The sequence below is a fragment of the Mesoplodon bidens genome (genome assembly GCF_964165515.1).
Source record: "Mesoplodon bidens genome assembly, chromosome: X".
NCBI classification, from domain to species: Eukaryota; Metazoa; Chordata; class Mammalia; order Artiodactyla; family Ziphiidae; genus Mesoplodon; species Mesoplodon bidens.
Window position 1 is genome coordinate 28,624,892 of NC_138163.1, and position 141,217 is coordinate 28,766,108.

Consider the following 141,217-nt stretch of genomic DNA (forward strand, 5'->3'; position numbering starts at 1 on the left):
CAGCATCCAATCCAGAGCAAAGCCCGGCTTCCTTAAACCCTCCCCCAAATCACCCAGCCTGGCCTGAATCCTATAATAAGTCCTTCCCAGCACCCTCTTCCTGAGACACCCCATGGTTACCCAGGGCATGCATCTTCCCTTGCTGCAGTGAGAAATCAACTCAACTTGTTCGACTACAAGAGTGCCCTGGTGGTCTTTGGCTGGTGGGCATTGAAAATTTGGAGACAAAGAGCCAAAATACCTTCGGGAGGCCCACCTGTGAGTTTTGCCTAGTCTCGTACCTTCTTGAAGACCTTATCTGGTCCCAGTGGAGCCTCCAAGGTCTGTGTCTCAGTTGGAGAAGACCAGGAGTCGCATCTGGTGCCTGGACAGAGGTGTCTGGCTTCCCAAGCAGTTTCCCGCCTGTGCTCTCTTGGCATTTGCAGCTCAACACGGAGATGCTTCTGGAGGAACACCCAACATGGGTGTTGAATTTATGAATACATACATACGTTCGTAAATGGATTTATTGGTCAGCTAGCAAACATGCTGCGTAACTTGCTGCATGCCGTGGGCCAATAGGCCCCAGAGATAAGAAGATGAGTAACATACAGTCCCTGCCCTCAATGGCTTTAGAACCTAGTGGCGGACACAGACGGGTAAACAGGAACCATCAGTGCAACAGAAGTGCTGGGAGTGTGATGTGTGAGTTCACATCAGAACTCCGTCACTCCTCAGATGGCTTTACTGTTCCGCTTCCATCTAGTCCAGGCTTTTCTTCCACTGACCAAATCGTGTTTCTTCCTCCATTCTCTGCTTGTAACTTCTCTCATCTCTAGGAGCAGAACATGAATATGTTTTCTTAAATAAATATGTATAATATCCTGAATACAGAGGATGGAGCTGCCAGCCTCCTTGCCCTAGGAGATCACCCCTCTTCCTCTTCACTTTCCCTCACCCCTTCCTTTTCCCTCCTTCCTCGCCCACTTGTTTTCCTTCTCCCTGTGTTTCTTCTTCAGGTTCCAGTAAGCGCTCCCTGCCCGTGTTTCTTCCTCCCGAAGCTGGGGAGCACAGCGGAAGGAGCGCACTTTGGGATTTGCGTCTCAGCTTTGCCACTCACTCCTGGATGACCTAGAGCCGCTAATTTCCTAGGTCTCGGCAGCCTCATCTGTAAAATGAAGAGAACAGACTAGATCATCCCTCCACCCTCAGCTCTAACATCCTGTGTATGGAAAAGTCTCTCAGGTGCTTGCCCAGGACTTTCTTCATCTCTCCATGGACTCAGTTGCCTTTCATCTCTAAGTCTATAACAGATGCTAAAGGGGCCCAAAGCCTTTGGCAAATGTCTCCCCACATTGCCTCTGCTGTCCCTTTGGCTCAACAGATTTTTTGTTTATTTGTTTGTTTTAGTTTGAGGCTTATGATTCTTCTTTGACTCAGCAAGTAACATTTAGCCCGAGGCCCCTAGAAATCGCTCCTTGCCAGATTTGCTCTCCATGGAGAGTTTGGCAGCCTTAAAACTACGCTCCATGAAAGCCCAGAATTTCCCCAGGAAGGCTTTATGGTGAGACAATGCTCAGCCATGATCCTAGCACATATATTCCTATACAACCATTCAGTGGTTCCCAGTCCCCAACAAACACACCCTGCAGAGCTGGCCGGTGAACAGCCACCTTAACCCAGGCAGCTTTCAACCTGACACTGAGATAATCAGCTCAGAAAACCCCCCTCATACCACATAAGCCCCAAGTCCTGAGACTAGCTTGTACATCCCCTTTGCTCTTAAGTCCATGGCCATTTCCACGTTGGCCATGGTCCTGGCAGAGCCCTGCCCTGAAGTGCAGAGCCAAGTGAGCCAGGAAGCTGGCAAGCTTCACCACCCGATTCTTACCATAGAGACAAAAGGAAACTGCATACAGGGAAAGAAAGAAAATCCAGCACTGTGATTTGCTAGGTGGAAAAGGATGCTTAAGGATCTCTGTCCATCCAGAGGGAAAGGGGAGCTTTAGGTGTTTCAGAGCAGGCCTGCAGAGCCCCGCCAGCGTTAAGCCTTCCTTGGCCCAGGCCTGAGGTCCTCGGCCACCTTTATTGAGACTAATATCCCAAGCAGCCTGAGTGAGATTCTGGTCTCCCACTACAGTCAGAGTCCTCAAACTAGTGGCACAGTGCGGGGGGCAGAGACTGGTGGTGAAAACAGGGAATCCTTAGCCTCAAAGTCACCCCCACCTCAACCTGGCCTGGGCCAATACCGAGTTCTAGGAGAAAGGCCACATCGACCTCTCAGGCAATTGATCAGCTTGACTTAATGCAGGGGGTAGAGGGCAGCTCAAAGCTCAGAGCACTCCGCCTTTGTCCCCTTGGTGGCGCCAGCCCTTGTGCTGGCCTGTTCACTAGAACAGGAGGTTCCAAAGAGACCTCAGCTTCCAAGTGAACTCCCCAGCCAGTCTTGAAGCAGCGAGGCTCACTGCGTGAGATGGATAATTGCAAAAGGGTACCTTGATGGGAGTTTTGCCTGAAGTTGCAAACGTACACTGCCTCCGGGGCACCACCTGTTGTTCCCCAGAACAGAGCGGTGTGGAGGGGCGGAGACCGAGCTTGGTGGTCTCCAAGTGGACTCCCGCCCTCCCGCCGCTCCTCTCCCAGCTGCCCCACCGAGTCCTTCTCCGGGAGTCCGGACCCGCCCCTTCTCGCCCGATGGGGAGCGAGGAAGGGGGGTGGGCAGGAAAGAAGGGATTGAGGGGAAGTTTCAAGGGGTGTGCCGGGGAGGGGGTAGGATTCTCATGAGTCAGCGGATCGGGCTCAGTGTGACTTCACTGCTTCCCGAGAAGAGGCGCCCGGGGCAAGAGGCCGCTCGGAGTGCAGCCGCTGGAGTGGAAGGTCGGAGCGCTGGGCGGGGCTACGGGACGGGGTTCGGGGCTGGCCAGGTCGCTCGGGGCCGGGGCGGTGCGAGGAGGCCGCTGGCGAGCGGGGACCGCTCGGGGCAGCGGCGCCGACCTCTCCCCCTCTCCTCCTCCGCCGCAGCCAGTTCCCGCCTCGGCCCGAGACGTGGCGCGCTTTCCGCCTGTAGGTGGCGCTGCTGAGGCGCCGTGAGCGCACTGCTGGGGGTCTGTGTGGGGAGCTCTGCCCCCGCGGGGAATCCCGGGGGTGCAGGGTGGGCGGCCCATGCAAAGAGATGGCGAGGGGAAGGCGCAAGGGGCCGCCACAACCCCCACTGTCCTTCGGGCCCAGCGCTCCCACCCGAGTGGCGGCAGAGTTCGGAGACCCGACCTGCTACGCTAGCGTCCAGGCGTGGGGCCGCCTGGTGCGCGCTTCCTCAGGGTCCCTCGGGGCACCTACCGGGTCCCGCAGAGCTCGGGGAAGCTCGCCTCCAACTAAGGGATCGCGGTTTAGGGGCAGCGTTTCCTCTCCGGGGATGGCGCTCTTGACCCGCGGGCAGTAGAATGGAAACTTTGAATCGCTTCTCCAGCGTTAGGGGTGGGTTTCACTGAGCAGCCACTCTCCAGCCTGGCTCCCTTGAGACCAAGGATGCATCTCTTGCAAAGGGACAGGCTGTGGCCGGCGTTGGGATGCAGTCTGGGACCAGGGCTCGTGCTAGATGAGGGGTAGGGGCTCAACTTTGGGCTAGATGTAGGGCGATGGTTACGGATTCCATGCTTGTCAACCCTGTCTTCAGCAACTACGTAAAAAAAGAAAAAAGCGAAGAGGCCCATCTGGGGCTCAAACTTGCAACCTTGGCCTCGGTTGATAGAGCTTTGTGCCCTACCTCCGTGCAGGCCCTGAACTCTAGTAGTCATGATGCAGCTGACCTTCCCATGTTGGTTCATGGTTATGTGGTGGCTGGTTAGTTAACATATTGAGAGTATCAGGGCACAAAAATAACCTGTGGCCAGACACCTTTAAGCTGAAAGAAAAAAGTTGTTGGGGGCTCCAGCCTCACCCTTTCCAGAAGCTCCAGTGGCTGGCTCTTTCCATGATACAACTTTACATATAAATATATGGATAGAGTGTGTCTCCCTTATCGGTGCCAAGATATAAAAGCTATGCCCTGTGCTAGGATTCTGGGTGCCTCTTCTCCTCCGTCAATCAGTCCAGCTCCTCTGCTTTCAGGATGTCCAAAGCCATCTGAGAAAGTTATCTAAGGATTTTCCATAAAGGAGAGGAAAGGGGGGAAAAAACCCAAAGGATCCTAAACGTTCCCAGGTTTCACTGTGTGCCAGGAGAAATACCGTCTGTCTCCCGCCCAGACCTCAGAGCCTGGGCCTCCTTCCTACAGGGCGGTGCCCAGCTATTCCTGGAAACACCCTCCTTTCTACCAACCCCTTCCCCAAAGTGTCTCCTCCCAGAGCACGACCTAGGAAAAGGATCGTATTGTCAAAGTTTGATGTCCCCCGTCCCCTCTTTCTGTCCCCAACCTGACCTGCCGCAGTCCTCAGCCTGCCCCCTCCCTTGATGCCCACATGCTGGCTTCTCCTCCCGGAGCAGGGCCTGAGCTGTGGCCTCTCCCTCCAGCCTGGCCCTGCGCCCCACTAGGTGACTGGGAGAGGATCTGATATACTAATTTGTGTTAATGTGCTAATGGGCACTAATGGGGTCACGTGCTAACCACGGCCTCACTGCCTCAACCCCAAGTCGAGGTTGCAGGCTGACTAATCTCCACAGGCGGCTGGGGGGGGGGCGGGGAGTGGGAGGAACCCAAGCCTCGGGACAATCCCAGGGTGCTGGTGCCTTCAAGCGGCTGCCTCGGTTTCAGTTTCATCCTTGGCTGACACTTTCCTCTGACGAGTGGAATTGCTTTGGTTTTCCTCCAACCCCTCTCCCCTCCGCGGCTGCCCCCCCCCTTTAGACTGCTAGCTTCCCTCAGCCAGCCCTTCACTTGGTGAGGGGAGAGATGGGAAGATAATTTGGCAGCGATGAGGAAAAAATGTACACGTAGACACCCTCAGACGCACAGGCTCACATACCACACTGCCTTGCAGACACACATGCACACGCCCTCCACAAACACACACGCATGCACGAGGGGACTTGACACTCACATTCAAGAGTTGAGCCCGTGTGTGTGTGTGTGTGTGTGTGTGTGTGTGTGTGTGTGTGCGCGCACACACACACACACACACACTGGCCACGGTTACGCCCTCGCTCACATCTGAGGGACACACACGGAGTCACACATAGGCAGGCTAGGCCCTCCAGAGACCCATCCCACACACAGACCCACACACACACTCACACACTGTCACACACACACCAGCAGCGGCAGCCCAGTTGGATGGCTTCCTCAAAAGAGGGCTGGAAAGTTTGTTTGCTGCCAGCGAAGGGGCCTAGACATTCCGTGAAATGACTCATACTGCACCTTTATAGACATTAAATGTTGTATTTTTCTGGATTCAACAACAACAACAACAACAACAACCACCACCTTTGCCCCTCCCCATCATGGGGGCACGGTAGGGGAAGTGAGGCGTGCCCGCACGCCTCTCGGGCCTCTGTCTAGCGCCTGCCTCAGGCTTGTCCTCGCCTCCCTGTGGGATGGGGCAATCCTGAAAGGGCAGAGTCCTTTACCTCCTGGTACAAAGCTCAGCCTGGAACCGCCCCTTGGCAGGATGTGAAGTGGGTGAAGTCGGGAGCCAAGTCCCCCTCATGGCCCCTCCCCATTATCCCACCACATCCCCAGTCCCAAAGACCTGCAGTCAGGCCCAGTGCCCCCACTTGGTGTTCCAGAATGAGCCCTTCGTCTTTTCTCCATCCATTCAAGCGCCCCTCCCCAGCTCTCCTGGGTTTGTCCTTACTGCCCTCTCCCGCACAACTCCAGGAGGCGCCATTCGCCGTATAGAACACGAGCACCCCATACAACGTGACTGGAGCCCCTTCCTCTCTCCTGAGCCTCTTCTCCATCTGAGGAGGTACCGCCCAGCTCAGTGGCTACTTGGGTCCCTGTCCCCCAGCACACTCAAGCGCCAGGGAGATCACTTGCTGCTGTCCTCCGGCAGGGCCTCCATGTGCTGGCATCCCTCTGCACCCCCATCTCGAGCCCTGCCCCCTAGCAGCAGCTCCTTGGGCCAAGGCCTCCCTAGGTCCACTCGTGTTTCCTGCAGCCTTGAGGGGAGGCACCTCTGGAGTGTCATTTGGAATCCCTGCAGGGCTGAGGGGCACAGCGAGGCTGCCCACCGCACCAGATGGGTGCTGGGCTAGCAGATGTCGGGGGTTGAGGAGTTAACTCTAGTTCCACTGGACAGTGGCCCAAAAACTCTGGATGCTCTATTGCCTCTGATAGGTGCCCCGGAGCGGGCGCCTGCTCTCGGCTCTTCTCCAAGGGACTTTTCCAGGCTGAGCCTAGGCCCCAAGATCGGGGCTAGGGACCAGTGGGATTAGAGACTCCAGAGGGCTTGCCCTCATTTACTGAACTCTGCCTGAGCCAATTCTTCCTTATTTTTTGCAAATGAACCACAGGATTGGGTCCCTCCCCCTACACCCACCCTCCAAATCTCCCGCCAACCCAGAGGCACTGGATCTGTTTCCCAAATACAGTATTAGGCCCGCTCCCCTGGCAGTGCGTGCAGTGTGGACAGCGCCTCCCTGCAGCCACTGAGCCCAGGGTGGACACGCAGGGCACTCACTCAGGGCCCGTGGCACCTTCTATATCTGGCTGGCATCTCCCTCCAGGCAGGCCCCTGAGCTGCTGTCTGGCCCCTCCAAAAAGTGAAACCCAGCGCTCCTCTGAAATTTTGTAGGGGCTCTGAGGATGCCAGGTCCTGTCCCAGTAAAGGCCTGGAGGAGAAATGTAAAGCTCTTCATTTGAATGAGAGCAGGGGTGGGTGAGGGGTGGGGACCAAGCGGCTTTCCAAGAGCCCCAGCCAAGAAAGGTGGCTGGCCAGATGAAAGTCATAACCTGGGAAGTTTCTCCCAACTACATTCTACCACCAGCATGCCTGTGCTTTGGCCTGGGCACCCCACCTCCGTCACCCCCCAGTATGTGCCAGACAGTAGATCAGCTCGTCTCCCGGGAAGGAGCACTCTGGTATAACCTATCCCAAGGAATCCTTCTATCTTGCAGCTACTCAACAATCTTTTCAGAACAAAAACTCCTTATGATGCCCAGCCATAGCCTGGGACTTAGAGATTTCCGTTCGTCATTTGCATCTATCTAGGGCCTCGTCATGTCAACCCAATAGAGGCAAATCTGGAGTTATGAACATATCAACAGAGGAATGATTGCGGGCTGTAGAGAAAGGATTAGAGGGGACATCTCAGCTTTACAGGTGGGAGGATTCCTTTTAAACCATAACTTCTCTCCTGACTTTTGAATATGCTTCTCATTCTGAAAGTCTGATTGACAGGCGACCTTTCTAGCATGTGTCTGTGGTGGAAAGTAAGGGCCATGGCCACAGAGGCTGTGGCACTGTGGTATTTTGTTCTGGCCACAGGTTTGAATAGAATTTGTTGAGGCTAAGGGGTTAAGGGAGGCAGGAAGCAACCAGCCACCTTGTTTCCAGAGAACCTGGGGTGATTTGCAGGGGAACATTGGCTAGCAGGCACTGCTGAAAAGAGGGGACAAAGAGGGGCTGAGAAAGTGGCCAAGGTGGAAAGGCAAGTTGAGTGCAGAAGCGGGGAGGTGGCCCTACACAGGCTCTGGGCAGCCAGGAAGCCCCTCCTCTTCCAGGAGGACCCCAGTTCTGAGGCCTGAGAGGACAGAGTTGGGGTTGGAGAGTTGCGGGGGGGAATAGGGCTGGAAGGAGAGAGGCTGAGAGCTGGATGGCGCAGCCTGGGCATTCACGGGCAACTCGAGAAGGGGAATTCCTGCCAAGTCAGGGAATGAGCCATTGGCAGAGACAACATGCCTGTCGTCAGGAGTGGTGATCTCAGCCGGCTGGCCCCACCTGGCTGGGGCTCACCCAACGGGTAAGTGGAAGAGCGGGGAGCCAGGTGGGGAAGGGCTGGGCAGCAGCAAGGTCATCGGAAAGGGCAGGCCGGCTGACCTGGAGCCGTGGAGTCAGGGAGGTCATTCAGGTGGCCTATGGCTCCCTAAGGCGAGGGCAACACCAGGTTTTCATCGAGGGGGTGGGGTTTGCTTTGGCTGCAACTCCCAGATCATGGGGCTGCGGTTAGTTCCGAGTGGCTGCGGAAGGTGGGAACTTATGGGATTCCCACAAGCCATGGGCTCCAGGTCACTGGCAGGCATCAGGGCCTGTCACGGTAAGCTGGTGGGCCCAGTGCTGTCCTCTCTCCCTGCCCGTCCCAAGAGGAAGGCCTCTCCTCTGGCACTTCCATGCCTTGAGGCTTCAACCTTGGTTTAAACCACAGACATTCATAGGAGGCATCCACCATTCGTCCTCAGCAGCTCCCGGCCCTGGCAGACTTTCTCCTGATAGCTGGGTTGAGGAAAAACGAGATGAGACAGAGATGGTGCTGAAGGCAGCTAACATTTATTGAGGGCTTACTAAGCACCAGGCACTGCCACAGACACAGGCTATCTCATTCAAGCCTTGCCACCGCCTTGGGAGGTAGATTCTTATTATCCTCAATTTAAAAATAAGGATAGTGAGGCTCCCAGAGTTTAAGTGACTTGCCCAAAGACACACAGCCGCTAAATGGTGCAGCTGGAATAGGAACCCAGGTCTGTCTGATGTTATAGACCACTGAACTCTCAGCAAAATGGGAAAGTGTGTGTGTGTGTGTGTGTGTGTGTGTGAAGGTCAAGTAAGGGGGGCTTAGGGATGACTGGAACCTACCACAATTTTGAGAGGGGAGCCTCCCTGGCAAGAGAACAACAGAAAATTGTTGTCTCCTGATCCAGAATCCCCTGGGGAAAGTGTGCCCATTTACAAGAGAAGAAAACTGGAAATTTGCTCTCGGCACTTATTTCAGGGACTTAACTTTAGGTGGCCAAGAGGTCTCAAGGTGCACCCGTGCCCCAGTCCAGCCCCTAGGTCTTCCCCCGGAAACCTGTAATCTGAAGCTACCTTCACCACCATCATCCAACCACCACTCCTGCTCCCCAGTCCTGTGCCAGGGACTCTCCTTTCCCAAGGCTGGTGAAGCAGACAGATGCTGGTGGCTGAGCAGGTCCCTGGACCTCAGGCCCTTGGTTCACCCCCACCCCGCAGAGAGCCCTCCTCCCATGGGGCCCTTTCCGCTTTGCTGCTTTCTGCCCGGGAGGTAGATGCCGGGCTGAGGCCTGGCTGGGCCCCTCCTCCAGACCATACAGAGCCATAAGAAGTGAGAATTCCCAGCGAACTCCCTCCTAGAACTTCCTAGCTGTGGGACGGAGGAGGGTGCGGGCTGGTATGGATGCTGGGGCAGGTCAGAGTAGAGGGTAAGGGGGAGGCAGAATGGGAGACTGGGGTTCAAGTAGATGCCTCAAGCACAGCAGCCTGCCTCTGGACAGAAAGGGGCATGAGCTTTTTCCCAGCACCCCAACTCTGGCTACCTTTGCACCTGCTGCACCAGCCCCTCTCCCCCTAATCCTTCCCCGGATTCATATCCTCCTGGCCTCCCCCTACCCGGAGCCCTAAGCTCGACTTCCCTAAGAAATCCCCAAAACTCTCCAGCCGCGCCAAGTGCACGAGCATTTGGCCAGGAATTCCGCGGCATCTGGCATATCGTTCCCGAATTGTATCCTCTGGGCATCTCCTGGCCTCACCCACCCGCTCGGCCCGCCCTCACGCCAGGTCCTCCACACAGCAGGCGCTCAGTAATAATCTGGAGCGCAGGGCTGGGGCCAAAGGCGTCAAGCGAGTGGAGCGCGCAGGCCAAGGGGGCCGGACATAGCCATCCAGAGTCCCCCGGGAATGGAGCGGCTTTCTCTACGAGGCATTGTGTAGGGGCTTCCCGGCCGGAGCTGCGGGCCCCGGAACGCGCCAGGTGGGGGGTGGGGCGCTGGGAGCGCGAAGTGGGCTCCGCGGGAGTCCTGCTCTTGCGGCTCCACGGGGGCGAGCGAGCCGGGAGGGGAAGGAGAGGCCGCGCGGGCCCCTGGCACGGCTCCCCCTGCCGTGCTGGCGACCGCGGCGGGCCGGGGGTGGAGGGGCGCTGTTTCCACCAAGACGCCTCGTCCCTCCCTCGCGCCCTCCCCCACCCCGCCCGCCCGTGGTCCCTCCCGTCGGTCCCTCCCTCCGGCTCTTCCCTCCCTCCCGCCCTGCCTCCTTCGCGCCCGCCCCAGCCGCCGCCTGCGGGGACGTGTGTGTCTCTAGTGCAATTTCCCCTTTCGCTCGGTTGTCTGAGTGCAGGTCTCCGCTGGCTCGCGCCCCCTCCCCGGCCGCCCCCGCCGCCCCCTCCCTCGGCCTGACCCTCCCCGGCGTCCACCCGGCTCCCCCCGCACTCCACCCAACCCCCCGGAGTCGTTTTATCAGGGGCGCCGCCGTCTCACCTGGTATTTGCATCTCGCCCTCCAACTTGCCATTGGCGGCGCGACGTGTGGGAGAGCCCTGCGCCTCGCCCGCCCGGACCAGCCTGCCCCGGCGCCGAGGTGAGTCACGGGCGCGGGGCCGCGGGGGCAGGCGGGCAGGGAGGAGAGGAGAGAGGGAGGGAGGGAGGGAGGGAGGGGGACGGTGGCCCCGGCGGGCGCGGGGACCGACCGGGCGCCGCGCTCAACTTCCACTTCTCCTTTCGCCGGCGCCGAGGTATCGGCGCCACTCGCCCGGCCCGGCTTCCGAGGGGAGAAAGCGGGCTGGCCGGGCTGGGGACCCGCGTCTTGGCCCTCAGAGCGGGGAGGGGACCGCGGCGATCGACCCTGGCCCCGCTACCGAGCCCCTTCGGCGGCAGGTACGTCGATGGCGCCGGTTTTCTGAGCCTTCGGGGACCTCGGAAAGTTTGCCTGAGGGCGGGATAGGGGACGCCTGGGCCCCGGAGCGTAGGGGCTTGGGGCCCAGGGAAGGGTGGGAGAGCGGCGGCGTGTTGAGTCCCGCCCTTGCCTCGCCCCACCGCGTGTGCGTTGTGGAACCCGGACTACGGATCCTGGGTTAGAAGCTGAGTCGATTTCCCGAGTCGAGGTGGGGGCCGGTTTGCCCTCTCCCCAGGCAGCCCGGGGTCCGTGACTGGGCCTATCGTGACAGCCCGCCCCAAAAGCTCGGTGCCCGAGGGCAGGAGGTTGGGCCTCACTGGCGGGGCTGCTAGATTGATCTGGCGGCCTCTAGGGCTTCTGGGACCAGGCGCCTTAGGGTAACACACACTCACACACACACTCTCTTTCTCTCCCTCTCCACACACACACACACACACACACACGCACACGCGCGCACACACACACACACCTATGAACCTATGACTTGGATAATTGGGTCGCCAAAATAGAGACCTCTCTCGTCAGGGGCCGGAGTTTCCGTGTGAGCCGGCCGCCAGCCTTCCCGCTCCCGCGTTCCCGCTCTCCCGGGCTCTCCCGCCTCTCTGTTCCCTCCTCTGCTGCCGGCACGGGGACTCAGCAGCCGCGCAGCGCGGGGTCCCCTGCCGACAGCGCCTGGCTTTTGGAGACTGCTGTGGCGGCGGCTTTACGGATTCCCGGTCCCTCCGTCGCACCCGAAGTCTGCCGCCCTTCCCTCACTACACGGCCTTCCTGACCAGAGTCACCTCCTGACCCCATTGGCTCCGCGCCTCGGCCAGGTTCTCCCCGGCTGCCCACCCCCCACACGCCAGCCATGGGATTTGATGGCCATTTGATTCCTGCCCCTCATCCTTCTGCCCGAGATAGAGGCCTGTCTGGTCCTGCAGCTTCTTCTGGTTAATGTTTGGCGGTTCATTGTGGCTAATCATTTTAATTAGCTCTTAAAGTGGGGAGGATCAGTTAACCTTGAACTTCTCGATTTTGGCCTGGTGGGGCCTCATATGGGAGGAGTGCTGGGGAGGTAGGAGCGGAAGTGAGGTCACCACCCCAGGGCCAGAGCCACCACTGCTTGGCCCCAACAGCTGGTGGGCACACCCATCAGGGACTCACCCACTGCGAGCTGACCCCTGGCCTGAGTGCCAGGTTGGAGGGGGGAGGTGAAGGGATCAGATCTAACTCTCTCCTCTGGGGAGACAGGACACTTTGGCACTGAAAATGCTCAGGGTCACGTTTGCACGGCAAGAATGCAGATTCCTCCTCCCGCAGTTAGTTATGTAGGGTTTTACCGGTTATAAGGCACTTTCTCAACCATTAATTCAGTAGACCCACAGCAGTAACAGATAACGGGGAGCTATCTTGAGTTAAGTGGAGGAATTAACTATCCTGGAGGACTTCCTATCCTGGCCAGTGTGGGGAAGAGGCTGCCTTGCAAGTGGTTGTCTCTGGGTTCAAAGCCTGGGAGGTGTGAGTTGCAGGGGTGGGGGTCGTTGAGCAGGCTCCACGTTGCCACCCTCACCCAGCCTCTAGCTGTGAGCCGAAGGAGTGGCTTGTTTGCAACTATGTCTGGCATTCCTCCCACTGCTGCACTGTTTGCTCGGTGGTTGCTCAGGAACTGGCGCCCACCCCTGGACAAGCTGGAGGCCTGAAAGCAGCCCTCCCCCTGCCTTGAGCTAAGTGGTGGGACAGCAGCTTCTGTCTCCTCTGTCCTATATGGGAATCTAAAAACGAGGGTGCTGTGGTCTGTCATTCAGGGGCCTGATTAATAGGATGTCCAAAATATCCCTAGCCTGCAAAATTCAGGGCCTCCCTGAGAGGCCCAGCCAGACGCAGGCCGAGGGGGTTGCTTTCCCAGGGAAAGCCCTGCACTGAAGTTTGGCCTTGGTCCTTGCGAGCCTCACCCCTCACCCCTCAACTTTTTCATTTTCCCTCCCATCCCTAGAGCCAGACTGTCTGGGTCTCTATCCCAGCTCTGTTATTTACTAACTGTGTGATCCCAGTCAACTGTGTGCCTCAGTTTCCTCATTTGTCAAATCAGACCTACCTCATACAGTTTTGCCAAGGATGAAATATATCAATGCACATAAGCTGCTTATTAGAACAGTGCCCGGCACATGGTAAGCGCAAGCGAGCCTTATGGTATTGTCTTACACGGTGCCTAAAACTCAGATTCAACTCAGCGAACATTTGCTGAGAACCAGTCCCAGTACTAGGCATCAGCGAAGGGGCAGTGAGGGAAATACAGAGGTGAAGAAGACACCGCCTGTCTTCCGGGACTGTGTGTACCTTCTGGCATGGGCCAGAGTCAAGGTAGGGAATGTGGGAGGGGGCCAGAGAGGGTGGCTAGGTCATCTATATAAATAACCAAAATTTGAAGCCGGACTCGAATCCCAAATTCAAAGCCAGTGTGGGGAGCCAGGTACCTCAGACTTGGAGGCTTCTTGTCTGGGGACACTGGCTGGGCTCTGGTCAGGACGCCACCCCTGGACAGAGGCCTGCAGTGGGATTTGGGTGAATGAGAGGGAGGGGGAGACCCAATTCCTGTGTGGGCTGCAGGTGGCAAGCATTCAGTGGTGTGACTTGTTGGTTTGCAGGACAGGATGGCGTTACTTAGGGCGACCCCCAGACGCCCCTCTAGCCCCTCTGCCTGCAGTGCCCCCAGCACTTCCCGGAGGTCCCCCACCAAGCTGGGAAGGGCCTTGGGCAGCCTTCCCCCCTCAGGCTTGGGCCTGACCCCAACGCAGGCTTGGTTCTCTCTCCAGGATTTCTAAGCTGCAAAGAGGTTTCTGGCTTCACTGCCAATTTATTCCCTTTGTGGTTCTCAGACTGAAAACTAGTTCTGCAGGGGAGAGAGGAAACTCATCGGAGGTACCCAGAATCCCATGGGCGCTTTCCTAGGGGTCAGGGGCTTTTCTCATCAACACCAACCTGCCTGCAAATCTCTGGCCGCTGAGTCTTGCGTGGCCTGTAATAGCGCCGCACCGCTAATGCCCTATAGCTCAGACCCCAGCGCTGGTTGCCAAGGAACTGCTGGTCGGGGTGCTTATGACGGTTCTGACCTCATAGGGGCCGCTGAGTTTCAATTCAGCGGATATTTATTAACACCTACTGTGTGCCCAACCTGTGCTAGGTGCTGTAGGGGAGATAGGCAAAGGGGGCGGGGTGGGAGAGATGAGTAAGACACTGAGACAAGCAGAGGCGAGGACAAGCAGCCAGGCCAGTGGCTGGTCAGGTGCTAATTGTGCTCCTTGGAGCAGGGGCCAGAGGCGCCGGGGCTCTGAGGTCAGCAGCAGTTGGAGGAGGGGGGAGGCTTTGTGAGGGCCTCGGCTCTGAGCTAGACCTTGAAGGGGGCAGGGTGGCGCGGGGGGAGATTGGGCTAGGCAGAACAGGGAGAGCGGACGCCTTTCTCTCTCTTCCCTGGCCACAGGCTGACCTTCAAAGCCTCAATAATTGTTTGGCGAATGCATGTCACATAAAAGACCAGGTCAGCCAGTGTGGGTGGCCCGGTGCAAACCCCCGTCTCCATCCCGGGAGATGCAAAGTGGATGGCCCAGGTGGGGAGCCCAGCGCCCCCAGGACGGATTGATAAGACACAAAGGTTGGCCAGGCTTTCCCGTCCCACAAGCTGAGGGGATTTCATATTGATCTTCCGCCTCCCCCGTCCCTCCACTGCCCATGCAGAGGCCCTGGAGGGGAGAGGGGAAAAAGAGAGGCAGAGGGCACCAAAGGGACAGGAAAACTGCCCCGCCACAGATGTTCACTGCAGGCATGGGCTGGTTGAGTCCCATCTTTCCCCAGGGTCCTGGGATTGCTCTGGAAGCCCAGAGGTTCCGGTAGAGGATAGAGATTTTCATTTTCTCAGCCATCCGAGAACTAAAATGTCCCACATGTTTCTGTCCAGACCCCCTGGGGAAGGGCGAGGACTAGACATGTATTTGTTCTGGGACTTCTGCATCTCCCATGCCTGGATGTGGAGGGGGACTTGGTCCTTGTTGGATTTAATTGGATAAAAACACCTGGTCACACACATACCGCCCCCGCCATGCATCAGTTTTCCTCTCTCACTGCCCTCTTGCCCTGCACCCTCCCCAGCACATTGCAAAACCACAGAGACACACCAGAGTGCCCTGACTTCTTGGCCTGGGAAATTGTGTCCTAACGTGAGTTACTTGGCAAAGAGACCCCACCCAGCCTTCTCCCAGGGTGATGAGGAGGGTCAGGCAGAGCAGGGAGGGGTGTTTCATGCAGGAGGATCTGCGAGGGAAAGTGCCAGAACATTTCTCAGCCAGACCAACAAGAAGCAAGAGATTAACCAGCTTGCCCAGATTGAGGAAACTTTGCCCTAGGTTCCCATCTTCTCGAGGGACCATTTTCTTGTCCCAGTGCTGGTACTTCCCACTTCTCACTCCACCTGCCCTTCTCGAAGCTCCCTTCCTCTTCCAGTCTAGCCCCAGTATTCTTCTCTCGGAGACCAGTATTATCCGGAGGAGGAAGAGCACAGGCTCTCTGCGTTCATGTCCCAGACCTATCACTTACTGGCTGTGTGACTATGGACTAGTCACATAACCACTCTGAGTCTCAGAACCCACTTCCCAGGGTTGGAGTGAGGATTAAATGAGATAATGCCTGTAAAGCACTCAGCATGGTGCCTGGCACATGGTAACCACCCAGTAAGTGTTAGCTGCTATTATTCTGTGGCCCTTACTATTATTGTTGTTGTTGTTCTTATCATTTCCTCCTCCCACACCCTTGACTTTTCCAGGCTCCAGGGATCAACTGCTTCTCTGGCAGTGCTGGCAGGGCACGCAATGCCCATTCATAAAACCAACAGGGAGATTTTCCACACCTTTCTGCTAACTGTTTGTAAACTCTGCTGTCACACAGGATAAGGAAGGGATGTGGAAGAAGATTGTGTGTGTGTGTGTGTGTGTGTGTGTGTGTGTTAAAATCTTTCTGAGTGGCAGGCAGTGCTGTAGTGAAGAGTAAAAATCAAGTCTTTACCATTTTTATTAACATTGCCATCTTTATCTCTTCACCACTTCATCTCAAGTTTCATTCTCTGTAGGAATACGAGTGAGTTAGTTCCTTTGAGAGAAGGCCTCATGTTCCATCCCTGGCAAGTATTTAGCAATCATCAGTTTGTTGTTATTACCCTACTGAGGGTAGAATTCTGGGAGCCGACAGGCCAACCAGTGCTCACTTTCTGCCTCCTTTCACTCATGCCCAGAGGCCTTGGGTTGGGGCTGGGACACTGCCTTTGCCCAGAAGAGTTCCTGGGGGGCTGGGGGCCACTCCCATTCCAAAGGCCTCCCAGAAAGTAACTTGGAGGTTCCATCTGCAAGCAAGTGGATTTTGTTTGCTTGAGAAGCCTGCGACCACCCACAAGGGCAGGAGGCCCTGGACCACACTTGGACCACCCCTGAGCCACTTCACTCAGTCCCTTGGTCCCCACCGGTAGGCCTTGGCAGATGGGATGGGATGGGGGATGGGAGAGTGGGCAATTAGTCTTAACCTCCCCAAATTCCTGATGACCTGATAACAAGGAGGTACTTAAGACATAGATTTAGGAGATAATCTGTCTTTTTCCCATAATGCCCCCAGAGGATAAGAGAGGCTAGTTCAGCTCTGCTGATTCTGTGAGAATCCATGCACAGAAAACACCTGTCTCATTACGTGACCACTTTCTTGGCGCCACCCTGATCCTAAAAAAAAAAAAAACCACAGCAGGCCCAGGCCCCTGCTCTGAAGAATCTAAACCCAATTCTGGAGCTCTAGTAATACACATGCACTTAGCCTCACAGAGGGGGGGAGCTGAAGTGTCAGCCAGCCTGTGGCACTTGAGGTTTGTACATTAGTTGATGGTGGGTTCGAGGAGAGCTTACCTAGAGGAAGATCATTCTTCTCCCTCCTTAACTTAATTGGGGAAGGTCTCCTAGAAGTGAGAGGGCAGATGGCCTTTCAAAAGAGGAAAGAGAGCGCATTGGCTGTGCTCTAGGGGCCTTCCAGGCTCGGTGGGACGATAACATCGGCAGGAGCAGGAGCAAAAGATAAAACAACAAAACACTTTCGAATCAGCACACTCAGTAAGTTCCAGGGTTCAAAATTTGTCTCCAGTGTTCATTTTTTTTAATTGAAATGTACAAATCTTCATTGACTTATGATGAGGTTACATACTGATAAACCTATCGGAAGTTGAAACTATCTTAAGCTGAAAATATGTCAGTTACACCTAACCTACTGAGCACCGTAGCTTAGCCTAGCCTACCTTAAACATGCTCAGAGGGCTTCCCTGCTGGCGCAGTGGTTGAGAGTCCACCTGCCGATGCAGGGGACATGGGTTCGTGCCCCGGTCCGGGAAGATCCCACATGCCGTGGAGCGGCTGGGCCCGTGAGCCATGGCCGCTGAGCCTGCGCGTCCGGAGCCTGTGCTCCGCAATGGGAGAGGCCACAACAGTGAGAGGCCCGCGTACCACAAAAAAACCAAAAAACAACAACAAAAAAAAACATGCTCAGAACAGTTACATTAGCATACATTTGGGCAAAATCATCTAACGCAAAGCCTATTTTATGATGAAGTGTTGAATATCTCATGTAATTTATTGAATAATGTACTGAAAGTGAAAAACAGAATGGTTGTCTGCATACAGAATGGTTGTAAGTCTATCAGTTGTTTACCCTCGTGAATGCGTGGCTGACTGGGCGATGTGGTGGCTGCCATTGCCCAGCATCACATATCACTAGCCCGGGAAAAGATCAAAGTTCAAAATTTGAAGTACAGTTTCAACTGAATGTGTATCGTCTTCACACCGTCGTAAAGTTGAAAAATCATAAGTTGAACCATCATTAAGTTGGGGACCGTCTGTTTTTGACATATAACATTGTGTAAAGTTAAGGTGTACACCATGGTAATTTGATATGTTTATATATTGTAATGTGGTTGCCATTGACTGAACGTGAATTGAACATCTTTTCATGTACTTATTTGTCACCAATATATCTACTTTGGTGAGGTGTCTGTTCAAATCTTTGGCCCATTTTTAAATTGACTTGTTTGTTTTCTTGTAGTTGAGTTTTGAGAATTCTTTATATATTCTAGATATAAGACCTTTATCAGATACATGCTTTGCAAAGATTTTGTCTGAGTATGTGCCTTGTCTTTTCATTCTCTTCATAGTGTCTTTCTTTTTTGGGGGGGGTGTTAAATTTTTTATTGAAGACACAAATAGCCATATAAAATCCTTGCCATTTAGTGATTAGAATGAGCTAGAAGAATTTTTTTAGGTTATTGTTTTATTAATGTAGACATTCCTTCAGAGTCATAGTGTCATTTTTTTTAGAATATTACTACTACATTTATTTGTTTGTTTGTTTGTTTATTTTTGACTGCATTGGGTGTTCGTTGCTGTGGGCTTTCTCTAGTTGCAATGAGCAGGGGCTACTCTCCGTTGCGGTGCGCGGGCTTCTCATTGTGGTAGCTTCTCCTGTTGCGGAGCACGGGCTCTAGGTGCACAGGCTTCAGTAGTTGTGGCACGTGGGCTCAGTAGCTGTGGCACGTGAACTCTAGAGCACAGACTCAGTAGTTGTGGCGCACGGGCTTAGTTGCTCCGCGGCATGTGGGATCTTCCCAGACCAGGGTTCAAACCCGTGTCCCCTGCATTGGCAGGTGGATTCTTAACCACTGCGCCACCAGGGCAGTCCCATAGTGTCTTTTGAAGAGCAGAAGTTTTCAATTTCGTTGAAGTCTAACCAATCAGTTTTTACTTTTATGGATCATGCTTTTGGTGTTGTATCTTAGAATTCTTCACCTAGCCTCAGGTCACAGATATTTTGTCTTATGGTTTCTTTTAGAAGTTTTGAAGTTTTAGGTTTTACATTTTGGTCTTCGATCAATTTCGAGTTAATTTTTCTCTATGCTGAGTGGTACAAATCCAAGTCCATTTTTTTCTTTTCACATGTGGATATCCAGTTATTCCAGCACCACTTGTTGAAAAAGTTATTGTTAGTCTGTTACAGTTGTCCTTATATATAGGTTTATTTCTGGACTCCATATTCTGTTCTGTTGACTGATCTATTTGTTTATCTTTATGCTAATGCCAATTGTTTTGATTACTGTAGCTTTATAATCATTCTTAAAATCAGGTAGTATTAGCCCTCCAACTTTGCTCTTTATCAAAGTTGTTCTTGCCTATTTTAAGTTGTTTGCAATTCCATGTAAATTTTAGAATCAGATTGTCAGTATCATTTTTTAATTGACATATAGTTGATTTACAATATCATATAAGTTTCAGGTGTACAACACAGTGATTCACAATTTTTAAAGGTTATACTCTATTTAGAGTTATTATAAAATGTTGGCTATATTCCCTGTGTTTTACAATATATCCTTATGGCTTATTTATAATATCATCTTTTTTTAATACCTGCATTTATTCTATTTACATTAACTGTTATAGCAGATATGTTTGGCTGTGCTTTTGTGATCTTATTTTATAATCATGGATGACCCTAATGTTACTGTCATTTTAGAAGATGCTTAATCTCTTCATTGATATTCTTTTTTTTTTAATTTTTTTTTTTATTTTTGGCTGTGTGCGGTCTTCATCGCTGCACACGGGCTTTCTCTAGTTGCGGCGAGAGGGGGCTACTTTTCTTTGCAGTATGCAGGCTTATCATTGCAGTGGCTTCTCTTGTTGTGGAGCACAGGCTCTAGGCGCGCGGGCTCAGTAGTTGTGGTGCATGAGCTCTAGAGCACAGGCTCAGTAGTTGTGGCCCATGGGCTTAGTTGCTCCGCGGCATGTGGGATCTTTCCGGACCAAGGGTTGAACGCCTGTTCCCTGCATTGGCAGACAGATTCTTAACCACTGTGGCACCAGGGAAGTCCGCTATTCTTTTTTTTTCAACTCATTCTTTTAAAAAAATATTTATTTATTTATTTTTGGCCGTGTCGGGTCTTAGTTGCAGCATGCGGGATCTTCCTTGTGGCATGCTGGCTTCTCTGTAGCTGTGGCTCACGGGCTCCAGAGCACGTGGGCTCCATAGTTTGTGGCACGCCAGATCTCTAGTTGAGGCACGCGGGCTCAGTAGTTTCGGCATGTGGGCTTAGTTGCCCCGCGACATGTGGGATTAGTTCCCCGACCAGGAATCAAATCCCCTGCATTGGAAGGCGGATTCTTAACCACTGGACCACCAGGGGAGTCCCTCATTGATATTCTTCGGTAAAGAGTTTCTTAACTTTACTATGCATTTGCAAAATAGGACTATTTATTATTTGCCCTTCGTTTATAACTTTTTTTTTTTGGTACGTGGGCCTCTCACTGTTGTGGCCTCTCCCGTTGTGGAGCACAGGCTCCGGACGCGCAGGCTCAGCAGCCATGGCTCACGGGCCTAGCCGCTCCGCGGCATGTGGGATCTTCCCAGACCGGGGCACGAACCCGCGTCCCCCGCATCGGCAGGCGGACTCCCAACCACTGCGCCACCAGGGAAGTCCTATAACCTATTTTTGGTGCAGGGTTCCATGATTATCTGCTCCATACATCATTTTCTAGATGACAGTCATATCCCTTTTCAACCTTGTATATCTAGCCAACAAAAGACCTCTTTAAAAAAAAAATGTTATCCTCACACCGCATTCTCTTGAACCACTTTAGTTCTTAGAACTGATCCAGCATCATGAAGTCTTTCCCAAGGGTCCAGTGATCAGACCAGCACCCAGTATTCAACAGGTAGAAACACTGTGGTTTTGTACAAAGAGAAAATGCTTTGATGATGACCTGATTGATCATCAACCGCCTTCTTGATGCTGTTTGGAATAAATGACTCTAGCTGGTATGTGTTTCCCTTAGTAGAGGCCTGGAGCAAGAGGAGACGAGTAATGTTTGAGCCTGGAGACCTTTGCCCCCTAATTCTATCCCTATCCCCACCCCTAGACTGTAGCCCTCAGATCTATCAGGATTCGGGGTCTCTTTTCTAGAGATCTCACTTGGGCTGAGAATTTACACGGACTTAGTTCATGAATGCCCAGACCTGTGTTTGTTAGAGTCAGGAGCAGATTAAATAGACCTTGATCCCATGGATTTTACCACCTGGTGGGGAAATAAGACATACACATGAAATAAGGAGCAATTCAAGATTGCGTGGGATTAAGAGATCTTGTGGTCGAATTTAAGGGCTATGGGAGTTTAGAAGGGGGCTCCTCCATTGGTATGGACTCTCGTTATCAGGGCACAACCAGCTCCATGGATCTGGGGAACTTGGTTGGGACCTTGCTGGATGGGCACTATTTGATTAACCAAAACAGAGCAGCAAGGGCCTGGCAGGCCTGAGAAACTCCGTGAATGAGCCTGGAATGTTCCCTCAGGGGACCATGAGGAGACCACTGGGCTTGAAGCCCAGGCTTGAGTTGGGAAATCATGGGAAACAAGGCTGAGTAGGTAGGGTGGGGTCAGACTGTGAAAGACCTTTGGAAAGCAAGCAGATGAGTTTGGACTGTAAAGCTCTGCCGAGTACGGCTGGTGTGGCCACAGCCATAGATGTACATGTGTGCCCTGGAGTAGGGGCAGGCGCCAGCTCAGAGGCTAGGGGAGGAGCTAGGCAGAGGCAGGGCCATGACTGGAACTTACTCTTCCTCATGCCCGGTCAAGTGGGCTTTCTGCTGCACCAGGCCTGGCTAGCTTTTCAAAGACTTTCACATCCCCTCTGTACAGCTTCCCAACAGAGACCACAAGCATGGGGAGTAGATGGGAAGGCCAGCTCGCTCCAGGGCTAATGGTGTCAGCAAGAAACACTCCCTGGCTCACTGGCACCCCTATTAACCCCGGAGCCACTCCTTAGGTTAAAGCAGGGTAGCTCCGGATGGCCTTTTAAAATGAAAATGTGCTGAGGAGAGAGGTGACACATTAACCCAGTATCACCCATTAACACATTAACACTAAATGGTTTATGATTTTTCTGAGTGGTGGGAAGTTATTCCTGGGGAGGTGGGGTGGCCTGCGGAGCCCTGACTGCTACTAGGGTCAGTAAGCTTGTGAGAAGCTCTGAGTAGCATGAAATCTCTGGTGGAGGGGGGCGGGGGAAGCCCAGGGCTGTGAGAGCCATGTGACATGGCATGCCTGTGGTTACATAGCCCATTAATGGCAAAATTGCCTGAGCAGAGCTCTTCCAAACTTTCCCACCCAAGCGCCCCAAACTATTGAATTGTATCTTAGAGACCTAGAAAGACACAGCTGTATACAATTTCTTTGAAGTATGGCATTTTATCTGTAGTGTGAATGCCGCAGTCTACTGCCTGAGCATATTTTAATTGATTTCTCAGTGAACAAAATGGAAGCCCCTGGAAGATGAGCAGGTTTGGACTGTGGCTTTGATTCCTGCTCTGGGGATTGGTCAGCTTTAGCAAGCAAGCCCTGTCCCTGTGGGACCCACCTAGGAACAGGTCAGAACATGAACTTCCAAGGTTTTAGCCCAAAGTGCTGGAAGGGAAATCCATCACCTCCTGCATGTTTATTTGCCCACTGTCCCCATTCCTGTCCCCTTCCTTAGTTCAAACTCATTTGATGGAAAAATCTAAGCTGTTGTGCTCTGAGGGGAAGTCATTGGACTTGCTCAGTGGTTGGCTCTGGCCTCATCGTAGCCTTGGGGTGGGTGACCAGATCCCAAGGTGAGATGGAGACAGCGTGGGACCCAGGGAGCTCTGAGGTCTGGGCTCTGAAGGCTGTGCCCACGGATTCCCCAGCCTTCCCTCCACCACCACACTCAGTCTGCAGCCCCTCATTCCGCCCCACCTGTAGCGTGAAGTGTTTACAGTACTCTGCAGTTAAAAAAAAAAAACAACCAACTGTCTGTACACTCAGAGCCTTCCAGCCTACTGCTGTGCCCCCAGCCCCCCCGCTCACCTCTTGGTGGCCAAGAACAGAAGAGCCGTCGAGGCTCTCCAGGCCAAAGTTAGCCTCCTCAGCAGCCCGAGCGCCTCATTTCTGTCCCCAGAGCCTGCAGATAGAGACAGTGACAATTTAGAAAGAGGGCATACCCTACCCCAGCTTGTACAAGGTGGACGACGCGCTATGAATATTCAGCTCTCACTCCGGGCAGGCATCAAGCCCTCATCCACACCCCCTGCCTGCCCGGGGTGTAGGGGTGCCTGCCTGGAGTGACGAAACCACAGCAGGTAGGGCCCTGGGCAGGCTGGCTGTGCCGGGCGGGGCAGGGCAGCCGACTGGGTGAGGCCCAGATTCCCCAGGCTGATAAGGCAGCCTGTAAACACCCAGCAAGGGGAGGGGGCAGAGGGCAGGCAACCAGATGGCAGGAGAAGGGGGAAACCGGAGCCCAGGCCTAGCTGCAGGAAGTGGGGCTTGATGTGGAAACATCCTGTCCAGTGGGGACTAGACTGGTGGCCATCAGCAATCATTCCCTCCACTGCGGAGGCAAGCTCAGCACGCGGTGGGGCTGCCTAGGGGCCTGGCCAAGAACCTGGTTCCTGACATCTCCAAAGGACACGATCCATGGGTCTCTATTATGGGTTATTCTACCACCTAGCACTGCTGGTGGGCAGGGGCGGGGTGGGGAGCGAAATCAGGCCCAGCTAGCCCCCCCCCCCATAGAGAAACTCAGCAGTGGAGGCCTCTGAGAGCATCTGACTCTCACGGGAAAGTCCTGGTCGTCACTTTGCATGAGGAGCATCAGCTGGAACACCTAATCGTGTCCAGGCCCCCTGCAGCACTCCAAGAAGAGCCCCGCATCCGATGCCGGTCTCTTCCATCCTGCAGGGCTTTATAATGAGAACTGCAGATGGTCAGAGCTGGTGGAGCCTTTTGCAAAGATCACCAGACTCATCCACTTCACTTAACAGATGGGGCCGCTGGCTCTCAGAGATGGGCAGGGACTTGGCCACGCTCATGGAGACCTAAGTTGAAGCCCCAGCTCTAGAGCATTTTCTACTCCTACCCTGTTGCTCTAGATCCAGCTGCCAACCCTCATGCATAGGGCTGCCTTGCACACTCGCTGAACCTCAGCAGTTATGCTTGTTCAGGGTTATGGGGAGGCTGATGGGAGGGGCGAGCTTCAGAATCAGAAATCCAAAGACCTGGAGTCTGGCCTGAGCTGTTCTATCAACTTGCGTGTGGCCTTGAGTGAGCCCTCTCTGGGCCACTTTTTTTTTTTTTTAAATAACAGCTTTATTAGATATAATTATAATTCAATACCATACAATTCACCCAATTAAAGTATACAATTCAATGCTTTTTTTGTATACTCACAGAGTTGTATGTCCTTCACCACAACCCATTTTAGAATATTCTTATCGCCCCATAAAGAAACTCTATACCCATTAGCAGTCACTCCCCGTTTTCCCCCAACCTCCAAGCCTCAATTTTGAAGAGACACTTGCTATAGGAGTGTTTTGAGGGGAAAAAACCCCAGCAATGTTGTTTAGGCAGATGGGCTAACCCAGCTTACCGGGAACTTAGATACAAATAGACCCTACCACAGAGAAGAATGGGGTGGGCCCAGCGATAGGCCCCTGGCCACAGACCTGGCACCTCTGAGGTGTTCAGGGCTGACTTTCCATAAATATTTGAAAAAACATGTGAACCAACACCCTGAGATAAGAACCCAGACTTAAATTATGTGTAAGGCGAGAGCAAGTGTATATTTATGGGGCAGGGACCATGCCTAAGCCACTCCAGGTCTGGAGCCAGCAACACTCTGGAAACAGTAGTCTCCTGAGGTACAGGAATAGAGTCAGCCTCCTTCATCAACAGAGCCGGAAGCCTTGTACTCCACAATACCTTTCCTCCACAGCTGGCCACAGGGGCTCAACTCGTCACCATTTTGGTGCATCTTTGCCCAGAAAGTTAGGTTTCACCTATCAGATGGAGCTTTGAGGCGTCTGGGACACAGGCTGGGGAAGCTTTTGTTGAAGGACATCATAGGGGCTCCGAGCCTTCAACGTTGGGTGTTGTGAGCAAGCTCTGAGCTAGGAATCTGAGCAGATGGTCGCCAGCATGGAGCAGTGGGAAAAAGCACAGACTTTGAGGTCACACAGGCCTGGGTTTGAGTTCTGCCTCCATCCTTGACAGGCAGTGTGACCTTGGTCCTGTTACCTAATCTTTTCTAAGCCTCACTTCTCCTGTTTGTAAAATGGAACTATTAAAACAAGATTATTACCAAAGGAGATGTAACTGAAAACAAAGTTCAAAGAGCGTGCTAGTTGGAAATAAACCTGGGTTCAAACCCGGGCTCTGCCACTGACTAGCTACTTTGTTTGGGATGCTGTAAGAATGAAAGGAGATAACCCTACGGCAAGTGACTGGCATGACACCAGCCCCGCGGCTTGTACCCAATAAATGTAAATCCATGCCATCTTCCCTATGCTCCACCCTGTCACCCTGTAATTTTTACTGTTCGGTCCCCTTCCCCAGAAGCAGAGGGAACAGGCTGGCGTGATATCAGAGGACACAAAAGAAAATCGTGCCCACTTTAAATGAGTACCCACGCCACTCTGCCCCTCCTGCAACATGCCCACGGCTGAGGCCACAGTGGCTACACCCGCCATCCCGGGTCCAGCAGTAGCTCAGATCGGTGCCAACCCCGCAAGCGCTTGCCCTGAGCTGGCACCGGTCTCAAGTGCTTCCACCCACTCCGCCCAGTCAGGTGTGCTTTCCAAACACGTGCCACCAGCTTTGAGTTGGGCTTGTAACCAAACCCTGTCCCTGGGTTTGCACTGCAGATGGAGGGAGGGGCTGGCAGGAGCCCGGGTGCACATCCAGATGTTGTCTCTGAGGCTTCCTTGGCATCCTCCATACCAGCTGTGAAGCAGTATTTACTCCAACTTGCGGGGTGGAGCGGGCACGCCCCTCAGGGGCGATGGGGCTCTATCGCAGGGGCACTGGGTCTTTTTGGCTCTGGAGGCATGGAGGGAGAGGGGAGAGGGCGAAGCCGGACTGTTCTTTTGACAGGAGGCCTGGCTGGTCAGGGCTCTTGGCCAAAAGCACAAGAAGATGACCTCTCAGAGCCGGGAGAGGTATCAAGACCATCTTCCCATCCATTTTCGTTGGCCCATTCAGAGCCATCATTTCTAGGGGTCCCCTTACCTTAGCTTCGCTCACTGCTACCTGAACCTCATGGAACAATATTACGACAGGGGGCCGAGGTGGTTGTGTCTATCCACTATTAGGCCCCCATCCCAGGCACCAAGGCTTCTAGAACCATCATCATGTACTTCTAACCTGTCTTCAGGGGGACTGACAACTGGGCAGAGGTGCAGAGCCACAGGCTACTACTGCTCCTCTGACCCATTGCCTTGGGAAGGCCTGGCAGAGCTTCCGGTCACCTGACCGGATCCCTCACGGGCACACAGCCCCACTGCTAGGAGCCCCACCTTGCAAAGGCAACTGGGAGGTATTTACAAGTAGAAGTCACCACACCAAATCAGCAGCGGCTGTGGAACGTGATAGCTTCCTGTTCCATCACCCAGAAAATGCCACTACCCTTGACCCGCATGTAACAGAATACTTTGCTCTCCATTGTTGCCTCTGTCCATCGGCGCTAGGGACAAAATCATGCAAAGTTTTGACGTGCCATTGACTTCAGTGTCACCTGCTGCTCCGAATTAACCACCATGGTTGGCCTGGTTTCCCCAGGCTCTCTGGCTTCAACCCGCCTCTCCATCTGAAGCCACCCAGGGCTGGTCCTCAGCCCAGGCAGAACTGACCTCAGCATGTACAGCCCACTCTTCCACCCAGCGGGCTCACTGTGCTGTCCAAGGTGGTCGCTGGGTGAGGTGATGAGCTCACGAGTACTCATCTGCTAACAGGAGAGGGTTTGTGGAGGCAGCCCCATCTCCCTCCCAGGTCCCGGCTCCCCCAGCCCAAGCCGGCTGGCAGAGGAGCAGCTGGGGCGTCCCCTTGTGTAGACAGCTGTCTCCTCAGCCTTCCTGTGAGGGATCCTCCCCACTCACCCACAGGGCCCCTCCCCTCTCTGCACTCTCTGACCTGTGTGGGGCAGGGGCAGGGGCGGGGCTGGGAGGGCCCGCAGGCCCTGAAGGGGAAACTGCTGAAACCCCTGGGACAGGAAGTGGCAGAGAGGGGCTGTTTCCTCTGGCAGAGCAGGGGTGCGGGGAGGGCTGGCCCTATCTCCTGCTCCACTGCCTGTCTGCTGTGGGCCCTGGGAGGCCGAGGAGAGCCGAGAGCTCTTCTTTCCCTGCCTCCACCCCCACCCCCCCGCAAAATGGAGGCCCCTGGACCACCGGGCGAGGGGGGGCGGTGCTTCCTCAGAGGAGGCCGCATTCGTTTTGCCGGAAGAGGAGTTCGGAGAGAAGGGCAGACAGGTCAGCAGAAGGGAAGGGTCGGGCGGGGCAAGTGAGTATAAGTGAGGGGGCCCACGATGGTAGGGAAAGCCACAGCTGGGCAGGGGAACCTTCTGTAAGGTCTTGTTCTGAGAGAAAATGATCAGAATGGTGCCTGCTCAAAACTGTGTGAGTTGGAAATGCAGCAGATGGCTGAGTCTCTAAACTGTAGGGCTGGAAAAGGCCTGAGGCCATCCAGGCCAACCCCCCCATCGCTGTGCAGCTGAGGAAACTGAGGCCCACAAGGCAAAAGTGACTTGCTCAATCAAGGTCACACCATAGGCAGAGCCAGGGCCAGAACTTTCTGATGAAGATTAGCAGTTTGTACTTGATGTTCCATGCCTCCCTCCAGGCACCCGTGAGTCCTTGTGACATTCTTCTATGAAAGGAACTTGAATTTGTTCATTCTGAAGGGGAGTGAAGCCTTTGGTCCAGGAGTCAGCAAACTTTTCCTGCAAAGGACCACATAGTAAGTAGTTTAGCCTTTGCAGCCCATGTGAACTCTTGTCACAGCAACTCAACTTATGATGCAGAAGCACCACAGACAATACGTAAACGAATGCACGTAGCTGCATTCCAATAAAACTTTCTTTGTGGACACTGAAATTTGGACTTCGTATAATTCTCCTGTGGCAGGAAATATTGTTCTTCTTTTGATTTTTTTCCCCAATCCTTAAAAAATTACAAAAACCATCCTTAGCTCACTGGCCACACAAAAAGACGGTGGGCTGGATTTGGCACATGGGCCATAGTTTGCAGACCCCCTGCTTTAATGTAAGTCAAGCTAAGGTGTTAAGAAGAGTAGAGGGAGGAGGAGATATATCAGGTGAGGAGGAAGCAGGTAAAGCTTTGTACAGGAGGTGACATTTTTTTTTTCTTTTTTTTTTTGCTGTATGTGGGCCTCTCACTGTTGTGGCCTCTCCCGTTGCGGAGCGCAGGCTCCGGACACGCAGGCTCAGCGGCCATGGCTCACGGGCCCAGCCGCTCCACGGCATGTGGGATCTTCCCGGACCGGGGCACGAACCCGCACCCCCTGCGTCGGCAGGCGGACTCTCAACCACTACGCCACCAGGGAAGCCCCAGGAGGTGACATTTGCTTCAGATCTTGAACACCGTGTGGGAATTGGCGCCGCAGAAATTGGGGAAGGGCATATCAGGCCTAGGGGACAGTGGGAACAAAGACACGGAGGTGGGGAAGTCATTGCGAAAGTTAAATGTGTTCTGCACATGTGCGGCCTCATTGTTATTTGCCAGCCGTGGGTCTTTGGCTGCTGTCTGTTCTCACCAAAGGAAAGGGTTGGCTTTTTTGAGGATGCGGGAGACACAATGAGGAGGGGAGGAAGAAAGGTCACCTGGGAGTCACGGCAACTAGCTGTGTGACCTTGAGCAAGTCACTTCTCCTTCCTCGAGAACTCGGTGTCTGCAGCTGGATGACAGGAAGGATGGATGCCATGATCTTTCAGGTCCCTTTTAACTTTGACATCCTGAGACTGAGTCAAGGAGAGGCTTTCAGCCATGTGGGGGAGGGGGAGGGAGGAGCCCCCGCCAGCTCCCGGTGACATCGGGGCTGAAGGTGCCCTCCCTGTCTGCCCACCCCGGCCCGCCCGCCCGTAGGCTCTTTCCAGTTCGTCCTTTCTCGAGCCCGCCCCTCTGTGCAGGGGACGCTGGACTGCCCCTTGCTTTTCCTTGCCTGGAAAGTAGCCAGTAGGGGAAGGGGGTATTTGGAAGGGGCACCAAGGGCCAAGCAGGTCTCAAACCCCGCGCCGCCCCTCCCACCTGGGGGAGCCCCAGATCCCAGCAGGGAGCCTCTGCATTCGTTTCTAGGACACGTGCTGGCAGGGGCCTCGACAAAGAACACTGTCCCTTCAATAAAAGTTATCTGACTTAATATCCTTTTGGTGCCCAGCCACAGATTGCCCCAGCTTCTAAAAAACCCACTAATACATTTAATTAGTCTCTGGTCAGTGTGTCTGTCCCCAGCCCATCCCCCCCCCACCCCGTGGGAGCAGGCAGGCCTTACTGGGGGCAGGGGTGGGGGTGGAGTGTGTGCCATTCGAAGCATTTTCATTCAACACATGCAGCTTTCTGCTACAGTGTCCAGGATGCCAGCCTCGCCAGGCCAGGCCTGCTCCTCTGGCCACTGAAGGCCTGTCGAGGCCCCCCTTGCCAGGGTGTGCGTGTGCGTGTGCGTGTGCGTGTGCGTGTGTTTAGCAAAATGACTGTCTGGACCCCCTTTTTTCCACCCTTAATCCTGGATTTTTCAAGATAATCCCAACTTCAAAATGTCCAAACTGAGCTCATGTTCTTGCCATATTTCCTGCCCCAGTCACTGTCTTTTACAATTCTCACAGCAAGAACAGGCTGCAATCTTGGGATCTCTGCAATTACTGTATGGCCCTGTACTCTGTCATTTTATTCCTTCAGAGTGGCCCTGGGATTCACCTCCTTGGCTCCAGGTGCCCCACCTGGTCCCCTTCCATCTCCTCCACTCATGCACTCAGACCAAACTGATCTTCCTTGAGAACTGCTTGCTTTATGCCCCTCCCTTGCTCAAGAATCAACAGTAACTCCCAGTTGCTTTCCATATCAAGTTCAAATTCCACCACCTGGTGAATCGAGGCCTGTGCACTTACCCCCTGATTTCCCTGCCCCCCCAGCCAGTCCCACCTCCTCCCCATAGTCAAACTGGTTTCCGCTCTCTACCATGTTTGATAATTGTTGGTTATGTCCCCCCCTCAGCCTCCATTTCATCCCACCACTCCATTTCCCTTTCTTCCTGTCCATCTAGGTAAAGGTATCCTGAATGCTTAATGCATGACCTCAGCCAAAGAGACACGGATCTGACCAGGAAATCTAAAAACACACTTAGGGGGTAACAGAGAGCTCTCACCTACATTGACCTGCTGGCCTTCCACAACAATCCCGTGAGCTAGGGGGGATGGCCTCGTTTCCCAGAGGAAGAGGGTGACCTGCCTAAGCCCCAAGGCAAAGCTGGGTCCTCTCGCTGGGAAGCCCGTGCCCTTACAGTCTGCAGGGACTTCTGGGGTCTTCTAGGCTGTAGCTGGCCGCGCGCCCCACTGGGCTTCAGTAGCTGGCCTGGATTGGGCTTTGCCCGCTTTCCCGCAGCATGTTCTCCCCGTCACTGACTTGTTCCTCGCTTCCCAGGAGCGCTTGGTGCCCCTCTGCCTCCTCCCGGCCCCTGGAGCTCCGGAGATGAGGGTGCGGCGGCTGCAGGCACCTCCAGGGGGCGCTCTTTTGGCTTTCTCAGGCCAGGCTCCCGGGAGTCAGGACAGCTGGGGAAATAGGTTCCCTTTGTCATAGCCCTCCCTCCCCCCCCCCCCACCACTGGGGCTTCTGTAGTGCTCTTCTTGCCACATAACCACAGCCCAGAGGGCTGGGGCTGGGTGGAGGTGGTGAGGACAGGGCCCCCATCCCAGGAGAGGAGCCAGCCCCTTCCAAGCCGACAACTGGAAGCCTGCAGCCCACCCTGTCTATGTTCTAGGGCCACGGCGGGGGGGCATCCAGGAGCTTAATGGGGTCCCCAGCCCCCCTTGCTCTCTGGGAGGTCACCTGGAACTCATCATCTGAATGAGTGTGTTTTAATTTTCAAAGCACTTTCCCACCACTGTCTTCATTCACCCGAGACTCCATGGTGAGCAGCTGCTAGGCCTGGATTCCCCTCAGCCCTCACCCATCTTAAGGATGACAGAAACCACAGCCCAGAAAGATGGCTGACTTTTCCGGGGTCACACCTCTTGTTGGGTCTCCTGGAGAAAGAGGAGCAGACGTCTCTGTGCCTGCGACCTGCAGCCCTGACCCCTCCTCCAGTGCGCCAGCTACGGCGGGAAAGTAGGGCCAGGCCTGGAGCTGAGAAAGGGCAGGGGCAGTTGGAGAGGAGCTCTGGGCCTGCCTTACCATCAGAGCTGTGACAAACCGTACACGGGAATCAGGCAGTGACCGAGGGCCAAGGAAGGAAACTGGGTTTCTTGTAAATAAGCACAGAGAAACCCCAACCAACAGAGCTTGCAAAACCTTTCTTTTTTTCCCTCCCTCTTCCTGATTTCATCTCAAATGGAGGGAGTGGTAAGAAGGCAGGAATAGAGGAGAAGAAGCTGACAAAATAGCTGTGGCCAGGGCCCCTTTGCTGGGCATCTGTTCAAGGAGGGGGGTTTAGCTGGCTGCTTAGAGTCCAGCTCTAGTCGGACCAAGGTTGTGCAGGAGTCCCACACTTGGCTTACTTCTGCTACGTCCATGGCTGCAGACTGGACCCCCGAGTCTGGCCCTCTGCCTCTTAAATACACGCCACTGGTCATGTGGTGCAGTGTGCAAATGTGCTGCTTGATGACTATTAGTCGGAGGAGGGGCTGTTTTTAAGTAGAGGGTACAGCTGTTCCTGGGGTAGTTTCCATTTTGTTTGTGGTTGTGGGGGAGGGGTGTTGAGGGAGTGGGAAATGGCATGAAGGAAATTGTCACTTCCTTTCCAGAGAATTCCAGAAAGGTTTCAGGGAGGACGGGGTATTTCAGGAGTGAGAGCTGGCTGCGAGAGGGCGAGGAACTGGAGAACTCTGCTCTGTGGGCCCAGCTGACCATCTGGCCCCAATGTTTGCCGGCGTGTGTGAAAATGCCACGGGTGTTATTAGTGATTCTGTGAGAGCCATTGGCTCAGCTGAACGGGTGTAGATTTAAACTTGCTCCACGGAGACTGTGGACGTGGCTTTCACATAGGGGCTGTTTCCTGTAGGGGAGGCCCAGATGGGTGGGTGCTGGACACCGCTTGACATGTTCCAGTGACAGCCCCAGAAGGGGTCTGTATGTCTGAAGGGGGCCCAGCTGTGATGACGCAGGAACAGCCCAAACCACTTCTATTTTGCTATTTTGGTTTTGAAATGCAATCACAACCACAGAGAACCAGAGGTGTGCGTTTGCAGGCGGGGGGTGTGGGCGCCTTCGCTTTCTTGCTCCCTCATGTGGCGTGCGCGCACATGCGCGTGCACACGCACAGGCCGGGGCCATATGCTCTCACAAAGGCTTCGCTTTCAGCCCAAGTAGGACAGGCCCTGGGAGCCAGGGATACTGCAGTGGCCTCAAAGGGAGTGGAGCTCTTGCCACCCTGGGAGTGGACTTTGACTGGAGCCAGCTGTGAGCTTTGCAATGATGGGGCGGGGTGGGAGGAACTCAGCACCGGTTACCAAGGGTAACCAGGTGCCCGATTCCTTGAGCCAAGTGTCCTTGTGGACCTTCCTAGCCCCCCACTCACCCATGAGGCGGTGTCCAGGGCTCTAGGCCAGTGAGTGTGTGTCCCAGGGCGTCTGTAAGGACGCCAGGGAGGGGAGCCCCTGTGCGGGCCTCCCCGGCCTCCAGCAGGGCGGGCCTTCTTGTGCTGGTGGCTTCTTTGGTTTCAGGTTCCTGGGAGAGGGAGGTTATTTTGAGGGACTCGGGGGAGAGTGAGTGAACATGCAAATGAGCCTGTCCCCACCTCTCACTTTCAAATCCTCAAACATCTGAAGGAGGAAGGGTGAAACCTGGACTGGAAGGTTCCATGGGGGTGAGGGGAGACTTTTCTTAGCTCCCCACCCCCACCCCGCACACCTCTTCACCTTAACCTCAGGCTCAAGCTCGGGCAGAGCAAGAAACCAGGATCAGCCTTGGGTGCTGGATGCAGCCTCACAATAGTCACAATTCTGGGCCGTCAGGACCTGCACTAACCAAGTCCTGAATTTGGATATTTAGACACGCTGATACCTAAAGAAGGCAATTGGATTCGTCTCTATCCTGTATTTCAAACCTCTCCTTTTTGCCTTGATGGCCAAGGGTTCCATCCAATCCAGTGCGGAGCTGCCTTCCCTCGCCCACCACCCCCCTAGGAGAGCGGGCCTGGCGGGGGCTCACCCCAAGGACCCGTGGGCCACGTACACATTCTGCTACTGGCATTCTTCTCCTGGGAAGCAAGAGGACTTTGAGTTTTCCATGTGTGGGGCTGGGTGGCCGTGGCGGCCCTCTCGCCAGCAGAACCCTGGGCCCCGCCCCGGCCCACTTCACCACAGCCAGCTTCTGCCAGCCGGCATCAGCTTGGTGTGCAGCCAGTATTAGCTCGGGCTTGTCATTCTCACAAAGGCAGGCCTGGCGGAGGAGGAACCGACGACTGAGCTTGTGGCTGTGCTGGCCCAGACAGGACCAGAGCCCTTTGACACACAGAGGCTCTCACGCACATATACCCACACCCTGCACATATGTATATCTACAGTGTGTTTGCACACCCACAGCAAACCCCCTCCCGAGCTCCCCTCATTGTAAATTACAGTGCAGAAATACACAGATGTAACACATACACAGTGCACACGTTTCTCTCTCTCCAGTAAGCTAGAGCACATGACAGCCACCCCACACCCAGTGTACGCATGGGTATACTTACTGCCCAGAAAACACACCTCACTGGTACTAGCTGACCAGTACCATTCATTCATGTGTTCGTTCCACAAATATACGTTGAGCGCCTGCTACATGCCCAGCACCGTGCAAGGTGCTAAAGTTTCATCCATGCCCTCAGTGAAGCCATGTTCTAATGGGGGAGGTAAGGGAGGTGCACAGAACTGTGAAGAGAAGCCAAACTGATGAGCAAACCTGGAGGGAAAGGCCATGGCGGAATGACCTCGGAGGAGAGAGGGGCAGACACAGGAGTTTCATGTTTAGACAAAGTGGGATTAGGTGAAAGTGATCGCCTTTCATTTGATTAGTATGAGAATGCTTCCTGGGGGCAGACGGCCGGCCTGTGGGAGGGTGGGAGCTGCGGAATGCAGACCTTGGGGCACTTTGACTGGGGGAGACAGACCTTCCAAGCATAAATGGCCCTGGGAGGCTTCTCCAGGAGGCCACAGGCTCCCGGGTCACGTGCAGGTGGGGGGGGGGCGGGGTGGTGGTGGTGGAAAGCCGTGCTAGTGGGGCTCAGCCTCTCATTCACCCAAAGGGAAACTAAGACCTGCCACGCTGACTTGAGCGACTTCTCAAAGTTTTTGCTTGGGGGTGGGTGGAAAGGTGTGGGGGGGGGAGGGCGGAGCCAGCCCTGTGGGCTAACGGAAAGGAAGTGGGAGAGGCCTGGGTGTCTCCTGTGGGGGAGAGCGGTCATCAGGGAGGTCACCCGTGATCCCCCTCCCTTTCCTCCCCTTTGTCCCTCTCTGAAGTTCCTCCTTTCTTTACGGGCCAGGAGAAGGTTTTGCCATCCTGACACAGCTAAAGGAGTGTCGAGGAGCTGGGGGTCAAGTGTGTCTCTCCTCCTATGGTGCGTGGAGCCAGTTCTTCAGACGCTTATGGTTGAACCAGGCTGTTCGTAGACCTGCCACACCTACACACACGCGGGTACCACGCAGAGCAGAACCCTCGGGGTCAAAGCCGTGCTGTGCTACCTGAGTGTTCGGGCCGGAGATGCTGACCGCGGTGGAGGGAGGGGCGTGGGAGGGGAGCCAGGGCTCTGGGAGGCAGGCCTGGGTGCTGCGCAGACGACTCGAGAAGGGCAGGGAGCACAGGAAACAATCAGAGGCCCGGGTGCCACGTGAGCACCTGAGGCACAGACTGTGAGTGCCACAGAGGGCAGACGTGTGGACTGCAGCAGACAGATCTCCTAGAAGAGGGGGGCCCCGAGCTGGCCCTGGACGATGGGGAAGGTTCCCTGCGCCCTTCCCCCAGCTGTGGCTCTCCTCGCCGGTTCCCAGGGTGACGGTTCAGTCTTGAAACTGAAAGCAAAGCTAAACCAAGAGCACAAGCCACATATGGCACAGAGGCCATCGTCTCTGGTGGGCGGCGGCGGTGGCTGGGTGGTGACGAGAGCGCAGGACATGCAGCCCACCTGTCCCTCTGTCTCCAGGCTCTCTGGAGGCGTGGCTGAGTCTGAGAGTCCCATCCCGTCAAGCAGGGTCAGGCTGTCACTGGCCCTGACAACACAACCCCTACAGTGAGACATTACTTCCACTGTGGACTCTGCCCTTCAGAACTCAGTGGCCCCTACTCCCAAGGCAAACTGAGCCAGGCAGAGCCTAGAAGACCATCCTGTGCACCCAAATGTCCCCACCCCAAGTCTCGCACACAGATTCTTTCCCCAGCCAAGGGTACTGTAGGGATTCTACATGCTCCATCCATGAGGCCAGATGGCCTGCCCCTGGCTTCCCCTGTGGCCGCACCCTGGGGATTAATCTTCAGAGTGGAGACAGCCGAAATTCCCGCTATGTCTCACCTTCTCCAGAGGGCGTGGGAAAGGAGGGAGGCCAGCTCAGGTGCAGATGCTGGTGACCCAGACTGGCATCGAGGCTCAGTCTCTTCCCTCTCAAGGAGACTCAATTAACTTTCTCTTCTTCCTTCTTTCCTTACCTGCCTCCTTTTCTTTTCCCTCCCCCTTCTGCTCCCACCGTCCTCCACTTTTGGCTATCCCTCTTCTGGCAGTCTGTCCTAGGAACAGAGCTCAAGGAAGGTGACTTACTCACTGCCCCCATCTCTCCCTTCTCTGTAGGTCGCTCCTGCATTTGGCCCAGCCCAGCATGCAGCCTTGAACCTGGCTTAGGCCACCACCTACTCCAGCTCTCTACAACCCCTATTTTACCGTGGCTCGTGGTGTAGGCTCTAGGCTCCAAGGTACAGCATCTCTTCATTTAGGAAACCCCACGCCTCCAGAGGGCCCTGCGGATCCCGCAGTCGGCTCTCTGAGAAGACAGCATGGCTATTACTCTGCAGCCCAGTGACCTGATCTTTGAGTTTGCAAGCAACGGAATGGATGACATCCACCAGGTATGGCCCCAGAGAACAGAGCCTGGTCAGCCAGTGCAGACGATCAGATAGACACAGAGAGGCAGGCAGACAGCCAGGGAGCCGGCCGACCAGCCAGCTAGCCAGAAAGCAAATGTTGTTGTTGTTGTTGTTTTAATGTATATTTTATTTATTCATTTATGTATGTTTATTTTTGGCTGCATCGGGTCTTGGTTGTGGCGCACGGGATATTCTTTTGTTGTGGTGCGCGGGTTCTTCGTTGCAGCGCTTGGACTTCTCTCTCTAGATGAGGCATGCGGGCTCAGTAGTTGTGGCACGTGGTCTTAGTTGCCCCGCAGCATGTGGGATCTTAGTTCCCTGACCAGGGATCGAACCCGCATCCCCTGCATTGGAAGGCAGATTCTTTACAACTGGACCACCAGGGAAGTCCCAGTCAGCAAATATTGATCAAGCACCTACTAGGTTCAGGACATAGGGGCTGCTTGCCAGCCAGACTGTGCACCAACGAGTCCCATGCGGCCAGCCAGTAGTCATCAGGTGGTCATTTAGTGAGCTGGTTTTGCCCACGTGCAATTACAGGGCACATATACTTCCCAAGCCAGCCAAGCAGCTGCTAAGTACACTAGCTGAGCTGTCAGTCAGCAACAGGGGCTGAATGCACAAGTGTACACTGACCTCCGTGTGCATTTTTGGCCACTTTGCTTCACCTCCAGTGTCACAGTGAGAAAGGTGCTGGGACAACCACATAGCAGGACTGACAACTGCCAGCTGGCACCGCAGGGTACAGTCCAACCTCCGGCACCTTCAGACTCATGTCTCTAGCCCGGTGGATGAGCCCTTCCATAACCGTCTTTTCAGCCTCGATCTAAGGATTCAGGATAAACTGGAGATAGGTTCCTCTAGTGGGAGGAAATTGGAAAATAGGACAGAATTCTGGCACTCAGGCCCCCACTGCTCCATACCTTGCCTGGCACTAGGGTACTTATATGTACCCGTTGGATGGTGTCCTGGCACACTCATCCCTGCCCTCCAGTACCCTCCTTCCACACACTGGAGAAGAAGAGGCAGCCAGGTCTGGTAGAAGGAATGGAAGATTAGAAGTCCAAAGCCCTGGGTTCTGATCCCAGTGTGGCCACAGTGTCACCTGGGCAAGTCCTGTCCCCGACCCTATCTGGCTGCCATCTCCCCATCTTCACCAAGAGGCGGTCCAGCTGGATTATCTCCAAGGGCACCCCAGCCTAATTCTGATGCTGTCTATCCCAGATCCGTGTGAGGATGGGAAACTTTGTCCAATCTCTAGTGACCTACCAAAGGCTGCCCCCTAGTGGGCTTGGAGTACATGGTACTTTCTGTCCAGCTAGGTCTTAACCTAAAGTTGCTCAGTTTTATCCCGCATCTCTGGCGTGCCTAGCCTCCTGGACGAAGGGAAGAAAAATCTAACTTTACCTGGGTTCTCAACTCCGCTAGTCACTTTTTAACTTGTTTCCAGTCCACTCAGCAATTATTTCTGTTCTTCAGAAAGGCTGCTCTTCACCGAAGCCGTTCTTCCCTCCCGACCCCACGCCTGCCCCTCCGCCCTCAGCAGACAGCCTCTCCTCCAATTCACAGAGAAGCTCAAACCCGAGGACGCCCTCACTTTCCCTCCCTTCCCCCTCTTAGCAATAACATCACCTGTTCCTATTTCCTTTCCGCCGTCCTGGGTAACACCTACCCCAGTGCTTAATCTCTTCTCTCCTGCCGCCTTCAAGACCTCACACCACCCATCACCTCCTCTCTCCCTTGTACCTTTCAGACCTCCCACACCTTTCTCCTCAACCTAGAACATTTTCATGTCTCCCCAACTCTAAAAGAAACCCTTTCCTCCCTTCTGCCCGCCTCCTCCAACATACCACCTTCTTAGCTCTGTCCTTCTCCCCAGTGTAGCCTCCACCCTCTGGGTTTACTTTTTCACCTCCCTTCTCTCACTCTTTTTAGGAAACAATTTTTGTTGCAAAATATACTGTGAATACAAAAGAGGTAACGTATAATGGAAAAGAATCTGAAAAAGAACATATATGTGTGTGTGTGTATGTGTGTGTGTGTATGTATAACTGCATCACTTTGCTGTACACTTGAAACTAACACAACATTGTAAATTAACTATACTTCAATTTAAAAATGAATACAAAAGAGTGCATAAATTATATATATATATATATATATATATATATATATATTTAAAGAATAACTATAAAGTGAACACGCATTAACTCACCACCCAGGTTAAGAAATAAAACGTTACTAGTCTCCTAGAAGCCCCTGATGCCTAAAGCACCTAATGAGAACCTACTCTATGCCAGATCCTGTTCTAAGTGCTTTATCTACGTTGATCTGTTTAAAAAACCCTATGGGGTCAATAATATGATCTCCCCAGTTTCATAAAGGAGGAAACCGATGCACAGAAAGGTTAGGTAACTTGCCCAAGATCACACTGCTCGTAAATAGCAGAGTTTGGTTTCAAACCCAGGTAGTCTGGCTCTAGATCAGCACAGTCCAATAGAATTTTCTGAGATGCTAGAAATGCTCTAGATTTGCGCTGTCCAATGTGGGGCCATGTGGCTATGGAGCACTTGAACTATAGCTGGTGCAACTGAAGAACTGAAATTTTAATCTTGAAAAAATTTACACAGTCACCGGTGGCTAGTGGCTATCGTACTGGACCGGTAGCTCTAGACTCTGTGGCCTTAATCACTACGCCCACCTGCCTACCTCCCTCTGTCCGTCGTCTCTGAGATCTGTTGTAGTGTGTTTTGGGACCCCAGCACTCCCCTGAAACTGCTCTAGCCAGGTAACTGCCCAGCGGCCAAACCCAAAGCCAGTTTCATCGATTTTATTCTTCTGGATCCTTCAGGAACATTAGGCAGAACTGAGCATTCTCATTCTTTTTTTTTATGAAGAAAGAATTAACAGACTCATGAAAGAAAAATTGGAAAATACAGACAAGTAGAAAAGAAAAAAAATCACCCAAAATCCCACAACCAAAATATAATTATTATGAACATCCTGGTATATTTCCTTCTATTCATCATTTTTAAAAAACAGTTGTGATCGCACTCATTTTTAAAATTTAGCTTTGTTTGATTTTAGAACCACTATGTCCTCTGGGGGTCAAATTCTCATCCCAATAATTTTATCCAGTCCCAGCGATGAGCTCTTGGATATGTATTTTTGACTCCCTGAGGTATCTCCATTTTAAGTATCTCAGTGGTACCTCCAACTCACCATATTCAGACACTTTCTCCCTTATCTTTCTCCAAAACCCTGCTCCTCGTCCTTCTGGGTTCCCCCTTAACAAGAACAGTATCCCCATGCACCCACTGAATCAAGCTGGAAGTCAGAACCCTCTCCCCCATCCAGGCAGGGACGAGGCCCTTACCTTCCTACCTCTATAATGCCTCTGTTCTTCTGTCTTCATTCCTACTCTCATCACCACGGACTGAGCCCTAAGATGTTCACAGTCTGAGCCCCTAACCCTGGTACCCAACCCTGAGCGTAGGCTGAGTCCCTCGCCCTTGCCGTTGACGAATCCTTTCCCACTGGCTTCAGAATGAGCCTTATCCTTTTCATAGACTGAGCACTAACCCTGTTCACCGATGAACCCATAACTATGACCAGTTAGAACTGTCTGCCCTTGGTTGAGTGCAGCTGGTACAGAGCTAACCCATCTCTATTCATTAAGAGCCCATTCATGGGCTTCCCTGGTGGCACAGTGGTTGAGAGTCTGCCTGCCGATGCAGGGGACACAGGTTCGTGCCCCAGTCCGGGAAGATCCCACATGCACGCGGAGCAGCTGGGCCCATGAGCCATGGCCGCCGAGCCTGCGCGTCCGGAGCCTGTGCTCCACAACGGGAGAGGCCACAACAGTGAGAGGCCCGCATACCGCAAAAAAAAAAAAAAAAAAAAAAAAAAAAGAACCCACTCAAAGCATCACCTAGTGAGGTTGGACCCAGAGCAATGTCATGCCCTACAAAGGACAGCCCCTGAGGGATCCAAGAATTAGGAATTGCAAGAAAGGTCAGATTCTGGTACGGAGGGCTTCCTGGAAGAGGCGGGTGAGCCCTGAACCAGATCCCTCTCTTTTCCGTAGCTGGAAGACCCCTCAGTGTTCCCAGCTGTGATCGTGGAGCAGGTCCCCTACCCCGAATTACTGCATCTGTACTCAGGCCTGGAGCTGGACGACGTTCACAATGGCATCATAACAGACGGGACCTTGTGCATGACTCAGGATCAGATCCTGGAGGGTAGTTTTTTGCTGGCAGGTCTGTTTCCTTCCTGGGCAGAGAAGGTGTGGAGGAGAAAGGGGTTCTGTCTTCAGGGAACAGTAGTCCACAATGGCTTCTAGTGACCCCACACAGCCAAGGTCAAGGCCCCCAACAGTTGGAAATTAGATGGGGTGAGTCGGATAAGCAGGAGGTAGTACCACTTCAGAGAGCAGGAAACCACCTAAATGGATTCATGATCTCCTGAGATGGAGCGGGGCAGTGAGGGGAGACCAGCTGGGCTGGGTGTAGAGAAAGGTGGAGAATCAGGGTGGGAGGCGTGCTGGTCCCCTCCCGGCTGCCCCTGGGCTCCTTAGCTCCATTCTCTGAGCTGGCCCTGGTTGTAGCTGCATCCACTGCCCTATGCCCTGAGGGAACTTTTCTTCTCCCCCACATCATGGAACCCGGCACCAGATGACAATGAAGCAACCTCGCAAACCATGTCAACCACTGAAGTCTTGCTCAACGTCGAGTCTCCCAATGACATCCTGGATGAGAAGCAGATCTGTAAGTTTGAACCCTGGCGCCTTAAGTTGAAGCAACACAAAATTCCATTTAAAAATATCACATCCATGTATTAGATTCTCAGGGACATGTGTGCGCACCCACACCCACCCATATACACGTGCACGTGCTCTTTGGTTCTGACTGGAATGGGAAGGGCAGGATGGCACTGGAGACAAGCAAAGATGGCCAGGGTGACTGTCTGGGTTTTTTTTTTTTTTTTCCTAGTTTTTCAATTTTTGTAAAATACACATAACATAAAATGGACCACCTGAACCATTTTTCAGTGTGCAGGTCCGTGGCATTAAGTACATTTGTTCTGTTATGCAGCCACCACCGTCCTCTCCAGACCTCTTGCCATCTTGTAAAACTGAAAGTCTGTCCCCATGAAACACTAACTCCCCATTTCCCCTTCCCCTCAGCCCCTGGCCACCACCATTCTACTTTCTGTGTCAATGAATTCGACTCCTCTAGGGACCTCAGATAAGTAGAAGCTTACAGTACTTGTTTTGGAGGGACTGGCTTATTTCACTTACGTAACGTCCTCAAGGTCCGTCCATGTATAGCATGTGTCAGCATTTCCTTCCTTTTTAAGGCTGAATACTATTGGCCAGGGTAACTTCAGGCCCCTCTGCTGTCTTGCTGAGCTCCCAGGAAGACTGTGCAGGGTGTGGCCTCCTCATCCCTTCACTGTTCTGGGAGGTTGGCCCCTACCTCCTCCGATGGCCCCCGAGGCAGGCTTCTCCCTCAGCAACCCCCACGCATTTGCGGTGACTCCACAGGATTCCTGGCCCCAACTGCCCCTTCTCAAGGAGGTGCTGGGATACAGTGGGGGAAAGAAAGCCCTGAAGCTGCAAATTCTGAATCCTAGCATTCCTAATCCCGACTCTGTCACTAATATTCATTCAGGATTCAACAAATATTTTCTGAGTGCCTGCATGTACCAGGCATGTGTGACCAGCTTGCTGTGTGACCTTGGGCACATGCTCTGCCATCTCTGGGTCTCAGTTTCCTCACCAGAAAAGCAGAGGAATTGGGCTAAATGTCTAAGGCCCCTTCTGGTTGTGAAATGAGTAGATGACTAAATCAAGGTGGCCCTTTTCCTTGGGTGTCACCTGGAACTTCCCCACCACCAGCAGTGGGCTATAAACGTGGCCGCCGTGATTGGGGCCAGCTCGTGCCCACAGCTCTGCAGATGTTTCCTCTCCTAGTGTTGTGAGACACGGGAGGCATTTTCAGGTGTATCCTGTGTCTGGGGCCATGGGGAATGGCGCCTCGCCCCGCCCCGCCAGGAGCCCACTGTTCTCTTGAGCACTGGGAGACCATGCCCTGGGCCCCACCCACCTCAGGCCTTTCTTCTTGTAGTCAGCACCTCCGAAATGCTTCCAGACCCGGACCCTGCTCCAGCTGTCACTCTGCCCAGCTACCTGTTTCCTGTCTCTGAGCCCGACGCCCTGAACAGGGCTGGTGACCCTGGTGGCCAGGAGGAGCGCTGTCTGGAGGAGAAGGTCCCCAGAGAGGAAAGTGCCAAGAAGACTGGAAAATCGAAGAAGAGACGTAAGAGAGAGAAGGCGGGGGGGAGAGGGACAGTGTTCCTTCATGGGGGTGGGCAGTAGGAGGGGCTCAGGGAGACCATAAGTAGGGGTGAGTGTCGGGGTGAGGTTCACAGACACATTAAGAGAGCAGCTCTCCGGTGTGGCGGGATGGACAGAAAGTCCTCCCTTCTGGAAAGACGGGCCTCATCAGGTAGCCTGCCCAAAGCCTGACATTTCCCAGGCTACCCCCATCTGCCCAGCAGATATGTAAACTCTTAAAAACCCAATGATCCCCATGGGTTGAATCCTGTACTGAGTGTTCAGACACCAGGCTTGGCCCCCTGGCCAGTCCCTGGCCCTCCGGGGGCCTCTGCCTCAACCCGTGCTCTTATCTTCCCTCTCGGAGCTTACGGAGCCGAGACCATGTATGGGAGAGGACTTTGGGCTTTCCCAAGCCCCAGTGTTATTGATTTACTCAGGCGATGCCTGGTCGATACTGCCGTGTCCGTGCGGCAACCAAACCCTGGTGCCACACTTATCCGCACCACAGTCACGCCTTTAGGCTGCCTTTTTGTTTCAAAAATTAGGCGAGGCAGATTCTGATCTTCTAAAGGTGGCTCATCGGTAAGCACTCCGCCACCCCACACAGGAGCAGTGTCCTGCTCTACCTTTGGGGCCTGAAAATGAGGGCTGGCCATTGGGCAGGTGCGGGCACCTGAAGTCTGTGCCTGTGGAGAGTGACCCCGGGCCTCCCGACCTGCCTCTTCCTTGTCTGCCTCATCACCCTAACTTGGTGAGCGCTTGGGCCCTCCCTCTCGGGAGCTGCCCATCAGCGCTCACCCTGCTCCCACCATCACCCCACAGTCCGGAAGACCAAGGGCAACCGCAGTACCTCACCCGTCACTGACCCCAGCATCCCTATTCGGAGGAAATCCAAGGATGGCAAAGGTACGGTGGGGAGGCAGGTGAGGCGGGTAGGGAGCCGGGGGGCCTGGGCGCGCCCTCACCGCCTGCCACTCTGCAGGCAGCACCATCTACCTGTGGGAGTTCCTCCTCGCACTTCTGCAAGACCGGAACACCTGCCCCAAGTACATCAAGTGGACCCAGCGAGAGAAAGGCATCTTCAAGCTGGTAGATTCCAAAGCGGTGTCCAAGCTGTGGGGGAAGCAGAAGAACAAGCCTGACATGAACTACGAGACGATGGGACGGGCACTAAGGTAGGAGCCCCTGCCTTGAGGAGTCACCAAGCTCTTCCTTCTGTCCAAGGAGTCCCGTCGCTGAGGGGCCTCCAATTTTCCCTGAAAAGACTGGGCTCTGGGTGATGCGTAAGTGCCTCGCTCCTGTGGCCTGGGTCACCGGGACGCTCTTCCGAGGAGGGAATTCCTGTGACTCTCCCGTTTGCTTGCCCCCCAGCCCATTTCCCAGGTCCCGCCTGGGAGGGACAGTCCCCTTCCTCTTGCATTTCTGTCCTAGCCTTTTTTCTTTTTAGAGTAGAAAGAGAACTTTAGGGCCCCCCATCCCCAAGAAGGGCTTCCTTCATATTCTGCGAGCTAGGGGCCCAGGAAGATGGGCCTGACTTACCCACGGTCGGTCTCTCAGGTTGGGGGACTGCTGAACCCCCATCGTCCACCCCTCCCATCCTTCACTCACCCCCGTCCTCTGCTCCAAAGCAGGATGGGGTTCAGCATTTGAAATCCCTTCTTGTGGACCCTTTGAGTCATCAGGGGGGAGATCTCAGAAATTTCATAAAAGCCTTCCAAGTCCGAGAGTTGGTCCTACCCCTTCCCTTGCCCTTGGGCTCCCGTCTGGCTCCCCGACCAGCCTCCACCTCGTGCGCGCCCTGCCCGGGAGGGTGGTGTGTCCCTGGCTCACCCCCCACTTTCTGCCCCGTGTCCCACAGATATTACTACCAAAGAGGCATCCTTGCCAAAGTGGAAGGGCAGAGGCTGGTGTACCAGTTTAAGGAGATGCCCAAGGACCTGGTGGTGATTGAAGACGAGGATGAGACAAGTGAAGCCCCAGCCACATCCCCTCAGGCCTCCACTCCCTCCACCTCGTCCAGCGGCACCACCCGGCGAGCCAGCTCCAGGGTATCATCCAGAGCTGCCCCGCATGGCAAGGGCGCCACTTCCTGGGAAAAGCCAAAGGTTCAGCACGTTGGTCTACAGCCATCTGCGAGTCTGGAATCGGGACTGTCTCTAGATGAGGAGATCCCCACTACCTCCACGGTGCTTGTCTCTCCACCAGAGAGCCAGGCCAAACGCACCAAAGCTGTGAGGTAAGTGCACCCAGGTCGTTCCAAGTCTTCCCACAGTACCTCGTGATGGGGAGCGTTTTCAGCTTCTTGCAAAGCTCCGCTGTCTCTCGGGTCTCCTGGGACCCTTGTGGCATCCCTGGGAAGCCAGTAGGACACTTGTTGGTTAAAAGAGGAAAAGAGGCTTGCCTGAGGTCACACGCCAACGCAACGGCCAAGCCAGCTGTTGACCTGGGGTGCTTCTCTTGCCAGCTGGGGCTGTTTCTGTTACCCCAGAGTGCTCCCAAGCAGCCACCAGGAGCCTCCACTCCTGGGCCCATCCCCCCAAGCCTCCTCCACTCCAGAAAAGAGGCAGCAGGGAATGTTACCTCCTGCCTTCCTCAGGCCCTCCAAGCCCACCAGGAAAGCTCTTGCTACTTCTTGTCCACACTAAGGTGCCTCCCATTCTCCGTGAAAACTTTGGGCTTTGTCTGGCTTATATGTATACACCTGTCACTACGCTGGTGTGGGCCACAGGGATGCTCTTCTGAAGAGGGACGGCAGTAGAGTGGAGCGGTGACAGACACGAGCTCTGGAGTCAGAAAGCCTTGATGTGTCCCTGTTACTAGCTGTGTGGTCTAGGGCAAGTTACATAACCTCTCTGTTCCTGTTTCCTCACACAGTAAACTCAGATTGTTAATCTTATTCAACTCATGGGCTGATCGGAAGATTGAGTGAAATCCTGCATGCCAGCCAGTTAGAATGATCCCTGACCTTTACTAAGTGCTCAACAAACGGTAGCCAAAGTGACGACAAAGAAAACGCCTTCAGCTCCATTCCTCCTGTGCCCTCCTGAGCCTCCTACCTGAACCAAATCTGTTTTCTATTTCTCCTCAGTACTTCTTCAGTGCCCAGCAACATCCACCTAGGAGTGGCCCCTGTCGGGTCAGGCTCGGCCTTGACCCTGCAGACCATCCCGCTGACCACAGTGCTGACCAATGGGCCTCCTGCCAGTACTACTGCTTCAACCCAGCTCGTTCTCCAGAGTGTTCCGCCTGCTTCGACCTTCAAGGACACCTTCACCTTGCAGGCCTCCTTCCCCCTGAACACCAGTTTCCAAGAGAACCAGGTGGCAGCACCAGGGGCTCCGCTGATTCTCAGTAGCCTCCCCCAAATTCTGGCTGGGGGCAACTGTCCGACCAATCCAGCACCACCCTCGGTCACGGGGGCTGGCCCAGCAGGGCCCAGCTCTCAGCCCCCCGGGACTGTGATTGCGGCCTTCATCAGGACTTCCGGTGCCACAGCAGCCCCTGGGGTCAAGGAGGGGCCGCTGAGGCCCTCCTCCTATGTACAGGGCATGATGACCGGGGCCCCCATGGAGGGGCTGCTGGTTCCTGAAGAGACCCTGAGGGAGCTCCTGAGGGATCAGGCTCACCTTCAGCCACTTCCAACCCAGGTAGTTTCAAGGGGTTCCCACAATCCGAGCCTTCTGGGAAACCAGACTTTCTCTCCTCCCAGCCGCCCCACTGTTGGGCTGACCCCGGTGGCTGAACTTGAGCTCTCCTCGGGCTCAGGGTCCCTGTTTACGGCTGAGCCTAGTGTGACCACATCTGGGAGCCTGCTGACCAGATCCCCGACACCAGCCCCCTTCTCCCCATTCAACCCCACTTCCCTCATTAAGATGGAGCCCCATGACATATAAACGGAGGGCTTGGGGGGAAGTGTGACCCACCAGGCAAAGTTGAGAAGCATTTGTGTACGGACTTCCTCTAAGAGAGACTGACTGAAGTAGCACACCTGCCCTTATATTTCAGTGGGGTGTCAGTACACCACACCCCCGTGCGCCACCCCTGCCTGGCGTCACCATGGCCAAGACAGGCCCAGTCGGAGCATCCCTGGTGTCAGACCACAGCTTTCAAGAGCACTAGGGGATATGTTCTTGTCGGGGTTATAGGCTGACTTGGTGACGGAGGGCAGACCTCCTGAGACGTTTGTAGCCAGGGCTGGAGTAGGGGCTTCGTGAGAAGAGTCTTTTTGCCTGACTGTATTTCACCATCTTCTTCCCCTCCACAGAGTATTTACTACCCCGTATGTGAATATCTCTGTATGTATCTGTGTGTACTCGTGGGTCTGTATCTCCATTTCTTTGGTGAGGACGGGGGTGTAGCTGTGAGGTCTTCAAGGGTGTGTGTCTCTCTGTGGGTCAGCCACAGAGACGGGGAATTTTCTGTTTTAAGGGAAAGCCTTCTCCGGTTCCCTTTGTACAAACCAAGATTCGGTTGTTCTGAGCCTATGGGGTACAGGTTGGAGCCCCCAAATCCGAGAGATGTCACAGAGCTGGAGCAGGTCCAGGGGAGGAGACCTTCGATGGGCATGTACGTTGGGGAAGACGCTTTCTTCCTGGGCTCAGCCTCTTTGCCCACCAGTCATTAGCCAGCAGGCCGGAAACATCAGCTCCCCAGAGTGCTTCGCTGAAGCGCCCCTCCAGGGGCAGACCCAGCCACAACGTCCCCGGGTGGGGAGGGGGGCTAAATTAGCTGGATGTTTGTGCCAAGGGCTCGGGCTGTAATACCAGCCTTCACGGGCGCCCTGCCCTGCACCCCGAATCCTGGCTTCCCTCTTGATTAATTTTGCCCCTGCCGCTTCCCTGCTGGCAGGTGGGGCCGGGGACAGTCGGATAATCCAGTAGCGATGTGCTTTGGGCCCGCCTCCGTCCCCGCTCGTGCCTACTTGCTGCTCAGCCTACTTTCTACTCCCCTCACAGGTCGGTCCACCCAGCCACTCCCGCGACGGCTGCAGCAGACCACCTCCAGTGGGCCGCGGCCCCTGATCTCCAGCTTTCTCACCTCACCCTGATTCCTCCTCCACGAAGACGGGAGCCAGCAGCTGTGAGCTCCCTGTTCCTCCTGTCTCTCCACGTGCCTTCCTTCCATCTTTCCTCTTTCTGAGAGGGGGTCAGCCAATTTTCTCTTGAAGTCAACCCCTCGGCCTGGGGCCTCCATCCCGTCCCCTCTCTCTTCTGTGAATTTGCTTTTCTCCCTCCGCCAAGTTTCAGAGCCAGGCTAAGAGCTCTAATATGTCAGCCTTGGAAACAGTGATATTATCTGGTGAATTTGGTTAATGTGAATCAGTGCCTCAGGACCTTTGCTATGTCCCTGGCACAAAACCAGCCACGTGACCTAACTACCTCCCCTGGTTGCCCTTCTCTCTCCTTCTGCTCACTGCCAAGCCCATTTTCGTCCTCTTGTTCTCCCTCTTCTCCCCCCAGGAGGGAAGCATATATGGTTGTGCAGGTGTATTTCTCACACGTCTCCAGCGCTTGGCGTTAACGTGACTTTTTCTAATAAAATCAGTTTATTGTGACCATTTCCTGGTGGTGGAAAGTAAAGCATCTTGAAAAGGGTCACCTTTAAAAGTAATTTTGGCACAAAGGTGCCACATGGGTTAAGAGTGGCCCTGCCCCCCTCACCCCAACCCCATAGAACTCATCATACGAAGGTCTTCTTCACAGTTCTTGGCCCCTGTGAGCCCTCACGGCACATGACACTACTTCCCATCCCCTTCGGCACTAGCTGGGCTCATCCGAGTCCTCCGTCACCCTCTCTCTCTCTGCCCGTGCTGGCTCCACGTGTACCACTTTACATGTGGGTGCCCCCAAGGGCCTCATCCATCCTCCTGGCTCCAGGAGGGCTCTTTGGGTTGGGTCTGAAATCTAGAGCTCCAGCCCTCACTCTTCTCCTCAGCTTGTGGCTCACATTTCTAGCGGTCTGCTGGATAGTTCTACCTGGATGCCTGTCAGTCCCTCAGAGAGTGCCCCTCTATCAAAAATGGATTTTCGGGGCTTCCCTGGTGGCGCAGTGGTTGAGAGTCCGCCTGCCGATGCAGGGGACACGGGTTCGTGCCCCGGTCCGGGAAGATCCCACATGCCGCGGAGCGGCTGGGCCCGTGAGCCATGGCCGCTGAGCCTGCGCGTCCGGAGCCTGTGCTCCGCAACGGGAGAGGCCACAACAGTGAGAGGCCCGCGTACCGCAAGGAAAAAAAAAAAAAAAAAAAAGGAGTTTTGAAAGTCCTCCACACACACGAAACCTTTCGAAACAAAAAGGCCGTCATGACTTGCCTGTTTCTGTTAATGGTGCCACCATTTTCCTGACCTTCTAAGCTTGACATTTCAGAGCCAGCTGATGGCTGCGTTCACGTGACCCTGTCCCCTCCCCATTTCCTGAACTCCAGCGCAGTGCACCATTGTCTCTCAAATCTGGCCGTTCTTCCACATTCCCAGCCTAGCTCAAACTCACTCAGAGCTTAACCCCCTCCCCAGACACATTGGCAGCCCCCCAGGGTGATCCGACTCAGCCCCTCCAATCTGCCAAGGCACCACCTCTGTTCTTCCTCTGCCAGGATGCCTCCTGGTCGGGGTGACACTCAAAATACTTAACCTCCAATCTGTTCTGGGCAGCTGGGCATTAACCCTTCATTTTCTGAATCGTGAGGCAGTCCAGGGGTCCTGGAGGAGGTGTGGGGGAGCACTTGAGGGCTCAGGTCAGCCGTTCCAGAAGTATTTTGCGCTTAGCATCAGCTCTTTCTCCAGACAGGTTCCCAAGTCTTTGACCTTCTGGCAAAGCCCTTCACCATCAGGGCCTGACTTCCCCTGTCGGCTCAACATTGCTTCCCTGACCTGTGTACTGCTCCAGTCAAAGGGGTGGATTGGCTGGCCTTTGAATGTGCCTCTGTTGGAGTTTCCCAGCTCTTTGCTTTTGCTTTACTTGCTTCTGCTCAACCGGAATGGTCTTCCCACCCCGCTAGTACCAATTAAGTTGTATCCATCCTTCAAGTCTTGGTTCAGGGAAGCTGCCTCCCCAGACCAGCCTATCCTTAGTGAGTTCATTTAAACTTGTTGCACTTGCCACTCTTTTGGCAACTGACTGTGAGCAGCCTGTGACATCTCCCCTATAATCATCACAAACTGTTACTTACATCTGCAATGACCTGAACCTATTTAGTCTCCCCAGTTAGTGTGTTACCTTCTGAGGGGCAGGGGCCGTATCACCCAAAGAGCAGGGCACACTACGAAGCAACTAGTGAGCATCAGCAGACGGTTACTGATTGAGCTGGTGAGAGATGGGGGACCAAAGTTTGAGGTAGGTGACCTCCGACCTCCCCTCTGCACAGGCACTCACCCCAGGTGCTCCACTGCCCAGGGCCTGCCCTCCCTGGCTCAGTGCCCTCATGGTACCCCCACCCCACCCCCCAGCCTTAGCATGCAAGAGTTGTTACTACTTTGAACATCCCCTGCCCCTAAAGAAACTTCCCTGTCCAGTTTCTTTCCTACTCGAAGTGTTAAATTAGCTAATCTGATAAACTAACCTGTGCTGATATAGTTATGGGAGAGGGCTAGAGGAGAGCCTCAGGAGACAGGTTCATTTCAACCAGGGTCACGTGGCAACAACATCCCTGCCTTTGCAATGGTTTGAGTCAAGAGACTTGCTCCTCACCCCCAGCAGCTGATGCATTACTCCCTCCTCTGAGCTCCCACAGCACTTTGTATATACCTCTTATTGTAGCACTTAGCACATGGTAGCTCCTTAGCTATGTGTTTATGTATGTTTCCCCTCCGATAGACTGTGAGCTCCTCAAGGACAGGGACTGTGTGTTAGTCACTGATGTATCCCCGGCGCCTAGCACAGTGCCTGGCACACAGTAGGTGCTCAATAAATGTTTATTGAAAGAATGAATAAGTCCTGTTTCTAACCATGGGGATTTCAGCCCTATACTAAGGCAGGCAAGAGGGGCGAGAAAAGGACAACCCATACTTGGGGGCTACCACAGCTTTTTTCCCCTCATATAGCACTGCAGGCAGCTGCCTCCCTTGCCCACGTCTGCGGCCACCCCAGGACAGCGACAGCAGGGTCCACAAGGAGACCAAGGCTGCTTCCAGCAGTGCCTTGCTGCCACCAGGTGCCCCGTAGACTCTGAACTCCTGCCCTTTTCTGCTGCCCCCTTCCTGGGACAGACTCATCACTATTTCCTCATCCCTGGGTGGGACTGAGAGGTAGAAGTGTCAGGCCCTGTGGGAGAGGCGGAACAAGAAGTTATTCTCACGATCGCAGTCTCTCTGACCCCATCATGTATTTTTGAAGAGGCGGTTGCCTCCGGCTCCAAAGCCGCTGGATCCGAGGTGAGTGAGCTCATTCCCCTCTGGCCGCTCCCAGGCCTGGGAGGCCAAGGCGGTCGCAGCCTGTGAGAGCCTCGGCCTTCGCACGCTAGGCGTGCGGCCTGCGTCCAGCAGGTGGCGCTATGGAGCCGGCGCAGGCGGGCGGGTGACCCAGCGGAGCCCGCGAAGGGAGAGGCGGCCAGGGCGGGGCGTGCCGCTCTTGGCGGAGGCGGCCGCGGCCGGCATCTTCCTCTGCCTCAGTCCCGACCCTGCGCCCCAAACTGTCCCTGGGCGGCTCCGGCCCCCACCAAGGCCTTCCATCGTTCCGTAGCTTGGAACTTTCCCCCCGGCCCCCTCCCCGTCCCCCTCCCCGTCCCCCTCCCCTTCCCCTTTCCAGGGGGAATTCAGCGGTCGAATGAATGCCCTCTCCCCATTGGCTGGTCGCGCCCTGGCCCCGCCCCGTCGCCCCCCACCCCCAGCCTCCGGGACTAGCAGGTGAGCACGCGGCGGGCCTGGCCTCCTGCGCCGGCCGCCACTCTCGCACGGGCGGCGGGAGTGAGACCGGGCCACCGCCCCCAGCCGCGGGGCGCCCGGCCTGGCCACCTCCCCACCGCGGCCTGCCTTTAGCTACACTTGCACGCACCGCCGCTTTCAACCTTGAAATTGGAGAGTGATCGAGTCACCCGCGACAGCCGTCTGTGCGCGGAGGGCCCCGACCGCCCGCGGCGTGAGCCCGGGCTCCTGGGAGGCGTCCGAGTCCGTTTGCCCAACGCTGCAGCTTAGCAGCCCGCCTCGCCATGGAAAGCCGTGGTCTCGGGGAACACGTGGAGCCTGGCCCGCCCCGTTGCGGGGTCCAGAAGGCTCCAGCACTTGGCCCCTCCCCCTGGGAGCTAAGCAGGCCGCCCTTGGGGCGGACCTCATTCTCCGCAAACCACACACGCACTTGTCTTAGCAGGGACGGGACACAGTAAAGCACCCAACAAGCTTCCCCGTCATAGGGTAAAATATGGAAGGCGCAGGAGCTTACCGCCCAATTCCCCCCCAACCCAAATAGATTGCTGGTCGTTCTTTCTCGGAGTACGGAGACTTGAACTGGGCCTCCCTCTCAACCCTGCACCCCAAAAATGAACATTCTGGTAAGACCATCATTAACTGTAAGCTCGTGACCTCAGCATGTAGGAGGAACTAACTTCAGCTAAACAGCCATGTTTACTCAGTATGATTCTCTTCCGTCGGCAGTAAATTGAGCCCCATTTGGCAGATGGAGCAATGAAGGCTCGAAAGATTAGGTTCTCTCTCACCCGAAGTCAGCCTAGGTGGCTAAGTGGTGGGCTGGCTCTTTCCCCTAGGCCGCACTGAAAGGATTAGATCACTTAATAAGAGGCCATCGTCCTCACCCCAGTCCGGACCAGGGATGCAGATTTACCTCCTGCTTTACGGGATTCACAGTCGTACCTCCTGCTTTGATCTTCCCACTCTGGCAGAAGGGCAGTGAGAGGACTTCAGAAAAGGTGTTGGGAAGGGAACCCAAAAGCAAGAAAAGAAACTGCTGTTTGGTCCCGCTCTTAACTCATCCCCTTTCTCCAGAGAAATAAAGGGGTGCGCACACCCACACACCCCAGACGCCCATGGCTGTCCATGGGTCCCCAAAGGACCATCACCTATTCCTTTGGGGTCATTCGGACTTTGCCCACAGCATCTCCTTCCTGCCCTAAATAGAAATCCTTATAGCATCCCCACGACTCTCCCTTCATCCTTTCTTCTGAATCTCAAGGAATCACCTCTTCCCCTCCCTCTGCCTGTCCTACCTCCAGCACATTTTTACCAATGTATTAAAAGAAAAACAAAAAGATGTTGTGTCATACCTGGTTTAAAGAGTTCCCCTGGTTCCCCATCACCTCAGGCAAAAGTCAAAGCCATATACTCCGTGGCATGGCTGGCAGGGCTCCTACACCCTCCTCCCCAACCTGTACCTTCTAGCTCCGGTGACACTGAAGTGGGTTGTAGTTTCCTGCACATACTACCCTTCTTTGTCTCCAAGCCTGTGCTCAGATGTCTCCTTAGTTCAAAGATTCTTCCCTACCACCCCTAATTCCCATTTTCCTACTTGTCAACCAGGCATCATTTCTGAACAACCCTGTGCCCCTGCCCATCCCTCTGAGCTCCCATAGCATCCTTGGCCTAGCTGGATCCTTGCACTCGCCACATGGCCTCAGGTGTTGTTTGGGAACCCGAGGCCTCAGGATCAGAAAGTGGGTAAGTGAAGGCCAATGGGGAGGGCTACTGCTGCTCCTGCATCTGAGCAGCTCACAGATCACTCCTGGGGCTGGCTGGGCTCCCGTCGGCCAGACACACAGACCCCTGGCCTGTACGCCGATACGGCTCTCCAGAGACTGCAGCCACAGTGAGAGGTCCTAAGAACATAGCTTAAAAGGGCCTCATCCCAGGCCTGCAGGCATCCCGTTCCCCTCAAACAATAACGGGTTCGTTCTGGAGCCAGCAGTCAGAAGGAATCATAGCTTCTACCACTGGTTTTCAGAAGCAGGGAGAAAAGTTGTAAAAATCAGAATGGGCATCTTGCCTCCATAGTAGCGGGGTCTTAGGAAAACAGAACCACAGAAAGACTGCACTGGGTACGGGGGCAGGGGGCACACCGGCATGACAGAGGGCAGTGACAAGACCATGAAGTCAGCTGCTGACACCGGTGGCCCAGGGAAGGAAAGAGAGCTGGCAGGCAGGTGATTTGCTTGAGTTAAAGAGCAGCATCCGGGCTTCCCTGGTGGCGCAGTGGTTAAGGGTCCGCCTGCCGATGCAGGGGACACGGGTTCGTGACCCGGTCCGGGAAGATCCCACATGCCGCGGAGCGGCTGGGCCCGTGAGCCATGGCCGCTGAGCCTGCGCGTCCGGAGCCTGTGCTCCGCAACGGGAGAGGCCACAACAGTGAGAGGCCTGCAGAGCAGCATCCCTCACAGCCACCTAAAAGGGGGTCCCTCCCCCGGATCATGCTCCTCCTGTGCGGAATGAGGAATGCGTGCACATGCGCAGGGGGACCCCACCAACCCCCGCCGCCCCGTGCCAAACCAACGCAGGTGCTCAATTCTCCCCACTGGCCCACCCCCAGGATTTGCCCCTGCCTTTCCTTTCCTTTCCAGATCTTGCCCCAGTGACCCAGATGCTCACTGGCCACTCCACCTTGTCCTCATTTGCTGTGCCCATAAGGACCCAAAACTGCAAAGCAGGATCAGGGCTTTCCCCACTGACTTCATGGGGATGCCCACCTCCTGTAACCACGGAAGAGCCAATACGGGGAGGAGAGAAGACAGGAGACAGAAGCCCTGACACAGGTTTTTCAGTATGCAAGTGTTTTTGACTCCACAGCCAGTTGATTAAAATTAAACATAAAGGGCAGCCAGAATACACACCCAAATGCAAAAAGTAAAGGCAAACATAAAATAAACCACACAATACCATGAACCCCAACAGAACCAAAAAATTAAAACCCCCAAAAAACCCCCTCAATTTTATATATATATATATATATATATATATATACACATACATACATACATATATATATATATATATATATATATTTTTTTTTTTTTTAGAAAGGGAGAACAACTGTTCAAAACCAACTGGGCAGTATGGTGGGGGTGGGGAGCAGTCCTACAGAAGGGGGCCTAGAACTTCCCCCTGGGAACAAAGAACAAACACAATACAAAGAAAATAACCACCAATGCTCCTGCAAGGGTCAGGAGTCTCCAGAGAACAGATTGTCCCATCCTCAAACTGGCTTTTTTTTTTTGCCTTTTTTTTGTCCTTTTTTTTTTCCATTTTCTTCTTTTGTTGTTGTTGTTTTAGCACCTGTACAATAAAACTGTACCATCTCCAACCAGAGCTGGCCATAGGGAGGCCCTCCCACCTTTGGATGGCACATAACTCTCTACAAGGATTGTTCGGAAAAATAGCAATTGGTAGAAAAATAAGAACAAGAGTGGGAAAGACAACGCCACAGAGGGGGCTGGGACAGGGAAGCAGCCCAAGCCCCTCCCTCTCTCCCCACGAACAAACCCAGCGCTGGAAGGGAAGCCTGGTAGGGCTGCACACTCAGCCCCAGGTCCCCAGGCAGGAGTGGAGGCCGGCCGGAGACCAGTCTCCTGCCCTCAACCTAGGAACTAGCTGAGGCCTGGGTTCAACATCTGGCAGGCAATCCCAGAGCCCTCTGCAGATTCCAAAGGAGAACAGGGGTGGGGGGCAGAGGGAGAACGAGGGAGCAGAGAGAGAAGAGAGTGGAAAGGGGTGCTCTGAGTCAGGCAAGGGGGAGAGATGGGGACAAGGGTGGGGAGCCGAGAGGCTCAGTATCCAGGGAGGTCGGGGGCGCAGGGGGGAAAGCTGCAGGAACAAACCCATACTGTGCACTCTGAGGAGGGCAGCGAGGACAGCAAGGAGGGGGCTACCTTATCCTTCAGGCCCATCTCAACTCTCCTCCATAAGAGTAACTCATTAACCCCTTACTCCCATAATCCTCCCCTCCGCAGTAAACACTAATCTCGAGACAGCAGGGCTGCTGCAAAGGGCAGGAGGGTGAAACGGGGGGGGGGGGAAACTGGGGGAGGAGTGAGCACCAAAGACTCAGGATTCACCCCCCGCCCCCCAGACCTGGGCCAGCACCAGCCACCGTCATTAGTCACAGGCCATTGCCCCCCCCCCCACCTCTCCCCGCCCCTTCCCCAGTGGTGGAAAAAATCCTGGGAGTAACTTTTTCGGAGGGAGGGAACAGCTTCAGAGCTTAATCGAGAAAGACAAAGAAAGGAGGTGAAGAAAGTCCCTCAATACAACAAGTTGTCTCAAATCGTCACAGTGATACAGACTTATCAGAAACCAATGAAACAATACAAATTAAATACTAATAAAATAAATACTATGGAAGACAAAAGAACACAGGGGAACAGAGGGGGCGCTCAGAGATTTGGGCTTTTCTCATTTCTCCTCCGGACAGGCCGTGGCCACCCAGGGCCCAGGTTTGGTCTTGGTCACACACAAGGAGGCCAGTCCAAGGGACCCTGGCGCCACCTCCCACCACCCCTGGGACCTCTTGTCCTCAGACGTGGAGTTCAACTTTCCACCCCCCCCCACCCCCCCACCCCCGTCACCAACCACGACAACAATGACCAATGACGATGACAGGGAGATGAGAACTAACTGTAACCAAAAACAAAAAAACAATCCAGTCACTAATGCTGGCATTGATAAGGCGGCTTCTTGTTGGTCCTTATTATTGCCTCTTTCTGCAGTCTGGTGCTCGGTGGGGGAAAGACATGGGAGGTGGGGGAAGGGTGAACTTGGGAGGAGAAAGAAGAAAAGGGAGGGGCTGTTTTCCCGGTCAACTGTTCCAAGGCTGGAACTCCACCTCGGACCCTAGGAGCCGAAGCAGCTCCGCCTCGTACCGCACCAGCTCCACAGTCTCAGAGGAGCCCGGGGCGGAGGTGGCGTCCATGCCTCCAGGCCACTCGGCGGGGGTCAGCAGCTGACTGGAGGCCACCTGCCGGTAGAACTCAGCCTTGGGCAAGGTGGCGATTTCAAAGTGCGGGAACCGAGCCTGAAAGATCCTCGAGGAAAGCTTCAGCCTCTTCAGGACGTCGGTAAAGAGAAACCAGTTGCAGGGCCTAGAAAAGGCAAGAACGGGAGTTAGGGGAGGGGGCCGATGGGACGGGGCGGCGGGGGTGGGGTGCTGGGAGCAGGTGGGAGGGCTGCCGGTCTGGCCACCCTCCACTAAGCCACAGACCCCATGGGTGTAGCGGAGGTAAATATTTTCTCCTGTCCCCTACGTTGGCAGGCCCAGCTTTCAGCTAAATGGCGAGCACTCAACCCATGAGTGACCTCTTCCAAAAACGGGGAGCGGGAGGGAAATGGGCCTTCCAGAACCTAAAACTCTGAGCAGGCTTCCCCAGGCCTTACCCGCACCGTGACCTGGAATTTACCATCTGCTGGGACCAGTTCTGCCCCGAGCTATCCCTGCCAGCCTGTCTGGTTTCCCTTTCCTGTTCTCACTCTTGCTTCCCCTGCCTCCTTGTTCTCCAAGATCTTCCCCGGCAGAGGGGGAGCCGTGGAGAAAGGCCTAAACTGCGGGTAATCCAAAAGGCATTTCTCTTTGGCTCTGGAATGCATTAGACAAGTTTTTTCTCCAGCGGAGCACCATCATTTCTGCAGGGCCGGAGCTCACGTTACAGCTACAGCCAGTCTGACTTTGCTGAGCACACCCGACTGGGCGACAGCCTGGGGGCAGCTGGGAGGGGGGCTGCTAGGCTGACCCGGGCCAAATGCTTGCTTTGACTAAACCACGAGGAAATGCTGCATCCCCATGTCAGTGGTCCCTCCTCGCCATTCGCCATTCCACTGTCCCACTTCCAGCCTTTACCACTTTTAGCCTGGACTATATTGCATCAGCCTCCTAACTGGTTTCCCTCTGCCAAGAGCCACCCCCCACCCACCCTCACTGGGTCCTCTGTTATTCTTCGTTTTCTAAAAAGAATATCGGACCTTTTCACTCGCTCCCTAAACCACTTTCAATGGATCCCCAGTATCTCCAGCTAAAAACCCTTCAAACTCTTTAGCATGATTATCATGCAAGACCTCATTCAAACACGACCCCATTCAACCCCTTCAGCCCTGTCTCCACCCAATCCCCCCCCCCTCTCTCTCTCTCACACACACACACACACTGTATCCCCATCCCACCAAGTGCCAGCCATTTGAATGTCTCAGTGCCTTTGCTCGTGCCACACCCTCCATCCTCCTCTCCTCGCTGGCCCAGTGCAGGCTCCCTGTCACCCGTGAAGCCTTCCTCCGATGTAACTGGTTGCTCATCCAATCTTCCACAGCCTCATGGCACTTGGCTTGTACCCCTATTATAATACCTGTAACAGAGCCCATTTCAGAAGGAATATAAAAGAAACGTAAACTGTGGTTCTCTCTGTGGCACAGGAATGGGGACTTGGGGTGGACTGGAACTTTTATTTTTCACTTGACACCCTTCTGAACTGTTTGAGTTTTTTACAATAATAAATCTGCTTAGGAACTCGGTCTTTTATTAGAGTTAATGGTATACTTGTCTGTGTCCTCTATCAGACTGGAGATTCTTTGAAGGCCAGAGCTATATTCTAGCCCTCAGGGTTTAACCTGGTACAACTGCTTAAGACATGTTTCTGGAATTAAATGTTCTGTACAGCACCTAAAACTTCTACCCAGACCCACAGTCCTCATCCCTAAAATGCAGCATTTCTTCCAAATGACAATAACCTCTGTCATCTCACACAATCAGGGAATGGGGGGTTCTGGGTTAAGGGAAAGGGACTACAGATGCCAGACACCTGGACATCGCTTTCCAAGAATGGAGGAAAAACCCCCTCAGAACATTAACATTGGTGATCACAATTCAGTCTTGCTTTGATGAGTCAGAAGGCACTTCTGAAAGCCACAGGGCCTCGGAGTCATCATTCTACACACACACACACACACACACACACACACACACACACACACACTTCTTTAAGAACATAAATGTTCACATCGTGCTGTAGCCGTGTGGAAGGGCAGATTCCGAAGTGGCGCTGGAGGACGTAACATCAGGAAAACCAGCTCTGCTGGTACCAAGCTCTCAACGGAAAACCTGCCTGCCGCCCAGCTTGCCGAGTGGTGCGCGGCCCTCGGTTGCCCCGTGTTCTGTCTGCACCTAAAGCACACTACCCCGGTCCTTTTACTGCCTGGGGCCCAAGATCCTGTTTCAGAGAAGGAGGTGCTGAATACTTTGGAGGAATTAATTAACTGTGCAATACTATATCCCAGAGGCCCCGCCCCGCCCTCAGGGATCAGCTTATGCCCAGAAGAATAAGGACCAAAAGCCCGTGAAACTTGATCCCTACTGGTGTCATCATAGAGGCTATTTTTATTCTTATCAGGCCAGGGGGGAAGGGATGCAAAGAAACTGTGGTCTAGCGGTTAGAGTCGTCAACTGAGGGGCTCTCTCACAGGGTTCCTAATCCATTGCCCCCTCCTCCCCGTCTCTCTATCATGTGCACTTCATGTGCTTTCATTTAAAAAGAAATAGGGTCTGATATTTTAAAAATAGATATCAAAGAAAAAGTATCCTTAAAAGTGTCTGCAAAGCTATTTGAAGTATGTGAAGACACCAAGAAGAGGACACTTAATGATGGAGGCCAAGAAGGAAAGGACAGTGTATCCTGCATCCTCCTAACCAGTACAGCCACGGCCCTGCAGGCTGCTGAACTCCCTTCTGAATCATCAAGTAAAGGTTAAATTGGGTTCAGTCTAATAATGCTAAGTATCAAGTATATCCTAGTCTCCAAAGCCGGGTGATCCTCGTTATAATATGCACGGTAATCTGAGAGGACAGCAGCCACGCCATCACCTCGCCAACATTAAGGCAATGAGAAGCCAGCCTGTGGATTACTTAAGGACCCCGGTGGCCCCATAGCTATGGCAACCATATGTCCCGGCTTTTCCAAGAATCTCAATTTCAAATATTCTGTCTGGCTGTCCCCAGAAACCACAAAAATGTTCCAGAGATTCTAACAGTTCACCAGCCCAAATATCTCCCAGATCATCTCTTACACCCAGGAACAGGGCAAAAATCCTTCAGAGAGTGAATCTAGATTTTGGTTTTGCAAAACACACATAGTCCATGTACCTGGAGCTATTCTGAACATATCTAATCTGGGCTGGAAAGTCAGGCTGGACTTGGTCACGTATTGTCCTTCCTATGCTCTAGCACTTGTTCTCCAGGTCTCAGCTTCCTTCTGGAGAACTCCAGCATTCTCAGGGAGGCGGGCCCTGGCCCAGGGTCCTAGTGCTTATTCCTCATAGATCTCTCAAACACTCACCCGCGGGACACTGACACCTGGAGGTTGTAGCAAGGGAGAAGAGGCTTGTCTGAGAGCTCGAACATAAAATCATCCTCTTCCACATCATCTCCTTCTTGATCGGAGCTCCCAGGAGGATTATGTAGGAGGTCACAGGCAAACCTGTCTTTTTCCTCTGTAAAGACATCATACAGGGAATTAGGACTTAGCTATACGCATAAAACCAAAGAAAAGAAATGCTCCAACAAGATAAAGAGGTGCGGGGGTGGGTGACCAGGAGACGAACAACCAGATCCCCGGTCAGGGCCAAATGTCTCTGATCTCGTGGCTCACAGCCTTGGGAGGGCATGTGAAAGTTCTAGCCCCGGGAGGTAGTAGTTTGTGGCCAAAGATTCCTTACACTCCTCCACCTTTCAACCAGAGAAAAAGCAAGCTGCTGTGAAGGATACGCTGCCCAACTGTTGGAGACAGAAGCCTGAAGATGTCATCAGCAGTCGAAGGCAAGGGAAAACACTTGTCCTTCAAACCGCAGCTTTCCCAAGCCACCAGACTGCCTGCTGGCGTCCCCAGAAGCCTGGAGGGGGCTCAGCCTGTTCCCTTCCCCAGCCGTGTGTTCGGGTGGGGCCTGCTTCTCCTGGTCCAGCTTCCCCCAAGCTTAGTAGTGGGCGCCTCCCTCGATCTGCAGCCCCTGGTCCAATGGGTGAATGCCGGATGATGGCCACAGATAAAGGCTCACTGCTCTTCCAACAAAGGAAAGCTCGGGCAAGAAGGCTAAGGGCTCGGGAGACAGCAGCTATCTCAGAAACTCTGTGTGCATCTTGGGGGCAGGGCAGGGAGGGAATGGTAGCTGCCAGACGAGGGCCTGGGTCCCTCTGGAGTGTGAGCAATACCAGAAGAGGTGACAACACACATAGGCGCTTCTGGCAGGGTTAGGACAAAGCAACGGAGGAGAAAGGGACTTGGAAAAGAGAGAAGTTTTAAAGTACCCAGGGTGGGGAGTGCTAGAGGGCTAATGACGGATGGCTTTCTCCAAATCAGTGGCATCTCCTGGTTTTGGCCAACAAGTTCTGAGTCTGGGGGAGGCATGGGCTAGAGTGTGGGCTGAAAGGGCCTGTAAGCTACTAACGGGTGAACAAGGGCTACCTCCATTAGGTCACTCCTGGCTTTGAGAAGAATCAGTGAAGTCCAAAGCAGATCCCAAACCGCTGAGCCATGGACAAGGGTGGGAAGAATCCCACTTAAAGCTTACCCAACACAGAACTGCTGTAAAAGTCCCAGGAAACGCCAGGATCACCCTCTGCCCGGCCCTGAAGATCCGAGAGGTGATCTGATGAAAGAAGAGAGGGAAGTGAGAAAAGGAGGTAGGCTAGAGAAGGAATCTAGAAGCAAAGTATATCCATATGGGGTTAGGAGAATGGGAGATGAAGAGGAGGGACCATAAGAGGGGCTGGGAGCGACCCAAGAGAAATCCGCTTCCTGCTATCCATCAGAGGTTACAAACCAGCAGCCAACAGCCAAATGTAGCCCACTTACTGTCTAGGTTTTGGCCCAGTGTTTTAAACCCCTATAATTTAATTAACTTCTAACATTTTAAAATTGGGAAATTTCACTTAAAAATTCGGATTTCCAACTTTTCTTGAAAAAAAAAATCAGGAGATCTGGCAACAGTGCATCCACATTCCTATATGTCAACAGCTGGCTGGAGGGACAGGCGACATGTGCGTTCTCCAGCTCAGCAGGCCCCACCCATTTAGGCCTGCGACCCCTGCTTCAAATGATGTAGGGAATTACTCTGCAAGCAGAATCCTAGACCTATCCCAGGATTTCAATTCCCTGTTGGTCACAATGTTCATATATCCAATCGCGATCTTGCCAATTCAAAGTAAGATAAGGAAGCATAATTCCTTCTGTTTCGTCTTTGAAAACATGGTGGGGAGGGGAATGGCCAAGTTTATCCTCATGAAAACCTATTGCTTCCACTCCTAGGTATATACCCAAAAGAATTAAAAACAGGTATTCAAATAAAAACTCACACAGGAATGTTCCACAGCAGCTCTATTCACAATCTCCAAAAAGTGGAAATAACCCAAATGTCATTCAGCTGATGAAGGGATAAAAAAATTGTGGATAAACACTATGGAATATTATCCAATCCTCCATTAGGAGGAATGAAGTACTGTTACATACTATAACATGGATGAAACTAGGAAAAAAGGAGGCTAAGGGGTTAGGACTCAGTGTTCTTTTTGTTTGTTTTTTTGGTTTTTTTTTTTTTTTTGGCTGCACCACATGGCTTGCGGGATCTTAGTTCCCGACCAGGGATTGAACTCAGGTCCTGGCAGTGAAAGCACCAAGTCCTAACCACTGGACCACCAAATTCTCCCAAAAAAACCCCTATTTTAAACCCTTTGCTTACTTGATCTGAGAACAGACATCAGGTCACACCTTAGCCTCCTTGTTCACTAGCTAAGCATCATCTAGATGAATTGTTTCACCTCTCAGCCCCACGTGGACAAAAAGCAGGTTTCCATGACAAATTCAACTGTGTCATCTGTGGGCACATGGCCCAGTGGTTGCCAATATGCCACGTAGTACAGTTGGCAAGCTGATTTAGCTGTGACACCTGGGCAACAGGACAGGAGAGAGTCCAAAGGGCACAGGTGAGGTGAGGGTGCCCCCTGAAAACCAAATCCCAGGAGGAAGTTGGCAGCTACTCTTAAAGCAGCAGAGCTAAGCTTCCCGGGTGGAAGGCACCGCCACAGTCCAATATACCTTCCCTTTGGGTCACATATTCTATCAGCAAAACTGCCCATCAGCTGTTGTGAGCTACTGAAAGAAATCGTTTTTTAGCAAGCTTCCAGGAGATGAAGGGTTTCTTCTGAGAGGAAAAGGCAGTCAGAGAGAAGCATTCAAGTAACGGCTGAGCAGCCAGAGTGGAAAACCTTTCGTCATGTACATTAGATCTTTTGTGCATTCTATGAAAAAACTCTGAGGTCACGGCTGCCAGCTTATTTCCTCCTCTGTACCCTGTGCCATTTGGGAGTTGGAAGTAATTCCTTCCAAAGGCATCTGTCAGGTAGGTGTCTATTCTGTGCCTAGCCCTGTGCTACGTGTCCCGGAAGATAAAGGAATGAGATCGTAAGTTCCCTAAAGGCAGGGCCCACATCTGTCCTGTTCATCACTGTCTCCCTGGTACCAAAGCCCAGGTGCCTGGCACACAGTAAGAGCATAATAAACACATGGGGAAAAAAGTGGGCGGTGGGGCAGAAATTACTATAACGCGAGACTCTAAGTCATGTGCTTACTCAGCCTGGGTCCAGAACATATGCATTCAAGTGACTGCTGTCCCCCGCATAGGTCACACGAGGACTCCATCAGAGCAGCCCTTGCTCACCACATTCCTGGGGCCCCTCTCTTGGAGCTGCCTTCAGAGCCCCCGGCACATTCCTCTAATTTTCCTCGCTGGCGACAGATCTTTGTCATTTGTAGGTGAATTTGCCTTTTTGAGACAGCCCAAAGTTAACTGGCACAGGCAAAGATGCCAAAGTCGGAACAGGCCCACATACAAGAGGGACCATCAAGGTCTGCTTGACGGGGCAGCCTTGAGGCACGTTTCCTCACATGTCTTCTCGTACAATCAGGATGAGGAGTGACTCCTTTTCCTTGATTCTCCCTTGCCTTCCCCTTAACTTTCAGTTCTTTTCTCTTACCTTGCCTTCAAAAAGAACCCTCAGCCCAGCAATCCCGCTCCTAGGTATATACCCCAAATAATTGAAAACAAACAAATATTGAATCAAACAAATATTTGTTCACGCGTGTTCACAGCAGCACTAGGCACAATTGCCAAAAGGTGGACACAACCCAAATGTCCGTCAGCTGATGAATGGATAAGAGAAAATGTGATCTATCCATACGAGTGGATATTATTCAGCCTTAAAAACATGCCACTACGTGGACAGACCTTGAAAACATGATGCTACGTGAAAGAAGTAAGACTCAAAAGGCCCCATACTGTATGATCCCATTTATATGAAATGTCCAGAATGGGCAAATCCATAGAGACAAAGTAGACAGGTGGTTGCCAGGGGGCTGGGGGGGGGGGTGCGTGGTAGTAGAGAGCAACTGCTCAATGGGTATGGGGTTGCATTTTGGGGGGATGAAAATGTTTTGGAGCTCGATAGAGGTAGTGGCTGTACAACACTGTGAACACACTAAACGCCACTGAATTGTTCACTTTTAAATGGTTATTTTTATGTTATGTGAATTTTGCCTTGATAAAAAAAAATTTTTTGGAAGTACTCAGTGTGAGCCGTGACCCTGGCAATCAGAGTTTCTCTCTGTCCCAGGGTCCCATCGTACCCCTCCCCATCTCCTCCAACCAAGTCACCAGCTGAGGGACATGAAAGGAGAGAAAAACAAAAAACAAGCAGTCTTCGACATGGGGTCATATGGCTGAGGTCTCTGGCAGGAAAAACAAAAACCTGTGATTCAGTGACCTCAAGTGGTAAATTGCTAACCCTTTCATCAGTGGAAGGAAAAGCAGTCCTGATACTTCCCCTCCAATGCCCCAACCCAAACTGCAACAATTCCCCCCAGCTCCCACATTCTTTCTGACAGAGGAGGAAAAACGAATCTGTTTTCCCTTGGGTAGGTTGGATATTATTCTTTTCTTCAAAGGGTCAAAGGGAAATCAGTCACATGCCTGCCTGTAATCTGGCCCAAGGAGGAGGTCTTCCAAAGGCCTCTCGGAAGGTTTGGATGGCTTGGTGTTCCGAGCCCAAGGACGAGAGAGAAAAGGTTCACTGTCTGACCTCCAGCACCCAGAACTGTACCTGAAACCTAACAGGTGCTTTATAAACTCACGAATGAGCACTATACCCTTCAGGATCTCAGGAGAAATGGGCCTCGGGTTAAGCCAAGCCAATGTAGGAAAATCCACATTTTCAACCCACACGAATTACCAGCATCTTCCGCTTTACAGAAGAATTCACTACAGGATACCATCCCTGTATATTTAAAAGAGGATTTGATTCCCAGACTTCTCCAGAACCGGGGACTTGCACAAAACGAGGGATGCTCTACATGAGGCACAGCCCTGATAATATCTCTGGCTCCCCGTTTCCGCCCTTTACACCCTACAGGGACTCGCCTTCATTTGCTGCCCAGTGGGATCTCCACTAGGGGAGGAAGAAGACAATTAATCTATGGAGAATGTGGTCAGGCAAATGCTTGGGGATGAAAAGCAAAAGGCTTCTTAACTACCTCGGCCAGACAGGCAAGGTAAAAAGAAATCTGGAAGTCCACACGGAGGCATCTAGGTGTAGGGGCCTCCCCAACCCTCAACCTTGTGGCGCTTCCTGCAGCCACTCTACCCAGTGGTTCCTTGAGATATGGGGCAGGGGAGAGCCATGGAGATGAAAAAAGAGAAATACCCAGTTCAAGGAATCGAAAAGCTCCTGGTGATGGTTGCACAACATCGTGAATGTACAAAATGCCACTGAATTTTTCACTTCAAAATGGTCCTGTTAGGTGAGTTTCTCAATTAAAAAAAAAAAGGCGGTGGGGAGGTGGACTTCCCTGGTGGCGCAGTGGTTAAGAATCTGCCTGCCAATGCAGGGGACACGAGTTCGAGCCCTGGTCCAGGAAGATCCCACATGCCGCGGAGCAGCTAAGCCTGTGCGTCTAGAGCCCGTGCTCCGCAACAAGAGAAGCCACCGCAATGAGAAGCCCGCGCACCGCAGTGCAGGGTAGCCCCCGCTCGCTGCAACTAGAGAAAGCCCACGCACAGCAACGAAGACCCAACGCAGCCAAAAATAAACACATAAATAAATTTATTTTTTTAAATAAAGGCCCTGAGTAATACTTCTCATCCCCCCAAAACAGCCTTTGGGCTCAAGTCCCTCCTCCCGGTGCCTGCCTCCCCCGGCTGTCAAGGTCCTACCCAGATTGAGCACTTTCCCGAACAGCCAGTCAGAGCTCTGTCTTCCATCAGCACTCAGTATTTGCATGGAAAAGAGGTGGCCCAGTTTTACACTCCTTTCAGCTCCTGGCTCCCACTATGAAGTTATAGCTCCATGCCCATAAAGTTGAGAAACAATGTCAAGATTTGAATGAAGGTGTTCAGCCTGGACAGGCTAGGAAGTGCCAGAATTAAGAAAAGTCTTTTCTTGCTTCTGCAACACAGGCTAGCATTCAAGTTACTTTAAGGAGGCATCAAAAGGCTTTCCCGTAGTTGGGATTAGTTAACAGACATGAGAAGTAGAGAGAAAAACGTGTTTATTTCTAATTTTTTAAATACTTAAAATGGTTTCAACATTCAAACTCCTTGGGGATTTTGGAGAAGGGGTCCGGGAAGAAAAGACTTTGCTTACAACTGTGGTCAGAGACGGCTTTATTTGGACCCAGAGGGCACCAAGCCCTCAGGAGGGCAGTCTCTAGCCCAAAGAGACCCCTAGATGAGACCTGCTGATCAAAGGAGAGCTTCGTGCAGTGCTTTTATCATGTTGAGATGCTCTGGATGTTCCTGTGTGCCAGCTTTTCCTGGGAATTGTGTGGAGTGCAGACAACACGTGTGCGCGTGGAGGAGAGTGCGTGCGGTGCGTGGGATGCAGGAAGAGGCCACAGAGGGTAGCTTGCCCCGAGCCCCGTGCCCCGGTGATGGTCCAGCTAAAGTGAACAAGAGTCCTCACTGGCCCAGAACAAATGCCTGAAGGAGCATCCCCAAGCGGCTCCACCCCTCACAGACAGGGGCCTGGGACCCCCGAGCCGGCAGAGGGAAGAGGCAGTCCTCCTGCTGCAGCCAGAGAGGCTGGGTCCTGCTGGGGGCGGGAGGCCTGCACACAGTGGGGCGGCCAGCAGGGATGCGTTGGTCTGGCTGCGGCCTCCTATCACTCCCCCTCCAGCTTTCATTAGTACCTAGAAGGCAATTCCCACCTAGTCCTCCTTCCATGGGGACCTTTAGCTCAGGCTCCTTTGTTTCTTCCTCCATCATCAGCTACCTAGTTAACCTTTGTTCAATAAACAAATGAGCCCCTGGTTGGGAGCCCAGGACTGTATAGGGGGAGGCGGGATGGGGGGAGTTCGGGACTGAGGCCACAGCCCAGGAGAGAGGGAGCAGCCTCGGGCAAATCCTTGGCCCTGTGGGCTTCCAGGCGAGAGGGGCTGAACCACAAACACTGAAGCCTCCGAGGAGGATCAGCGACCCAACTCCCAGCTGCTCCATCCGACCAAGTGCCGCTCAGGCAGCCTGAAGAAGTCACTGCTAGTGCAAGGGCCAAGCTGTGACGTCACGAAGGAGGCGGGGCTCCTTCATTCGGAGGTCAAGTCTGAGGAGATTCCCACTGAGCATGCCCAAGCTAGACTTCCCTCCTTCCCTCCTCCCTGCTGCCCAACTCGGCGGAGCTATCTAACTGCAGACAAACAGCTGTCATCCGCTAATAAGAAAATAAAGGCAAGTTGGCTTGTGGCCCTTGCCATGGGCCTTAACACTACTTTTCCAGAGGGGGCAGGTGAGGGAGGAAGAGAAAGGAACAGGAGGATGCAGAGGGAACATCACAGTTACCACAGAGTGTCAGGAATAAAGTATCGGAGGGGTCCCAAGGGTTGGACTTTGATCACCAACAGGGAGAAAGTACAAAGTGCAAAAACAAAAGCAAAGTGTTAAGTGTCACTTCTTTGCAACCGACATACCATTGAAAGCACAAGTCCACACATTTTGCCCCCAACTAAATCTACTAGCGGGGCTGCTGTCCCACAGGGAGGCCTCCCCACATACCGAGCGGGGAAATGGGTCCCCACGGGCTACCAGGGCCCTGAAGAGGACGCGTGTGATGTGGACACTCAAAGCACAGGGACAAGAGGAAGCGACCTCCTGACTTTTTAAAGTTCACAGAGATTTCTGAGCCACCAGAAGGAAAGTCCGTGAAGAGGGCTGACGCCCCTCATGGGAGGTGCTTGAGATGGAGGGAGAGGAAGGGCATCTCGGGAGCTCAGGGATCAGAGGCCAGACCTAGGAGCAAGGTTTTGAGTCTGGGCCGTACTCACCGCTCAGAAAGCGCTTCATGGTGTCGCTGCTGGCCAGCTTCATGGCTGTCTGTCCCGAGTAGGTGGCCAGCGTGGGGTCAGCCCCGTAGGACAGCAAGAGCCACATGGTTTCCAGGTTGTCGTTGACCACCGCATCATGAACTGGCCTGCGAGGTGATACAGGGTGAGAACAGCAGGGCCCAAGTGGGAACCTGGGTGTCTAGGCCTCAGGCCACCTCATCAGGGAAAGCAAACTGAGCTGACCCCAGTGTACCGTGGGTAAGACTTAGGGCAGGGGAACCACTTGCTGGCCTGCACTGTCCTCTATCCCTACCTTTCTCCTCCCTCCCATTTCTCTCTCTTATCTTTCCCCCACCATGACGGGACAGTCCCTGTGGCACAATGGAGCTCCGCTGTTAGCTCTGGAGCTCAGGACAGAATGGGTCCCTGACTGAGGATAAACTTAGAGCAGATGCTGGGGGATATGAATGGAAAAACCCAGATGATTGCCCCAGAGCAGGGATGAGCAGAGCTGCTCCACACACCAGGCCGGTGGCCAAGCAGAGCCTACATCCTTTGACCTAAGTCCCTCCACTCGGTATGCAACTTGTGTCAGTCTCACTCAGGAAGTAGGCCCTCGAATAGAGCACAGGAGAACGAGTGCAATTTCTTTTTTTTTTTTTTTTTTTTTGCGATACGCGGGCCTCTCACTGTCGTGGCCTCTCCCGTTGCGGAGCACAGGCTCCGGACGCGCAGGCTCAGCGGCCATGGCTCACGGGCCCAGCGGCTCCGCGGCATGTGGGATCTTCCCGGACCGGGGCACGAACCCGTGTCCCCTGCATCGGCAGGCGGACTCTCAACCACTGCGCCACTAGGGAAGCCCCAGGGTGCAATTTCTTTAAGACAATGGCAGGTGTCTTTTTTGTTTTTTAAATATACAGAGATCAATTCAAGAATCAAATCTGGGATGTTACCCTAAGGTCAACCTCCCAATTCCTAAAGCCCGAGATTGTGCCTGAGACACGTGCACAGGATGATCCCTAGACAACACCAGCCTCCCCTCAGTGACCAATGTGGACTGGCCAGCAGGAACTCATCCAGCCTTGCCCTAAACCGGTCCGAACTGGGGCAGGTTCTCTTGAGGGAGGGGTTGAGCGGGGAGTGGGGGGGCAGCGGGGGGTAAGGGGAGCAGCCTTCTTGCCTCGTGCCGTCCTGCGCGCTGCAGTTTACGTTGGCACCGTGCTCCAGCAGGATGTTCAGGATGTCAGTCCAGCCCCGGGAGCAGGCCTCGTGCAGGGCCGTGTAGCCAGCGTTGTCACGGTGATTCACATCTTCACTGTCTTTCTGGAGGCAGTAGAGAACAACGTCCTGTGGAACAGGGAGAGCGCCGTGAGCAAACAGAGGCCGAACTCTGGAAATCACCCTAGTTAGGTTCGAAGCTCTCCAAGTGTCCAAAGAGTCTCAGAACCTCCTCTTTAGTCCAGAGACTGACAGGCAAATCTCAAAATCTTTTGCCAACAAAATCAGTCCTGAGGTGCCATCGCCAGGGGCTCAAATTTGGGCCGTGTCCTCAGCCATGGGGAGACAATTCTAATGACCAAGAATACTTATCTGGGTGTGCTTTGCTGGCGTGAGGCCCTCAGAGAGGCTCACCTGCCCACCCAGAGCTTAAACCCTCAGGCCTCAAGTGTCTGAGCACTCCTTCTGTAGTCTGGGGCTTTTCGAGACAGCCCCAGACCAGAGAAATGAGACATGTGCTGGCAAGCACAGCCCCTGGCAGTAATTCGAGAACAAGGAAGAAAGAATTGGTTTAAGTACTATCCCTGGATGCTGGTTTTAATTGTTTTAAGTACTACTGCTGGATGTTTATCCCTGGGCAGTCAATTCCAGGCCTCCCCTCAAATCAAGACTGTTCCAAGGATAAGCCAGTATGGTCACTCATCCATAGTAATGATTAGCTTCCCTGGGCTGAGATGACAGGACCAGAAGCGGGACTCCAGGCCTAGAAGCAGCCTAGCTAGTCTAGGATGAAGCTGGTGAATACGCTGACGGGGAGGGGAGAGGCAGCCCCTCTACTAAGGGAAAGAGGCTGACAACAGCTACCAGGGGCCTCTCATCAGCTCCCCCAGGCCCTGGTGAGATGGGACTCAGCCGTCCTGACTGACAGCTAGCTCGCTGGCTGGCTGGCTAGAGCTAGCGAGCGCGCGAGCCTGTGTGTGCCCGCTGCCTCTACCCAGGGGACCACAAGGCCCCCTACCCTCCTCATCAGTGCAGATGTTGCCTCTTCCTCCAGGCCTCAGACTACTCTTCCCTCCCTCCCTCCCATGACAGGCTGGCCAACTTGCTCTTGCCCTGTCCTGATTGGTTGGCCTGTGGTTTCCTGTTGGCTGGTTTGGCCCCAGGTAAAAGAAGTTCACTTAAAGGGCAAGCATTGGTCATCATTTTTTCTTTCGATCTCCCTTGGCAGCTACCCAGGCCCCCCACACGAGGTGCTCGAGACAGATACATGGCTTGCCAGTAAGACACTGTCAAAGCGGCTGTCCCATGCCAACCAGGCTGGCTGGGAGTGCAGCTGTCTTTAAATGAGTCAGTTATGGGTGTCGGAAGCCTTAAAAAAAAAGAGGGCCTACTCTAAAGCCCAGCAGCTCCACCCTTCAGAGCAAATCCTGGGGAAATAATTGGTGTGGCGGGCAAAGGCACATGGTCGAGGAGCTCATATCAACAAAAGTGTCCAACAAGGTAACTGAACGATGGCAAATGAGTCAGGCTTCCGCCCCTACCCTGGCATTTGGGAATCAAAAAGACTTTGGTGTGAATTCAGACTCACATGTACGTAGTAGCTGAGTGACTGTGGATGTATCACTTAACAATGCTAACCCCTGATTTTCTCACCTATAAAATGGGGTTAATAAAACCTACTGCCATAGGCTTACAGTGAAGATGAAAGGACACGGCGTAATGAGAACTCAACACAACAAAATAAACAGCAGCTTCCTTTCCTAATTTCTTTTCGATCCATAGGGAAGTAGCATAAGGTGGGGTGAGCTCATCTCTGCCCCTCCAAATGTACTCCTGACCCCACCACTACCAGAAGCCAAAACGAGGGGAAACTGGAGAGGGATGTAAAGAGTGAGCAATGATCACCCCCGTCCCTCTCTGAGTGGGGGAGCCACGGCACAGGGAAATTCAAGACGACATAAAAACCCCCAACTCCCATTTCTGGCCTAGGAATGTACTGGATGATATTGTGTTACCATTTCAATTCTGTTCATCCTAAATTGCCTTTCAAAAGGGTTTGCATTCCCACCCACCACGCCAGGGTCAAGGCAGCCCCAGAGGCCATCTGCGCAGTAGGAGGAGGCCAGCCTGGGCTCAAGCCCCAAACCAAGCCCTGCCCAGGCCACAGAAGAGCCAATGGGGAGAAGCATCTCCACAGATGCTTGGGCAACGGCATCCTGTGGCTGGGAGGGCTCCTTACCTTATAGCCAAGACGGGCCGCCCGCTGCAGGAGGGTCTCGCCAGCATTTTTGTTCACTATGAGCCGACGAGCCTCTGGGGGGATCTGCCGCGCTGCAGGTGACTCGGAGGCCTCCTCTGGGCCAGCACTTCGGGACTTAGAGGGCGTGCATGGCTCTGTGGGTTTCGCTGGGGTGGGAGATTTGGGAGACCGTGTCTTCTGCTGGCTCCAACGCCCTTTGCCCTGGAAAGCAGAGACGCGGTCCTAGATCAGCACAGGTCCCCTCACTCATTTCTACCTGGTGAGCAGACGCTCAGGGGCTCAAGTCCTCAACCCCAGAAACCAAGGAATAACGACGGGATTGGAAAGTACAGGTTGAGGAGACCTCCCAGCCTCTCTCAAGCACTCTGCATGCCTCCTTTACCTGCCTCGGTCCCCGTTTATTGTGGTTTTTACAAGTCATCTCAATAAATAAGCGGGAGCAAACTCTCAGAGTAAAGAGAAGTGGAGACAGCTAGCTTTGACTAAAGAGGCACGGCTGTGGAAGCCTTCACTCTTGTTGCAAAAACCTTTCCCCCACATCCAACCCTCACCAGGCTTTTCCCACCTCTCACCACACTGTGTCCCCGATCACACTCATGCCCACCTGGGCTGGTGGAAAGCGATCAAGCTCACGAAGCAGACAGACCGGGTTTTTTTTTTTTTTTTTTTTTTTGCGGTACGCGGGCCTCTCACTGTTGTGGCCTCTCCCGTTGCGGAGCACAGGCTCCGGACGCGCAGGCTCAGCGGCCACGGCTCATGGGCCCAGCCGCTCTGCGGCATGTGGGATCCTCCCGGACCGGGGCACGAACCCGTGTCCCCTGCATCGGCAGGCGGACTCTCAACCACTGTGCCACCAGGGAAGCCCCCAGACCGGGTTTTGAATCCTGCCTCTGCCAGCCACTAGCTATAAGACCTGGGGCAAGACCCAACCTCTCGGAGCCTCACTTTTTCCCTTGCGGGGTCTTTGAGATAATGAACTAGAGCGGCTCCAGAACAATGCACAAGGTGGGTGCTCACAAAACGTTAGTGTCCTTTCCTCATGAATGACCCCTGCATGTCTCCTTTATCCCCCCATCTTGAACTGGAATGTCTAGAGCAAGTTCCCATGCCTGGCCCAGCACGGTTTAGTGAGTCTATAGGGGCAGGTAACTTGTCTCTTTCAGATGAAGGGAGGGGACTTCAGATGGGGAGGAACTGTGTTTGAGGAGCTGTACTCGAGGAACCAGACCCAAGGCGCCTCATCTGCACCAGGACCTAAGTTAGATGATGAGATTCGAAACCTGGAGTTGATACCATAAGTGGACAAGACTTTGGGGGGGGCCTTGGGAGAGGAGGGTATGACTTGCATGTGAAAGGGTATGAATCATTGGGGGGCCCGAGGACAAGAATGTGCCCTCATCAGACTTTAAGATGGTCCCTGATGATCCCCACCTCCTGATATTCATGCTCTTGTGTGGCCCCCTTCTGCACTGGAGAGGACTGATCTGTGTAGCCAACAGGAGAAGGCAGAGATGACGGTGTGTGACTTCCAAGGCTAGGTCCTAAAAGACAATGTTGCTTCTGCTTTGCTCTCTTTTGGATCACTCGTTCTGGAGGAAGCCAGCTGCCAGGTCATGAGGACACTCAAGCATCCCTTTAGAGAGGCCCACGGGGCAAGCAAAGGAGGCCTCCTGCCAACAACAAGCATCAACTTGCCACCATGTGAGGGAGCCACTCTAGAAGCAGATCCTCCAGCCCCAGTCAAGCCTTCAGATGAATGGAGCCCTGGCTGACACCATGACTGCAACTTCAGGCATGGGAGACCCCAAGCCAGGCACAGCGAAGCTGCTCCTGAATTCCCGACCCCCAGAAAGTGTACGAGATAATACATGTTTATTGTTGGGTCAAGCTGCTAAATCTCAGGGTAGTTTGTTGCACTGCAATAGATAACTAATACATCACACTTACCCAAGTCCCTTAGAGCATCAAGGTCTCACTTAAATCCTGTGTCTTCTACAACATTCTACAACACTCTGGTCCCCACTGCCCTCTTTCTCTGCAACACCCAGAACACCTAGTCTGAATCACAAAACCCAATGCCTTATGTCTGACTGCCAGTTTCCTCCGGTTGTTTCATGGACAAGTCTGGCCTCCCCTGCTACGTTTGAAGCTCCCCGGGGTCAGGGTTCGCATTTTCATCTTCTCTTTTGTTCCTTACAGCACTTAACTCGGGGTTGGGCACATCACTGCAACAAGCATTTGTTGACTTGATCCAAGGCAGCTACATATAGAGCCCTGGGCAGCCAGAAGAGTTGCCTAGAAAGACACGAAGCCAGGAAAGGAATGGCAGCAGGGAAAAGACAAGGTCCCAGGGCATTTGTTTCCTCTGGTAAATCCCAAGACAAGAGCTGCTATATGTCCACATCCCAAAAGGGCAGAGAGGTATGATAGCTAGCAGGAAGGCACCGGCTATGAGTGTAGAATGCTGCTTTATTGCCGGGAGGACAGAGGTGCATTATGGTGATACTGGAGGATGCTGGGTAAAGTACCCAGGTTTTTGCTAAGCCAAGCCAGGAGCCAAAGGGTGACTCTCCTTCTAGGGGCCAGAGCTGCCAGGGACAAGGGAGAGTGCCTGAGGGAGGAGCAACAGCAAATGGGGACCACCTCCCCCTCCCTCCTTCCTCCCTGGCTCGGAGCCCCTGTGGGAAGAAGCCTTTGGCCGATGCCCCAGCTTTAGTGTTGCAGGTGCGTCCCCCGCCCTCCCACCACCTTGCTTCCTACTACAAAGCACTGGGCCATGGGGGCAACTGGAGCAGGTGGTGGTGACTAGGAGAGAAAGAAAGGCGGGAGGGAGAAAGGGAGGCCCTGTGAAGGGGGAAAACCTCTCTGGGAGAACATTTCAGTGGCCACACCGCCAGACAGAATAACTGGACAGAAGCATCAGCGTGTGCTGCTGAATGTCAGGCGGCTGGTCACCTTTGCGTGGGACGGGGCCATCTGAGCGTGTGGGGAAGAGCAGGGTAGGGGGAGGCCCACCTTTCGCCAGAGCTGCTCAGGGTTGCAGTGTCTCCCTGCCCAGCTGTCCCCTCCCCCAGTGTCTCCCGGATAGACAGAAGCCACCCATTCACAGGGTGGAGACATAGGGAAAGAGTGGGGGGCGTGCGCCAGGGGCAGCCAGGCCGGCCTCACACCCCAAGTCTCTCACTCGGGTCACCGAGTAACCTCGAACACATCCCCTAACCTCCCCAAGCCTCAGTTTCCTCACCATAGAATGAGGACAGCTACTGTGGGAATTAAGAGCGATCATGCAAGCAGAGCACCCGGCACGGACCAGCCTTCCCCTCTCCTGCCTGGGCCCCCTCTGGGGGTCCCAGGGAACTGGCACTGCTACCTTGCCTCTCCGAGCCTCTGTCCCCTCATTCTTACCTCGGCCTGAAGCTCGAGGATGCACACCAGCCTGAGAGAGAGCACGTTACTGTTCTCAAAGCCCTTCACATCCGTTGCCTCCTTTCTTCCCCCAAGCACCCTCTTGAGATGGAAAGGACATGAAGTATCATCTCCATTTTTAAAGATGAAGAAATAGGCTTGAGTACTTTGTTTGAGCTGGAACCAGATTCCAGAGCGAGGAAGGGGAAAGGAGGGGAGACTCAAGCACTTGGGTCTCCTACCTTTTAACAGTGCCACGCAGGGATCCCTGCTCTGGAGCTGGAAAGAACCGTAAGGATCACAACCACCAAAACAAGCCCAATATGACCTTTTTTTTAGTTGTCAAGACAAACACATATTACAGGTAAACATCTGAACCTGAACCTCACTTCTCTCAAATGTACAGCTCACCCGGGATAAGGACGGTGTAATTTTTTTTGAACTGTGCAATGCGGAACTCAACACCAGTGCCATGAACATCAGACCCAAAAGAGACGTCAATTTTGAACAGGGGTTCTAGAACGCTTGCCTGGCTATTGATCGGTGAGTGCCCACTTACCTGCTACTCTGCTTCCATGAGAAGCAAAGTAACTGAGGAGTGGGGTTGGGGAAATGGAGCTATGACCGGCCCAAGTGGAAGACTTCCTTCAGCCCCACCCTTAGGCAACCTTTGTCTGGACATCAACATCCTTGCTTCTGTAAGTTGTTTTCTACCTTGATTGACTCAGAAAGCTCCCTGATTGGTTTCCAGTGAGTTAAGCCCATACAAAAGCTTCCTGATTGGATGTTAACAAGCAATTCAGGGTAACATCCTGCCATATTCTTTAGCTCTTCCCTAACTCAAAGGAGATTCAAGGATTGTCAAGGAAAAGCCATCACGGGCCAAACCCCATAGTTTGCAGATGCTTCTTGTTAGCTCTAACTTTACTTCCCATTCTTCAAATCCACACCCCAACCCTTCTAGAACTAGTTTAAAATATTTTAATAAATATGGGTTAATTTGATCCCCCCCCCTCACCGTGTACTCACTCGCTCAGAAGACTGTTGACTGAGGAGCCTGCCTGGAAAGTGTGCCACCCTAGCCCGGCCCCGGCCGCCATAATGCCCCTCCTCTACAGCTCCCCTGGCTGGTAATGTACCTTTGCCTCTTCTGAGACCGTCGTCATGTGCTTGGTCTTGCACTTTCGTTTTCCTGATGGCTTTTCTGAATTTTCAAGGCAGGCTGGCTCCTCTAGGTTATTTGGGAGGAAACCATTTGGTGAATCCGAAATCCCCTGGGCTTTGTTGGGCAAGAGAAGGTTCCTGTTCCTGAGGCGGTGCTCCGAACTTTGGGAGGAAGTCTTCTGCTTACGGGCCTTTAAATCTGAAGGCAAGAAACAGGAAAGAATGGATGTCAGGGAAATGGAACACAGAAAAGCAACGCCTTCCTCTAAGCTGAATCAGAGGACTTTGGGGATTAGAACCTCAGTACAAAGTTGTGTAACTATTCACTACCCATATCTGGCACGGTGCTGACTATTCCACTAAATGCTTCTCGAATGGACACTGTGCTTCCGCATCAAAGTCCCTCTTCTACACGCAGGAGACAACTCCCAGCCCTGCTAGCAGCGGGTGGCCCATCTGGCTGTCCCTAAGATGAGGGTAATTTTAAAAGGATTTCCCCATAGTGCAGAGCAAATCAGAACTTTCTTTTCAGCTTTTCCCCACTTTGTCTTTTTTTCCACTCTAATATGAAAACAAATTTAGCAGCTCTGCTGAAGTGAAATGTGAAGTATACTGGGGTGGGGAGTAAATGGTAGAAGGCTTCCTTCATAGCCTCAGCTCTACCCGCCTGACTGCCCTGTTGGTCTCTCTCCAAGCACACAAAGATCAAAGCCACAGAAACTCCCTGAAACCAGAAGCTGCCATGGGCCGACTTAACTGGTGGGCAATCACAGAAACCTGCTGCCCTCCGTGGCTGGAAATCAAGTCACTGGGACACACTGGGCAACATCTCTAATTCTAGCCATAGCTCACTGAACAGAGCACATTCCAGTTTCAAAAAGGCCCGCTGGGAGCTCCATTACCAAGAGCCTCATCCCACAGGGTCAGTCCTAAACTCCAGAGGTAGGGGGACAGATCGAGTTTATCCTTGTCTCTTAGCATTAGTGTTACATGACTTGGCCACTAGCTGTGTGACTGCTGAGGGCAGGTCATAATCTCCCTGAGCCTCAGTTTCCATGTCTGTAAAATGGGGAGCATAAAACCCACATAACCCCTTATAAAGTGTTTTAAAGAGTAAGGTATCATTATCATATTATCTAAGTGTAAGCTCTTTAGGTAGGGCCATGCCCATGTGTTCTTTATCTCCCCCACAGGACTGGCCACCATGCCTAGTACATGGCCAAAGGTCAGTATGTCTGTGAAGTGAGTGACTGCAGCCTCAGTTTCTCCAGGTTGTGAAACGAAGGGGTTGAGCAAGATCCAAGAGTTCTCAACTCGCCTCCCCTGACCTTTGCACGCGCTCTTACGTGTGAAATCGCCAAGGGCAGATCCGGATGTAACCATCATTACAGCATGAGGAATTGTCTGCAGGTTATGCACAGTTCTTAGAAGGCCAGCTGCCATACCACCCCTTCCTCCCAACTAGCTCCAACCCCCTAGTGGGTCCCCACATCTGTCTAAGAACGGCTGTGCTGGATGGCTTCTAATGGCACTTCCAGCCAGCATGTTCTCAACCAGGCCTTTTGATGCAACAAGTTTGGGCTGAGGCAAAAGAGGAAGGAACAGAACCGTGCCTTGTGAGGACCTCAGGAAACACAGGGAAGCCATATTACAGCATTCAATGCCACAGGAAAAGCAGCAGCCCCTTCCCTGTGTACTCAGGGCAGGGCAGGCTGTGGAGTTTATTCAACCGTGGTGGAGCAGCCTCACAGTAGCACAGAAGGGAACAGAGGGTGAAGGTAGCAGGTGTATGAGTGGCAATGGCTCTTCCTATCCCCTCCGCAAATCAAGAAGAGAGAGACCCAAGCCAAGGACGAAAGGAAAGATCATGAGGAACAGAGAGGAGTAAAGTGACCTGTCTAGTTTGGTCTCTGCCTGACTCTCTGATGTCAACCTGAAAGAGGGTAGCAATAGGAGTGATCAGAGCTTTCGGAGAAAAGAGATGTTTGCCAGGCAATTCCTTCATGAAGAGTCACCACCAGATCTAGAGGAAGGTGGCCAGACCACAGGCCAAAGCCAACAAACTCAACTCAAACCCCGTAGACATACACATGGAGGGAGAATGATCTACTTTCCGACAGCTGGAGCTGCCTCCACAACAAGCAGGATGCCTTGCTGAGTGGCGCGCCCACACTCCTGGAGGTGGCTGAGTTGAGGCCACCTGTCAAGAGTGCTGTGGAGATCTCCGCATTGAGTGGAAAACTGGGCCAGGTAATCTCGAAGGTCCTTCTGGTTCCAAAAGCCGATAAGTTCCATAAGAAGCTTCCAAGCTTCTAGGAAACCAGATCTCATTAGAGAACACTGGGTGATACAAAAGCTCCTCTTCATCCTAACACAAGTGGCTGAGGCCAACTGCTTGACAACTCATTCCTGACCAATCCATATGGCTATGGCAGAAAACTGGGAAAATCATCTCCACGCTCTCACACGGTTGATGAAAATTGGCTCGATCACTCTCTTAAGTGTAGGAATAGGTATTGTATATATCTCTACTTAAACAGAGCTGGAAATGAGGTTTAGCCTTCTTTGCATTATAGCAAACCCAGAATCTACTACCCACTCAGATGTGGTTATTCAGTTTTTGCTAATATGGAGACTGCAGATATTTACCGGCAGCTCAGGATGAATACATTATAGGAGCCAATCAATTGTTGTTTCAAGGGCAGACGTCAGAGAAAGAGAGTGAGAGACAGAGGTGTTCTCATTGAACCCAGAGATGTGCCTTTTGCTCATCTAGAAATCCACTACAGGAATGGGCCCGAAGAGCACTTAGCAGAACAAACTGATATTAGCCTTGGTGACAGTCTGTGCCTCCATGATTACATATCATAGCGTCTAACGTGGCCAAACAAAGTCTGGTGTTCTCTCCTTGGGCTGCCTGCTTTTCCAACAAAAATGATGCCTGCAGGTCCAACAAAAATGATGTCATCTGAAAGCTTCACTCTGCCTCTTAATAACCTTTGTGGCTTTAACCAAGAAAGCCAAGTTGTGCCCGCTTCTACTTGAAGTTCTTCTGTTGGGTTGAGGAAACCATTGTGCTTCTTTTTAGTTTAGGGGCTGGAGGCATCCCAGGAAAGGCAGCCAATACCCTCTTTCTTCTTGAAGCCAGGATTCTAGGAGAGAAAACCCAACCTCCCAAAAGACCCGACTCCCTCACGCCAACCAGAGAACTCCCTGGTATTGAGTTGTCCCACACCAAGGACGTCACTGTGGCCTTGCCCACAGGTTCAGACTTTTATAAAAAATTGGAGAGCTCGGGGCTGCATGTCCTCAGCTCACCTGTAGGTCAGTCCAATGTCATTCAATCTCAACCCCAAGCCAAGACCTCAGGACTGGAGTTGAGTGACCCCCTCTGGCAGCTGGAGCTCATAGCACCATGTTTCCCTGGGTGCAGAGGCCTTTGGCTGGCGTAGAGGAGGCAGAGGTGGGAACACCCAAGATGCCCGAGGGTCCCCAGAAGCCAGAGTCACTGTGGTTTGGGGACAGGGGACAGCAGCTCCCTGGGGCAGCAGCCCCTGGCCGGCCTTACCTGCTCTCCCTTTCCGCCGCTGCTCTTCTTCTTGTTCAGTCAGGTACTCCCCAGTCTGGTATTTTCGGCTCTTCTGCCGTCTCCGTTTCTTCCTCTTCACCAGGCCCTCCTCCTCGTCTTCCTCCTCCTCCTCGTTGGTGTCCCACATCTGCCGGGCAGCCTCTGTCCTCCAGGGCATCTCTCGGGCTCGCCACAGGTGCCTGCGGCCCTGGCTCAGCAGGGTCTTGTCCTGGGCATGGTGGCTGCGGTACTGGGTGTCCCGTTGGGTCTTTCTCACCTTTCGACGCTTGGCCGGGGTGGGGGTCACCTCCTCTTCCTCCTCGGTGGGGAAGACTTCCTGGCTTCCCATGTCACTGTCTGCCATGCCAGCAAAGGAGCTACAGATGCTTCCTGTGGACGGGATGTACAGAGGACGGTCAGGTACCTCTTCAAAGGACCATGAGTATGGTGTCGAAGCAAGTGCCCTGGATTAGGAGTTTGAAGGTCTGGGTTCGAGTTCAGGCTCTGCCAGTTATTGGCTGTATGCTCTCAGAAAGTTCCTTCACTTCTGTCTCCTCGTCTATAAAATGAGAATACTGTTCTCTGCCTTACTGACCTCACAGGACTGTTCTGAGGCTCAAATGAGATAATTCACCCTTAAGTGCTTTACAGGGTCCAATATATTACACAGCTATCAAGTATCCAAACCACACACCCTTCCTCATCCACGCTGCCCTGCCACTTTCATTCACTCCACAAACTCTTACTTAGTGCTTATAAGGTGCCAAGACTTGTCTGAGGGGCAGGAAAGGGCCACAGGGTTTAGTAGAGGGTGAGGGAGGGCAGACTGACATGGCGCCCCCACCCATGCTCACTATGTGACCCCCAATCATGCTGACAGAGCCACCCTGGGCAAGCGGAGTTGTCACCAAAGAGTCTCAGGAAAAGTGAAGCAAGAAGGAGCCCCTTTCCTGTGACACAGCCTGCGTTAGTCCCGCCCAAATGCTCCTCAGCCAGGCCCTCTTCCCTTCATTGACCCCACCTCCTATTGAGCAGCCAAGAGTCCAGGGGTGGAGCTTTCTCCCCAGCTCCACCCCCTGCCCCGCTGCAGCTGTTCCTCACCGTTGGGCAGGCACTTCCCCCTCCTCTCCCCACCACCCCAGGATGATGGGACCTTTCCTACCCTCCTCTGCCACCCGGCCAAGAGGCCATTTTCCTCCCCACGCCTGCCTTCAATTCTGCTAACAACAAGCACAGTCCTGAATTGGCCCGGTTTAGTGATCCAGGAGATCTGACATCTTTCTCAGAAGCAGCTCTGAGATACCACCATCTTTCTCTCAAGGCCCGGCTATTAACTCGACAATCCCCAAACCCAAGCGAGGTCAGCAGAAGAAGGAAGTGGTTCGAGGGAATTCCCTGGTGGTCCAGTGGTTAGGACTCCACGCTTTCACCGCCGAGGGCCCAGGTTCAACCCCTGGTTGGGGAACTAAGATTCCACAAGCCGCGAGGTGCAGCCAAAAAAGCAAAGAAAAGGTTCGAGGCCAACAGAGTGGCAGTGGCTCTTGACCAAAGCTTCAAGTCAGTCAGTCAGACCGCTTAAAGACAGCAAATATCCAGCAAACTTTCCATTATACAGACTAGGCAGGGAACGAAGTGTTCTAGTTAATCTAATATTCTGGTTAACACGAATCACCATAGAGATCACAGAGGGATCACCAATTTCCAAAGAATCAAATACACTACAATGTGTTTAACACTAAAACGGGAATGGCTGTAATGTAATCGCTCTTTGATGATTCAGAGGACACTTCAGGATTTTTCGAGGCCTCCAGGCTGTCATTACAAGCCCCAATTACCACCACGCTCTCCACGTGCTGAGGTGCCCGTTAATAGAATGTCAGATAACTGAGTTTACACTGTGCCCTGCTTCCCCATTCCATCCACTTTGCATGGAAATCTGGGTGAACCGGGGCAACCATTTCTAGCACTAAGTACCAACTTGGAGGCTAGCAGGCAACAGTAGTAGCTAGAAAGGGCTATCCTTTTTTAGACACTGGGGGTTGACCAATACAAGTTCAGGGGACCAGAGGTGATTCTGCTGGCCCTGACGACTCACTGACCATTTCCAATTTGGATGATGCCTGGCGCACAGGGCAAGAGGACAGAGGCCCAAAGGTTAAATGTCTGTGCCAGAGACTGGCCCCCAAAATCACGAGATGCCAAAGCCTGGAGTAGAACCAGTTTTCCTGAGTGGCACAGGCCTTTTCTCTTTCCACCATTGGCTGCCAACAAGAGATGTCAAATCCCTGTTATGAAAAGCTAAGTAAATCATCCTAAAACCGTGGGCAACGACTCAGCTCCTACCCTGGGCTCTCTCGTCTCTGCAAGGAGCTGGGCATCTTGGCACGGTGAATCAAATTCCCAACTCTCCACCTGGGCCAATGGCAAAATCGCTCGACCAGACTTCTACCTCTCTGCAGAGAACTGCCAAGATGGGCCTCAGCCTCAGACTCACTCACCAGACTGACTGCGCGTCCGGGTGCTCAGGACCACGGGGATGAAGTCACGGAAACTGCTCTTTGCCTTCTTCTCCAAGGAACCTGGAGTGGTGTGTGGTTTCAGGGCAGAAGGCAGAAATATCACAATCAGAGTCTCAGGACAGGAAAGCCTCCCCCACCCTCCCAACCCAAGAGGCTCAAATGGAGAACTCAAGGGAGGGTTTGTGTTCTCCCTGCATTACATTTATTAATTCCCCTATGCTGCTATCACCTACGTATCTCTTTTAGAGAAGGAGCTTTTCCCGGTGGTTTTTGAAAACTGGGAGTTGGGTCATTTTTGCTGACACTAAAAAAGGCAGTGCACGGCATCGATTCGCCGGCACGCCACAAAGTGGAAGGCCCGGTTGTCTGGACGACTGTGAGGCTGCTGCGCCTCCACAACGTTATAACTGAGTTGGAGCAGGTCCCAGAGAAGGGCAACCTCCATGAATCGTAGAGGATTGAGCAAGGCAGGAAGATGGGAGCGGGGAGCGGCGGACAGCGGAAAACTGCTATATAAGAACAGACTAGAAAGAGGCAGGTCACGTCAGACAGGCAAGGCTATGAACACTGGCTACTATGGGCAGGAATACACGGGCTTCTCTCTGCTGAGGGCGCCAAGGAACTATTAGTGGCAGAGCATATGGGTTACATACACACCTCCCCAACCCAAACATCCTGTGTGTCCCTAAATAATAAGGGTTTAGGACTCCTCCAACCCTTCTAGCTAGCTAGCTATTAATTTTTAACTTTTATAATGGGAGTTTCCAAATATACCAAAGGTAGACAAAACAGTGTAAATAACCCCCATTTGGTCTTAATCCTCATTAAACCCATTTCTTCTCTGAGCCCAGACCCACTGCAGGGTAACAGGTTGGCCACTCTGTTGTAGGACTGACTCTTGTCTGTCTGAAAGGCACCTCTTCAGAGTGTGCCTTATTCTAGCAATCAGGGTGAGCAGCATGAGCCCCCACTCCCGCCTCCCTTCTCCCTCCGCTTAGATTTCAGAGGTGTCAATTATATCTTCCTCCTGGGACTTCCCTGCTGGTGCAGTGGCTAAGACTCCACGCTTCCAATGCAGGGGGCCCGGGTTCAATCCCTGGTCAGGGAACTAGATCCCGCACGCCGCCACGAAGATCCCGTTGTGCCGCAACGAAGACCCGGCACAGCCAAACAAGTAAATAAACAAATAGTTTTTTCAAATTATATCTTTCTCCCACAGTGAGGAAGTCTCACTTTCCTGGTCAGTTTCAGAGCCCCTCACCCCCCCACCCGCCACAGGGATCCCTCTGCAGCCCATCAAGAGGGCCAGGACCCGTGGGGCCTACCTTCCTCGTGGCCATCGGCTCGTTTTCCTGGAGACTGGGACTCCGGCTTTGTTGGCTTCCGGTGCTTGTGCTTTACCCTGACTCCATTGTGCTCTTTTCCTGATTCTGAAGCCCCCCTGGGGCTTTTCTTGGTGGGTTCCTGGGGGTCACTAGGTGGCTTCCGGCACTGTGGAGAGGTGGAGAGAGTCAGGCCTGAGGTCAGTTTCACTTCTTAAAAAAGCTCTCTTAATGTTGAGCCCTGTGCCCTGATACTGACACACGGATACAAGCTTCCCAGGTGGAGGCTGGGTGAAGGGGCCGCCCGCTGCCTTCCACAGTGGGCTACAGAGGCTTTTTGGACTGAATCCAGTGCCCTAGCTAATCCCCATAGACATCCATACCCCACCATTTGAAACACGTCCACAGAGTCTGCATTCACAAGCCGAATAAACACCCAAAGTCATTTGAAAAGGTGCAAAGTCAGGCCCCATACTCTCTATATCCGAACAGCAATAGAGAGATGGACAGAAAACAAAAATGCCTCTTCTGCAAGTTGGATGACTACATTGTTCAAATAACTTCACTGTGAATAGTACTGACACCAACAACTGAAACGAATTCTCATATGGGCCAACTCGAGAAAAATTATCTATTTTCACACGTAGATTAATACCAGAAAAAAAGATTCAACTAAGGCAAGAAGAAAAGTCTACCACGGCAACAATTCCAATCTCCCCGTACTTAGGAAAGACACCGAAAAGGCCCAGGCATTTTCAATAACGACCCTTTACACTCTGAGGCCCTTTCACCTTTTCCAAACAGTCTCTCTAATATTCGATTTGTTCTTCCCAACAACCCAGAGAGGAAAAGCTAATATCACACCCTTGAACAGACGAGGAAACGGAGCCTCCAAGATAAGAGGTTAAATGATTTGTCCAGGGCAACACAGCCCAAGGCGTCCACTTGCTCAGGGGCCGTCAGGGACCAGGCAAACCTGCAAGTTAGCTGCTCTGTGCCTGCAGTGAGAAAACGGCTGAGCTAGGACTAAGACCCAGGGCTCCTGGCACCCAGCCCGGGCCTCTTCACCTCAGCTCTCACTCCTCTTCTTCCTTACTTGTGTCCTCCACTGGTTTTGGTCATCCCCACTCATACCTACTGCCCGGCGCATGCAGTAGGCACAATGGTTGTGCTTACACATTGCAAGGACACTCTTGAGCCTAGCAGTCACACATTCTCACAAGCTTTGAGATCTCTGCGTGCCACCCAACAAGAAATAGGGCAAGGTAGCGATTTCTAGTATTGTAGTATCCAGGGAGTGCAGAGTAAGCAAAACATTTTAACAATGACAGCGGGCCCTAGGAAGAAAGGAAGAGTTGTTTTCCCCCTAAGCAGACCCGCACGCCACATTCTAAAAGGTTATCACGGCCCAGCTCCAGCTAAGGGGATGGCAGATGTCTTACTGATGCAACGTTTTTCCGGCGGGGGGAATATGTCTCCATAGAACCACCATTCCCCATCAAATTCCAGGGACTCCTGCTATCCCATGAACTCCTGCTTCTTATTTGGCAGAGGGCTGAGCTGAAAATTCAGTTTCTCCCTTTACTTGCTGCCAGTTCCTATAAACCAAAGTGTTAGGAGAAAGAAAGAAATGGGAAGGAAAGAGGAAGATGGGCAACTGCTGCTTAAAGTGTGACCTTCAGGTATGGCCACAGAACAACTACCTCAAGTCAGGCGGAATAAAGTTCAGTGCATGTCAATTTGAACATGTCGTATTTATTTCTGAATATCATTTTTAGCTGGCTCTTTCAAGTACAGATCATTAACTTTTACTTCATAAGAGAGACAAAAACAAGTAAAACAGAACATCTAGAAGGGATCTGTGTCTGTATGTTCTGCAAGGGCAACACTCAGAGTAAAAATATATCATCACACACTCCAACTTAGGCAAAAAAGTTGCGGTGATGAAGAGACCATGTAAGATGAATGTTCTGGTTAACAGAGTTTTGAAGGGTTTTCCAAAGAACTTTCCAAAAGATGAGAAGACAACCAGCACCAGATGAAGCAGAACTTTCTTTGCTGATGATTCAGAAGGTCCTTCAGGATTCCGCACGGCCTTGGGGCAGGTGGTGTAGGAGACAGGAGACTGATTCTTTTTTAAAAATATTTTTTATTTAATTTTTTTATTGAGGTAACATTGGTTTATAACATTATATAAGTTTCATGTACATAACATTATATTCCTACTGCTGTATACACTACAGAGAGTATTCTGATTCTTGGCCATACCCTGAAAGGGGCTGCTTTGAATTGACCCCTCATTTTAGTTTTGCTAATCAATGGTTTCTTTCTCAGGAAAATGGAACATAAGAAAAGAAAGATCTAAGTTATTTGCTTTCCGGAAAAACGGACATTTACTAAATCATTACAGGAAGTTGCCAAGGGCTGCTTCAAAGCTCCTGATGCTGTGACTTTATTCTCTGCCCTCTGCATCTGTCAGTGGGCCCAGTGAACTGTTCATCTAATATAGGAAGGGGCAGTGCCTGCCTGTCAGCGAGTCACCTGCAAGACAAAAGCTCCATGAGGGTCTATCCTATTTGTAATACTAATGATATCAACAGCAGCCACTAACACTTCCTGAGCACTTACTATGTGCCAGGCACTGTTCTAAGCATTTACACATATCACTTCATTTTATCTTTTTTTAACAATAGCTTTGTTGACATATAATTTACTGAGATATATCATACACTTATTTACGTTTATTATTCAACTGTTTTTAATACAATCACAGAAATGTGTAAGGATCATCACTATCTAGTTCTAGAACTGTTTCATCACCCCAAATAGAAACCCTGTACCCATTAAGCTGTCACTCTCCAATTCCTCATCCCCGACAGCCTTAGGCAACTACTAATCTACTTTCTGTCTCTGTCAATTTGCCCATTCTGGACATTTCACATCATCATTTCATTTAATCTTTACACAGCCCTATGAGTAGGTACTATCACTGTCTCATTGTATAGATGAGGAAACTGAGGGCGAGAGAGATGAAGTAACTTGACTGATATCACATAGCTAGGAAGAATTAGAACCAGGATTCAAACTCAGGCACTGTGCCTGGCTCCAGAAAGCATACTCCTCACCAAAATGCTGTACTGCCCTCCTGAAGATGTATTCCCACTGCCTGGGAAGGACTGGCACATAGTAGCCGCTCAAAAAATACTTGCTAAATGGTCAGTGAAACAGCTATACATAAGCAGAGTGGAAGATAGTGTGGCATAGCTCAAGATGAACATGAACTTTCTTTTTCTTTTTTTCTTTTAATTTTTTTAAATTGGGGTATAGTTGTTTTAGAACGTGAACTTCAGAGCCAATGAGACTGGAGTTTGAGTTCCACTTCTGTCATTTAGTAGCTGTGTAACTTTGGGTAACTTACTCATTTTCTTATCTGTGAATTGGGTGTAGTGTTCACCTCATAGGGTTATTTGAAGGATTAAGTTAGATAACATACGTAGAAAGCACTTGGTATATAGTAGGAATTCAACAAACGGTAACAACTATAATGACATGAACTATTATTATTACCACCAAGAGCAGATTGCAGTTACCTGAGCAAATGCTAGACATATGCTTTACGGTGTAGTGACCTATGTTCCTACTTGGCATGTCTCTGCCGTACTGAGGTGGTCATGGGGTCACTGAGAAAAACCCACCCAAACTCTACTCCCAGGGTTCTTAACCTGGAGCCCATGGGTGGGCTTTGGGGAGTGGGTTGGGTCCATGAGCCCCTTGAAATTATGGGCTAAGTTCTGAGGTCATGTTTCGGGGGACAGGGTTCACAGCTCTCATCAGCTTCCCAAAGTGCTCTATGCTCCAAAAAAGACTATGAGTTTCTGCCACAAACAAATTCATAGTGCTCTGGCTAGAAATCTATTCAACATCCAGTTTGAAGCCTTGTTAACATAACCTCAAATTGCTCCATATTTTGAATAAGCCCTATCCTCAACTGCTTCAAGAATCTCCTTGATCACTAGTGTCCTTCAGATCCTCTTTGGAGGAACACTGGATTCAGGCCAAGTCCTCTGAGCCCACCTTTTTGCCTAGAACCCTGCCATCATCCTTAGCCTATTAAGAACCCAGACCCAGATGCCCATCTGCCTTGGACACCAAATTCCCAACGGGCTGAAACCTACAGCTGCCACCCCAAGCATTAGGGGGATAGGAAACTGGTGGATAAGCCCAGAAGCTGAATTGGCTCGAGCCCCACAAAACTCCAAGAAAATCCTGAGCAGGCTTACCCTGGTGGTGCAGAGAACAATCTTGTCAAAGGCCCCTTGCCTCCCTGGACCCTAAGCTCTCAAGGCCGGCAGTCATCTTAGAAGAGGAAAAGGAAGAATGGCCATGCAAGGAAGGGCCTGTTATTAATTGATTTCCCTCCCCGTATCGTACGGTATTCTTCCACTTTCCAACCTCATCTGGGACAATGGCTTTCCTAGCCTCAGGGACCGAATCATTTCCCACATCTACAAAATAGAAGCCCACCCCTCCCCACGCTAAAACACCATATATGGAGAATGTTACTTGGTAAGGGTCATGATTCACTTTACACAAGCCTTCCAATCAGTTCAGTTCACAGAGCTACTCAAGAACACTGCATGAGGGCTTCCCTGATGGCACAGTGGTTAAGAATCCGCCCGCCAGTGCAGGGGACAAGGGTTCTATCCCTGGTCCGGGAAGATCCCGCATGCCGCGGAGCAACTAAGCCCGTATGCCACAACTACTGAGCCTGCGCTCTAGAGCTCGCAAGCCACAACTACTGAGCCCACGTGCCACAACTACTGAAACCCGCGCGCCTAGAGTCCGTGCTCCGCAACAAGAGAAGCCAACGCAATGAGAAGCCTGCGCGCCGCAACGAAGAGTAGCCCCTGCTTGCTGCAACTAGAGAAAGCCCACGCGCAGCAACGAAGACCCAACGGAGCCATAAATAAATAAATAAATAGATAGATAGATAGATCCATAAATAAATAAATAAATAAATAAAATTAAAGAACGCTGCACGAGGTTGACGTCTGCAGGACAAAGCAGACCGCTGGGGTCTCGGCCCGGCCCTCAACCTCAGCCCAGCACTCACCTTGGGTCCAAGGGAACTGCGGACCACAACCTTGGCTTGTGGCTGCTGCTCCTCACCATCCTTCTCTTTGCCACTCTTCGTTTTCTTGAGCGGCAGAGATTCGGTCACCCCATCGGTCACCACCGAGTCTGGCTGCCACTTGTTCTTGCAAGGAAAGACACCTACACTTTCCTGTTTCACTCGAGCCTGCCCGGCCTTACTCCGCACTTCAGCTTGGCCCCTCTGGGTAGCTGCTGGGAGGCCATCGGCCCGGAAGCAGGTGGCTATATTGAAGACCACATCACCATCCACCTTCTCCATTTTCACCCGCCCCAGGTCCACCTGGCTTCCGAGCTGTGCAAGGTCTGTGCTGGAGGCCCTCTTGCCGCTCGGGACCACGTCCAAGATGAGTTCCTTGGGGCGGCTGTCATGAGGTAGCAAAGGCAGCTCGGGCATCTTGTGCAGGTTCTGGGGGGTGGCCAGGACCAGATCATGGGACATATAGGTGGCCAGCACTTGGTTCTTAGGCTTCGTGTCTCCTGCCAGCTTCAGGCCGCAAGCCCCCTGGGGGCCTTCCAGCTTAGGAGTGCTGTCGGGGCAGAGGTGGCTCTCTGATTCCTCAGGCCCCTGATTCACTCTCAGGTCCCCACTGCTAGGCTGCACAGACAGTGCCAGGGTCCCTGTCTGAGGGCTGAGCGTCAGGAGGACGGGGTTCACTTGTTCCTCGTAAGGCTTGGCAGCAATCCGGCAAGTTTTGTTCTTTGTGCCCGTGTCCTGCTCTGGAGCAAAGGGGCCCCCGGGCCGTGGCTGCCCCTCGGGAAGTCCATGCACAGCCTCACTAGGGCCAAGGGATGGCACACCAGAAAACTCAGAAACGACGCTGGTGGGCCTGATGGGCACCCCCTGGCTGGGGGTCAGCTGCCCGGCACTGGAAATGCCGATGGAAAGCAGAGACGCCTGGTGGTATGGTGACCAGCCAACAGGCAGGACCTGGGTGCTGGTGGATTTCCCGTTGACTGAACACCGTGGGTAAATATTTGCTGGCCCTGTGGGCTTCCAGAGGGAGAGCTCCTTGGTTTGGCAGCCCGGCAGCCCAGGGGCGATGCGGGCTGGGGTGTAACGCTTGACTGTGCTTGGCTGTCCCTCAGTCCCAGCCTGGCTGCCCTTCTTGCCACAGGGGGCACCAGTGCTCTTGGGCTCTCCTTGATCGATGATGGAGATGGGCTCCTGCTTGGGGAGATGGCGGGGGTCTCGGTTGAGGCCCAGGTTGGGGTCTTTGTTCAGCAGGAGGGACGCAGGCACTGGGTTGGCCACTCCCACGTAGGTGCCGGGAATGGTGCTGATCAGCGCAGTGGAGTTCTTCACCCAGGTGCTTGGGTCCCCGTTCCTCACGATCTCAGGAAAGATGACGAAGGGCGAGGAAGTGGAGCCCAGGCACGAGGTGACATTGCTGCCAGCAGCCTGGGTCGTGCGCTGGGACCTAGACAGGACTGTGGAGAGGAGGGCCTTGCTGCTGGTGTGCACGGGGGTCAACACAGGCATGGGAGGCGTCTTGCGCTGGTTCGGCAACGGGAGCTTCTGCCGGTTGGACTTGGAGGAGAGGTCCAGGGGCATCTCGCTGCACTCGGGCGGAGAGGCCATCTCTCGCTCCAGCTGTGGAGGTGACTTGAGGGGAGAGAAAGTGACGGAAGTCCCTTCTGTTTGTTGCTCGTTGCCACCTGGCATCTTGGCAGGATGCGGTGGGGCTGAGCTCACGCTGGGGGCTGGCAGCAGAGGCTGTGGTGGTGGAAGCACCTTGGCAGAAGCAGTGGAGAGGGAAGTATCTGCCAAAGGCCCGGGGACCCCATCGGGTGCAGGCTGGGTGCTGGTGCTGCTGGACGGGGAAGCGCAGGGGAGCCTGTTCACCTCCAGAGAGACCAGCTTGGACTCCGAAGTCAGAGGCCGGGCCACAGAAAATGCATATGGGTAAGACCGCAGCTCTGGGGAGGCCAGCACCCCAGGGAGACACCTGTCCTGCAGGTAGGATGGCAGGACAGGGAGTGTAAGGGTGGAGGAGACTCCCAGGGTGGTTGGCAGTGTGGCCACGCTGAGTGGCTGCCCACAACTTGGAGGTGGGATATAGACCAGCGGCTGGCTCGGGGTCAGCACTGTCCCTGGCTGAAATGACAGGGGGACTTTTTGCATAGCTGGTGCCTGAGCTGCAGGAAAACACACTCGACTCAAACTAAAGGACGCCGGGATGGGTGCAGAGGTGGGAATGGCAGTGGGCGTGGCAGCCGGCATGGGCGTGGGGGCTGGGGTGAAGATTGGGGCTGGGGTGGGTGCAGGCACCGGCGTGGGAGCAAAGGCAGGGATGAGGGTGGGGGTAGAAGGTGGGCCAGAGGACGGGGTCGGGGTGGGCATCGGCACCGACGGAGGGGCGGGAGCTGCCGGAGGCGTGGACGATGGCATCGGAGCCAGAACTGGAGTGGGGACAGGTGCGAGGACCAGGGTCGGAGCCGAAGGGGGCACGGGAGCCTGGATCAGAGCCAAGGGAGGAGCTGAAACTGGGACTGAGATGGGGGTAGGGGCCGGAGCCGACAGGGGGACGGGGCCCGACGGGGGAGCAGAAGCTGGCACGGGCACCAAGACTGAGGCCGAAACCGAAAGAGGGTTCGAATCGGAGATGAGTGTGGGCACTGATGGTGGCGCCGGAGCCAGAGCCGGGACTGGTGCTAAGGGAGGGGAAGGGGCCGGAACCGAAGTGGCAACCTGGACGGGAACGAGCCCGGAATGGGGCACCGGGGCGGGGACAGAGAGGGGGACCTGGAATGGATCTGGAACAGATGGGGGGACAGAGGCTGGACTGGGAGCCGGGGGGCAGATGGGGGCTGGCAGCGGACTGAAGTTAGTGGTAACCAGAGGCAGGGTGCCCTCCACGGGGACGCCAGTTCCTAGAGTTGCCAAAATGAAAGTATTCTTCTCCCCGACACCCTGCCGAGAGTCCAAAGCCTTCGCCCCAGCTGGTGAGCAGTCCACCTGTTTGCTCATTTGGGTGCTGAGGGGAGTCCAGGAGCAGTCGGCCGTGCCGTTGCTGGCCTCTGGGCCGTCGGAAGTGGGAAGCTTGAGCCCGTCTCCCGGGCTGCTCAGTGGCACCAAGGGGCCCCCTGCCTCTGCCACATTCCCAGCATAGTCCATTTTCGGCTGGGCGTCGTCAGGCCTGTCTTCTGACTTGTGCCTAAGTTTTTCTGTTGCACTGCCATCTGGGTCTGCCCCCCGGGCATTGCTGCCACTTCCAACTGCCGTGAGCTCCACCTGCAACGACAGAGCAGCGTGCCCATCTTAGCGAGCTCTCTGTAGATCGTGCAAGTGTCCCGAGGCCCGGGAGAGGTGACTGCTGGTCCTCTTTGCAACTCGACCAACCAGGCAGAAGCAAAGAGAAGCTGGCCAATTTCTGTCTCACATACAGCAACTCCTGGGAAACACCCTGTCCTTTCCTGGCCCCCTTCTTGGGATGGCAGGCTGGGCACGTTGCCTGAGCAGTTCAGCTCCACCCGTTGGCAGGTGGCATGTGGTTCTGCATGGCCCCTTACCTTGGAAAAACTGCTGACACAAAACTCCTGAGATCCAAAGCGCTGGCAGTCACCTGTCGTGGACTCCTCATCAGAAAGAGGTGCTCTTCTAGCGTGGGAGACACAACCAGAAAAGGGACATGAGACCTAGTCTTCAGGCCACCACCACCTTCCCCAGAACGCCCCCTGCCTGCCTGGGTTCCCATAAAACCCTCCTGTCTCGCTTCCCTTGGTGGCTTGGGGGAAATCACAAGGAACTAGGGGTGGGGGAGGTCCAGGCTGCAAACCGGAGCCTCCGTGCCCAGCTTTTCAAGTTCCTGCAAAGGAGCCTGATCTGACTAGATTCCCCTCTTTGGGCTGTGTATTCTAGGGTTCTCACCAGGAGTGTAGAGGACCCCAGCACCTTTGCCTTGTCCCTAGAGCTTATCCATCAAGGTGACCGTCCAGGAGGTACTGGGCATTGCCAGAAGGGGAGAGATAATTCACAGAAGATCCCAAAAGGCATGCAAACTGCTTTTCTCGTAAATATGATCTTATTTTAAGTCTACAGGGAAAGCTGGCTGCAGGTACCATAAGGGTAACCCTTTCCTAAAACAAATAACCACCCCCATTGTGTTTCATGTTCTAAATCCAAATCATCACCTAGTCACCTGATGAGCTTGCCTAGAGCAGATACACATTTATTAGCGCACATAATGATACTGATTTGAGGCAGGTCACTGAGCATCAAGGGGCACTTCAAGGGCACGACTTCTTTCCCTCTAGGGTATCTCTTCCCCTTTTCTAGGGTACCAGAGAGCTCAAGCCAGCACCCTCCTTCCTACCTTTCTGCTCTTGCTTGCATCCTATCCCCTTCCAGCTCCCCCACTCTCTGCTTGGCCTCCCAGCACCACTGCATTTTCTCCCATCGCAAAGGGAAGGAAGCCTTCAAGGCTACAGACCCCGAATTCAAGTTGGTACATTGCAGAGGGAAACGCTCAAGGCCAGAGAGCTGGTTCCCAAAGGAGGAAAACTCAACTGTACCCTCACCTCCTCAAAATGTCTTCTCTAAAATTTGGGCAAGAATCTTAGAAAATGGTATATCCTGACCAAAAAAAAAAAAAAAAAAAAAGGTCAGACCGGGAGGGTGAAGTTGAAGAGAAGACAAACACCCACTGGAAGTTTGGTATTTTGAGTTATAGCAAGAATGTGCCACTGCTGCCCTAGGGAAGACACCAGTGGGGCAGGAGCCATGGTGTGAGTGGCCAAGTGGAAAGCTGAGGTGCAAGAATAAAGCTCCAGAGGAAGCCCTGAGATGTGGTTCCTAGGGTGCAAAGCACAGGAATGCTCTGTGCACCTCTGGGGAGCTAGACTGCCTTGGGGTTTGCCCCCCTTCTTCAGAGCCTCGACCTGAGCTCTGCAACAGCAAGGGAAGAAGCCAGCATCTGCCTCACCAGCCATCCTAACCAAAGGGCAGTCAGGGCGCCCACAACCAACCCCCACAAGAACTAACTCCTTCCCTCCCACTGGAACAGGGCACCGTTGACAGACCCCAAAATTGTACCTGGGGCAAGAGAAGCAAAAAAGGCAAGGGGATCACCGCGGGCCTTTCCCCATCTTTTCAGGGCTCCAGAAAGGACTAACGGGGGGGAAAGGCTTGTTCCCTTTAAAAGGCATCTAGGCTGGCAGAAGTGGGAGGGTTCCACTGCTGGCAGTGACTGCTGGTGACAAACAGAAATGATCATAAGGAGAGAGGAGGGCTGGAGATGCAGTCGGGGTCCCAAGGAAGGGGAGCCTGAGGGAAAGGGCAAACATACTTCGACATCAAACCCTGAAAGCCCAGAAAAGCAAGACCAATACCCTGCCTTAGGCCAGGCCAGGGATGGTTTTGCGGGGAGGATGGTGATGAGGAAAAAGGAGCGGCAGGGAACCACCCCCCTTCACCAACCCCACATGAGGGACCACAGAGGGGAGACACTATTTCCATTTCTCCCTTCCTGACCATACAAAGGGGAGTTCAGCTGCATATTCGGCCCTCCTTGCTCGGCTCCCACCCTGCACAAAGTCACCTTGAAAGTAGAAACCCTGCCTTCAAAGGCAGCCACCAGAGAATGGCAGAGCCACCGGCCCAGAGACTCTGGAGGTGGCAGCGACAACAGCAGTCCTGGCTACTCCAGCCATACCCACACCTGAGTGCCAGCCCCCAAAGGCTCTGGGAAAATGTCCTGCGGCCATGTTTCAAACCCTCTGAGGAGAGGGGTGTGTAAAGCCAAGCAAACGTTAAATTGCTCCATTGAGAGAAGAGCCTGGGACAGAGACAGCTTGCAGGGCAGGGGTGCATGGGGAGAGGAGGGTCAACCGGGCAAGATTAGGAGGGCGTGGGTGGCGGGGAGAAGGGAGCAGGGGTCAAAGCAGGCTTCAGTCAGGTCTGAAAATCAACCCCACTGTTTCTTCCCAACAGAGATGACCCTGGGCCGTTATGCTCAAGGCTTTGTTGAACCTAAACCAGAAACAGCCATAACCTTTCAGGGCTGTTTTCCTAATTATTAAGGACTAGCACCACTGTCAAACCAGACCTTTTTCAGTTCCTGTTGGGCCCTAACTACATGGCACACATCTCGCTTAGATCCCAGCCCCTGCAGACTTCCCATAGCACCCCAAGACTGCCTTCATTCCAGCCAAGGTCTCCCCCAAACACACCATGTGAGAAATATCAGCCCTCACCTGAAACTCCTACTCATCCCCCAAGCCCCGGCGCAAAGGTCACTGCCTCTGGGAAGCCTTCCCTTATTCCCCCAGGAAGTTTTTCATTCTGGCCTCTAGACTCCCACGGGACCTGTACACGCCACTCGACAGCACTCACCACCAATATCCCATGACTACTGGTTTGCTCGGATTGAGTTTAATAAATGTTTGGTGAATGAAGGCATGAATGGGTACAAGAAAGGAAACAGCAAGCAAGCAAACAGAGGGACTTAGCTGGAGGCTTGTCTAGAGTTGGCCACCTGAGGCCAGCATAAAGCCCCTGTCCCCAGTTTCTACAGTCCTCAGCTACATCTGATGGCGCCGGGCAGGCTTCTCAAACATAACTTTAAGAGTTAACCCCAAGATGCAGCTTTACACCCAAAATGTCGAAGTTCTACAGGTGGTCAAGGGCTAAGGAAGATGGTTTTTAAATAAGGTGAGATCACATTTTGGAAATCAGCTATAGCATGGCCTGGGCTGTAGTGGGAAGGTGACAGCAATGGGTAGATGAGATCAGAAGTGTCAACACTTAAAAAAGGTCATCTTAACCACCTGGCATATTTGGTAATCTAACATCCCAAGAAAGGTCCATAAGGAGGGAAAATCAGGTTCAGGCCCACTTCCTGGTCCTTTTTCAGAGGGGATTTAGAATAGACAGTAAACTAAGGTAACTTGTTCATTGATTTTTTGAAGGCTCTAGTCCAGATCTCTACGTCAAAGTCTCAACTACTTATAACTAGCTGCCAATGAATACTCACGCAAATCAATACCAGCACTCTGCCTTCCCCAGATCGTCTCTTAGTTATTATCTAAGGACATACGTCATATGCAAAGGAAAATACCTTTCTTGTGCAGATCTCAGAAGAATTTTGTCTTATCTTCCTTGATCTTGATTTTTATATTCTAAAATTAAATTCCTTTTAAGTCCATCTCTAACTTGTTCCTCAGTATAGACAGCATTAAACCATAGGAGCTAATGGCTTTAATAAATAAAATAAAAAGGTCTATTCTCCTAACCTGAACCTCACACAAGTACATACTTCTCCAGTTAAGAACAGAAGAAAGTAGATACACACAAAGATGTCCATTCCTTTTCCCTTCAATATTACCAACACTCTCCCACATGCACACACACCCATGCACACACTTCCAAGATTTCCCCAAGGAAATGCCAGACCTTGAATCCCAGGAAAAGCCATATCGTTCTGTGTTCCAGGTGACTGATTGGATGTATTTGGGTTTCAACAGTCGATATATTGAAACCGGCAAGCATGGGGGAGCCGTACCTTCTCTAAAAATGGGAGAGGCATTGCAACCATCACACACAGCTCTCTGGCCAAGGGTTATGAAACTCAAATGTAGAATCTGAAGGCCATTTTGAGTGCTCTTCATATGGGGCATGATCAGGAAATGGAACAGCCTGGTCAACCCAGTATTTTGGTGAACAGAAAACTGAAAACACACGCAGATCAGGCAAGCATCACCAACTCTCCATTTCATACGAAAACTACGTTAAGCAGTTTGATCCTCCTTTGATACTTCATAAGGATCTCTCTGCGAATCATCATTAGCCTTGTGAGGCAGGGAAGTGCTGATCACCAGAATACCCACTAACAGTTTCCAGTATAAAGCTGAATGACAAAATCGCCTTTCTTCCAGGCTTAGATCAAGGACCAAAAATATCTTACACGTATCCTTGAGCACAGAACATGGATGCAGCAAATAAAACTCGCAATTGCCTGAGCTTCCCTTTAATCCACAGTCTGACAGTTCTTAATGAGCAGACAAATACTAGTCGGCAAAAGGTCATCCGCTGGCCTCCTCACTTTCATCTGAACAGGGACGGCATGGCAGAGCAGGCCACTCACACAGCCCCAGCCCCAGCCCATCTCAGGAAAATTTGAAACAACCAGCAGCCTCCTCCCCAGGGTCCCCCCTCAGGCCCTGCTGCAGCTACCTCGCTAGGGAGCAGGCACCGCTCACTGGAAGCCAGCAACGGCCACCTTCCCAGCCTCCTCACCTCTCCTCGTTGATGCCACACATGCGAATCCGGTCAGAACTGGTCCAGTTGTGCACGCCGCTGTAGAGCGGTGCTGTAGAGATCATGACAGCCACTCACCACCGGCTAGGACCTGCTGTGGACACTCCCCCTGGGGAAAAAGAACTCCCAAAAATCAAAACTTGTAACACGGACAGCTGCTTTAACCACCTTTTATGTGGAAACATTTAAATAAATAAAGGTAATTAGAGCACCAAAATGTTAAAGCAGTCTCTCACAAGCCAGCCTGCTATGGAAAATTAAGGTCCAAATGGGGATGAGGGAGCGCCAGCTTTCCAGGAACCCACAGGTTTCGGGATGGAGACGAGGATGCTGTTAATCACCTAGAGTGATTTTTAAATTATCTGAAAGACAGATATGCATGAGTGTTCGAGGAAATTCAATCTATTTCAGACAAGTGAGATGCCAGTATATTGTTCTACACACATTTAGCCTGACCAACTACAATTAGGGGGTCATTCCCATATATGAACAGGGCACCGAAAGACTACTGGGGGATCTTTTTCTCGTCAACTCTCCAGTCCATGAGTACTGAAGTATTTGAGTGACATAACCAATTTAAGCTCTCCAGAGGAAGCACATGCTTTCTTTATAAGCCCTTCAAAAATACTCATTCTAATTTCAAGTTAGGAGTTATATAGATATAATGCATATACCTAACCTGGTTTAAAGTGCCCTTCAGATCAGATGCCATACTCCTTGCGCTCTGACCACAAACAAATAGAAAACAATGCTCCATCAAGAACCACACATGTCTGCCCCGTCCCTTCCTATCGGTCTGTCATCCCCATGACCTACCGCCCCCTTCACCAGCCAATGTCGGGTTCTCGCCGTTGACAACCACTGCACAGCCAATTCACCTTCCAGAGAAAATGAGGCATCAAGAGAAAGAGGTTTATCCAATGAGCTTGTCTTGAGACCCTCAAACTCAAATTAACTTATTAGCTAAAGGCCTTATTCATCAAAGCTCAACTGAACAAAACCCTACAGGGATCAGAATTTTATGCTGTTCTCCACTTTCCAAAGAAGTAAACCACAGTAAAATACAGTCACCTCAGGAGTTGGTTTCATTTATCCTTTATACAGTTTTCAGAGATTGTCCATATTCAACACAATATCACTCATTCAACAAATATGTATTGAGCACCTACTATGTGCTGGCACTGTCCTAGGTACTGGGGATTCAATAATTAACAAAAAAGACCAGAAATCTCTGCCTTCATGGAGCTTATATTCTAGTGGGATGAGATGGACAATAAACACGTTAAATGAGTCTGTGTTACAGTATGTTAGAAGGTGGTATAACACAGGCTAAGGGGCAAGGGCGATGGTGGGGGGCAGGGAGTGGAATGGGCTGCAATGTGTAAGTGGGTGATCAGAGCAGGCTCTGCTGAGAAGGAGACATTTAAACATCCTGAAGGAAGCAAAGAGGCGAGCCATGTGGATATCTGGGGAAGAGCATTCCAGGCAGAAGAAACAACCTTGCAAAGGTCCTTAAGGCACGAGGTGCCTGCTAAGATCAGAAAAGAGCCAGGAGGCCAGCGTGGCTGGCACAGAGGGAGCAGACAAGGGAGAGAGTCAGTGAGAGGAGAGCAGGGCCACATCCCCCATTCTCTCCTTGGTCCTCATCCTACTCCTGTCCCTGTCGCATAGGATACTGCTGCCTTCGCCCCTTCCTTTGTACTTGCCCCTTTCCTGGCTTTCCAGACCCAGTGCCTGCTGGCCTATCTGGGGCCCTTCTCTCCTGCCACCCCAGAAACCTGGCCCTCGGTCTGTCCTCACCTCTGCCACCCTCTCCTATCCCCCTTCCCCTTCCCTCCCTCTTTCTCTTCCTACCCCACCCATCTCTCTCTTTCCCTTCCCCCTCCTCTCTCAATCTCTCTCTCCCATTTCTATTTCTCCTCATCATTCCCCTGCCCCCTATTATTCTCCCAGCTCTCTCTCTCTCTTCCCCTCTCCTCTGCTTCTCTTCTCCTTCTCTCTCCTCCCCTGCCATGGTCCCCTCTCCTCCAACGTTCTCCCCTTTCCCACCCCTCCTGCCCCTGTCCTTTCCCTCCTTTATTTCACCTTTCTTATTTCCCCTCAGGTTCCACTCTCTCCTCCCTTTCCTCCTCCTTCCCTTCCTCCCTCCCCGCTGCCCCCCCTGCCCTCTACTCTTAGTCCTCGGGCCTCAGACTTCAGTCTCCCTCTCTTGTCCTTCTGTCTTCCTCTGTCTCTCTTCTTCCTGTCTCTCTAGCTCAAGCCTGGCTCTCACTGGCTCTCCCCAACCCCTCCGCACCCCTCCCTCTGCCCTAAACCCCCTCCCTCTGTGTGTGTGTGTGTGTGTGTGTGTCCTGCCCCTCCTTTTTGCTTAGCTCAAGAGCTCCCACAGTTTCAACTCACCCCTTCATGCGCTGATGACTCCGAAATCTGTATCTCTAGCCCTGACCTCTCTCCTTAGACCCAGACCAGAATTTCCAGCTGCCAACAACTTGCTGTTAATTGGATGTCCACCGAGCCCCTCAAACTCAAACCGAACTCATTATCTGTTACCATAAACCTGCTCTCCACCCCCATGCCCAGAGTGTTTCCTATCTTAGGTAATAGCACCACTATCCCCTAGCCTGGAAATTTCAGCATCCAACTCCTTCTCTCCCCCACCACCCACATGCAATCAGGAGTCAAGCCTTAATAATGCCATCTCCATCCTCTCCTTCTACCCCTCTCGCCACTGCCCTGATGCAGACCCTCATCATCTCTCGACCAGAATATCACACTAGCCTCTTAACTGGTCCCTCTGCCTCCAATCTCTTAATTCTACAATCAATTCATCTTCTAAAGAACCAGTTCGATCACATCACCCCCTCCCTCCTCCAAAGCTTTCAATAGCTTTCCTCTGTCTTCAGAATCAAGCCCACATTTCTCAGCACAGCATTCAGGGCCTTCCACAACCTGGTCTCAAACCTCCTGTCTAGCCTCCTCTTCAGCCACATCCTGCTATTTCCCTGTGCCCTTGCCACCCCAACTCCTGACCCTTCCCTAAAGTGGCCTCTCCTGTGTCCCCTCTTCATTTCTGTCCTCTCTCAAAGCCTAGCTTAAATGTCATCATGTCATCTCCCCAGCCCCAGCCCCTGGTCGGTTAACTCCTCCCTCTCTGGTTCTCCTCAAACATTTCATTCCCACCCCTACCACAGCACAGATTCTTAGTCCCTCTGCTGTGTGGTTAGTTGGGGATGTGGCACGTCTGTCTTGCCCCCACCCCCAAACAATCAGCTACTTACGGTAAGAAATACTGTCTTTTGTGTCTCTGGTTCTTCTGCAATATCTTACGTATAGTAAGTACTCAGTATATACGTGTCATATGGAAGTGAAACCTGGATGAGAATTGAGGTGGTGACCCTGAGAAATTACATGAAGCAAAAGAAACCTCCCTAAAAAGTATTCACCATGCCTACTATTTTAAAAAAATGTATTTTGATGAAAACACTATGCACTATCTATAGCACACCCTTCCAAGCTGCCTGATTCTAACCCAGTTCATTGTCTTTGAGTTATTTTGCACCCTTGTAAATTGCAGGTAACTGATGGATATGCAAACTCTGTCTTGTCCCATGCAGTTTGGATTGACTTTCCTCCCCACTGTGGAAAAACCAGTTTTGCCTCCATTTGCAATTCAATTCCTTTACTCCATATGAATTTGTGCTTTTTGGACTTTTTCTTTGAACCGTCTATAACATCTGTCTGGTTCTCTTGCTGATTAACGAGTAAAATAAAATCTTTAATACGTGTTCATTTTTACATCTGTAAGAGACTCATGATTTTATCTTTTTCTGAAAGTTATCTTTAACATTCCTAAAACAGTTATGTAGGCTCACACATAATTTTAGAGAGATTTCCACAAGGGCTAAGACAAATGGGTTGACTGTCTGCATCACATCAGGTCACCGGGATCCCACTCCCTAAACATCCTGGTTAATCAAGTTTTGACTGTTTCTTAGAGTATCTTGGAATATCCCAGTTTAGGAAACAACAGCTCAGCCTGTTGGCTGACCAGCCTGGGACAGAAATCAGAGGGGGGAATCCTGGCATTTGGAAACAGAATAACGTATAAAATACCATTACCTAGATAAGGGAGTTTTTAGACCCCCCAAATCCCCAAATGACAATAACAACAACAAGAAAAGCAAGTAAAAACCAAAATAATTACCATACAATGTGCATTTTATGACTACCTAGAGAGCAAACCTGATCCTAGGCAGCCCCACTTTCACAAGATCCTGAAGATAGAGCATCTGCTTAAGTCTCAGCCTCCCACTCTTCCGCTATGATTTTGTCAGACCAACATCTCTTATTACGTGAAGTCCTCTGCTGCTAATTAATAGTAGCCTTTGCAGAGGCAGGGAGGGGAGGGGATGGGTAGAAAGCACAGTCAGGAGAGCACAGCTGAGTGGTCTACACAAGAAGCAAAGATTGGTTCTCCCGAGCCAGAGAGCAGGCAAAGGGAACTTCTAAAGAGGCACCGGTGGCGTCAATGCTCACATAGGACAGGAGGAGTCAAGATGGACAATGCACACCAATATTTCCCAAGTCAGAATCACCGAGGTGCTGGTTCAAAATAGAGATTCAGGGCTTCCCTGGTGGCGCAGTGGTTGGGAGTCCGCCTGCCGATGCAGGGGACACGGGCTCGTGCCCCGGTATGGGAAGATCCCACATGCCGCGGAGCGGTTGGGCCTGTGAGCCATGGCCGCTGAGCCTGCATGTCCGGAGCCTGTGCTCCGCAACGGGAGAGGCCACAGCAGTGAGAGGCCTGCGTACCGCAAAAAAAAAAAAAAAAAAATACGGATTCATAGGTCCCAGCCCTGGAGATTCTGATCCAGTAGGCCCAGGGTTTTGTTTTGTTATTATCATATCCAATCAAATTAATAACCACTCAGCTGTACACTATGCCTCAGGAGAGGTGAGCAGAAAGGGAAAATGCTACAGACACGCCCCACATGGTAGGTTTCACCGGTGTACACACTTGGGGCCCAGCTTGCTTTTGCTCGTAGTGCCTGCACTCACGTGTGGTGTACAACTCTCAGTCTCTCTCTCACTCCCTCTCTGATGGGAACCATCACATCAAAGGCAAAAGGCGAAGTTCCTAAAAGGAACTTGGAAGAAACCTGGTAATCTCAAGTGACCCAGGAAGCACAGGGATACGAAATACCGCAAAGGATTTTCCCAGATGTCACAACCATGTAATTGCTAAGAAATGAACAGCTGCACGGCCCCAGAATCAAATGCTGGTCACTGCCTGGAAGGCAGCAGGACCACTGTGAGCTGTCCCCACTTTGGGGGGAAAAACTCAAAAGACACATCCAACTCGTGGTGAGAACAAAGGAGAACACATGCTCCACCAATCCAAAGTGATAAGTGTGGCTGAAAATATAAATAAAGAAAACTTTTTGATTTAGAAGGCACATGTACACATAAGTAGAAGGACTGACCAAGATACAAGGGAATGAATCCAAGAAGCGGGCAGCAAAAAGCAGGTAGCCAGGCACAATCACCGCACTATGAAACAGGGGAAACCAAAGAGAAATGGACTAATAGGAGAGCAATAACCTTAAAATGGTGAAAAGAGCAGCTAAGCTGAGGGTGAGCAGGTAGTAGAAGAAAATCCATGATGAGGTAGAACTCTTTCCCCCCAAAATCCAAACGGAAAAAAAAAATGCTCGAAGACAAGTGCAGGTGTGAAAGGCATAAAAGAGAAGCCCATAGCATATAACAACCAAAAAGGAAAAAAATGAAATAGGGGAACCTGAAATATTTCACCATAGTGGGCCAAACTGAAACACTGGGGGGAAGCACTGAAGACAGACATTTTAGAAAAGTTTAGAGAGAATATGTTCTCAAAAGGGGAAGAACATCGAATTGTAGCCCAAGTTAGGGTTGGGAGAATTGGTAATAAGGGACAGTCAGCACTAAAATCTCAAAGGAGATTGTACAGATTGGGTAGACTTTTTTGGTTCTGTTTTGAAAGGAAGATGCCAAAACAAGCAGATTTCACAACAACGACGAGCAAAAGCATGCTCATCCTGCATGTGAGGAAGAGGAGGACATGACAGGAGGTAACAGAGCATCTATCTGACTTTCTTTTTTTTTTACGAAAGTAGACCTTGTTAAAAACTTTTAGTTTTTACCCTTGAAAAATGACCAGACAGGGGATTTCCCTGGTGGTGGCACGGTGGTTGAGAATCCGCCTGCCACGCAGTGGTTGAGAATCCACCTGCCAGTGCAGGGGACATGGGTTCAATCCCTGGTCTGGGAAAATCCTGCATGCCGCAGAGCAGCTAAGCCCATGGGCCATAACTACTGAGCCTCCACTCTAGAGCCCATGAGCCACAACTACTGAGCCCGCTTGCTGCAACTACTGAAGCCCACGCACCTAGAGCCTGTGCTCCGCAACAAGAGAAGCCACCACAGTGAGAAGCCCGTGAACCGCAACGAACAGTAGCCCCCACTTGCCGTAACCAGAGAAAAGCCCACGCGCAGCAACGAAGACCCAACACAGCCAGAAACAATAAATAAATAAAATAAAATAATAAAATTAATAAATTTATTTAAAAAAAAAGAATCCGCCTGCCAATGCAGGGGACACAGTTTCGATCCCTGGCCCGGGAAGATCCCACATGCCGCGGATCAACTAAGCCCGTGCACAACAACTACTGAGCCTGCGCTCTAGAGTCCATGAGCCACAACAACGAAGCCCGCACGCCTGGAGCCCGTGCTCCGCAACAAGAGAAGCCACCTCAGTGAGAAGCCCGCGCACTGCAACAGAGTGGCCCCCGCTCACCGCGGGGCTACAGAAAACCCACGCGCAGGGATGAAGACCCAATGCAGCCATCAATAAATAAATAAATAAATAAGTTTGTTAAAAAATAAAAGGAAAGAAAAGAAAATGACCAGACAGGGCGTTTGTTAGTCTAGTGGACCAGTTCCCCAGAATCACATAGCTCCTTTTGTCGCCAAAAACCCCTTACGTGCAGAACAACTGGTGCTGGCAATGCATGGGATACAACTGGGACCCCTACACATAGCATGAAACCTGCCCATTTACTCCTGCTTGGACTCTGCCATCCAGACAGTAGATTAGAAACTCAAGATTAAGAAGGCCTCAGTTAAACTAAATCTGGTAGTACTCCCCCAGGACTCTTTTGGTTCACACTGTCTTGTGACCTGGAAGCAATTATGACTTTAAAAAAATGAAAGAGCCGGAAAATATTCCTCTTGAAGCCTGGCCCTGAATCTGTCCTCAAGAGGATAGGCGTGGCCAGTAGACAGTTAAAGAAGGAGGGCTGGGTCAGTGATGACTAATAAGTAAAGAAAACCAACTTTGGGACCTACTGCTCCAAGAGAAATCCAGAGCCCTGGGGAAAGCTCCCGTAAGACAGAGGTATTCGCATTCTGATTTCACAGAAGCAAAGGAAAGGCCACCCTACTACCCCACTTTGGGAAAAGCAGCATCTAAGACACCCCCAAGGAGATCCAAGTGGTCACTGGCATTGAGATCCTAGGGAACATGAAAAGGCCACGGCTTCCACCCAGTCACTGGAGTGCCTTTAGAGAGATGTCAAAATGTCTCAGAAATCATTGTTTTCAATAGGAAAGTTTACACATACCCAACAAGGATAACTTTACCTGACTTTAGATATAGAACCCTCATCACAGGTCTTACCCTCCTTGTCCCTCTGCCTTCTTTCACGTATAGGACTAGCATTCCTATTTCTCCTACTTAATTACATATCTGAAACCTCACCCCCCAATGAGGAAGTTCTTCCAACTTAAATTGTTCTAATTTAATGACTTCCCATATAAGGATATTTTAATATTCTCCGGCTCTCCCCTCAATATCAATATCCCCTCTTCTTTCCCTACCATTAACCAAATACCATTCCTTGAAATTCAAGAGTCCTATATACGTGCCCCAATCACTTTGTTTCCCTTTATGCAAAACAGGTTCCTCTACCACCATACACCACCACACACAAACATACAAACACACAAAATCAACTGAAAATAATCTGCTGGGCAATTGAAAGGAGGAAGGGGCCCTTTGCACTGTTCATCCCCACCTTCTACTCTAGCACTTCCTGGTTACCCTGAGGGTTTTTTTTCTATCCAAATAGTTCCACGAGTTCTACTCCAAGGGATAAGTCTTATAAGGGACACTGCATCCTGTTCCCAGATGCATTCATTCCTGTATTTACCGAGAAGGCTAAGGAGTTGTCTGCACACGGCTCTAGCACAGACACCTTCACAGACTCCTTGGGTACCTCCATGTTTGAAAACCCTGCCTTATAAACATTTATGAGACTTGGATACAAAGGAATGTTAACTATCTGCTAAACGCATGAGAGCTTACTCATTCAAATGAATAAATGTCGTTACCTCCAAAGTAGTCACTTTGGGAAGCCAGACATTCACCTCAAAGCAGTGACCAAGGCTTGTGATCTCTTTGGAGCTCTTCCGGTGGACGTTACCATCCAAACCTTTCTCAAGCCAACTCACAGCCTTTTCAGTCTCCTCACGAGCGCTGAATCCATCCATTCAGAGTCATTTTGATGTTTTAAAACTGCCAAAACCCATTCAGAATCATCTAATCACACAACGGCAATACCCTTGAAGAATGATATACAGTTTACCGGCGGTAACCGTGGGTTTCATTTCACATCCGTGGTTGGCTGAATCCAGGGATGCGAACCTCATGCGCGGATGCAGAAGGCCGACTGTGTTCCTTCTACTCCGCCATTTTTTGTCAGGGGCTTCCTTCTACTCCGCCATTTTTTGTCAGGGGCTTGAGCGTCCTCGGATTTTCGTATCCATTTTGATATCCACGGGGGTTCCTGTAACCAATACCCCGCAGATACCAAGGGACGGCTGTACGCTAGTACCCAAAGCCAAAACTGTGGGGGGCAAAACTTGGAGGGCATTTTCAGCCCCCACTTCTCAACCATCTGAGATATCTCACTATGTGCAGTTACTATCTCATCTGCAAAAATTGAGAATAACACAAAAGCACTTGAACGGACCAAAGGTAATCGATTTCAGCAGTGAAGTAGGCAAAAACAAAAGTGTTAATCTCTCACGTATATTTTCATACCACCAGATCATTTTAGCTTTTCCACCCACTGCCAAGATACTTTTTTCCTATTATTCAAATAGTACTCACTTCCATTTCCTGCTGCAAGGAAATTATTTTACTCTATTTAAGGAAAATACCTCATCATAGCTTTAAACTGGACCTAGGCTCTAGGAACAAGATTTTGTACAACTTCTAGATGTCACAGATATCTAGAAAACCTAAACATCATGAAATTAATCGTTCCTTTTCCAAATGCAAAGCCACCTCAAAATGTTACCCTAAGTAACTAGGGTCATCCTTTGAGCACTTCTCATTTCTACTAGATCAAAAAAATGAGTTGGCTTTCCTCAATTTGGTCTTCAGCAGGACCATGTGAATATTTGGTGTGTCTTTCACACTCCAAAGTTTAATCATTGTAATCTGAGACTTCAATCCCTTTTGTGATGCTTCTGTGTCCTCCCTGCCATAAACTGTGACAGTGGCTCTCAGGTCCTCCATTTCAGTATACAGCATTCATGATATGGAATTTTTCACCTAAAGAGAATTCCTCCTCCCCAAACTTTGGCCCCCTTTTTTTTTTTGCAGTACGCAGGCCTCTCACTGTTGCGGCCTCTCCCGTTGCGGAGCACAGGCTCCGGACGCACAGGCTCAGCAGCCATGGCTCACGGGCCCAGCCGCTCCGTGGCATGTGGGATCCTCCCGGACCAGGGCACGAACCCGTGTCCCCTGCATCAGCAGGCGGACTCTCAACCACTGCGCCACCAGGGAAGCCCTGGCCTTTTAAAAAAAAAAAAACTCTCCTGGACCTCTTACACAAATACTTGGAGAGGCCATATCAGCCTATTTTTTTTTCTATTCTCTCACCCCAGAATATGGGGCTTAACTCATTTTATATATTTACTCATTCAAAGGTACACACACACACACAATTAGCTCACAGAATTTCAAACTCTCAATATTGGCTCAATCTGCTACAGTCTATAGGTTTCTCAAGGGTAGAAAAAATATTTTCTACTTCTTTTCATAGTTCCTCCCAATAGTGTCTAGCATGACACAGAGCACACAATATGCGCTCGATAATTACTTGCTAAACTACGGGGAAAAACTAAAATTCCCTCTACCCCATGCAGAAACCAAGAACAACCCCATGTAAAAAGCATTGGGTCCGACTTCCCTGGTGGCGCAGTGGTTAAGAATCCACCTGCCAATGCAGGGGACACGGATTCAAGCCCTGGTCCGGGAAGATCCCACATGCCACGGAGCGACTAAGCCCGTGCGCCACAACTACTGAGCCTGCACTCTAGAGCCCGCAAGCCACAACTACTGAGCACCTGCACCTAGGGCCCATGCTCCACAACAAGGGAAGCCACCACAATGAGAAGCCCCCGCACCGCAACGAAGAGTAGCCCCCGCTCGCTGCAACTAGAGAAAGCCCGCGTGCAGCAACGAAGACCCAATGCAACCAAAAATAAATTAATTAATTAGTTAACTAAAAAAAAAAAAGGCATTGGGTCTTTGAATTCCTTTTACTTCCTGCGCTCTCTCATAAACTTTCTCTCCTTTCTTCTCCTTACTTCCATGATAAAGAAACCACAGAAATAAAATAAAATTGGGCTGGGGCAAAACAATAAAGTCAACTTCCAATTATCTGTAGCTTAGCCACAGCTAATTTTTAAACCCAGCCGACTTATGGACTGCCTTCTGCCACTTATAGTAGATGTGTGCTCAGGGAACAACTCATTTTAATATTTGCCTAAGCATAATATAAATAGGAAGGTAGATCTGCTGGGGAGGGGGACAGGTAGAGAATAATAATGCATTTCTGAAGTCAAACAGAAATTATTAATCTGTTCACTGATCTAGTTTTAAATTGGCCTGGTATCACACTCTCCCTGTATTGGCATAGCTGATTGTTGGCATCAAAGTTCACTTTGGCTGCAGAGAGGGACTATATTTTACAGCCCATCGTTTTTCTCTGCCCAAAAGTTTGGTTTGGGGATACCCGAGCTATTTGAGACGTTAATGTCTCTCATCCAATCACTGATGAACATCCTTGTCATAGAGCCACACCAGACCTGGGCGCTATCTACCAGCTCTTGTAGAACTTCCAGATGTCAGAGACAGCTGGAAAGCCCAACCAGTCATAATTAAACACAGCAGCCCTCTGCAGAAAGCAATGGCTTTTTAAAATGTCACCCTAGTAAACTACGTTTGGGTCATTTCTAAAGGACGGACCAAAATGTGCCCTGAAGTTTCGACTGGATATACACCCTTCAGTTCCTGTTCTGAAATACTAAGCAGGGTTACAGCACAGCTGTTAAAGAAGCTGCCACTTCCACCTCAAAGGTGGACGCAATAATGCAGTGATGAGCCAAGCTCTTTCTTCCTACCACGTCGTAAATGCTAAATATGTACTAATACAACAGGAATATGGAGAAAGAACACAGAGAATCAAGATATAAGGGGAGCACTCAGGAGCTATTGATAGTTTTCTTTCCGCCACCATGTTTACCATAGTGTAATATAAAAAGGTAATGTCATAGGACACAATTGAATAAGAAAAACTAGATTATACTATAATAATAGATGCCATTTACTGGGCACCTGCTATGGACCTGGCACTATAGATGCATCATCTTGTGTAATTCTCACAGCCCTGTGGGACTGGGATTATCATCTCCATTTTATAGATGAGAAAACTGAGGCTCAAGAAAGTTCCACACGACTAGGAAGTAGAAGAATGAGGACTGTAACCAAGGGCTGTATGTCTCCAGAGGCCTCCAGGTAATTCTGATGCAGGCTAAAGTCTGAGAACCACTGGACCACACTAACCCATGCGTGGTACCACCAAGTCACGCTGAGTAAAGCCTCATCATAGTAAGACACCTCATAACCTCTCAGGTCCAGGTATAGAGTGCATCCACTCACTCCGGGGCTCAGAGCCACAGGTAGTGCACTTCTCTATAGAACTTGGAAAAATGAAAACCTGCTTGCTCTCCTTGTCCCCAGACACCAGCATTATAACAAAACTCGACTGTACCCTTAAATGGCACTAACACTAAGATTTCTAGGCATACGTTAGCAATGAGGTAACCAAATTTTATTTCTTAGCAGACAGTCAAAGAAGCCTAAAACACAGAACTTTGCCTGCCCCTCAGTACTCTCGATTCTTCATGTATACTTAGCTTAAGGTCTTCTTAAAATCCAAACGAAGATGTATCCTGCGTCACATACTCTCATGAATAAGCTAAAAATTACCCCATTTTACAAATAATAAATCATCTCTCTTCAAATTCATCACAATCCATTGGGCAGGGAGAATATGACCTTGACATGCAGCCTGCAGCCACTTTTTAAACAATGATTCACTTTTTAATGTTTTATGGGGAAAGGGTGGCTTCTGCTTTAAAAAAAAAAAAAAAAGAGGGAACCAGAACAGCATATTGGAATGATGGGGATAGAAATAGAGTTAAATTTTACTCTTGACCAGAATTCAACTTTAGTTCACCAAAGAAAGTTTTCATCATAAAAGAGTGCTTTTAAGTTATGAACAGTAGGAAAGCGTATGATTTAGAAGGAGAACAGTTTCTACGTTATTTTAAGGATGACCATTCAAAAACTGGCGTTAATAAAGCCTAGTTTGTATGTGAGATTATATAAAATACTGTATAGCATCCTAGTGGCCGAAAGGTAGATTACTTCTTATTACCTCCCTCTTTGGCCGGTCAGATGCTAAACCTTCTGGCAAGCAGAGACTCACACCCAACTGGAACTCCAGCATTAAGAAATTTCCTTCCTTTTGGAAAACTCAAAGGTCTAGGGCCTTCCTTCTCCCCTCCTGTAATCATCTGTGGCTTCTCCTTTTCCCTGTCTATTTTATCCCAACAATTTCCACTTTCCCCAGCGCTCTCTCCGTTCCACTCTAGTGTTCACTTTCCCACCCAACTCAACCATGAACTCCTCCTCTCTCAATCCCAGATGCTGGTTGACACTGGAAAACAGGTCTCTACCCTCTGAGGCCGTTCTAGTCCATCTCAAACTTAGCTCAGCCTAGAAGCAATGAGCCACTCCAGCTGTCCAACCCCTGATTAGCGCCTCTCCTCCATGCCCCCACCCCACCCTCCAATTCTGGCCCAAGGCTCTCAGGCCACTGTTCTTTATCCTGTTTCTTTCTGGAATTTCCATCATCCATCTCCATATATCTAGGATTCCTCCCACTTGCAGACTGGAAAAACTGGTGTATTCCCACTTTCTCCTTCTTTCAAGGCCATTCTATTTAGGACGGTTAATTCCTTCCCCCATTCAATATCCTTACTTTAGTCTAGATTTTCTAATTAATGCTTAGACTTATAAGCCCTGGATCCCAGCTAACCTCTGCTTCCTGGGCCCTCCCAGGGCAGCAGCTATCAAAGGCAAGTTTTTACCTTCCCCACACCAGCTCCCAATGACATCTGAATAAACACCTTCCTCCTCTGGCTTGTTAACCCACCCACCCTCTTTCTCTATTCTGCACTTTTCAGCCTGTATAGTATCTCCAAACTCCCTATTTCCTTTTGTGTAAATATATTTCTACTTCTTCCTACATATCAGTTTCTCTGTAGCCCTATTTTTACCCAAGATTATCCTTCTCTCTTGCCCAAACCTTACTGATTCTAGCATGGAAGTGTAAAGAGCCTTAAAGATTCTTCAAACTTTACTTCGGAAAACATTATCCTGGAGATTTCAAGGTTCCACTTTTTCCTACTTAGCCCTAACATGGAACCAGTGTGATCACCTTTCTTCCCTCTTCACTTGGGTCCAACCAACCCACTTCTGACGTCTCTTTCTGCCTTCCTTCTTTCTAGTATTCAAGTCCTTTTCTCCCATAATTCTGTTCCCCTAAAAGAATACCCTCTCTAAAACCCATAATCCAGACTCATCATGTTGAGATCCTCTGCCCCCTGTACTAACCTTTTTTTTCCTATGTAGTGAACTGTAGCATGAGTAAAGCAAAGAGACCTCTGGATAAACCCCCTTTGCTTCCCAAGAAAGTTTACATCACTGAGAAAGAAAGGGATCCTCCTTCCCTCCCTATCCTCTCCTGGTAAATCAAAACAACCAGCTCTACAAGTGCCCTTGGTACAGCCACCATTTCTCGTGGAAATCCCCTCCACTCTGCCCAATCCAGACTCCAACTGCAGAGCTTCCCACGGACTTAGCTTTCCTCTGCCCTGTCCCAACAATTTGCCATCACTTCCTTGTGGCCTCAAGAACTAGTCCTCCTTAACCGAGACATCAGAGTCCTCTCCCCTTCCTTCATCAGCAACTTCTCAGCGCCATAACAAAAATAAACCTACCTACCTTTGCTGCAAAGCTAGCAACGGGGTCAACCCTCGTAATATCAATTTGAGTAAGGCTCTGTGCCCCATGGCCTGTGCCTCTTGTCCCCTACATCCACCCCAGGGGCAGCTGCCTCAGTTGCCATATCAAAAGATGAGACTGCCTAGCAATATCCACATAGTTTGGTCAGATGGCCATGTCCCTCGTCAACTCCATCAGCCTTCAGATTCTCTTAACTTGCATCACCAAGCCTCCTGCTCCTCCCAGCTCCCCCAGTCCTTCCTACTAACTTTGCTTCTCCATCAAAATTTTACAGGTTCCTCCCCCTGCATTTTGCTTCTATTTGGAGCCTCTGGATGATTCTTGGGATTAGGTTACCCCATTTAATCCCCCAGTGGAATCCTCCAAATTTCTTTCCTACATACTGTCCTCTTCAGTACTACATGGTGACATCACCATCCAATTTAAGTACCCCTAAACTCTGCTCCATTGTGCTGCCTACCATCTCTCCCCAAATAAAGCTTCCTCTCTCCCAACGTTCAAGGACAGGACAGGTAAACTGAAAATTAGATGACCTTTAAAGTCCCTTCCAACCTGGTAATTTTATTATCAACCTCATCTACTCCCAACCCCGAATACATACCCCATTCATTTCCCCCAAGAACGTTTCAGCAGTGTGACTTTGAGAAATAGTCTTCTAAGTTGAAAGAACCACGGGCTAACCAGGGTAATGCAAACCTACAGTTGCACCCCCAGAAGTCTCACCAAACATTTCTGCAATTGTACTCCACCTCTGTGCCACGGGGACTGCCTCCAAACTGCCTTGAGAGTATTCCGCTGCCGCAGAAGTTACAGGGCCCCCTTCCCACACTCGCATAAAGAGCCCCTAAACCCTGGGCTAGACGCATCCTCACCAAGGTACGCCTGTCCTTACTGTCTGCTCTAGGAGACACCAAGAATAAATAAGTATCATCGCATCGACAGCTTCGCACAGCCAACACTGAAATTTTTCAAAACAATAAAACAAAACCAGAGTGCTTCCACTGGTGGGGGGGGCGGGCGGAATAGAAGGGCACCCCCACCGGCCTCCCAGGTTTGCAGTGTGGTTCCCTCCCGCCGTTCCCCTCGACCACGTCTTTGCCTACAACAATCTCCCGCACCTCCATAACTCGAAATCCCCAAATGAGGTGCGGCCGGCTCCTCCCAGCCTTGCCCCGGACGTCCCTCTGGCCCAGCCTTCCTCTCGGCGGGACCCCAGCAAGGAGGGCCCGCTCCATCGTCCAGCTCACCTCCTGGTCCCTTCCCGGGCCTCTGGTCACCCCCGCAGGGCTCTGTCCCGAAGCAGAACCTCGAGGAGCCAAGCCCACGAGGCCCGTCGCGGGACCCACCCCCCGCTTCCTTCTCACAGGACCTCGTCCTCCATGCACCCGGTCCCCGGGGCTCTTCGTCGTCGTCGTCGTCCCGGCTCGTACCGCCCCCCGTCGGGGGCTCCACCCCCCGCCTGCACCCGCCCCCAGGACGGCCCCCTCCCCACCGCACACCGCCGGCGCCCTCTGCCCCGGCACGGGACTCCCTTTGGCCTCCGTTCCCCACCCAGAAGCGGCGGCGGCGGCGACGGCAACGGCTGCGGCGGCCCCAGCAGGAGCAGCAGCGGCGGCGGCGGCAACGGCAGCAGCGCCGCCCCGGCCCCGCCCCGCCGCCCGCCGGAGCCCCACGCCCCGCCCGCCCGCCCCGCCGCGGGACTGCTCCCCCCAAAGCCCACCACTAAGCACCCCCCCACCCCTGTCCCCAGCCGCGATCCGTTCGAATCCAGCTCCGCCAGGCCTGCTGTCCGTTCCTCACGCCCCTTAGGACCCGGGGTGGGGGAGCCCTGGGGTTCGCGGCCATCCCTCTCCCTCCTTCTCCAAGGGCTGGGGGATTGCCCCCGATCCTGAAACCCGGCCCAGTAACCGGAGCCTCCCTCCTTGCAGCCCTCGGCTTCGCTCTCAGACCCCTTGCCTCCAGGCCTGGCGCGAAGCGGGTGGAGAGCTTGCACGCCGGATCTCCCCCCTGGCTTGCCGGGGCTAGTATGAATTGCCCCCGATCTCATCCTCCTTCAATTTAAGCCCCCTCCCCGCCGCGCCCGGCCCGGCGCCCCCGCCCCTAGAGCGAGGGCAGCGGAGCCAGGGCGCTCCGAAGTCATCCCCCGCCTTTTTTCCAGGGACTCGGATAATTGCCCCTGCCCCCATCACAGCACTCCCACTCCCGAACCCAGGCCCCGCCGCCACCTAGGGGTACCCCTTACCCTACGGTTCCTGCACCCCGACACCAGGGAGAAAGCAGCCCTTAAGAGCACCCGTCGCACCTCCCCTCTGAGGTTGGAGGGTATTTTCTCCTGGTCTCTTCAGGACTTCATCACGGACAGCCCCCCCCCCAAAAAAAACAAGCCCTTTCTCGCCCTGCCCTGCTGGCCAGCCTCCCTTCGGATCGTCGGATCCTTGGATCAGGGGGTTGGGGCCAGGTAGTTAACAAGACCGTAGCCTCCACCTCCCTTTCTGAGGAGTGGGGTAATTCCAATGGTTCCCCCCCAGGATCAACCCGACCCCCGTTTCCATGGAGACCCCCGCCCAGCCGGGATGAAGACTCTCGGATCGTGGCGAACAAGTCTCACCTGGCTAAGGGAGAAGGGGTGAGGAGGGGGTAGGGTAGGGCAAGAATGGGGTACGAAGGTGGGAAGTGGAGGGGAGCTGTCCCGAAGGGAGGGGCGAGGACAGAGCGAGCTCCAGGGAGCGCTACGTCCGGGGACACGAAGAGGACGGCGCCCCCGGGGGGCAAGCAGAGCGGCCGCGGGGCGAAGAAGGGACAGGGTTGGGGAAAGGCTTGAGGTAGAAAGGAGCGGGTGGAGGATACGAGAAAGCCGGGGAGTCAAAAGGGGTGGAGGGGTTGGAGGAGAGAAAAAAAGAGACGCACCTGTTCCCGAGTCGGCTCCGCGGGGAGGCTCAGGCCGCCACCCGGACTCCCTCTTACCCCCTCTGAGCCACCACCCGCCTAATACTACCCCGATCTGATGCCCCCTCCGCCCCTTATTGCCACCGACCTCCTTCTCCTCTCTCTCGGCGGCGGCGGCGGTCGGACTCTAGGAACTGAGAGGAAGAAGGGAGGGCTCAGCAAAGCGGAGGAGAGACAGAGCCACACACTGGCAGCAGCCGCGGCGAGCGAAAGAGTGAGGGGGAGAGCGGTGTGTGTGTGTGTGTGTGTCTGTGTGTGCGAGCGAAGCCTGGTAGAGTGGGTGCCGGTCGCAGGGCTCGACGGGAAGTGGAGTCCGGTCGGATTCGCGGGCGGCGCCAGCCACCGCTCCGCGGGACTACAACTCCCAGAATGCCGCCTGCCCGGGGGGAGGAATGGGGAGGAGGAGGCGAAGGGAGGGAGAGAGCAAGAGAGGGAGGGACGAAAGCAGGGAGCAAGCGGCGGCGAAGGGGGCAGAGCCAAGCAGCCCCGGTGACACTGGGAGGGGAGGGGAGGAGGAGGGGATCGCTGCGAGGACCGAGCGGATTCCGGAGAGGGAGGCAGCGGTAGCTGCAGCAAGCCGGGCAAAAAGCTAGACTCCCAGGAGAGGCGGAGGCGCTCAATTCGAGAGGCTGCAGGAGCTCCACGCCCCCCCCCGTACGCCCCACGAAGGGGGAGGTTGAGGAAGGGAAATGATCAGTGCACCACGGCCAGGGGTTTCTCTCTTTCTTCCAACGCTCTCCACCTTATGCCCCGACCTGACTTCTCAGGCCACTAGTGCTGGATCCAGTGTGCAAATCCGGAGACCCCAGATCTCCCCTGCCCGGCAGCACAGAGCAGACACATTCAGTCCCCTTCTCCCAGGGGCCTGAGGGAGGCTCCCCTTGCTGGCAGGGCGTGACTCCCCCCTTCATCCCGCCCCCCCTCATCGCCACCCCCCATCTCCCTCCCCGGAACCCCTCCCTTGAAGCCGGGGCTCGCGTCTCCCTCCCAGCCAAGAAAGGGAGTCCCTCGGGGGCGACTACCCAGCCCCCTCCCTTATACTGGGCCCTTACCCACCAGTATCCCCTTCTTAGCGTTGCCCCCCTCACCGAAGTAATAGTGGGGGCGACCCGAGTTGGACTGGTGGCTACTTTCCCTCCGAGACTAGCCGTCCTTGGCCACGCCGACCCTGTGTAGAGACAGAGAGGCACATTAATTCTCCCGTTCCCCCCCCCTCAAGTTCGGATCCCTGTGGAAATGGCTCACAAGGAAAGAGGGGTTGGTAGTGGAAGTGAGCTGGGGGTGAATCCCAATCCTCAAACCTCATCCCAGGCGTGGAAATCCAGGGATTCGTCCCCTTCCTTAAAAGCCATCAAATCGCTTGGGGGGGGGCGTTAGTTGGGGGTAGATTATCTAAACCCCAATGTCCATGCTACTCGAAGCAATGCTACATGTAGGAATAAGATAGGAACTAGGCTGCCGCCGCGAGAGGAAAAGTATTACACCCCCCCCGCCGTCGTCCACCCCCAAACACACAACCCTAGGAGAGTCAGATGGCTGAGTAAGGGGCGGGGGGAGGCGGTGGGAGTGCCGGAGAGTGAAAGGGTTGCGGCGGGGAGGGTCCGCGGCCCCCTGAGAGCAGAATCCAGATGCTAAAGAGGTGGGTGGGGGGGGGTGCGGCATAATTGCAGACAGTGTCTCTCCTAGCTTTTCCCGGAATCGCCACCGAACACCGTCTAACACTCGTAGTTGCTTACCAGTCAATCCCCTAGCCCCATTTGTGCGCTTGAGGCTGCCGGAGCCCGGGAAGCCCGGGCACAAACTCCGCGGAAGCTGGCCTTCGCCGCCGCCGCGCTGCCGCGGGCCTCCCTCCCTCCGCTGGCGGCCCCGCCGATCTACCTTCGCCCCCGGCCGAGGCCAGACCCCGCTCGCAACTCCACGCCCCTACTCCACCCCCGGCTCCCCCTCCCCTCGCCCTCTCCCCGCTGGTCCGGCCCAGCCCCTAGCGCCGCCCCGCCCTACTGCTCGGTCCCGAGCCCAGCAAGTGCCCCGAACTCGCCCCCCGCCCCCACGCCCAGGCCAGTCCGGCCGGGCCTGGTTTCCCCCTCCCGCCGCGCCCCCCCCCAATCCACGTCCTACTTCGCCACCCAACTCGGCCCGATCCGGGTTCGGCCCGCGCCCAGGCCACCGGAGTCCCCGGTTCGGTCCGGTGTACGGCCACCCACCCCGCCCTTGCCTGGGTGCCGGCCTGGCCCGCTGCCTGCGCCCGCCGAGCCGACTCAGGCGCGCGGTCCTGGTCCCGGTCCCGGTGCCGGCCTCGGTCCCGGCGGTGTTGCCGCGTCTCGCCACGAGGGCTGGGTCCACGCAAGATCCGAACCCGCGCGGGGTGGGGGCCGAGGAAAGCAAGTTTCTTTATCTTCTCTCCGCCCCCGCCGCAGGGCCGCGCCGTCCCCCCCCTTCCCCGCTCCCACGGAGCCCCCTTCACCTGGGCAGAGCCCCTCGGCCGCTGTCGCAACTTTGCTCTTCTCCACGCTGCCGGGGAAGCGGGCGAAGCGGGAGGAGGAGGGAGGTGGAGGGGGGTGCTGGGATCAGGCCGCTGGGCTCCGGGAGGACACGTGGGGGAGGAGGGGAAGGAGGAGGAGGAGGAAGGGGGGCAGGCCTGCAGTTCTCGGGGCTCCCCCTGCCAGCCCCGGGGAAGCCGGAACCTCGCCGGGCAGCCGCAGACCCCGCACTGGCCACGGGGGAAGAACGGAGCCACCTTCCCCGGCCAGCCCCTGGCTCCAGGAAGGAGGGGGGGCGAGCAACGCCGCTTGGGGTCGGAGAGCAACCGTTTTCGCTCGAGCTTTATGTGTGGCTCTCTCTTTCTCCGTTTAGCCTCTGTGTGTGCGGGGTGGTAGGGTCTTGCCTGCGGGGGGGCGCCCCCACCGGACGCCCCGCCCCTCCCCCGGCCCCCCACTTCCCTAACCCGGGCGACCTCGGTGCGTGGCTCCGGCACGGGCACCGAGGCCGCCCGCGGGTGCAGCCCCAGCCCCGGCGCCGAAGTGGGACAGGTGCTGGGGAAGGGAAAATGCCGGGGCTCGCTGCCTCGCCTCGCGTCTCCGGGGCGGCCCACCCTTCGTGGCAACGGCCGGGGCTGCAGCCCCCCTGGGCAGAACTCAAAGGGCAGCCCCCGGCCTGGGCGTGGAGGCATCTGGGTGGGGGGGCGGGTAGGAGTGAGAGGCCCGAGGGAGGAAGGAGGAGGGGGACGAAAGGTCTGTAAAGGGGGGAGCCTGCACGACTCGGGCCGAAAACCTGGCTCTCTTTCCCCGGGCTCCTCAGTCACCAAACTGAACCCCTTGACCCTTACCCTTTACCCTAACGACTCCTCTCCTGGCCAAAGGAATAAATCCTCGTATGTGTTTACATCCCAGGCTGTCCCCGGCACTGAAGGGCTGAGAAGCCTGCGGTCCACATTGGAACTCTGATGACTTTACATTAACTCTGAGGAGAGCAGCTTGCGATGGAGCTGAAGCTGCCTGGCGGACTTACTTTCAGTCTTAGGGTGTTTCTTAGCAGCTCCAACCCTGAGTCGGTGGTGGGGACTTCAAAGGCATTGCCTCAACCTACAGGGTATTAGGGGAGGTGCCCCGCAGTTCCTGGAGGGTTCAGGGCTTTGTAAACGGAATGTGAAATGAATAGCAGGAATTTGAAAAAAAGATCTTTAATGTGCAGATATATTGATATTATTTATTATATATTTATCTATACTAAGGAAGCCAGAGGGTGATGTGGACTGGAAGGAAGCCCTGCAGGATTAATGTCTTCCTCCTCCCCCTCCTCCCCGCCCCCCTCCTTTGTCCTAGGCCCAGAGGTTCCATCTCTAAGCTGTGGGGTGTCTTCTCTCCTTCTCTCCTTTGGAAGGACTTTAGAGATGGCAGTTGAGACTTGCCTGGTATGTCTCCCTCACCTGGTTTGAGGGATGTGTGTGAGTATTGCGGAGGAGGGCGAGCCACTAAGGTTGCAGTGGCTTTGCTGCTGGCTGAGGCCTGGTGTTCTATGACCCCTCTTGCTTGTCCTCACCGACGTCAAAATCTATTGCCAGCAGTGTGGACATACCACTTGCCATTTTACTTTGCTTTGGGAACCTCTTCACTTGCTGTTTTACTTGACCACTCCTGCCCTGCCATGCACCCCACACACACCTTAAAAAGTGTTTGGCCTAAGTTGCACCAAGGGAAAGTGGATACTGGAAAATAATTTGTTTAAGCTAATCAACATATGAACTCAAAATGCATTATTAAGGGGGGATATTGCCTCTATCGGGCCTGATAATGCAGGCCCCACCACTTCTGCTTTGATTTAAATTGGCTGTCTTCACTGATTTTAATTAATCTGGTAATTACTAAATCTCCACGTCTCTTAAGGCCCTTAGGGCCTTAGGGCTACCTTGCCCCTTGGTTTGAGGCTGAAACAGATTCTGGACACCTCCGTTCCCACTCGTCTGTGTCTCACCATTTGGCTGCATCATTTATCTGGTGAAATAAAGGTTGGGGCAAGATGGCTATTTCCTGGCTGAAGCCCTAGCATTTCTGAGCCTTTTCCTGTTGGGGGGCCACACTTCCTGCCCTACAGGAGATGATGGGAAACCAAGGAGCAGGGTGGGGAGAGCTGTGGGAAACCTTGTAAAGAATGTAGAGTTTAATGATTCTTTTATTTGAGGCTAGAACCACAACATCATCATAATAATACCTTACCTTTGTACAACATCAGAGTGTTTACAAAGCCCTTTCACTTGTGTTATTTCACTTGTTTCTCACTACAACTCTTGATGTTGTAATTGAGGAAACTGAGTCCATGAGCAGCTATGAGTGGCTTGCTCAAGGTCATATGGCTAGTGAGTGCCTGAGCCAGGATTCAACCCCAGTAGTCCTGTTTCCACAACCGGAGCTCTTTTTAATATGGAATAGCGCCTCCATTTCATTTCAAAATATTCCTTTTCAGGCAGGATTGTTTTTCTAATTGTTTCTCCCATCGATAACAGCTGGACCCAGAGAGGCAGCTTGGTGTAATGCAAAGAGGATTGTTTGTAGAGTTCTAAGAATCAGATCCCAGTCCTGTCTTGTCGATAGCTAGCAGTGTGACCTCAAGCAAGCCCTAACATTTAAGTAGTGCCAGCCTGATGCCCGGTACTGTATTTTGGGTCTTCCCCCTGCTCTAAAATATGGAAATCAATGCACCTGTCATACCTCCCTTACAGGGACACCCCTGAGCATCAGATGAGATAATGGATGGGAAAGAATTTTGTACACTGTAAACCACTGGGCTCATGCAAGAGTTATTATTATCAGTGTTGGCACCACCAGCCTCCCTAGGTGTAGCTCAGAGACCTAGGGGTGACACTGGCCTGGGCCCTACCTTCCTGAAGCTTACCAGACAAAACAGGGCATTTGGGGGGGGCGGGTCCCAGGGTCATTTAAGCTCCAAATCAACCTTTGGCTAAATTCATAGGATAATTGCTTTAATTCTCTGCTTTGTTCTGCAATCACAGGCCTTGTCTCTCTGGTAAAACAGCCCAGCCCTATGACAGCAATAACAACAATAAAATCCCAGTGGTTTCGATCTTTAGAGTGTCAGAATGAAGCACATTTGCAGCTTCTGGTCATCCCTTCATCCCCTGCACCCCAGTCAGTTGAAGGTGAAGTCACGTTTGGAACCCAGGGTCTCAAGACTGCTGAAGGGCTCATTCTAAGTCACCCCAGTTGAAAGCAGACCAGGGGAGATCGGGGTACAGAAAGAACCTTGCAAATGTGGGGAAAGAGTGGGGCTGGTACTAGGTCAGTACGACTGACCACGAGTTACAAACACTATGTGCTCTCAAGTGTTTCACTTTATGCTCTAGGAGGGGCCACAGGGGAAAATTCATTGCCCCTTATCCACGTAAATCTCAAATGCACAAACCCTACTGCAGCAGGTTGCTGCTGGAGAAGCATTCCAGTGGCTCACTGCAGCTAAGGAAGGCCTGGTCTCTGCCCTCTCAGAGCCCCGGGTCTAGATGGGGAGACAGTATGTCTGGTTAAACTTAACTCTGTAAACAACCAACAACCTTTCTGGATTTTATAGCCAAAGGGGGGGAAATGAGGAAGGGGACTAAAATCACCCCAGAGGTCTCTCCGGGTCAAGCCTCCCCCCTTCCCTAAGACTCCTAGGCACTTAACAAGGTTCTTAATCAAAGAGACAGTGTTAGAGGTGGAAGGAACTCTAAGAAATCATCTGCCCTCCTGAAAAACTGGCTGTGGCTGCACACTGCCAACAAAATCAAGTCCATGAGCCTTCACCTAGCTTTCAGGGCCTTCCCCGATCCGATTCCAGCCTCCTTGCCTCCCATGTCGCTCACAGGGCCTCTGTTCTCACAAAACTGGCCCTCTTGCCATTCCTTGGACAAGAGGAGCGCTTCCTTGACTGCTCCCTCAGCTTTTTCTATGCCCTTCTCAGCATGTTGAAATGCCACTCAACCATTACTTAAACCAGCTCTTTCCTGCCACCTTCCCTGATTCCCCACTACCTCCCTACTCCCTCCTTAGTGGTACCCCCACAGTACTGAGCTTGTCCCTTTAGTTAGCACTTCTATGCTCTGCCTATTTAGCTCTCCAACCAGATTTTCCCTTTCTTGGATGAAGGAACCCAGTATTTCTCATCTGTGTGTCACAGCCTCCGTCCTCTCCTCCAAGCATCCCCGACCCTGGCACGGAGTAGGGGCTCTATAAGTGTTTGTTAAGTGAATGAATGAACGGATCATCTAATCCAACCCTCTTATTTTATAGTGGGGAAACTGAGGCCCAGACCCGGCTTCCCTTCTAGCCAGTTATTAAAGACTCAGGGTTTTTAAATTTTATTATTATTATTATTATTATTTTAAATTTATCTTTGGCTGCGTTGGGCCTTCGTTGCTGCGTGCGCGCTTTCTCTAGTTGTGGCTTGTGGCGAGCAGGGGCTACTCTCCATTGCTGTGCGCGGGCTTCTCATTGCAGTGGCTTCTCTTGTTGTGGAGCACGGGCTCTAGGTGCACGGGCTTCAGTAGTTGTGGCACGCAGGCTCAGTAGTTGTGGCTCGTGGGCTCTAGAGCGCAGGCTCAGTAGTTGTGGCACACGGGCTTAGTTGCTCCGTGGCATGTGGGATCTTCCCGGACCAGGCCTCGAACCTGTGTCCCCTGCATTGGCAGGCAGATTCTTAACTGCTGTGCCACCAGGGAATTCCCAAAGACTCAGTTTTAAATCTTGGTCCTTTTTAGTCTTTCTCTTCCCATTTAATTCACGCAGTCTCTGAAGTTAGACAGGTATGATTTGAATCCTGGCTCTGCCACTTCCTAGCAACATTATCTTGGACACTCGACTTCCTTCTGAGCCTCAGTTTCCTCATTTATAAAATGAGGCCTAATAAATACCTCCTGAAAATGTTCTAAGGATCAGATGAGTTCTTGTATGTTAAGCGCTTAAGAAAGGGCCTGGCCCCTAGTAGACACCCCATAGTAGTTTGTTGTTTTGTTTCTTTTAACGTGAGGAGCTTTTAAAGAGTTCAGAACTTGGGAGCACCTGCTTAATTCAAGCCTGGGAATAAAAGCTACAACCTGAACATAAAGAAAAAGAGAGGTGTATTTTTGAAGAGGAGAATGGAATAAAATTTAGCAAGACCTCTGAGTCAGTCAAACTATTACCTCTTCCTCCAAAGAGGCTAAAGAAGATTGAGAATAGCACTCAGTCCAGTGGCCCACATTCAATGGGAGCTCACCAAATTCCAGTTCCTGGAGCAGTGCATTCCTCTGGCTGTGGTGGTAATTCTGTGTAGGCTTCAGGATGCTGGCACAGGATTGACATGCCCTGCTGAAGCTACACATACTATTCTCACCCCTATCTGTGTGCCTACACTTGAGCGCCCCTTCACCTGGCCAAATCCTTCAAGCCCCGCTGCCATGAAGCTTTCTCTGAATGCTTCTGCCTCTGAACGCTTGGCCCCATGGCAAGTACTACTTAGCACTTAGTTCTTTTCTGTGCTCTGTGCCTTAGTTCTACCTCCTCATCTGAGGGACTTGTCATAGTCATAGAAGGTGCATCGCCCACAGTTTCTGGGAGCATTCAAGGAGGCAGAACTCCAGGAATACTTTGGGATTGTTTGACAGTAGGTGTTCAGTGGGGGCATGGGACCCTTCAAGTCCGGGCCACACTATTGTCTCCCAACCCCCCGACCCCCCCCACCACGTACCACACTCCTCAAATCACCCACTCCCAGGACATCCCACTCGGCCTTTTCAGTAGCCATCTTCTCTCTTAGAATTTGCAAGTATCTGGAGGGCAAGGGCCATGTTTTACTGTGTCCTCCACACAGCCCAGCATAGTACTTCCAACATTAAGAGCCTAGAGTGAGCACATGGTTTTGCTGCTGTAGATAACTTGGTAAAGATACCATGCTTATTTCGGGCCTGTGTGTTTATATGTGTTCTTGTGTATCTGTTCTTGCTCATTAAACTTCAAGGGGCTCCAGAGGAAGAATTGTCCATTTTGGGAACATAGTCGTCACAAGATGATTAAAAAAACAAGTTGAGACCTGGGATTTAGATTTTTTTTTAATCCAGGAAGCCAGCCTTCTGCCTTCAGTTCATACTCACTTTAAATGCTCACACAAAAATTTCTCAAATTTAATATACACTTGGGGGGAGTGGGGAGCTTGTCAGAATTCAGATTCCAAGGCACCCTCCCACCCAGGGTCTTATTGAATAGGTCTGGGGTGGTGCCTCATACTCTAAATTTCTAACAAGTGCTACCGGGAAGTTGGAACCAGAGGATTTTTAGATAACCCTTTGAAAGACATTGAGCACTTTTTCTATTTTTATCTTCACCAGGGACCCCCAAACTTTTCACTACCAAAGGTTTTATTATTTTTCCCCTCATAGACCCCATTTTAAACACACAGTTATATGTCACTTAGTGTGTGCTAAACACCGTTTTAGGATTTTACAGGGACTTCCCTGGTGGTCCAGTGGTTAAGAATCCGCCTTCCAATGCAGGGGAGGTGGGTTTGATCCCTGGTCGGGGAACTAAGATCCCACATGCCGTGGGACAGCTAAGCCTGCGTGCCACAACTACTGAGCCTGTGCGCCACAGCTAGAAAGAAGCCCACGCGCTGCAACGGAAGATCCTGCGTGCTGCAACCAAGGCCAAATGCAGCCAAATAAATAAAAATAAATAAATAAATATTTTTCAAAAGGATTTTACAAATAGTTACTCTTTAAATACTCCTAACAACTCCATAAGGTAAATACTATTATTTTCTCCTTTTACAGATGAAGAAATTGAAGCCCACAAAGATTCGGTGACTTGCCCAAAGTTGCCCAGCTAGTAGGTTTAAACTGAGGTCAAATTCACATAAAATAAAGTAATAATTTTATTTTATTTTAATTTTTGAAAATAATTTTATTTTATTTTTCTTTTTGGCCGCACCACACAGCATGCAGGATCTTAGTTCCCCAACCAGGGATGGAACCCGCGCCCCCTGCAGTGGAAGCACGGAGTCTTAACCACTGGACCACCAGGGAAGTCCCTAAATTAACAATTTTAAAGTGTGCAATTTGGGGTGGGGGAGAGATAAATTAAGAGTTTGGGATTAACACATACACACTACTATATGTAAAACAGGTAAACGGCAAGGACCTACTGTATAGCACAGGGAACTATATACTCAATATCTTGTAATAACCTGTAATGGAAAGAATCTGAAAAAGAATATATATATATGTGTGTATAGTGGATACACTTGCTGTACACTTGAAACTGTCAAAACATTGTAAATTAACTATACTTCAGTAAGAAAGAATAAACAAATGTTCTATAAAACTATTATGTACAAACTATTATGTATAAAATAGGCCACAAGGATATATTATACAATACAGAGAATATAGCCAATATTTTATTATAACTATAAATGTAGTATAACCTTTTAAAATTGTGAATCACTATATTGTACACCTGTAACTTATATAATATTCTACATCAACTATACTTCAATTAAAAATTCTTTAAAGTGTTTTGAACTAACAAAATGTTCTATAAAAACATTCCATTTCAAAAATTAGAAATCTAGAAAATATTTATCAATGTTTTCATTAAAAAAAATTCAACACTGAAAAAAAATAAAGTGTGCAATTCACTGGCATTTAGTACATTCACAACATTGTGCAACCACCACCTCTAACTAGTTCCAAAATGTTTTCATCACCCCAAAATGAAACTCCGTACCTGTTAAACAGTTGCTCCCCTTTCACTCTCCAGACTCTGGCAACCTCCTATCTGCTTTCTGTTTCTACAGATTTAACTATTCTGAATATTTCATTTAAGTGAAACCATATAATATGTGGCTTTTAGTTTCTGGTCAGTATCAAGTTTTCAAGGTTCCTCTGCATTGTAGCACGTATCTTCATTCCTTTTTATGGCCGAATAATATTCTGTTGTATGGATGTGCCGTAATTTGTTTATCCATTCCCAGCTACTAAGTTTTGTTTTTGTTTTGTTTTTTTGGTGGGGGTCTGCATTGGGTCTTCGTTGCTGCGCGCGAGCTTTCTCTAGTTGTGGCGAGCAGGGGCTACTCTTCTCTGAGGTGTGTGGGCTTCTCATTGCAGTGGTTTCTCTTGTTGCAGAGCACAGGCTCTAGGCGCATGGGCTTCAGTAGTTGCAGCACGTGGGCTCTAGAACGCAGGGTCAGTAGTTGCGGCTCAGGGGCTTAGTTGCTCCACAGCATGTGGGATCTTCCTGGACCAGGGCTCGAACCCATGTCCCCTGCATTGGCAGGCGGATTCCCAACCACTCCACCACCAAGGAAGTCCCCCAGCTACTAAGTTTTGAAGTCGGGATCTGAATCCAGGCAGTCTGGTTCCAGAGTCTGTGTTCTTAACCCTCTGTATTCAAAATATTTATCTACTTAAACAGGATATATTTTAAAGTAATAATTTTCCATTGAATAACGTATCAGATACATACAAGATTGGGCCAGAACTTCAGATCAGCCCAAGATAGTCACACTGAGGTCATTTAATTCCAGCCAAAGCCCAAAACACTTGCCCTTGTAGTTAACCTCGGCAACCTCATGCTGGTTCGTTTCACTAGACTTTATGAAATACCAGTGCAATTCACTGATTCTCTCCCAGGCTTTAATGGGTTCAGGGACCCCAGTTTGGAATCCACTGGTTGCAAATCCCTGCAAGACACCCAGTCAACAGAGAGGTTCTATTGAGTTGCTTATTAAAGTCTACTGACAATCTAAAAAGTGGTCTCATGCACGTGAGAAAGGTTTTCCACACCAAGTAGCTAAACAAGAAAGGAGGTGGAAGTTAACCTTTACTAAATTGGAAAATTCCAAAATCCAGGAAGGCATTCTGTTTGAATGTTCTAGTTAACTAATTAGAGTTTCCCCACCAAGGATGCACATGACCATGTACTGAGGACCAATAAGACAGCCCTTTAACTGCCCCCACCAAAAGGTGACAGCCTAAGCTGGACTTGCCAGAGAGGCTTTCCAGACCCAGAGCAACTGCTCTGACAAAACCCAAGGTGAGAATGCTATTCCAACACAATGCTAATCGCATGATTTTTCTCCTGATTCTTCAAGGGTGTGGACAAAAAAAAAAAAAGAAAAAGAAAAAACCTCCTCTGGAGGTTTGTGATACTTGTGCCCCACGTCTGAGAGCCCCATTTGATGTTCTGAGCACTGCCCTCTCCAAAGGGGCCCCTTGTTGCCCAATCAGAGGCTGAACAACCAGGGCTGGATTCAAAACCATTAGCCCTGGCTTCACTCAGCAGAATAAAATGAACATCAAGGAGAGCCTTGAAGGGGAAAAGATGCTACAAAACATGTCGCTTGAGAGGCGAGAGGTGAATGGTGAGCAATGAAGACTTCTTCATTTTTGTAGCCCCAGGGTCTAGCAGAAGGCCTGGAACTGATGGGAAAGCACTCAAAACATGTTTGTTGATTGAATGACTGACTGAAAGAGAGCCTTCTTCTTGGTGTGGAGGTCATTATGGAGGCATTGTAGAGCTGCTCTGTGGGGACAGAGAATGGAGGGAAGTTGGCATGGGTCTGGAGCGCCCTGCCAGGACCTACACAGACCATGTTTTTCTCTGCCTGAAAATTTCTCCCAGGCAAAGTTCTCAGAGCCTGCAAGTCTCAAAAGTAGATTCCTCGGAGCTCACTGTGTGCTTTATTCTACTGAACTCAAGTCACAGAGACTTAACAGTGGCATAGTGTTGTGGGAAGAATCTGATGAGAGCACCTATATAGAAGCATATTGAAAAAGATAGAAGGCCAGGGAATTCGAATTCTTGTTAACTTACCAGTATGGCTCTTCATGGTCTAAATGACTCTTTCTGTTACTTGGCCAAGTAGGTTTCTATCTGTGGGTCTTATCACTGAACATGCACTTGTGCAGACGCCCCCCCAGCACACACACACATTTTATAATGTGGTAAACTCCTGTTTGCCAAAATCCAAATAACTACAACCCTCAAAGGGTCGGAATGCTCTTTTTGAGATACAGTGCAATAATCCCTTACATTTGTATGGGGCTTTGCTGGTCACAAAGTGCTTCCCCATCCATGACCCCATTTGTTTTTTGATTGATGTTCAGAATGGTCCCGAGGCTTTGCAAGAGACTGGAGGGTCTTGTGAAGCTTCAAAGAGCAATGACGTGTGGTGCAGGTGGCCTTGGCTGTGTGCAGGGCGTCCGAACACCAGGCACCTAGTTGTGGCAGAGACATCAGGGGTACAGTGACTGTCACAGACTTGCAGGGACATATTAGCTCTCCGGGGACTGGGCTGGTGGACATGGCTCCTACAGCTGAAAGGAGCTGAGACTCATCTGCGCACGGTCAGCACTAGGGCAGTTGAGGTGACAGAAGGGTGGCCACACCCATCACCCTTTCCTTCCAGCAGCCTTTCCGTCAGTCATTCAACGGGCAGATATTGAGCACTTGAGCTCAGAGGGAGCTTGTTCTGGGTGTTGAGGGTGCAGAGACGAACAAGACGTGTCTCCTAGTTCTCCCTGGCCATGTAATCTGTGAGGTCTTCTCCCCTTCCAATGGCTCCTTGTTTATTATAACCCTATCTTTCCAGGGGCAAATGTTGAGGGAAGGGGTTCCACCCAGTCGCTCCCTCCCATTTCCCTCCCTCTGTGTCTCTGGATCTCTTTCTCTCTCACACACTCACATACACACACATACACACATACACATACGCACACTGCTTCACTCAGGGCCTCAAAACCCTCAAGGCTAACCTGGCTGTGTCATGCTCCTCTATTAAGGAAAGTATTGAATAAACCAGATCCATGGGAGCGAAATGAAAATCCATAACACATAGCAATAATAATGGTAATCCGTCACATCCGTATAGAACTTACTAGTTTACAAAACACCTCCATCCTTATTTCTTTATTTGATCCTGTGTCCTGTCATCATCTTTCATATTCAGAGGCAATCTTCTGATTGTGATCTCCACGTATGAGTGAAGCAATACTAAGGCAGGGCTAAGAGTCCGCTCCCCAGGTAATGAACCTGCCCCTCCCCGTTTGTCTTTTTGCACCTTTTTCTTTTTTTTCTTCCCTCTTTCTCTTGCTGTGCTGTCTGTGGAGCCTGGAGTTGCCTATGACTCAGCTTCCCAGTCTCTTGGGAGCCTGGAAGCCCATGGGAAAAGGCTACTGATCAGTAGCCCCTCGAACGGGGCCACAAAGCCTTTGGTTCCTGCCAGGATGGGTGGGGTGGGCAGGGGAGACCCTCCTCTTTGGGTAGCCCCCAAACGAGCCCTCAACCACCTCAGCGGATTGGGCGGGCCTGGCCTGGGAAAAGAGGAGCACTTTCAACTGACCAAGGAAAGGAGGGTGTGATGAAGCTTTTAGTAGGATGTGAAATGGGGCTTTGAAGCTGGGGAGGCAACCGCTGAGTGCGGGCTTTGCAGGGTGCAGACATACTGAAGGAGCCTGGGTCTTGCAGGAAAAGATGTTAGTGAAGGGCAAAGAGGAGCCCCCATTTCATCCACCGGGTTTTTAGGCCTTTTCTTTTAACCCTAACTAGTTCACTCATCCCCATTCCCTCCCGTACTCCCATATCCCCTTCATTTCTCCAGTCTCTTCACTGAGCCCTCTTCTCCCGCCATTCCTCTAATGCAGCCCCAATTTGCTGAGCTAAAAATGTTCTCAGTGAAAGTCTACCCCAGATTGTTCTAAAGCCATCCCAGCCAAACGTTCTCAAACTCCCCCATCCCTCTCTCTACGTGGTATTTAGCACACGGCTCAGGCCATACCAGCCACACCCTCCACCTGGCCCAGAGCTGGCCCCAGATGGGAATGCCCAGGGAACTAAGGAGGAGTAGGGGATATAAAGCCACTGTGCTCTGGTGATTTGCAGCAGTAGAGGATCAAAGCTTGTCCTCCCCTGGTAGGAGGGGTCAGGGCCGTCAGTCCGGGCAGTCGCAAGCAGGGGGCCCAAACAGCAGGGAAAAGCTGCTTTTAGCTAGTGGCCAGGATTTAAAGGGACGATTGTGCCTAGTGGCTGCCATGCTGGGATGGGGACGGAGACCCACGATCTCCTCCCTTCATCCTTGGATGTGACCAGCAGCCAACTGAGGTTTCCAGCGTTGCCCAGCCTTGGAAACTCCCTTCCTTCAGGAAAGGAGCTTCGTTCCAGCGCAGGAGCCCCCGGCCGAGCCCTCTTCCAGCTCCTACCCTGACGTTTGGGGCCGGCCGAGTTAGCACTGTCGCTCCAGCAGTGGCAGCCAGTGCGGGGCGGGAGTGTGTAATTGCAACCACTTCCTGCCCCAGCTTGCCCTAGGGCTGGCCCCGCCCCTGAGGACAGTCGGGGCGGGGCCCAGGTACAGTGAGGGAGTCCGATTGGTGAGGGGCGGGGCTGCCGAGGAGGGCGGCCCTCAAGGGAAATCAGCTGAGACTCATAAAAAGGCGGTGTGGAGCGGCGGGGGGTGGGGGGACGCCCTCGGTTTGAGCCAGCCGCAAGAAAGGGCTGGGGCCCGGGGCATTCTATTGGCACAATCTGTCCCTGCAAAGAAGGATCCAGACAACAGTCCCTCTCGAACTAGTAGACGACTAGTTCCAATATTAGCTTTATTCATGAGCTCTGAGCACTCCGAAGCCCCAGTAGAGAGGGGGAGGGGAGACCCTAGAGATGCTCCCCTCTCTGGCCTTGGCACTGCTCTCCCTGAGCAAGTTAAGACTGAGACAAGCGTCGGGGGGGCTGCTGAAAAGACTCTGGTGGTACCCAACACCCTTGGTCTGCAAGTGCCTCTCCCTTCCCGGAGCTTCCAGGATTCTCTGGCTGGTGGCATCATCAGTCTGTTGTCTACCCAGGCCTCGGAATGCCCATTGTGTGCAGAGCCCATGCTACATCAGGTATCCTGGAGGTACAAAAGAAGCAGAAAGGCGTCTCCCTCACTTTGGGGAGCTGGACATCAACTGGGCATTAGGGTGGCAGAGTGGGCAAAACATGCCCTTGATAGTCAAAAATGAAGGTTGTGGCCCTGCCCCATCCTCACGTATTAGCTGTGTGACTTTGGGCAGCTTGCTTATCTTCTCAGCTTCAGTCTCCTGGTGTGTCGGATGAAGCTACTAATACTTGCCTTACAGGGTTGTGGTAAAGGTAAAATAAAACACGCTTTGAAAGCTATAAAGCACCCTACAAAGGCAAGGAAGGGATGCTCACGTTAAGTGGGGTAGAGGTGGGAGAGAGGACCCTGATGGTGGGAAATGAGTGGGCAACAATGATTAGGGTGCAAGCTATCCACGGGAGTGTTAAAGGAGCATGCTGTAAGAGGGCCAGCGGGGCAGGCGGGGGTCGGGGGGTCTAAGTCCGCCTGGACTTCCACTTGGAGGTGGGTCTGAGAGGAGATTCCCCTAGGAAAAGGTGGGCAGGCGAGGTGGAGAAAAAGCCGTAATTTCTCTCCTTTTGGGAAGGGCTTGCAATGGTCCTGGTTGCCTTAATCATGCCCATGTGAAGAGAGGCCAGCGGTGGGTGAGGAGTTTTGTCTGGGGGGAGGGGGTTGCCTGTCAGCCCTCGAAGGCAGCAGCTGGAAGCCCGCCGCTTGCTCACATACCACGCCTGCAGCGTGCACACGGCTCGCTGGAATGAGCCCGGAATGTCTCCTCTCCTCGCCCTCTGCAGACCGAGGAGAGCCGAGGGGAGCTGGGCGAGCCAGGCACGTTAATGGCAGCTGCAAACCTGTAGGCTTCTCGGTCCCCTTCGAACTCTGGCAAGGGCTGCCTAGGCCCGGCTGACCCCTGCCCTCCCTTCCTTGCTCAGCAGCCACACGGGGGTGGGGGCATCCTTGTTTGCTAGGTGGGTGTTGGGGAGAGGGTGTACCCAGGTGTAGTGGTGGCACATGTTTCAGGGATGCACCCACGTCTGTGCATGTCAGCAGCCGTGTCTGCATACAAACGTGTCACACATGTGCACGCTCCAAGTGGCACGAATGCGGGATTGATATTTCTGCTCCTGTCTGACTTTGGACCTTCTCCTCTGTAAAAGGAAGAGACTTGTACCAGAGCATCTCAGAGGGCCCTTTCAGCTCAAATGTTCACTGTTTCCACATGTAGGGCTATGGCTACTTAAAAAGTCAGAGCAGTGAAAAAAAAAATCAGCCAGGGCTTCCCTGGTGGCGCAGTGGTTAAGAATCCGCCTGCCAGTGCAGGGGACACAGGTTCGAGCCCTGGTCCAGGAAGATCCCACATGCCGCGGAGCAACTAAGCCCGTGCACCACAACCACTGAGCCTGCGCTCTAGAGCCCGTGAGCCACAACTACTGAGCCCGCGTGCCACAACTACTGAAGCCTGCACGTGCTCCGCAACAAGAGAAGCCACCGCAATGAGAAGCCTGCGCGCCGCGACGAAGAGTAGCCCCCGCTCACCGCAACTAGAGAAAGCCCACGTGCAGCAACGAAGGCCCAACGCAGCCAAAAATAAATAAATAAAATAAATAAATTTATTTTAAAAAATCAGCCAAACCAGTTGTGACGTTGGTTGTCGACACTTCAGATGTTTAGGTTTGAAGATGCAACTTTCAAAAGGCCAGTTACTTGGCATCATGTAACATCTGTTCGCTTTCCACCCAGACTGTGGCATGATGGTGTTTGCCTATTTGCTGTGTGTTTACATGTATGTGAGTGCAACTATGGGTGCGTGTTTAAATTGCATCACAGAATATTAGAGCTGAACGAGATCCTGGAGGTCATCTAATTGAATCCCTTCCACTTCTGATTCATTTATTCAACAGCCCTTTTGTGAGCCCGGATCTGTGCAGGGGAGCTGCAGAGATAAATAAGACATAGTTTCTGCCCTCCAGGAACTCACTTCTAGCAGGGGGGAGAAACATGTAAACAAACAATTACAATACAATGTGATAATAAAGGTATAAATCCTATGCTATGGGAGTCCAGAGGAAAGGCAAATTAATTCCGCCTGGAGGTGTCTGGGACAGAAACTACAGTGACAGTCTCACAATCATTCTACAGCCAATGAGCTTTCACCTTCACTTCCCTACTTCCAAAATATTCATCCTTGTTCTCCTAACCAGCCTTCTTCTCAGGAAATCTAGGAAGATGCACACTAGGTCTAGGTAACCAGGAGAACCTAGAAACTCCTAGTAAGCTGGGAGTGAGAAGTTTCCGGCTAGGAGTATAAGGCTATGAGAAGAGAACCAGCACCTCCACACAAAGGGCCTGTCTGCAGTAAAAGGATTGGCCAAGTGGCATGCTAGGATCAGCACCACCCACTGGGATCCACCGTGACCCCGACCCCTCTCAGCTCTAGGCCAGGGAGAGCCATAGTTGCAGATAGTTGAGTGAGGTTGCCTGGTGTTGGAGGGATGGAGACTGAGAGGGAGGCCAAGGGAACTGAGACTCCAGTCCTTGCCTGGCCAAAGGGGTGTGTGGATGGAGAGCGCCTTCAACAGGGCGTGCCCTTTGAGTTTTCTGCCCGAGGAACGTGGCTGCGTTAGGCACCCTGTCTCCCTTGCCCCGGCGGCCCTGGTTAACAGCAGTGCACGTTAGTGCGATGGTTGCTGATGGGGTAGCCGAAGTCGGTGCGGAGGGCAGATTAGAGCGAAGCTAACTGGCGGAGGGGAGGGGAGACAGTAACTCCGGACTCGACACCAGAGGTTCCAACCTCTGTCCTACCTGCCCAAGAGATAACTGTGGGAGGCTAACCTCCAGCCCTCAACCTCCACCCCACCTAGCGTCCTTCTCCCTCTCCGCGGGCAGAAGACAAACCACCCTCGGGGCCTACCACCAGCCACCCACCCGCTGGGCGGGAGCACTCCCTCCCCTCCCACCCCTCGATCCCTAAAGCCCGGAGATGCTACGGCGAAGGGAACCCTGGGAGTGCGCCTTGAATGACCCCCCAAACACATCTGGATTTTTGGAGTTCGGGCCAGCCCCCGAAACGGACCCCAGGGAAGTCCGCCAGAGGGAGGGGGCGGGGGAAGGGAGCGGCAGAGCCGAGCGAAGGGCCTGCCGTTTAGGACTCCCGGCCCCACGACTAGGACCGTCCCAAACTTCCTGTTTCTTCCGGCCGCTCTGACCCTGGGGCTGCAGCTCCGAGATAGCTCGGGGCCTGGAAGTGCATGCTGGGTAAGCGCAGACGGACGGAGTAGGCGAGCTGCTCGCTGTCGCTGTCGCCGCGGCGCAGGGCCGGTGTGGGCGCGCGCTCGCCTTCCTTCCCCGGCGGTCACGCTTTGCATGTGGGATGGGCAGCGGGCAGGTGGCAGGGAGGCCCCCGCGCCCAGGGCTCTGGGAGGAGCTTAAGCCGGGGCGGGGGCGGAGGGGGAAGGGGAGGAGGTGGCCGGAGGGGCGGGGGTGTGGGCCGGGAGTTTTTGCATTTTAAAGGGAAGCCGAGTCGCCTGCTTCGGAGGCCGAAGTTCGAGCCGACCTCGCCGCGCCGAGTGCAGGAAATCCTGGAGGGGCAGCGCAGCCGGCTCGGCCCCGGCCCGGCCTCCGGCTCTCGCGCCCCCCTGAAGCCCTAGGGGGGTCGTTTAGGACGAGTAAAAGGAAGTCCTTCTTTACTCTGCGAGGAGGAAACTTAACGGAATGGTGACTCCCCTCCCCAAAGGTGGGCCAGATTTAGGATTAAAAAAAAAAACCAAAGTGTGGGCAAATACCCGACTCCAGAGAGAAACTAAGGTGATCCCAATCGCGGAAGGGTGAAGGTAGGAAAGGACAGCCCTTCCCTCAGTGCTTCCATCCTCAAGATAGACGGCATGGAGTGGGGGGCCTGAAGCAGACGACGCTCGACTGCTATCCTGAGGTGCCTTCTCCCCAGCAGCCCCACTCTCCTCCCCGATGCTGCTACTTAGTTCCCGCTTCAAGACGCCGGGGGAGAGAAGTCGCCGGGGAAAGATAGTTAACTGCGTGACGAGGAGATTAACCCCCCCACCCGCACCTTCCTTTGGGGCCACACCCCCTGAACGCCACCGCATCTCCCACTCCCATCACTTCTCAGTAGTCCCCACTCGCCGGCTTCGCCACATGTTTGCGTGGCATCTCCATGAAACTGGTAGTTATGCTCTCGACCTGGGGTCGAGGTTGGATATAGGACCAAGCAGGGTGGGAGGTAGGGGATATAGGACCAAGCAGGGTGGGAGGTAGGGGCCCACTTCACAGATTATTGCTCCCATTTTGGAGATGAAGAAACTGAGGCAGCCCAGAGAGCTTGGACGTTTGCTGTGCTCACACAGAGAATTAGTAATAGAGGTTAAAACACATCTTGGAGATGGGGGGCAGGGTTGATGTTTAAGACTCAGATTAAGCAATCACATCCCCCACCAAGTCTCTCCAGACTCCATGCCTCCCACTAGCTGGGTGCTACCTTAGCAATCCTCTCTTATCCTCTCTCTGATGGCACAACGCACTTAGGGGTTTTGTTTTTTGGGGTGTTTTTAATCACGTTTCTGTCACCCGTGCACTGCTGGACTGTGAGTGCCTCAATGATGGAGACAGGGTCTTGATATTTATTATGTGATCTCAATGCCTAATGAAATGCCTGGCACATAGAAGTCACTCAATAAATGTTTCTTTTTTGAACAATGGAAATCAGGAATCCAGACTCCCAGCCCTTTTCAAGTCAAAATGCTCTCTTATCCCATAACTAAGACCCGGCACAACCAAATAAATAAATAAATAAATAAATATTTTTCTGTTAAATGCTCTCTTATCTACCCATCCACCTACACACCCGGCTTAGAAGCACCCCTTTAGGCGCAAGATCTTTCCATTGCCACACATCCCTGGTGCTGGACTCTGCAGTTAGAGGGGCTTTCAAAAGTAGACACGGGGGTGGAAGGGGCCGTCTTGGGCTGGCTGGCTAGCTCACCTAGCCAGGGGCAGGCTCAAGCTGCCCAGTTACAAATCTGTTATGTATGTTCTGTACTCTGGTGCCCTTCTCCCGAACCAAAATATAGCAGGCAGTGCAAACATTTATGCAAATGAGCCAAGAGCCCTGCTGCTTTCAAAAATAAATGATGGAGCCCATATCAGTAGTTGCAGTGTGTCTTGGCAGGGTTTGGAAGGGGCCCTGCCCGCCCCTTGCTAGTTCTCTCGGGAAGCCAGGCACAGTGAGAAGCAGTGTCCCCTACCCCCGTAGTTTCCCCCTCCCTTCCAAAACTACAAACAGCCACAAACCACATGGCCCACAAGCAACCGAGATTTGTGGCCTTTGGAACCTCCCAGGGCAGGGGTCAGTAGGGAGGTCAAAGGGGGTGTAGGCATCACACAGTCCAGAGTCATTACTCTAATGCCCTCTGGGAGAGTTTCAAATCAATGGGCCTATTTGTCCTCCCTCCAGGGAGGACTGGGGGTAGGGCAGTGGGGGTCCATTATCATGCCCACCCCCACCCCCCATAACACTGCCTCCAAAAAGCTCACTGAAGGCCTGGTAGCCTGCAAATCTCCCCACTACCAGAAAAGCAGAAACCGGAAGTGGGATGATTTCTGTGGGGGTGGGCAGACAGGACGCGTTCTTTGGATTCTAGGTTCGGAATCTAGGAGTCTGGACTTTCATTTGGGAGTCTGTGGCATTTACAATGCCAGTGGGGTAACCCAGGGCCGCTGTTGACCCCCCACATTTTGGTAGCCAGCCAATTTCCAGCAAGATTGTGCCCTGGCCCATGACTGTCCCTATTCCTTCTGGGAGAGTTTTAGAATCACTCGCTGTGGGAAAGAGGCGAGATAGTATAGTGAGTGGTTGAGGGCCTGGACTTGGGCGTTGGCCAGACCTGGATTCCAAACCCAGCTCTGCCACTAACCAGCTGTGTGACCTCTTCAAGTTACCTTCTCTGAGCCATAGTTTCCTTATCTGTTAAACTGGGATAATAATAGTACCTACCACATGAGACTGTTATTGGATTAAATATGATGTGTACTATGTACTTGGCACTTCCTTACGTGCTCAGTAAGTTGTAGCTGTGGTGACCATTCTTAATAAGTTTTATTTTTATACATCTTTATTGTAGTATAATTGCTTCACAATTGCAAGTTAAGTATTGTGTTACCTGTTACCTATCAAACCTGGGCATTTCTAAGCTCAAGTCCCTCCCTGAGATCCTGGAGAGATGGAATTCCTTCCGGCACCCCTCCCCTCCCAGCATTTGGGTAATTGTTATCAGGATTGGCTCGGGATATGCCTAAGGTGCGGCAAGAGTGGCTTCGGCCACAGACAGTATCCCTTGAGGGAATTTAGCTTTATTGACTAAAATGGTTTTAAGTTGTGGTCGGCGCGGGGGGGGGGGTGGCGGGGGGCGGGGTCGGGGCTCAGGGAAACTGTCCCTACCTAAGCTCTAAAACACATGCCCATGGTATCTAGGGCCAGGCTAGTACCATGGCCCTAGGCACGAGCTAAGTGTGCATTTACAGTGAGGCAGCTTTGAAAATGGTTTGCCTGATTTACTTGATAACTTCCACCTCTAAATGGCCTTAGTTTAAAAATTTACCCTGGTATGGAATGAGAGAGAGTTCACTTTTAATTCCAAATTTTGGAGGCGGGGGTTGGTAGGCCAGGGAGTGGCAGTTCGCTAAGTGCTGGCCAAGATGGGCAGAGAAACACGATCTGGTTCTGCCAGAAGTTCACGAATATGTAGGTCCAGCTCTGCTTTTGCAGGGCACTTTCGGATTCATCCCTTTTTTTTCATTGAGTTTGTACTGCAAAAGAGAGGGAGACTGAGTGTCTCTCATCAGACTCTGGCTCCCTGAGGTTGGAGTCCTTGTCATCCACCCCCACAGGACCAGGAGCCTTCCGACGGCGGGGTCCTAGTCTCCCCAGCTAGGCTGGCGGTTCCCCGGCCTGGGAACCGAGAGCGTTGCCTCGTTCCTCGGAGCGTCTCCCCCCACCGGCGCCCGGTGCATTCCTTGATGTTCGAGGCGCCCGGAGGCTCAGCACCCGCGGCAGAGCGATTGGCGCGAACGGGGAAAGGATGATGCCTCGGGGGCCCTAACTCCCCAGACCTCTGGCTGGGAAGGGGACGGGGGAGCTGCACGCCGCCCGCGGAGGGAGGGGCCACGTGGTGGGGAGCTGCAGAGGGGGTGCCCCCGGAGTCCGTCCGAGCCCTTTTGTCTGTCCCCCGCGCAGAAGCCCCCTCCCCAAAGAGGGCTGGCATCGGGGAAGGAGGGAGGCCCGGGCGAGGGGTGGGGGGGGGAGAGGGGAGGGAGAGGAGAGGGAGCGAGCACTATGGGGGCTGGGAGAGGCTGGAGGGGTGGAGGGGCCGGAGGCCGAGCCGAGAGGAGCGGCCGGAGCTGCCCGAGAAGGCGAGGAGGAAAAAACGGAGGAAGGAAACCCATCCTGCCCCCAACACCCGAGTGTCTCCTGTTACCAACCGAAAGGTGCTGCCTCAGGAAGAGGTGATCGGAGCCGTTGAGAGCAGTCGGTCACGTGAACCGAGGGGGGGCGGAGAGAGAGGGAGAGCGAGAGCAGGAGAGCCAGTGCGAGAGAGAGCCGACAGACAGACCGACCGACAGACAAAGAGCCCAAGAGGGAGGCCGGCGGGGCCCGCGAGAGAAGGAGGAGCCGGAGGGAGGGCAGCGCGGCCCCGGGCCTCCCCCTCCCTTTCCCTCTCCTCCCCAGCCTCAACTCTCAGGTCTCCCACTTGGGGAGACCAGTGATCCAATGAGGGCCGGAGACCCGGTCCTCCCGCGGAAGGAGCCCTTTATTCCCCTCGCTGTCTCACTCTGCCCATGCAGCTAGGCTTGACGCTTCCCCATTCCTGGAACGACAAAATCAGCTGCAATTGGGCCTGGTAAATACTCCTTTCTAGCTTGCAGAATAAGGGCAACTCCCTGTTATCCGCAGGGGTCTTCCCCAGGGCCCTGGGAATCCGGAATCTTCCAGACCTTAGAGCTACCCCCGTCCCTGCAAGTCCACTGGGAATTGGGACCCCGCGGGGTAGACACTGTTGTCCATTGAGCAGCAAGAAATGAGGTTTGGGTGAGGAGTCCACTGTGCCAGGCACTGTGCTGGGTCCGGGGGCTGCTGAGATGGATAGCACAGCTGAAAGGCTGTGACCTTCTGGGAGCTTCTGCTCTAGGAGAGGCGGTCACAGTCGGACAGTCGGAGTTGACTATGAAACGGCTCTACCCAGCACTAGGAAAGAGCTAGAGGGAGTATGGAAGAAGGAGAAATGACCGAGGAACTGCAAGGCTTCTTGGAGGAGCATGGCCTTGAAGGCTGAGGAGAGCTCTGGAGTCTGGGGGATGTAGGTGCAGGTGGAGGGATTAATCTGAGCAGAAGGGCTGGAGCACAGGCTAGCTGCTTCTAGCAGGAACCTGCACTGGTTCATAATTATAAAGGGAAATCTGCTGTTTTAAAACAAATTGGATTGTAAACATTGCTATTTTTCTTGATCTAACTGCAGGCCCTACTGCTGGCCCCTTGTTCGTGCTGATTACTGGGAATTGGCTATAATTTTACCAAGTGCTACCAGTTCAATGAAAACTTTCCTCAGCCCGCTTTTTCCACTTTTTCCATTGGGGAAGCACGGGCTAGGAGGAAATGAAGTCAGTATCCTGTCCCCTGTCCCCCTGCCCCACAGGGCTCGGAGGTGACCACCCACTGATGAGTCTGGGCCAGGGGCACAGAGAGGTTTGCCTTGGTCCTGCCCTCCCCTCTCACTGCCTGCTTGGCCTCACCACTGGGGTCACTGGGCAGGGATTCCAAATCCAGGTTCCAGGTCCCTGTGAGCAGGTCAGGTGTTCCTTGGCTATCCCAGGCCTTTCATATTGGCATAGTAATCGTGTGAATTCCTTTATCTTTCATCTTTTTTAGTTTGCAAAATACCGTCAACTCCCTGTTATCCTCAGGGCCTTCCAGGATGCTCTGAAATTCCAGCATCTCCCTGACCTTAGTTAGACCCCCTCCCAGCTCCAGCCCGCGAGGAGCTGGGGCCTGACAAACACAGGGATATTTTAGTGGAAGGAAGGACATGGTAGCTACAAGCCTTGGGTGGCAGGCCCAGTACATGGAGTCCCCCAGATTAGGGATATCACTTGAGATATGACTAGCTGGGTTGCTCAGGGCAAGGGGACCCAAGTCTCATAGGAAGGTGTATAGCCCTAAAGGTACCCTTCTCAACATTCTGGTGAAAGGCCCGTCTCTTCCCCAAACACCTTGTAGACACATGGTATTAACATCACCACAATGAACTTTTTACGACTGTTACTCATTTATTCCTTCATTCAGTCCGTTATTCCACAAACATCTATCCAGCATCACTGTGTGCCCGTCTGTGTTCAGGACTGGGGACTGAGTCCCTCCCCACCAGGAACTACTGCTCTACTGAGAAAGAGATCACAAATTCTGAGGAATGGGAGAGAATGCTTCCCTTTGTTCCTAATCCAAGAAGGATTAATTAGTTGAAGAAAGGGACAGTTGGGAAAAGGTAGAAAGCACATGTTCATTGTCAAAAATTTGGAAAATAGAAAAAAGCAGAAACATAATTTTTAATCAATAATTTTTAATTATGCCACTTCTGAGCTGTGTGGATTTTACCTAGTTAGCCTCTGGGACACAATTTTCTCACCTGTAAAGTGGGAGTAATTGCCTCACAGGGTTGTTGTGCAAAGGCATGTGATAATTTATCTAAATAAAATGCCAAGCACATACCTGATACTTAATAGGTCTTTGATAGTTTGCCTGTACCTAGTGTTGTTAAATAACTACCATCCAAAGACAATCAACTGTGGTTAATATTTTAGTGCATTTCCTTCCAGTCTTTTCAAAAATGCATAGTTTTTCCATACAGTTTGTGATTCAACTCAATATACCATTTTATAGCTTGCCTTTTTTATTTTTACTTAAAATTATAATAAGAATTTCCTCATGTTATTAAAAAGATCCTTGTAAACATCATTTTAGTGGCCATGTAATAGCCCCTTGTGCCGATTCCTGTTGCTTTTTAAAAGCTCCCAGGTTATATGTCAATTATTTCTCAATAAAGCTGGGAAATAGAAAATAAACAAATAAAATAAATGAAAGCTCCCAGTCCTACTGTCTCCTTTATCCTTTACCCATGACCAGCCCGGCAATACCATGTCTTTGCTGAAGACAATTATGGAACCACCTGTTTCCCACCCGCCACGTTCAGATCTAGTTATTTTCTATGACATGGATTGGTCCTTTCACTTGGGCATTTCCACAAGTGTCTGCCCTTCCATACACTCATTGGCAGCCAGACATTCTCAGGCCTTGTGGTACCATGTTGTAACTCAACACAGTCCCTGCCTCAGAGGACCCTCTCCTCCTCCCCCTCACCACCTTTGCCTCTCCCCACTCCCTAGCCTGCTCCTTAAGCTTGGGCTGCGAGTTCCATAAGGACTCTCTGGATGCTAACTCCATTTCCACCCTTCCAGCCAGAGATGGCACCTCCACTGCTCTACAACCTCAGTTTCAGTTTTTTGGTTTTCGTTTATGTTTTTTGTGCCACTCCTCGTGGCTTGCGGGACCTCAGTTCCCTGACCAGGGATCGAACCCGGGCCACAGCAGTGAAAGCCCAGAATCCCAACCACTAGGCCACCAGGGAACTCCCAACAACCTCAGTTTTGATGTCACCAAGAAAATAGACCAGGAGGCAAGCACTGTAGCCTCTGGCAGGTCTCAGGAGGGCTATAGATCAAGCTCCTGTGTCTGGAGGAAGCTTAGTAGGTCCTCTTCTCTCCTGGGGGGTGTTGCCACAGATGACAATGAGAATTACACAGAATAAGGAACCAGTGAGGTGGGTGGAGTGGAAGTGGGTGCTTGTCTTGGGGCATTTCTTTCTTCATTAGGTAAGCACTTCTAACCCCTCTGAGTTTCTCCAAATGGGGGCTGGAATCGTCAAATAGATGTCTTGCTATGGGGAGACCTAAAGTCAGCAGACATGTTTCTTAATGCAGTCCCCCGGCTTAAAGAGAGAGAAGCCCTTAGATATCCAGAGTGTTCAGTGTGAAGCAGGCAGTCTGGGGTTCTAGAACAGGAGACTTCCCTTGGGGAGAAGAGAAGGAAAAACCCTCTGGTGTTCTAGGAGAGACAAGGAATTCTAGTCAATGGGACAGTCCCAAGAGCAAGAGCTCATTCGGTGGAAAAGGTTACGCATTTCAAGTCGGTGGGAAGAGAAAGGATTATTTAACAAATGGTTTGTGGATATCTGATTATTCTGGGAAAAAAGTTAGCACCTCATGACATCTGCCAATGTAAATTCCATAGTTAAATTAGAGTAGCCTGATGAGTCAGGTTCTTGGTTGCAAACCACAGAATCTAATTCGAACTAACTGAAGCAGGAAAGGAGTTTGTTGGGAGGCTATTGGGGATCTCACTGTGACTGTGACTATGTTAAAGAACCAGCCTCAGGAAAAGGGTAGGAAGCAGGGGAGGCAGGCACAGTCAGGATCATGCCACAGGAGGGGCTTGCTCAGGATGCTGTGACTGCATGGTCCCCTCCAGAGACTCAACTGCTGCTCTTCTGGATGTCTGGCTGCTGAGATCTCCAGGAATAATTGCTTTTCTCCCCTGCAGTGCTGTACCACTCAAGTTCCAAATTCCAGAGGGAGAGAGGGCATCTGACTTGCAGACCCTGGGCCACATCCCTGCTACCAAGCTGCTGGTGGATAGAGAAAGGGAATATCTGCCTTCATGTGTCTTGGGATTTGCTTCAAATCATCAGAGTGCTTGAATACTGAGCAACTCAAAATAAAAAATGTCCAAATACAGTTGCTGATGTTTCCTGAGCACTATCCATTTGCTATACATATTCCCCTTGCCATCTTTGTCTCTCCCCACTCCCTACCCTGCCCCCTAAGCCTGGGATGGGGGTTCCTTAAGGACTCTCTGGATGCCAGTCCCGTTTCCACACTTCCAGCGAGAGATGGCACCCTCATTGCTCTACAGATT

The 141,217-nt window shown here is 52.3% G+C and overlaps 2 protein-coding genes and 1 long non-coding RNA gene across 16 annotated transcripts; 1 reads left to right on the forward strand and 2 right to left on the reverse strand.

Moving 5' to 3' along the window:
• Nucleotides 1-488: 488 nt before the first annotated feature.
• Nucleotides 489-10,428, reverse strand: LOC308608340. Its single transcript, XR_014014150.1, has 3 exons — nt 10,343-10,428; nt 938-1,147; nt 489-814 (listed from the first exon to the last, which is right to left on the reverse strand). It is a non-coding gene; the product is annotated as an uncharacterized lncRNA (long non-coding RNA).
• ELF4 (E74 like ETS transcription factor 4) lies at nt 2,773-50,184 on the forward strand. Of its 9 annotated transcripts, none has more exons than XM_081221268.1 (11): nt 10,496-10,737; nt 35,626-35,900; nt 40,006-40,177; nt 40,592-40,684; nt 42,047-42,238; nt 43,081-43,164; nt 43,241-43,433; nt 44,117-44,494; nt 45,347-45,905; nt 46,523-46,598; nt 47,214-50,184. In XM_081221268.1, the coding sequence occupies exons 2-11, from the start codon at nt 35,829-35,831 to the stop codon at nt 47,303-47,305; spliced, it is 1,911 nt and encodes a 636-aa protein (XP_081077394.1). In that variant the 5' UTR covers nt 10,496-10,737; nt 35,626-35,828; the 3' UTR covers nt 47,306-50,184. The 9 variants fall into 9 exon arrangements, with proteins under 9 accessions (XP_081077390.1, XP_081077389.1, XP_081077394.1 ...); XM_081221266.1 differs by having other exon boundaries at nt 35,626-35,747; nt 35,847-35,900; nt 46,523-50,184; XM_081221264.1 differs by lacking the exon at nt 10,496-10,737 and adding an exon at nt 2,773-2,856 and having other exon boundaries at nt 46,523-50,184.
• Nucleotides 50,185-55,758: 5,574 nt separating this feature from the next.
• Nucleotides 55,759-116,365, reverse strand: BCORL1 (BCL6 corepressor like 1). 6 transcript variants are annotated; one of them, XM_081222723.1, is made up of 15 exons: nt 116,279-116,365; nt 114,903-114,982; nt 96,366-96,495; nt 91,643-91,730; nt 88,092-91,364; nt 82,982-83,147; nt 81,636-81,716; nt 79,138-79,527; nt 75,545-75,768; nt 70,980-71,201; nt 68,703-68,869; nt 67,523-67,668; nt 60,729-60,806; nt 59,501-59,654; nt 55,759-56,266 (listed from the first exon to the last, which is right to left on the reverse strand). In XM_081222723.1, the coding sequence occupies exons 3-15, from the start codon at nt 96,449-96,451 to the stop codon at nt 55,984-55,986; spliced, it is 5,358 nt and encodes a 1,785-aa protein (XP_081078849.1). In that variant the 5' UTR covers nt 96,452-96,495; nt 114,903-114,982; nt 116,279-116,365; the 3' UTR covers nt 55,759-55,983. The 6 variants fall into 6 exon arrangements, with proteins under 6 accessions (XP_081078849.1, XP_081078847.1, XP_081078848.1 ...); XM_081222721.1 differs by lacking the exon at nt 116,279-116,365 and adding an exon at nt 115,551-115,678; XM_081222722.1 differs by lacking the exon at nt 116,279-116,365 and adding an exon at nt 115,551-115,678 and having other exon boundaries at nt 114,871-114,982.
• Between the last annotated feature and the right edge of the window lie 24,852 nt (nt 116,366-141,217).

What these genes read in the sequence shown, in the direction of transcription:
- ELF4 (XM_081221264.1), top strand. Translation starts at nt 35,829, where the DNA reads ATGGCTATTACTCTGCAGCCCAGTGACCTGATCTTTGAGTTTGCAAGC. An exon ending in GAAATCCAAGGATGGCAAAG is followed by an intron (nt 43,165 to 43,240) that starts GTACGGTGGGGA and finishes GCCACTCTGCAG; the next exon opens with GCAGCACCATCTACCTGTGG. An exon ending in TTCAGCCACTTCCAACCCAG is followed by an intron (nt 45,906 to 46,522) that starts GTAGTTTCAAGG and finishes TCCCCTCCACAG; the next exon opens with AGTATTTACTACCCCGTATG.
- BCORL1 (XM_081222723.1), bottom strand. Translation starts at nt 96,451, where the DNA reads ATGATCTCTACAGCACCGCTCTACAGCGGCGTGCACAACTGGACCAGT. An exon ending in GTGTCAGCAGTTTTTCCAAG is followed by an intron (nt 91,365 to 91,642) that starts GTAAGGGGCCAT and finishes CTGTCGTTGCAG; the next exon opens with GTGGAGCTCACGGCAGTTGG. An exon ending in CCGGACGCGCAGTCAGTCTG is followed by an intron (nt 79,528 to 81,635) that starts GTGAGTGAGTCT and finishes TCCCGTCCACAG; the next exon opens with GAAGCATCTGTAGCTCCTTT.